At 39.1% G+C, this 144,179-nt stretch overlaps 1 protein-coding gene across 1 annotated transcript; it reads right to left on the bottom strand.

The window, feature by feature from the left end:
* Positions 1-43,010: 43,010 nt before the first annotated feature.
* Positions 43,011-125,399, bottom strand: pot1 (protection of telomeres 1). The gene is made up of 19 exons (XM_008111229.3): positions 125,057-125,399; positions 116,254-116,326; positions 114,351-114,442; positions 107,114-107,218; positions 105,689-105,739; positions 102,849-102,963; positions 91,033-91,163; positions 86,405-86,695; positions 80,975-81,130; positions 67,017-67,180; positions 64,856-64,938; positions 64,299-64,340; positions 62,935-63,091; positions 60,848-61,050; positions 57,642-57,777; positions 55,383-55,477; positions 51,971-52,062; positions 49,659-49,764; positions 43,011-44,523 (listed from the first exon to the last, which is right to left on the bottom strand). The coding sequence occupies exons 1-19, from the start codon at positions 125,177-125,179 to the stop codon at positions 44,414-44,416; spliced, it is 2,325 nt and encodes a 774-aa protein (XP_008109436.1). The 5' UTR covers positions 125,180-125,399; the 3' UTR covers positions 43,011-44,413.
* Between the last annotated feature and the right edge of the window lie 18,780 nt (positions 125,400-144,179).

The raw sequence follows: 144,179 nt of genomic DNA, 5'->3' as shown, positions 1-144,179 counted from the left end.
CTGAATTTCGGGGGGGGGGGGTTAGGGGAATCAATGACAGTAACAGTTTGGATTTCTCTAATATGTTTTGTAGGTGGTAAAGATCATAAAGGTGTACATAGTTTTATCAAAAGCCTCCATTGACTGGATTCTGGATCAGAAGAAGTCTACTCAGTTGGCCCCTTTGTTCATCATGGGATAGTTCAACAGTGAGTCTTGTCACTGTTACATACCATTTTACAAAATTCTTATCTTTTTACACTTTTAACAGAATTACACAACATGAACAGCTGGAGTCCTTATATGCCTTCTAAACTTTAGAGTTTGTTATATTTGTCACACTTCCAAAGGGCAGTTTATGCAGTGCTCACTCAAGGTCCTTCTGTTTTGATTCCTGGCTAGCAACTCAGCAGGAACCATCTGTTTCTATGGAGACTGGGCACACCCTGCTATTCAATTTCTTAAATCTATGGCTGGATAGGTCAATAATTTGCAACCTTGGATATTTCATTATAGCGAAGGGGAAAATCCCCCTCTGTAGCAAAATCTTTCTTGCTACATCTTCAGTTCTACATCTCTGTAGCAACTTAACCCTCTCCCTTCCATAGTACAACTATTTACAACTTCAACTATATGTCTTTAGAATCATAGAGTTGGAAGAGGCCTCATGGGCCATCCAGTTCAATCCCCTGCCAAGAAGCAGGAAAATCACATTCAAAGCACCCCCGACAGATGGCCATCCAGCCTCTGATTAAAAGCCTCCAAAGAAGAAGCCTCCCTCACACTCTGGTGCAGAGAGTTCCACTGCTTACCATCAACAAAATCCTAGGCTATACAAAAACATCCTTTTATTGTGCACTTGTTGAATGTGTTGGCCATAATTCTCATTATTGCCATCCACTGTGGCTATTGACCAAGCTGGCTGAAGAAATGGTGGTACTAAGATCCGGGGGTTCCTTCATACCAACCCATTCATAGTTCTACAATTATACTTGTTAAAATTGAATGATTGACATGATAATAGCTAATGGAATCCAGGGATTTGATGTTGAAGAAAAACAACAATTTTATATCCTTGGATTTCATAGGATGTAGCCATGTGATTTAAAGAAGAATAACAGAAGAACAGTTGTATAGTGTGAAAGAGCTCTTGGTCTACATGGTCAGAAAAAAGGCATCAATCTACTTGGAAAACATTATACCCAATTTTACTTGCTATGATATACTTTGCTTTCAAAATATGGAGAGACATGAGTTTTTCCAGGGCCAATAAATAACATTTCCATTTGAGCCTCGGATGATTGTTTAATATTTTAATTATGTCTATTTTAAATCATGGCTTGTTTAATTTGTTTTTTAAATGTATTCTTTGATGTCTTAACTGTAGTTTTTATGATATTGTATGATTGTATTGGGCTTGACCCCGTGTGAGCCGCTCGGAGTCCCCGTTGGGGAGATGGAGGCAGCATACAAAAATAAAATTATTATTATTATTATTATTATTATTATTATTATTATTATTATTATTATTATTATTAGCCTGAGGCCTTTTCTCTACCCTAGCATGTAAATCAGGGTAGAAATCAAGTGGTCCTTCTGTTATCTTTGCATTTATCATTAGTTCTGCTAACTGGAAAAGATGGGAGTTGCAGTCCAACAAATTTGGATGTCTGTATAATTCTTGCTCATAATATAAAGGTGATTCATAAATGTTTTAATAATCTACCGTGTTTCCCCAAATATAAGACCTCCCCAAAGAATAAGACCTAGCAGGGGTTTGGGGGGATTGTCAAATATAAGGCCTCCCCTGAAAGTCTTCCTAGCAACTAAGGTCTTCCTAGCAACTAAGGCTGCATCAGAGTTCCATTGGGAAGCATGGCTGCAGGGCAGAACCAGCACTCATACACACACCGGAGGGAGGGAGGGAAAGTGCTTGCTTTCTGTGCCTGCTTTCCTCCCTGCCTTGCCTTGCCTGTCCCCCAGCCGCGGCTTGAAAAACCTTCCGTGGCTGCTGCTGCGCTGCCGTTTCTTCCTTCGGAGACAAGGCCATGCTGGCCATGCTCCCTTGCTTCCCAGAGGCTTCTGATTGGCTCCTGGAGCCAGGGCAAGGGAGGGTGGGAAGGAAGAGGGCTTTCGTCCTGCTGCTTTTGCTCCTTAAAGGTACAGGACGCATTGGGATTCTCCTCTCATCTTCCTATCCTATGCCATGAAACTGATTATTTTATACTATTATTCTATTGCCATATTATTATCATCATATTCTGTTACTATTATTATATCCCATTATTATATTATCCTATTAATATATTTTAAATCATTATATTTTTCTATTATTATTATTATATCATTATATTATTATTCTATTATTATTCTATTATATTTTCATATTATTATATTATTATTCTGTTATTATTAAATTCCATTTTATATTACCCTATTAATATATTTTATATCATTATATTCTATACTATTATTCTATTATATTATCATATTATTATTTTATTATTATTAGCATATTCTGTTATTATTATTATATTCCATTTTATATTACCCTATTAATATATTTTATATCATTATATTCTATAATATTATTCTATTATATTATCATATTATTATTTTATTATTATTAGCATATTCTGTTATTATTATTATATTCCATTTTATATTATCCTATTAATATATTTTATATCATTCTATTCCATTCTATTATATTATCCTATTATTATTATATTATTAAGCTATTCTGTTATTATATCCCATTATTATATTATCCTATTTTTTTTATTTATTTTTTTCGTGTCAGGAGCAACCGGAGTTGCTTCTGGAGTGAGAGAATTGGCCATCTGCAAGGACGTTGCCCAGGGGACGCCCGGATGTTTTGATGTTTTATCATCCTTGTGGGAGGCTTCTCTCATGTCCCCGCATGGAGCTGGAGCTGATAGAGGGAGCTCATCCACACTCTCCCCGGGTGGGATTCGAACCTGGCAGCTTTCAGATCAGCAACCCAACCTTCAAGTTACGAGGCTTTTATCCCCTTGGCCACCGGGGGCTCCACATTATCCTATTAATACCATATTATTATCATTTTCTGTTATTATTATATCCTATATTATATTATCTCATTAATATATTGTATATAATTATATTATTATTATATTATCATATTATTATTATAGTATATTATATTATTCATCATTCATGACTACATTGAAACTAGAATAGAGAGAAATCAGCGTGGAAACCTTGTGAAACCTAAATTGCAAGAGGTACCATAGATTGTTGTACATGTAAATAATGGTAGTAACAAGAAATTCTTGATAGGATTCATAGTTTGTCTGGTTATGCTGGTTTGTGATGACAACTACTTTACAGTATATAATAAATGTTCATTTTGTTGTTCAACAATAAATGTGAGTTCTTCTTCATGGAAAAATAAGACATCCCCTGAAAATAAGACCTAGTGCATCTTTGGGAGCAAAAATTAATATAAGACCCTGTCTTATTTTCGGGGAAACAGGGTAAGTGTGATGATTTTTCCAAAAACAAGTAATGTGAGGAGCCATAATGAAATCTGGCCCACAATCCAGCCATGAAAGAGAGCATGTGGTTGGATCAGCATAAGATGGGCATGACTGTATGCAATTCACATGAATTTAAAGCTTTTCCTGACAAGCAGAGAAAACCTGGCTCAATTCTATACATGTCAACTTAGAACAATTGCCTCAGGACAATTGCTCTCCAGATTGAAAACCATGCAATAAATCAAATTCAATTCTTCAGTTTATTGTCACCTCTTATTTCTAATAATGTGTATGCTTGATGGGCAAAATATTGGTTTTACACCTGGGGCCCTTTCTTACTACATAATTGTAGTACTATGACTGCACTTTAACTGCCATGGCTACAGCCCATGGAATTCTGATATTTGCTATTTAGGGAAGAGTATTTACAATTTTCTGCCAGTTCTATGTCAATTCTCTAGTATCCCACCAACTACAAGCCCCAGGATTCCATGGGATCCAGATATGTCAGTTAAAGTAGAATAATGGGCCGGGCTGTGGCGCAGCTGGCTAGTAACCAGCTGCAATAAATCACTACTGACCAAGAGGTCATGAGTTCGAAGCCCGGGTCGGGTTAAGCCCCCATTAAATAACCCGGCTTGCAGTTGACTTATGCAGCCCCAAAAGACAGCTGCACCTGTCAAGTAGGGAAATTTAGGTACGCTTTATGCAGGAGGCTAATTTAACTAATTTACAACACCATAAAACTGCCAGCAAAACACGAGGAAAGGAATGAGGAAGTACAGCCACTAGTGGATGGTGAAGCAACAGCTACCCCTGTGGCCAGAATCGTGAAGCAGGAAAAATGTTAAAAATGCCTCTGTGTGTGTCTATACTGTATGTTGTTTGTCTGTTGGCATTGAATGTTTGCCATGTATGTGTTCATTGTAATCCGCCCTGAGTCCCCTTCGGGGTGAGAAGGGTGGAATATAAACTGTAAATAAATAAATAAATAAATAACTAATAGTGCCACAATTGTGCAATGTGCAAAGCTCCTGGGTTATCAAGCTAAAAGTTCTCTATCCCTGCAATAAGCTGTTTACATCATCCTAGTAATGAGGTTTTTCTTATTTTTTAATCCAAACCATAACTATCAGCCCACTCATAGTAGGTATACAGAACAGCAGACTGCTCAACTTGAAAAAGAATTGGAATCTTTTGATCAGCTCCAAGGAATATATGACCCTCTTGTTCCACAGTGGTAATGGTGGTGGTAATGTCCAATCTGTCACTTCAAAGACCTGGTTCTCTTTATCTTGCTTCCTTTGAATTACACACTGGGGATGGGGGTGGTGCTTTCAATGCCCAGTTTTGGCTCAATGTAAGAATGAATAATGCCATTAATTGCTGTGCATGTAAGGAGGGGAGAGGGGTAACATTTTAGGAGCAAATTGGATGGTGGGATCTGACCATATTTTCCAAATGAGCCTGGCAATGTTTTAAGATCTTTCCAGGCGACTATTCTCTATCTCACCACCCATACATTTATATCTGGTGGGAACATGGGAGAAGATTTTCTTGGCTCTGCGCTGCATACCTCTGTTGCATGAAATTTATTTATTTACAGTATTTATATTCGCCCTTCTCACCCGGATGGGGATTCAGGGCGGATCACATTGTATACATATAAGGCAAACATTCAATGCCATATACACATAGAACAAAGACAGAGACAGACGCAGAGGCAATTTAACCTTCTCCTGAGGGAATGTTCGATTCCGGCCACAGGGGGAGCAGCTGCTTCATTATCCACTGCGACGGCACTTCCTCATTCCAACGGCAGCTGGATAATTTTTATGGAGTTGTAAATTAGTTAAATTAGCCTCCCCACTTTATAAGTGGTACCTTAATTTCCTATTTGATAGATGCATCTTTCGGGTTGCTAGGTCAGCAACGAGCAGGGACTATTTTTTATTTTTAATTGTCAGGTGCTCACCCCGACACGGGCTGGCCTCGAACTCATGACCTCATGGTCAGAGTGATTTATTGCAGTTGGCTCCTCACCAGCCTGTGCCACAGCCCGGCTCTTCAAGTGGTTCCTTTGGGGGGATTTCCCATGGATTAATTTATTTATAACTAAATAAAAATGGGTTAGGATTTCGGCCAAAAATAATGACAGCACTGAGTCCCATGCCGTGCCGGATTTAGGACAAATGGGGCCCTGTGCTAGTTAGTGTATGAGACCCTTTACTTGGACCCTGAAGTAGGCCTGGTAGGCTTACACTAACTGCTTTGTGGCATACTCCGATAGATTATCAATTTTAGAATTATGTGTGGAATCTCCAAAACAGAACATCTTCAAATTTAGAATTGCACCACATAAGCAAAATTCATTGTGAAATAAGTTTGCTTTTTTTTTTTGCAGGAAAAAGCACACCTAAGCTCAATGGTAAATCCAGAACTTGCCCCATGCTAGCAATTCAGCCAGGCAGGCACTGTCCAAACAGACCAAGATACCATTCTGGAAGATAATAGAAGATAGCAGACTTATTTCATGGTTCAGGTTGTAATGCTTTCTTTCTTGAATAAAATGCACTTTTTGATTCAGAATGGGTACTGGGCATCCCTGCGTGTGTTGTCATATGGAAGATTTCTATGCATATGAATCAGTATAGGTATGATGTTTGTATATTGTATAAATATGCGGCTATATATGCAAGCCCAGATCCTTCCAGTGCCATACTAGTTCAATCAGATTAACATCTTGTTGTAAACATGTACTTGCCTGCTGGGGAATGTCCTTGTTGCTCCAAGCCCCATCGCTGTAGTAGCAAAATTTTGACCATGTAGTTGAACAACAGGAGAGTTTTCTCTACAGCTTACAAACTGTGTTAGTAAATCCACAACTTCATGGAAGTAGGTTGTTAAGTAAAAACTTAGATATATATTTTGAAAATGGAATATAGCTTATGGCATAAAGCTTCCACTTTTCCCCCTCTCTTCCCTCTTGGGGAATCAAATAGCTTTCCAAAGAGCTCAAATGCATCTCCTTGCTCATCCCTACTCACCAGGGGTTATTGATCTACAAAAAATAATGAAAGCTTTTCCAATACTTTCAGTGGCTGCAAGGCCTCGTCTAAAAAGAAAAGGAAACAAATCTGAAACCTTCCAGTTTCCTGTAAAAAGGTTTGTAGTAGGTCTATGCTTCTGCAATATATTAAGAATCAGATTAATTTTTGAACTAAAAATCAGGCTAACTGGGAATTTCTGCCGTTCATTATTGTTTCTTTATTGGTTACCTGCATGCTAAAAGGTTTCACAGAAGTGTAAAATGCATGACATCACTAATAAAGCATGAATAAAAAGTAACACATACCCCGTTTCCCCTAAAATAAGACATCTCCAGAAAATAAGACCTAGTAGAGGTTTTGCTGAATTGCTAAATATAAGGCCTCTCCCAAAAGTAAGACCTAGCAAAGTTTTTGTTTGGAAGCATGGCTGTCGAACAGAACACCAGAGCATGCAGGATCGGTAAATGTACATACCATAGAGTGTTGTACTTGGAAATAATGGTAACAAGACATTTTTGATAGGATTCACAGTTTGTCTGGTTATTTATTTATTTATTTACAGAATTTATATTCCGCCCTTCTCACCCTGAAGGGGACTCAGGGCGGATCACATTGCACATATAAAGGCAAACATTCAATGTCATAACATACAACAGAGACAGAGACAAGACGCAGGCATGGGCTGGCCTCGAAACCATGACCTCTTGGTCAGAGTGATTTGTTGCAGCTGGCTTGCTTTCCAGCCTGCGCCACAGCCCGGCTATGCTGGTTTGTGATGACAACTACTGTACAGTATATAATAAATGTTCAAATTTTTTGTTAAACAATAAATGTGAATTCTTCTTCATGGAAAAATAAGACATCCCCTGAAAATAAGACCTAGCGCATCTTTGGGAGCAAAAATTAATATAAGACACTGTCTTATTTTCGGGGAAACACGGTACTTTCTAATAACTTACAGATCAATCAAAGAGATTCTTTAAAAATCATATAGAAGCTTAGACTGTTCTGATTATTTAATATGTTCTTAGAAAAGAATTGTGAATTGAAGTATTTAAATATTAATAGCATTTCTCAGAAGCATATCAATGGAGATATCCTCCCCATGAAGGATTGATCCTCCCATTATCTGAAAACTTCTTGCACTTAATAGAGAAAATGTTATTATAAGGAATATAATATATAAACAAGCACACATTCCTCCTGCTGTAGCGGCTTAAACAAATGACGCCCGCAGTGTAGCTGTCACTCATCTTGACTTTACTTTTTAAATACAGTTTAAATACTAATGATTTGAAGGTATAGAGAAGAGAGAAATATGAACATTTGCAGCAACTAATTCCACCTGAGGTGGCCATGTGCCCTACTTTGCAGAAGGCATTCCTGTACTGGTAAATCTATCAGAGAATAGCCTTTCTCCTTTTAAAGAAAAGGACCGACATTCTATATTGCATTCTATATTACTTTTTACCTTTTAACTTGGAGTTATAGATCTGTAACTACTGAGCCTCCGGTGGCTCAGTGTGTTAAAGCGCTGAGCTGCAGAACTTGTAGGCCGAAAGGTCCCAGGTTCAAACCCAGGGAGTGGAGTGAGCGCCAAGTGGCATTTCTCTTGCTCTGCTGTATTTTCTAGTAATTGCCACCAATTTCCAAAACTTTTTATTTCACTTTGTAGTTGAACTACAAAGTGAAATAAACTACTGAAAGGTCCCAGGTTCAAATCCCGGGAGCGGAATGAGCGCCCGCTGTTAGCCCCAGCTCCTGCCAACCTAGTAGTTCGAAAACATGCCAATGTGAGTAGATCAATAGGTATCGCTCCAGCGGGAAGGTAAGGGCATTCCATGCAGTCATGCTGGCCACATGACCTTGGAGGTGTCTACAGACAACGCCGGCTCTTCAGCTTAAAAATGGAGATGAGCACCAACCCCCAGAGTCGGACACGACTGGACTTAACGTCAGGAGAAACCTTTACCTTTACCTTTACCTAACTACTCCATAGTCAGTAAGATTATACCGTCTTCATGTCAGTCTTTGTTAATGTTCACCACATCCACATTAACAGCATTGAAGGAAGGAGGTCCATTCAACTATTGATTGGGCCATTAGAAATATGTGGAATTAAACACTGTGGAATTAAGGCAGTTTGACTCCACTTTAACTGCCATGGATCAATGCTATGGGATCTAGAGATCTGTAATTTGGTGAGGTACTAGTACTCTTTGGCAGAGAAGGGCAAAGACCTAATCATTCCATAGCACTGAGACATGACAGTTAATGTGATGTCAAACTGCATTAATTCTACTGTGTAGATGTACCCTATAACAAAGAATTGTTATGGAAGCCCTGCTTTGGATTGTTGCAGCTTTGTTTGCTGCTAGGAGAGGGACAAATCAGTTGAACAAACCTCCTGAGTTGGATATAGCTATTTGCTCTTAAATGTGCATGGGGTGTATGTTTGGATTAGGTAGGAGAAGTTATGAAATTACATATATGAAACTAAGGGGATGTAAAATATCAGCACATATCTTTAAGAAGGGAGAGCAGTGGTACTGTACATCAACAGTCAGAGGAGGCATGTGGCTTTCATTTTACTGGGATGGTGAATTTTAAAAGAGTTATCCAAGGTGCTGAAATGAATTGGGGGTCAGGTCTAGTGCCTTGAATAGCTACTTTACTATTGGTTAGACTAAAACCTGGACCAGTTTTACAACTCCCCCCCCCCCCCCGCCCAATAAGTAAGATAAGAACTACAATTAATACCTAGAGCAGTAGTTCTCACCAGGATTCCCCAGATGTTTTTGGCCTTCAACTCCCAGAAATCCTAACAGCTGGTAAACTGTCTGGGATTTCTGGGAAACGGAAATCTGGAGACCCTAAGCTGAGAACCACTGGTGTAGAGATAGGGTCTCTGCTAGTTCCAAAACCAAGACATATACTGAATTTATATTTAAATGTCTAAATGTTTGTATGCATTATAATATACACATTTCATATATACTTTTTTATAATTTGTATGTTACTATCTTATCCATAGGTCTGGGCAAATGAACTAAAGTGTGCCTCCAGCCAAAGAAAAACATACGAGCTGTCAGATTTGCACAAAATGTTTTTGTTATTATCAGTCAATCAAAACTTTATTTGTATCCCGCCCTTTCTCTCCGTGGGGACTCAGGGCAGCTAACAACATGAAATAATAAACAAAGCAAATGGGCAATATAAACATCTATGGATGGATGTTAAAGCACCTTGGGAGGAAGAAGAGGCTTCTATTTTTCATCAATCTTGAGTGCATTGACTGGATGGTTAGAAATTTGTACTGTGTTCAAGAGCTTGATTCTTACATTATAAATCGCTCAGATGGCACAACCAGAAGTTTATGTGTAAAAGCTTAATGTGAAGTCAGCAGCTGTATAGTAATACTGCATTGTTATACAGACAAATACACATTTCTTACACAATTCTCTATGATTTCATCCCTGCTGTGGTCATTAATTTCTCAGCTCATATGTCCCCCTTGAATGCCAATGAGATGTTATAGTTTGAAAGCTAAACTAGGGCTGGGATACCAGGGATGGGATCTCCATTTATTATGAGAGACCAATGGCTATCCTTGGACAAGTTGCATTCTCGGCCTCAGCAGCACAGCTCTGAATAAATCCCATCAAGAAAATCTTATAAACTGGTTTGAACACACTAAGCAACCATACAGTTTCCCTTGGTGTTTATGGATATGGTGTCCACAGTGTGGCTTGAAAATATTCCAAAAAGAAAAGCTCAATTGATTTTGCCATTTTTAAAAATAACAAACACAATTTTATTATGCAGTTGTATATACTGGGACTTGAGCATGCATGGATTTTGTTATCCACACTGGACCCAAACCCCAGTGGATACCAAGGGCCCACTGTACTTGTCTTACACATCTACTAACTCCTATTGCATCTATTTGGAAAACAGCAAAGACTTTTAACAAATTTATGTAAATGCAGATTGAATTGGAGAAACATTTTGTGTTTTGTTTTGGATAATCTTGATCAGAGAGGGCAACAATTTTTGGGAACAATTTTGCTTTATTAATTCCTTTAATTTAAAAGGAGAAAAAACACGGGTTTAAAATTTAGTGTTCTATTATTTTTTGCGGATTTGCTGTTTTGCGGTTTTTCAATAAACTCTAAAAGACTATTATAAATCATAAAAAATTACAATCTACAGCCTAAGGGAGGGAGGAAGGAGAAGCCAAAGGGAGAGAAAAGGAGCCCAAGTGGCAATGGGAGGAAAAGGAGGTAATTTATCAACACACGATTTGTTGATAAAGACTTAAAATAGTGTATAACTACTAAAATAATGTATAAATATTAAAATAAGTAAAGTGTCCCTACTTCGCGGATTTTCACTTATTGCAGGTGGTCCTGGAACCTAACCCCCATGATAAGTGAAAGAACACTGTATAGTGAATGAAGGACAAAGCGGACCTGGCAGATGTATTCATTGGTGGGTTAAGCTTTAAGTACTAGATTTGAGTCTCTGAACATCCAGCTGTTTATGATAATGCATTAAAGCTGCCATTTCTCTTTCTTGTAGATGTTCCTCATATTTAAGAGCTTCATGGCAGGAACTGCAAGATGGTCCTATTGAGTTTGGCCAAGTTGTCCAGATGAGAAATTATTCAGTACTTTTTGAGAACAATTTGCACAAGTCTTTAAGGGTAAGAAATAAAGAATGTGAAGTTTAAAAAAAAAAGCTGAGAAAAAGCAAATCTGACAGATGTGCTCATCCAGTACAATATTATGTATGAACTACCTTGTTTAAAGCCTATACATGATATGCATTCACAATGGCTAAAATATAGGCCATTAAATATGCCCTCTGAGTATTCTTCTGAAACACTGTCAGCTACAGTAGGGCTTCACAGACCTCAGATATACGAGCAACTTACTCTTCAGTGTTAGTCATGCCATCCAGTTAAAATGCTGCTAGATTATAAAGCAACAGCTGTCATGAAATTCAAGAAGGCCCACAGATTTAGAAAAGCAGCAGTGTAGGTGAAGCTGTAATTAATATCTCTGGAAAAAAGGTGTTTAAGGGGGGTCTCCCTTAAGATTTCAGTGAGAGATAGCAGAACTATCCATCTTGGTCTTCGCTGTGCTGAAAACAAATACTTGTAGTGAAAAGTAATCCCCGACTCAATGTTTAGGATTTTCAAGCAAGACACAACTGGTAGATTATGTAACCCACTGAGCCCTAAAGCGTGGGAGGAAAAAAAGAAAATGGACAAAGATTATGAAATAAGTGTGCATGCATTAATTTCCTCCTCAGAGAAGAAATGTGTGAACATCCTGCTGGGATAAACATGTTTATTGGATTGGTCTAAGACAGGAGTTCTCAAACTTATTGAGCTCTGAGGTGCTTTTTGAAGCAACGGTGTCTTGTGGGGCTCCAAGAAATGTTTATATATTATATTACACGTTATATTACATATAATCTCTATATATAAAAGAGTAATGAAATTTCGGCCTAGGACAAAACAACAAAACTACACATCCCAGAAACACTAAACTTGGCAGCACAACCCCTCATCCATGCCTCTACGTTCATACAACAAAAAGAAAAGAAAAATAAAGTCCTAATTAGAGGGAGAGGAATAATTGTTTTTATCCAATTGCTGCCAGTTAGAAGGCTAAGCTCCGCCCACTTGGTCTCCTAGCAACCCACTCAGCCCAGAGGACAGGCAGAGTTAGGCCTCACTTATGCCTCTTCCACACTGCCTATAAAATACAGATTATCTGATTTTAACTGGATTATATGACAGTGTAGACTCAAGGCCCTTCCACACAGCTATATAACCCATTTATAATGGACTTAATGTCAGAGGAAAACCTTTACCCTTTACCTTAACTACCACCAATTCCTCAATACTTTATTTCCCATACCACCATACTTCGCCACAGCAACGCGTAGCCGGGCACAGCTAGTGAATATATATATATCAGTCATGGGCTGGGCGAATGGCAGATAGAAGGAGAGTGTTTGTGTGAACTAATTCACACCGTGCCAAAAAAGCAAAGAAAGAACAATACAATATTTAAAATGAAGAACAATTTTAGCCAACATAATCTTCAGTCTTTCAGTGCAAGACCTTGGGGCTATTCAGTCCAACCCTCTTCTGCTATGCAGGAAAAACACAATAAAAACACCCCCTTAAGATGGCCATCCAGCCTTTGTAGCAACAACAACAATAACAATAGCAGAAACCCCAGGGGCCACCCAGTCCAACCCCCTTCTACCAAGCAGCAAAAGCAAAATCAAAGCAACCTCTGAGCAGTGGGGAGAAAATACGGTTTTGGAAGCAAAGCGGGGGGAGGGTTGATCAGCAAGAAGAAGTGTCTGGGCAGTGAGGGTTGTGAGATCCCTCACAACCTCTGAGGATGCCTACCATAGATGTGGGCGAAATGTCAGGAGAGAATGCTTCTGACACATGGCCATACAGCCCAGAAAACACACAACAACCCTGTTATTCCGGTTATGAAAGTCTTCGACAACACGTAGTTTCTAGTTGCTTGAGTTATTATTAAAATAGGCCTAAAAGCATACCTAATGTTATATCATACCATAAACTCTATATTGACTTGATATTAGTATTGGAATAAAATAATTGAAAACAAATAAAGACAAATCAAGATAAACCTAATTTAATCCAGTTTTACAATATTATACATATATTTTAATTTGAATTTCTTCATTTTGTGCTGGTTACTTGAGAGTTCTGGTTGCTTAAGTTCCACTTAACTGAGAGCTTACTATATATACATGGAACTGTATTGCCTATGCAACATGAAAAGGGTTTCCGCTTTGTTCCCATACCTGAAGAATTTTTTTTCACATTATAGCTCCACGTGTCATTTTTCAGCGGTCAGAGTGACAGGCAATTTAATATGGCAAAAATTACTAAATAATAGGCTATTTTGTTCTCCGTGTTACCCAACCGAACTGCAACAAAAAGACAGGGAAAATGTTTATTATTATGAAGTCTGGCTGGACAGATTTCAAAAGGAAACTGCTAATAAAAATAGCTTAATTTCTTTTTAGTGTACCAACCCCACTGGTTTCAGGTCAAATAGACTGCTTTAAAATTAAAGCTTTAAAAAATAAAAGAGAAGAATAGAATACGCCACGTTGTAATGGAGGAAAGCGTCAACACTGCTGAAGTACATTTCTCATAAAACTCAAATGAATTGCAGCAATCCTTGTAAGGAGGAAAAACATAAGAAGAATATAATTTTTATATTGAATATGAATCTGGTCTACAAGGCCATAAGCAATATTGAAGGTATTGACACGTAGATACTACATAGCATTGTTTCGTATAGCATTTAGCACCTTGGGAAAAGGCAGGAGTGTCACAGGGTCCTATTTCTAGCTATAAAAACCTTTTAGCACTGACACATTTCTGATGTTTTCTCACCCATTGTTGAATATGCTCGATAATGGAGCAAGCTAAGTTTTAAAGAAGGGTTTTAAGACAATATAAAGCAATGCTTAGACCTTTATCAGGGAAAGAAATAGATTGCCATGAAAAGCAGTAGTTATTTACATGAGTTTGTACAATAGCGCAATAATGGGAAGGTAATATACAAACACACACACACAAATTGAGCAGTCACCTATTAAAATTACTACCATCATCTGTACTGCTGTTGCCCCTAACAACTACTAGATAGCATGAATGTGACCTATGTGATCCTTATAGAAATTGTCTTCCCCTGCTCATGCTGGTTTTTTGCTGGCAGTTTTTTTTTTCATGCATGTCAGATTGAATCATACTTACTAGCAGATATGGGACACACTGCCAACAAACATACTAAAAAACCCATGATTTGGAATATGTGCATATCTATGTGTCTGGGCATGTACACGCGTGATTGTAGCATGGGAATGAAAGAAGCCGAACCAATTCACAATTTCTGAACACTTATTTATGACAGAGGCTTCTTAGAGTTAATTTGCAATTCAGCTGATTGCTTATGTAAATATTACATTATCCCTCAGTTCTCATTCACTCTTGTGTGCATCAGTATGCAAGTTTAAGTGACTCTTCAATTCCAGGGCTGCCAAATGGATTAAACCTCATGAGGTATAGGCAGGCTTTGATACTTTCCTTCACACTTCTCAGAGGATTCCCACAATTGACTAAAAATTTCAGTTCAGAATCAATTCTTACAATCCAAAATACACAAAATTAGTTGCATGAGTCCAAATGCAATTTAAATTTGTTTCCCTCACTTAAGTAGCAAATTCGTATAGCAGAGCTTGGAAAAGTTCCTTTGGGGAACTTCAGTCTCATAATCCCCATCAGCCAGAAAGGCAAGGGAGTTGAGGGATTTGTTGTTCTAAAGCTACATTTGCAAGCTCTGCCTATGGAACATGGAAAATTGCAGAGAATTTTGAAAGCAGCTTGCTCTTGGCAGTAATGGCTGAGCTATTGAAGCGAGGAAAAGAAACCACAAGTTGGGTTGCTGTGAGTCTTTCGGGCTGTATGGCCATGTTCCAGAAGTTTTATCTCCTGATGTTTCATCCACATCTGTGGCAAACATCCTCAGAGATGGTGAGGCATCTGAGGATGTCTGCCACAGATGTGGGCAAAACTTCAGGAGAGAAAACTTCTGGAACATGGCCATACAGCCCGAAAGACTCACAACAACCCAGTGATTCTGGCCATGAAAGCCTTTAACAATACATTAAACCACAAGTTAAAAGTAAAATCCTTGTGGGAATCTTAGTAGCATTTTGAAATCTAGCTACTGTTTGTTTTAAAAATAAGTTTTACATAATGAAATGCAACTACAGTAGAGTCTCAGTTATTTGACATAAACGGGCGGGCAGCATAAGTGTAAATGTTGGATAATAGGGAGGGATTGCTCACACGCTGGCCTCCCCTTTCTGCCTCCTCCAGGCCTCAGTTCCCTACCCCACTCATCCCAGCGGCAAAGGTGCAGTGGCAGCAGCTGCCTTTGCCATCCTCTCTTGCTCACCCCTCTCTTGCTCACCCGCTCACTCATCAGCCGGTTCCTGGTTCTGCCGCCGCTGTCACACTTCAGGCTAGTTTCACCATGCTTAATACACCAGGCTGCGCACAGGTTGAAGTCTTTTGTAGTTTATTAGGAAATAGAAAATAAAAAGTTCTTAAAAAGCTAAAGCAAAGTTCCAAAAGATTGTTGCAAAACAAGGCTTCAAAGAATAATCCAAGAAATCATAAGGAATAAATGAGGTTCCATTAAGGCATGACAAAGTCCCATGACCATGAACACACAAAGGCTGCAAGATAATCCAGAAAAATGAGAGCTTGCTTCTTGGCTTGTGTGATGCCTCATGGGCCCTGTAGTCCTGTTCCTAGTACTATTGTGACAGATGAAGACAAAAACATGGGGTTTTCGCCGGTTCAACAAGAGCTGGAGTCTCTTCACCTGCCGGATATTGATGTTTGCCCTCAAGAATTCAGTAAAACAGGCCTTGGGCAGAACTCCCCTCCGTTTCCCAGGAAAGAATTTTATTCTAAAGATAGAGGAGTCAGAGAAGCCCAGCGGAGGAGTTTGCGGATTGCAGCCAAATAACAGACTGATTAGGCCTGCTTCCCTTGGGAAAATCTAAGGAGTCTTGCATCTGGACAGAGTTGGGTTTCGTTTCTTGTTCTCTAGGGAAAGAGATTTGTTGGCGGGAAACGAGACCCAATATAGGTGGTTGACACGGGAGATTCTTTGCGGAGTCAATTGATCAGCTTCAGGAGAGAGATCGTGTGTGGACTTCGTAACCCCAGTTCCTTGCTTCCCGGATCAACTTCCAAGCCTTTGCCTGGCCTTGCTGTGTAACCACGGACGCTTCTTGTTTCATGTTTTGCCCTGTTCCACGGACGCTCCACGCTTCATGTTTTGCCCTGTTCCTGGTCACGGACCTAGCCAAGAATCAAGTTTATTTCCAGCCTTGTTATCAAGCTTCATTGGACTCTAAGACTCTGACATTTCCCCACACTATTGCTTGGCAAAGTGTGTGTTTCGGTCAAGTGGATTAAAACTTTGAACTCTAATATCAATTATTGGACAATACATTTATGGACTATATTTGACCTCATTTGAAAGGTCTGCTTCTGAACTATATTCTTCACTTGTTTTTATTGCTTTTATATATTTCCTTAATAAAGATATTAGAAAGAGATTGGCCTCCGTGTATGGTTTTTGGTGCCCAGCAGCCAGGGTTCTGACAGCTTGAGCGAGAAGTTGCTTTGACAAAGGTTTGTCTCCTGACACACTGTTTTAATACCCTTTGCATGGCATGAAAGCATTTCTTTGGCCTCTGACCTCCTTTTTGTTTGCTATTCTAACACTCCTGCAAACCCTGAATTCCAAACGGCCAGCTCGATCTAAAGATTCCATTTCATCAATTGATGATGCTCGTTAGCATCAATCTACTGGCGGCTATCAGACTGAGAACTATCCTCCTTTTCTGAGTCAATTTGCACCTGGCTAGTTTCAGTAACATCAACACCATTCCCTGCTGTGGGAAAGACTCCCTGTTCCTCATCTTCTATAACAGGAACACTCTGAACCTAAATTCCATAATTCCCATCAGAGTCATCTTGAATCTGAATCCCATAATTCCCATCAGAGTCACTCTGAGGTTCCAGCTGAGTCACAATAGCCACTGTCTTCCCTCGCTCTCTCATTCACTCACCGGGAGGGTGAGTGACAAAGGTGCTTGGCCACCTCTACCAGGCTCCTGCTTTTGCCATTGCTGCCGCCTTTGTCGCTCACCCTCCCTCTCTCTTATTCATCTGCCTGCCCTTGCTCTCTCACCATGCTAGGTCCTGGCAGCAGCAGCAGAACCAGGACCCGGCCCGGTGAGTGAGTGAGGGAGAGCATCAAAGGTGGCCGCTGCTGCCACCAGGATGAGCAGGGTAGGGAGACGGGGTCTGGAGGAGGCAGGAAGGGGAGGCCAGGCTCCTGCTTCTGCCACCACTGCAAGCTGCCCTCCCTCACGCAGAACCAGGACCCAGCCGGAAGGGTGGGTGAGTGAGTAAGGGAGGGCGGCCCCAGGGCGTCAGATAACACGGAATGTCGGATAACCGGAAGTCAGATAATCGAGACCCTACTGTATATAGGTTTGGTAGCTCATCTACATACGAAGTCAACTCTTACACCTAAGTATCAACTTGACATCTTGTTTCCCAAGCTGGAATCTAAATGATGCCACGTTATCTGTCCTGTTGTTATTGCTGTTGATGTTTGCCTTAAAGGTGTTTCAAACTTATGGCAGTTAAGAGTGTATGCAGGGAGTAGAGGTCTTGATTTTAGGAGCAAATACACTAATGGCTTGGAGAAAGAAGCTAGGCTGTATTGTAGAAGCTCAATTCTAAGATAAGAAAGCTGTTCAGGATGCTGATCTTAGGCCCCTTTCACACAGCTGAATAAAATCCCACATTATCTGCTTTGAACTGGGATATATTGCAGTGTGGATTCTGATATTCCAAGTCAAAGCAAATACCATGGGTTATTCTGCCTTGATATTCTGGGTTATATGGCTGTGTGGAAGGGCCCTAAGCTACATAGCTACATCAAAAAAGGAGTAATAGGAAGAAGTGGAGAAACATCCCTAAGAGCAGCAGTTTACATCACAAAGGGCCCTTCCACACAGCCATATAACCCAGAATATCAAGTCAGATAATCCACAATATCTGCTTTGAACTGGGTTATCTGAGTCCACACTGCCAGATAATCCAGTTCAATGTGGATTTTATACACATTCAGTGTGGAAGGGGCCAAAGAGGCCAGGATAGGTAGACAATAGAGGAAGACACTTCAGGTCATTTAAACTATATAACTCTATTATTACTACCCACTGAGAGGCATTTCAACAATGACTACTACAAAATAAATCTAATTTGGTGTTACATGCAAGCTTTGTTCAGAAGGATGTTGCTTTCCTCTGTGAGGTGCACAGTTCAGTGACTGTCTATGGCTAAGCAAGGCTTCAAACCCTGGTTTGCAGAGCCAAAGTCCAATAATGCTCTGATATCTTGCATTTCATGCTTTGTTATGTATATAAGTAGCTAAGTAACATTCCTTGGCCTGATCCCCCTCACCCCAGTCTACCTATTCGACATCTCCATATTGTGGCACCATTGTCACAATTATAAATGCCACGCTCCATAGCCCACCTTACCAGCTAGCAGCCACAATTCAGCTGTTGATCATGGCGAGGGATGATGTTTTAGTTCTCTCCCACTAGATAGTAAAATTGAAATCAGAAGCAGAACCTCCTTGCAATTTTTCGAAGAGGCTCGCTTGTTGGCAGGAGAGGGCTGGAAATCAACTTAGCTGATTTAAAATAATAAAAACATTTAAACACCATGAAAACATATTAGGCAATATTAAACTATTTGACAAGTCAAAACAAGATGGTTGGAAACCAGTTATAAAACAGTGAAAGGCAGTTTTAAAACTGTCCACTTCAGCAGATTTGGGTAAAATCAAGTAAGTCAGTAAAAATCATGTTTTTCATTGGTGCTGGGATGGCACAAATGCTGGTACCAACAATCTTCTATTGCAGTGGTTCTCAACCTATGGGTCTCCAAATGTTTTTGGCCTACACGTCCCAGAAATCCCAGCCAGTTTACCAGTTGTTAGGATTTCTGGGAGTTGAAGGCCAAAAACATCTGGGGATCCCAGGTTGAGACGCACTGCTCTATTGTTTAGTGGTTCCTTAAAATGTATGTAGGCTTGTCATGGTAAATTCCCATTCTGCTTTGTACATTTAATAATCTACAAATGAGATTATGCTGTGTATAAATTTGGACTTTACGCATGATAGGTAGGACTGTAACACATATTTGATCAAATACTTGTTAGCTTTCCTCAGATTCACCCCGAAGTGCAAGCTGAAACTGAATTCCACCAAAATAACTTTTACTCAAAATGTCAATTGGGATGTGTGTTGTAAACAGCCACAGAAAATTAAAGAAGAGGCTGTCTTCTCTGTTAATCACAACCCAGATTTCCTTTTCCCTTTGTTTATGTGGAGTCAGAGAAACTCTCTTATAGAAGAGAACCTACCAAAAAAACTGTGCATACCTTGCATTGATAAAAATATTACCAAGATCTGTGTGTAGCATGACTGGCAGTCACCAAAAGCAATTTCCACAACTTACTGTTCATATATTTAATCTGTTCACAAGTAGTACTAGGTGGGTCAACACAACAAATATAAAATGCATACCATCCCTAATATACATGTTTTGCTAGGGACATCTGCAAATGATATCTTTTTTTCTATAAACTATAACACAGAAGCCTTGTGAAGTTGCACAATTGGGAGTTCCAATTTGTATAGAAACCTTTGTGGATTCCTAACTATGTGAAAACTCTGATGAGCTGGAATTAAGATTAAAGGTAAAGGTTTTCCCCTGACTTAATGTCCAGTCATGTCCGACTCTGGGGGTTGGTGCTTATCTCTATTTCTAAGCAGAAGAGACAGCATTGTCCTTAGACACCTCCAGGGTCATGTGGCCAGCATGATTGCATGGAGCGCCATTACCTTCCCACCAGAGCGGTACCTATTGATCTACCCACATTTGCATGTTTTTGAACTGCTAGGTTGGCAGAAGCTGGAGCTGACAGCGGGCGCTCACTCCACTCCTCAGATTCGAACCTGCAACCTTTCGGTCCACAAGTTCAGGAGTTCAGCGCTTTAACATGCTGTGCCACCGGGGGCTCTCAGGATTAAGGTTGGGTATCCCTTATCTGAAATGCTTGGTGCTGGAAGCATTGTGGATTTGGGATTTTTTTTGAGGATTACTAAATGCCAGTATTTGCTTATACATAAAGAATTACCTATCTTGGAGATGGGACCCAAATATGAACATGATATTCATTAAGGTTTCATATACACTTCATACACTTAGCCTGAAGATAATGTTATACATTTTAAATATTATAGTGTGTACACTGAACCACCAGAAATCAAAGTTGTCGCTATCACAGCCACACATTTGGGCAGCTTCAGATTTTGGAGTATTTTAGATTTTCCTGTATAAGCACAAGTCCCCGTCTAGAGACATTTATGTCAACACATAAGATGTTTCATCCTGGGGTATGTGAGTGCAGCCACATTCACACATTTATTAAGTCTATAAGCAGAATGTTGATGAAAGGACTAAGGTGAAAATGTGATGGTTCAACACATAAACTGTGTTTTGTGCAAAACCATCCATATATACATATGGGAGAAGAAATCCTGTACCCTAGCCTTTTCCATTTGAAAGTTCCTTGCAATCATTTCAAAAGAAATCAGTACCATGATTTACTTTTTCATAGGTATACATGATTTGCTGTAATGCTTGGTAAAAATTAAGAAAAAATTACAGAATTACAGCCACAGTTGTCTCACTTCAGCTGGATATTCTCCACATCAGAATATTGCTGTTTCTAAAAGACAATTTTGCAAAATATCCCATGCAAGGCACGCTGTTTGAATCTATTGCTAATAAGAGGTGTAAAGATGTCATGATCATTGTGTTTTATTCATGATTGCTATGTTTAGGTTGACTGTTTAAGGTTATATATTTCAGCTATTCTTATACAGAAGTTGGGAGCCTCTAAGGCATGGCCAGGAAAAGGGGCGTGGCTTCACCTTGCTGGTGGAAGCCTTAGAATTCAAATTTAGCAGTTGGAATTGGGCAGTTGGAGTTTGACGGTTGACCAGAGCAGTTGGTTCTGTTCAGTGGGAAAAGGAGTGAGATCGAGAGAAGGGATTGTGGGAGGAAGTTGAGCAGCTAGAGAGTTTTAGCGGAGAAGGGCTAAAATTAAAGTTGCTGAGCCTTTAGTAGGGATAACTAAAGAGCTGAGGCTACATCCCTAAGTCAAGGAGGACTAGGGTTAACCAGTTAAACTCCCCAGTCCAAGTTTGATCGGGTACAGATCAACTAAGTTCAAGAAGGACAGTATTCCTAACTGAAAGAAACAGGTCATATAAAGCTGATACCGTACTAAGCTCAGAAACTATTGAAAATCTTGCAACACTTACTGTGCAGAAGTAACATCGTTCAACTCAAGATATAACATTCTTGCGACCATCAAGCTTTGTGCTATAAATAAACAAGTTACTGTTTCTTCAATTGTTGCTTATTATTTGAGCAAAGCATCTTTCAAAGGTGGTGGCAGCGACAACATTGAAAAGTGGGATACATAGAGGTAGAAGTTGAATCCTTCGCAATTTGGTGGCAGCGGTGGGATCCAAAAAGATTCCATCCCTGTCATCATACTTCTTTACATTTGGTGGCAGCGGTGGGATCCAAAAAGATCCCATCCCTGTCATCATACTTCTTTACATTTGGTGGCAGCGGTGGGATCCGTGTAACAAAGACTGATTCAGTGCCTAGGATCCGTGTAACAAAGACTGATTCAGTGCCTAGGATCCGTGTAACAAAGACTGATTCAGTGCCTAGGATCCGTGTAACAAAGACTGATTCAGTGCCTAGGATCCGTGTAACAAAAACTGATTCAGTGCCTGAAATTCGTTTGGCAAAGGTTAGTTTGGTGCCGGAGATCAGCTTTAGGTAAAAGGGCTGAAGTAAAACTTGTCTGGAAATGGCCACCAGGAAACAGAAAAAGTTGGCAGAGGAGGCGGAAGAGCTTTCCTCCTCAGATTCAGAACAAGTAACCTTGTCTGAAATGTCTCTCAAGTATCAATTAGAGATGAAGAAATTAGAGATTGAGGAGAGAGAGAGAGCCAGGCAGGCTGAATTGGAATTGAAAAAGATGGAGGAAAGAGAGAAGGAGAGAGCCAGACAGGCAGAATTAGAGTTGAAGAGAATGGAAATAGATTTGGAGAAGCAAAGATTGACACACTCTCAACCTCAAGCTGATACCCAAGAAGGGGATTTGAGAGCTGAAGCACCTGATGTAATTTTAAAAAGGTTTCCCAGATATAACAAGGAAGATGATATAGAAAAGTTCCTTATATCCTTTGAAAGGTGCTGTAAAGATTTTGAAGTGAGTGAAGACAAATGGATGTTATATCTGAGGCCACAAATTAGTGGAAAGCTTCTGGAAATATATAGTGATATGGCTGAAGACACTCACAGAGATTATAAGATGTTTAAACTGCAGGTACAACAAAAGTTTCAGTTGACGCCTGAATTTTACAGATTAAAGTTCAGAACTTTAAAGAGGGACAGACACCAAAGTTTTGCGCAAGTTGCTTCAAAGCAAGCTCAATACTTTGACAGCTGGGTGAGGACTTCTGAAGTAGATTCCTTTCTGCAACTTAAGGAACTATTGAAGCTGGAACAGCTCTTTCACCTAGTTCCCTCAGAATACAGATGGCTAATTCAAGACCGAAACCCAAAGACAGCCAACGAAGCTGCAGTTATGATTGACCAGCTAATTACCTTGAAAGAAGGCTTTAGGAAGGAGGAAGAACCAAAAGAGAAAAAAACTCTAAAGCCGACGTTTTACCCTCACTCACGCACACAGATGCAAAGGGGAGGTTCAGGAGAAAACACCGCCTATAGGAAGCATGAGGCAGTTGCAGGCCAAGCCAAGCCTGAGGAAAAGATAAAATGTTACCATTGTGGAAGGCCAGGGCATCTTAGATATCAATGTAACTTAATCAGGAATGACAGGTCTACTTTCTTTGTAAATAGAGCTCCAATAGAACAAGAAGTGGAACCTGAAGTTAAGTCTAGAAGCCCTGATGCGAGGCCAAAAGAAAATCAATGTTTATTTATCCTTTCAAGAGAAATCTCTGAAGACTATTTAGAATCTATTGTCATAGATGAGATACACACGCAGGGATGGAGAGACACTGGGTCGGATGTCTGTATTATACGTCCTGAAGCGGTCCCCCAGAGATACCAACATCCCTCTTCAGAGATAAATTTAAAGGGGATAGGTCCGTCGATACCAACCCCTGTAGTATCCTTACCCATCAAGTACAAAGGCTGGGAAGGATTATGGGACTTCGCGGTCTGCGCGGATATCCCATACAAATGTTTGATTGGGAATGATTTAAATGGAAAAGTTAGGAATTGGCAGAAAGAAGCTGATAAACATGAAAGCAACATGGAGGTCCACACTCCAAAAGCCAAGTGTTTGTCCATCCAAGCTGGCTCAGAGCAACTTCCTGAGTCTAGTTCGAACATCACTGAGTTGGTCAGCGGAATAGAGGGAAAACAAGAGATACTGCGAGAGCAGCTAGCAGATGAAACATTACAACCTCTGTTCTTGCAAGCTCAGAGCGCCACAGGAACAGAAGAAAATAAAACTCCTAAGTTCGTACTTAAGGAGGGAGTTTTGTACAGGAAAAGTACAAGCCATAAGACTTTGAATAAACCAGAAACACGTACCCAAATAGTGGTACCTGTAAACTACAGGAAACAACTGTTAGATGTGGCCCATGACAATCCACAAGGAGGGCATTTGGGGGTCAGAAAAACCGCCCAAAGAATCAGCAAGAACTTTTTCTGGCCTAGCATGTATCAACATATCAAGGAGTTTTGCAGGTCGTGCGATACTTGCCAAAGGTTTAGCACGGGAAGAGATAAGACCAAAGCACCTTTAGTTCCCATGCCGGTTGTTGGGGAACCCTTTTTCCGAGTAGGGATTGATCTAGTTGGTCCTTTGTATAAGCCCAGTCAGAGAGGATACAAATATATCCTCACGGTAATAGACTATGCAACCAGGTATCCAGATGCAGTGGCTTTGACCAATATTGAAACTTCCACCATAGCCAATGCGCTTGGGGAAGGACTGGATTTCCCAGAGAGCTTGTGTCAGACCTGGGGACTCAGTTCACCTCGTGGCTAATGAAGAAGTTATTAGAGTTGTGTGGAATTAAACACCTAACGTCCACACCTTATCATCCGCAAACGAATGGCCTAGTAGAAAACTTGAACAAAACACTAGTGAAAATGATCAAGGCCTATAGCCAGAAGAGACCCCACGACTGGGACACCAAGTTGCAGCAGCTGTTATTCGCATATCGATCAGTCCCACAGGACAGCACTGGTTACTCGCCTTTTGAATTGTTATTCGGAAGGAAGGCTCGTGGACCCCTTGATTTGATCAGAGAGCACTGGGAAGCAAGCCCTACGCCAGATCCTGTTCCTGTCAACAACTACATCAAAGATCTTCAGTCAACATTAAAGATGGCCAGGGACATCGCCCAGGAACATCTTATGACGGCCCAGGAGCAACAAAAGACCCGGTACGACGCAACGTCGAGACCCCGAGACTTCAATGTCGGAGATGAGGTCCTGTTTTCAACACCCAACAAGAACAACAAACTACAGATGGACTGGACTGGACCGTGGAGGATCGTCAGGAAGCAGAACCATGTGAACTGTGACATCCTAGATGAACGATTGGGGATTGAGAAACGGGTGCATGTAAACATGATTAAGCCGTATGTAAATAGGTCGGCAAATGTTTACTGTATAGTATCAGAGGAAGATACAGGTCCTTTTTCATTTTGGGAAGGTGATAGGGAAATACATAGAAACTTGGATAAAGTATCCATAAATTCAGACTTATCTCCATCACAACAAAGAGAGGTTAAAGGAATCTTGGCTAAGTATAAAGTCATGTTTTTGGATTTACCCGGGAGAGTGCAGGGAGTGCAACATAAAATATGCACCGGTGACGCCGCACCGATAGCATCCCCTCCCTATAGGGTAACGGGTAAGATAAGCGAATGCATAGAGCAAGAGGTCAGGGAGATGTTAGATTTGGATATAATCGTGCCATCTAACAGCCCTTGGGCTTCGCCCATAGTGTTAGTAAAGAAGCCAGACAAAACCGTAAGGTTTTGCATAGATTACCAGCGGTTAAATAAAATTACCCAAAACGACATGTATCCGATGCCCCGTTTGGATGATTTACTAGAAAGGATTGGAAAAGCCAAATTTATAAGTAGTATTGATTTGACTAAGGGGTTCTGGCAAGTGCCTATGGCACCTGAAGACCAGTCCAAAACGGCCTTTAGAACTCAGGGAGGACTCTACGAGTTCGTAGTTTTACCGTTTGGATTAAAAAATAGCCCTGCGACATTTCAGCGGCTGGTAGACAAAGTTCTCTATGGCTTAGGTGAGTTCTGTTTAGCCTACATGGATGACATAGGTATCTATAGTGATTGTTGGGAGGACCATCTTAAGCATCTTGATTTTGTGTTGGGCAGGTTATTAGAAGCTGGGTTAACTATTAAAGCTTCTAAATGCAAGTTAGGAAACCATACGTCTAAGTATTTGGGACATATTATAGGTGGAGGGTGTATCAGACCTGATCCCATCAAGGTCAAAGATATACACCAATGGCCAATCCCGAAAACGAAAAAACAAATTAGATCATTTCTTGGTTTAGCCGGATATTACCGAAAGTTCATTCCGTCTTTCAGTAATTTGGCTGCCCCATTATCAGACCTTACAAAAAAGAAACACCCAAACCAGGTAATTTGGTCTTCCGAATGTCAGGAATCCATGGACAATTTAAAAAAGGCCCTTACTTCTGATTCGGTCTTGAAAGCCCCAAATTTTGATGACCCATTTATTTTAACTTGTGACGCTTCAGACACTGGACTAGGAGCAGTCCTAAGTCAAATTGATGAAGATGGGGAGGATAGGCCCATACTATTCCTCAGTAAGAAGTGGCATTCTAATGAGCTTAGCATGTCCACAATCGAGAAGGAATGTTACTCGATAATCTGGTCCATAAAGAAACTGAAACCATACTTGTGGGGAAGGAAGTTTACGTTACAAACTGATCACGCACCCCTAAGATGGTTGGATAATGTAAAAGGGACCAATAACAAATTATTGAGATGGAGTTTATCATTACAGGACTTTACATTTGATATTAAACATATAAAGGGCAAATGTAATGTGGTAGCTGATGCTCTATCCAGAGCACCTTGATCGGAAGACTCACAGGTTTGTATTTAGAGTTTAAGGTATGATGTTATGTTTATGTATAGATATGTATTTTGTGTTACTCTCTATTATTTTTGCTTATTCTGGGTTTAGAAAAAGCAAAAATAATCTTTCCGGGTTGGAAGGTATGTAAAGATGTCATGATCATTGTGTTTTATTCATGATTGCTATGTTTAGGTTGACTGTTTAAGGTTATATATTTCAGCTATTCTTATACAGAAGTTGGGAGCCTCTAAGGCAGGGGTCCCCAAACTTTTTAAACAGGGGGCCAGTTCACGATCCTTCGGACCATTGGAGGGCCGGACTATAGTTGGCCACCGAGCAATAATAATAATAATTAATAATAATAATAATAACAACAACAATAATAAAAAAGAGGGTTGGAAGGACCCTTTGGGCCGTTTAGTCCAACCCCTTTCTGCCTTTGTGCACCAAAAGCACAAGCAAAGCATCCCTGACAGATGGCCACCCAGCCTCAATGTTAATAATAATAATGATAATAATAATAATAATAATGGTTATAAGAGAAGAAGAGACCCCTTGGGTCATTTAGCCCAACCCCCTTCTGCCCTTGTGCCGTGGGGGCCGGATAAATGGCTTCGATGGGCCACATCCGGCCCCCGGGCCTTAGTTTGGGGACCCCTGCTCTAAGGCATGGCCAGGAAAAGGGGCGTGGCTTCACCTTGCTGGTGGAAGCCTTAGAATTCAAATTTAGCAGTTGGAATTGGGCAGTTGGAGTTTGACGGTTGACCAGAGCAGTTGGTTCTGTTCAGTGGGAAAAGGAGTGAGATCGAGAGAAGGGATTGTGGGAGGAAGTTGAGCAGCTAGAGAGTTTTAGCAGAGAAGGGCTAAAATTAAAGTTGCTGAGCCTTTAGTAGGGATAACTAAAGAGCTGAGGCTACATCCCTAAGTCAAGGAGGACTAGGGTTAACCAGTTAAACTCCCCAGTCCAAGTTTGATCGGGTACAGATCAACTAAGTTCAAGAAGGACAGTATTCCTAACTGAAAGAAACAAGTCATATAAAGCTGATACCATACTAAGCTCAGAGAAACTATTGAAAATCTTGCAACACTTACTGTGCAGAAGTAACATCGTTCAACTCAAGATATAACATTCTTGCGACCATCAAGCTTTGTGCTATAAATAAACAAGTTACTGTTTCTTCAATTGTTGCTTATTATTTGAGCAAAGCATCTTTCAAAGGTGGTGGCAGCGACAACATTGAAAAGTGGGATACATAGAGGTAGAAGTTGAATCCTTCGCAATTTGGTGGCAGCGGTGGGATCCAAAAAGATTCCATCCCTGTCATCATACTTCTTTACATTTGGTGGCAGCGGTGGGATCCAAAAAGATTCCATCCCTGTCATCATACTTCTTTACAAGAGGAAACAGGGATCTGGCTGAAATAAGATTGCAGAATTCTGGCCAGGTGTTTTAGCAATACAGACACTGAAGAGAATCTTTGGAGCAACATCATGTTATGCATTAACAGAAATGTATATTGCTTTGAAAAATGTATAAAAGATCAGTAGTGTCCTCATTCTTTCTTTGAAATTCCACTTGTCAGAAACAGAATAATCATCGTATTATTTAAATCAGTATTTATTGTATTTTGACTATGGCAGCAATCCCCTTTCTATGCAAAGAATGTGAGAATCATATATATTTAAATAACAGCACCATTCTTGACTTTTCCTTTCCAGAGTGTCTTTTATTTTTTAAAAGGCTTTCTGCACCACACATTTGGTGTTTGAGGGCACAGAGGTCTCTGCGTGGGATGTCTGGTTAGATTAGCCTCATTATATTTTATTTATTTTCAGTTTAATAGCCCATGCCCTGCTAAGCATCACAGCATTGTAAACAGTGGAAATTAGTGACCAGTTTTAGATACTTGACTGAAGGTTCATTCCATCAATTTTAATCACTAAATTAAAGGCTGACAATTGACAGCTATTCTCTTCGCTTCCGATGATGGGGCATCTGCGGCTTGCTAATAAACTTTTCAGTGGGAGCACCATTTCATCAATGGAGATTATTTGATGAGGAAGCAGTGCAGCACACTATAATTGCTTACAATTAAGCATTATTCAAATTCAGATAAGCCCATTCACTCTGATAATGTATTTGTTGGCATGATTTTATGAACATCCATATTTGGGAGTCTGCTTCTGAGTTTGTTTTTTTTAAAAAAAAAAAAAAAAAACCAAGGAAGACTGAATTCTATGCCAACTGAGCAGTTTTAAACATTTTTGGACTCACACAGTTTCTAAAATCCCTGTTGGCATAAACATGCAACTCCATCTTTTGTCAACACATTTGCCCCTGAGCCTTTTGGGCCTGAACGTATTTGATACGAGTTACTATGAAGAAAACAGCAACTTGGCTGACAGATTGTTCATATTTAGCTTACTTTCCCCTTTTTCTAAATAGTGCAGCTTGTTGTTATACAATCAGATGGTTTCCTGGCTGCATGCCACCTAAGTGTGCGATGTGGAAATGAATTACTAGAAGAAGATAAATATAAGAAATCTGATGCAGGAACAGGACAAGAGTTCCTTCTAATGCCTTGATAATATTTGTGGCAGTTTTGGAAGCAGGTAAGGTCAGGCTTGGTCATTATTTGGCTAGAAGACTGCAGGGAAATTGACACTGAAACAGTGTCAACATTGACACTGAAATACAACACTGCCTGAGCTCTGCGAGTGCAGCATTTTTCCAATTGAAGCAGAGAGTGTTTGAGGATTGGGACATCTGTAGGGATACAAAGGTGCTTGTTTATAAAGCTATTGTCCTCCCAATTAAACACCTGTGAAACATGGACTGTCTACAGACGTCACACTCAACTCCTGGAATGATTCCATCAGCGTTGCCTTCAAAGAATCTTGCAAATATCTTGGGAAGATAGGTGGACAAATGTCAGCGTGCTGGAAGAAGCAAGCACCACATGCATTGAACTGATGCTTCTATGCTATCAACTCCACTGGACTGGCCATATCGTCTGAATGCTCGATCACCATCTCCCAAAGCAATTACTATACTCCCAACTCAAGAAAATTGAATGTTGGTGGACAGAAAAAGAGATTTAAAGATGTGCTTAAATATAACCTTAAAAACTGTGGCATAGACACCAAGAACTGGGATGCCCTAGCCCTTGAACACTCTAGCTCAGGGGTCCCCAAACTAAGGCCCGGGGGCCGGATGCGGCCCATCGAAGCCATTCATCCGGCCCCCATGGCACAAGGGCATAAGGGGGTTGGGCTAAATGACCCAAGGGGTCTCTTCTTCTCTTACAACCATTATTATTATTATTATTATTATTATTATTATTATTATTATTATTATTATTATTATTATTATTATTAACATTAAGGCTGGGTGGCCATCTGTCAGGGGTGCTTTGCTTGTGCTTTTGGTGCACAGAGGCAGACGAGGGTTGGACTTAATGGCCCAAGGTGTCTCTACCAACCCTCTTTATTAATTATTATTATTATTATTAACATTGAGGCTGGGTGGCCATCTGTCAGGGGTGCTTTGCTTGTGCTTTCGGTACACAAAGGCAGAAGGGGATTGGACTCAGTGGCCCAAAGGGTCTCTTCCAACCCTTTTAAAATTATTATTGCTGTTATTATTATTATTATTATTATTATTATTATTATTATTATTATTATTATTAACATTGAGGCTGGGTGGCCATCTGTCAGGGGTGCTTTGCTTGTGCTTTCGGTTCACAAAGGCAGAAGGGGATTGGACTCAATGGCCCAAAGGGTCTCTTCCAACCCTCTTTTTATTATTATTGCTATTATTATTATTATTATTATTATTGTTATTATTATTTATTGCTCGGTGGCCAACTATAGTCCGGCCCTACAACGGTCCGAAGGATTGTGAACTGGCCCCCTGTTTAAAAAGTTTGGGGACCCCTGCTCTAGCTGGAGGTCAGCTGTGACTAGCAGTGCTGTGGAATTTGAAGAGGTACGAATGAAGTGTGAAAGGGAGAAATGTGCCAAGAGGAAGGCACATCAAGCCAACCCTGATTGGGACCACCTTCCACCTGGAAACTGATGTCCTCACTGTGGAAAAATATGCGGGTCAAGAATAGGGCTCCACAGTCACCTACGTATCCACTGTCAGGACACTACACCTGGAAGACAATCATATTCGGATAATGAGGGATCGCCTAAGTAAGCAAGCAGGGAAATGCCAGGGAACACTAGGTAGGACAACCCCACCAATGATAGAATTGGGCCAAACTTCCTATAGAGAACCCCCATGACCAACAGAAATGCTGGAGGGATTTGGGTTCCTAAGATCATAAGAAATATGTGTTTTCTGTGGCCCTCTGAAAACCCCCTCATGACCCCCCGGGGTCCCGACCCTCATGTTTAGAAACACTGATCTATAAACAAATACATCTAATACAAGTATGTTGTTTCCTCAACCTATTACATTGCAATATTCTATTCAATCTTTCTCCTCCTACCCTCACCCATGATCCCATCACCCATGACTTCCAAAATTACTCACTGTGAGTCCCATACCTCATAAAATCTACCCTTATATCTACTTTAATAAATTCCCCTTGCGGCTGTTTTAAAGTCCACATTTTTCTTCCTTTCCATGTATTCAAATGACAGCCTCCATTTTTTAACAAAAGCTTCATTATTTTCGCCCCGGATACCATTAGATATTTGAATATATTCTAGTAACCTTTCTCTCCAATCCTTTTTAGATACGTCTTTTTCACCTTTCCATGATTTTGCTATTGTCTGGACTGACAAGAGTAGATGACTTCTCACATCTCAGAAGTGTTGCTTAGAAATAATGGTGAAAGGTTTTTCTCATTTATACAGCTTGGATTTAATATTCAGGCTTTCTTATGCTGTGTTGCATAAGACAGCTGGATTATTTGTGGAATTGGTCTTTACATTTTCTCTCAGATGAAAATGTCTACATCCTATTAAAGCCAAATGTCCACCAGGTGAAATTATGGGCAGCTATCCAAAGGAAGAATATGTCTTTCAGGTGTGCAGTTATATCTTTTAAGATGCCTGGAAAGCCATCAGAAATAAAATGTGTTGCATTTCCCAGGATACATTCAAAATATGTAGCCATAATCACTAATGTATCATGTAGTGTGAGCTTATTTAAACGTGCTACTGATATTAATACTGAAGTAAGCGCTACAGTTCTGAATTAAACGACTCTGGTTTTATTATGAGGAATTGCCCTTCTCATGTAGGTAAGCATCTTGAATTACCTGATGCAATAATGTCAGGGCTGGCATGAAACTCACATATGCTATTTCTAGCAGTGACAGGAATTAACCAATTGAAATCAATTAAATTGGAGATCTCCTAAGAAAAAGGGCAACTTGGATGACTAATGTTGGAATTGCAGTACTAACTTAATTCCAAAATAAGCTATAACGATATTAATTAACAAGAATGCTAAAGAAAAGGATTTCATCTATGGCATTTTGTAAATATAATCCACTCCATTTAAATGAAGATTAAAGAAACTCTAGATTGAGTTATGAAATCTTACTGCATGAGTCCCTAATTATTATCTCCCCATAAAATGGTTTAATAAAGGCATATTACTGTAGGGAATCTTATTTTATTTTCATTCATGATTAGAGTATGATAGCTTAGTTTAAAATGTCAGCCAACTTCAGAAGGTAATGAATTTTGCTGGTTTTTAAACAGATTAGATGGCCACCATTCAGTCATGCTTTCAGAGACTGGGGGGGGGGGGGGTTGGATCCCATAGGATCCCTTCAAAGTCTATGTGCCCAAGTGAAAAGATTTAAAACCAAGACACAGGTTGAAATCGGATGAGTCCTCATCGCATCTACACTGTCACAGGGATCTAACAAACTAATCTGTCTAAAAAATAATAATTTTGAAGCTCTGACTTCTGGAAGTTTTGCTGGGATTCAAATGGAAATCAATAACCTATAGAAAGCTGGAAGGTAAGAAAATGAGATTATGAGGAAGGGGAGAACAGAAAATAAGAGATGGTATTTGATGGATGAAAACTGGGATGAAATAGTTAAGAAATTATGTTTCCAAAAATTAATGCTCTCAATCATGTCTTTTTCTTTCCCATAATGGGGATAACAGGCCTGTGCTATTGATGAAAAAAAAGTTTCAATACCCATTACAAAATTAGAGAGCATTTGTGCACTCCTATAATGCATAACAAAGGACAGGAAGGTATCTCAAGAAGTAGTCTTCCATTGCAGCTTTCAAAGCAAAGGTTCAATAATCTTGCAGCCAGGAAGCTAGGCAACAGTGATTGCTCAACTTTTCTGCTTGCCACATTAATCTCTTCATACATTATTGTTCAAAGTATAGTATTTACTAATCCTGGTTTATGGCTATAGTGGCATCTGGCAGGCATCTATATAATAAATATTATTTGAACATCAATATTTTAATACAAATGGCTGTTTTTGATATCTGACTTATACATGCATTTTTAAAATGTCATGTTTAAATCAAAATGTAGTTACAACCATTCATGTTTATTCCAAACTTTAATCAATGAAAAAGATAGAATGGTTAAATCGTGATACTTCCTGTCCCCATAATTATAAATAAATCACATCTCAAGAAACCTGTCTGCTGAGCATCTTTCCTTAAGCCTCTTCAAATATGTATGCTTTGTCAGGCCTCCCCTTATACTTATGCTTAACTGATATTTTCAGAGAATAAGGAAAAATATTTTTTGAACTAACCGAGAGAGCTTTCTTTCTAGTGAAACCCCCAGTGAAATACTGCCATCACTGAAATGAAATACTGAACGAGATTTATAGAACTCAAGGCAAATAAGATTATAGTATTTGTAAAAAAAAGAGATCTTGGTCAAGGTTAAAAAATTTTTTTATATACATAAGGTGGTGGCAATGAGAGTCCCATAGCATGTTGGCCGGGGCCCCACGGGCAGCACCAGCAGAGAAAGTAGCCTCCAGACCTGTAGTGGGTAGCCCAAGGCCAGCCACAGGACCCTTTCTGGAGAGAACGGTTCCTTGTTTAACAAGAACTTGATGGAGAAGCCGTGCTTGGACCCTGCCGCTGCTAGGGCTGGAACATGAGGCTGGTGACCCCAGCGCAAAGGGCTTCCTTCCTTCCTTTTCCCTCCCTTCTTCTTCTTCCCCATCCTTGCCATGCAGACCCTTTCCCACATGCCCTCCTTGCTTCCAGAATATTTTCCTGTATGGCAGAAGGGAGCTGGACTGGATGATCACTGAGGTTTTTGCTATTACTACTACTACTGCAAAGGCTGGATGGTCAGCTGGTGTGATGTGTGTGCTTTGATTTCTGCTTTTACTGCATGGCAGAAGGGGGTTGGACTGGATGTCCCCCTGGGGTCTTCCACTGAGATACTGTTAATTATTATTATTATTGCTGATTGTTTTATTGCTGTTCTTATATTGTTGATGTCCAGGCTTGGCCCCATGTAAGCCACCCCGAGTCCCTTCAGGGAGATGGGGTGGGGTATAAAAATAAAATTATTATTATTATTATTATTATTATTATTATTATTATTATTATTATATGTTGGTTAAAATTGTAAATAATTTTATATATTGTATGGACAGGTTGCTTACCTGTAACCGTGTTTCTTCGAGTGTACTCTGTGAATTCACACTAATGGAGAACGCTGCGCCTGCGCAGGCTCCAGCGGATACTCTTCCAAGCTAAAGTTTGAAATTTGGCGGTAACCCCGCCCCTCTCCCCAGAGGGTATAAAGGGCGCCCTCCGCGCCTGCTCTCCAGTTCCTACGCCGCAAAGGCAGCAAGAAAGGGAGAGGTTTGCATGTGGGGAAGGAAGGGCGGGATTGTGTGAATTCAGAGTACACTCGAAGAAACACGGTTACAGGTAAGCAACCTGTCCTTTTTCTTCATGTACTCTGTGAATGCACACTAATGGAGACTAGCAAGCTGAGGTGTAGGTAGGTGGGATAGCAAACCCGATAACCAGTCTAGTGTCCAAACAACACATTTATTGAGCACAAGGTGCAAAAACAAGCAAGTGCAACAGTCAAAGAAAATGATGCAACAGCATAGTGCAAAAAAACCGATCCTTGTTATTAGGACCCAAAACACAATCACAACATTGTATGTGAGCGATAGTCTGTAAGAAAATAGAGGTAAGTATAGACCCATTTCCTGAAAACAGAGGTAGAGGTATTCATGAAATACATTTCAGTGCAGTGGGTAAGTATAGTACACAAGCACTACGTTAATGAACCCATGAACATATCGTGTACATAAAGGCTGAATGACAGCGGTCAGCTTGTAAGAAGGATAACCAAAAAAAAACTGGTTTTGAGTAAGGCAACAACGTTAGGCAAGGCAGGAGGAAAGGATAGACCTGGCAAAGGCCGAGTCCTTGAGGTTCTTTGAGTCCATCCTGTAGTGTGAAACAAAGGTGGATGGAGTGGACCAGATAGCCGCTCGACAGATGGAGTCGAGAGGGACGCCCCTCAGGAAGGCAGTAGAGGTGGAAAGGCCCCTCGTTGATCTAGGGCGGATCGAAGAGGGGGGTTGGCGTTTAGCCAGCTGGTAAGCGAGTTCGATAGTCTGAGCAATCCAGTGTGAGAGTCTTTGAGAAGAAAGTGGTTCGCCCAGCTTATGGGTAGCGTAAGCCACAAACAGTCTAGGTGACTTACGTATGTCCTTAGTCCTGTCTTTGTAGAAAAGGAGGGCTCTCCTGACATCCAGGAGATGAAGTCTCCGCTCCAAAGAAGAAGAAGGATTAGGAAAGAAAGCAGGAAGTATTATGTCCTGGTTAAGGTGAAAAGCAGAGACCACCTTAGGTAGGAAGGTGATGTCCGGGCGAAGAACAGCCCTGTCGTGGTGGAAACGGAGGTAGGGTTCGTCCACCCGAAGAGCAGCCAGTTCCGAAGGCCTGCGCGCAGAGGTGATAGCGATTAGGAAGGCAGTCTTCCAAGAGAGAAGGTGAAGGTCTGCAGAGGCCATAGGTTCAAAGGGAGCTGAAGCTAGTTGAGAAAGGACGAGTTCGAGGCTCCATCCGGGAGTCGGAGGTTGAACTGGAGGGTGCAGGTTGTTGTAACCTCGAAGAAAGGTCTTAATGAGGTTGTTAGAAAAGAGAGAGGGTTGTTCCTGATGTTGGAAATGCCAGGAGAGAGCAGCGAGATAGGATTTTATCGAGGCCAGAGAGAGTTGATGATCCGCAAGAGAAAGTAGGAAGTCCAGGACCAGCGGGATCGAAGTAGAGGCGGGATCGACGTGTCGGTCCCGAAGGAAAGTTTGGAATTTTGCAAGCTTGTAAGCATAGGCCCTTGACGTGGCTGGCTTATGGGCGGCACGAAGGATCGCCTGCAGGTCTGGGTGGAGAGAATTTAAGGAAGTGTCCTCCAGGCAGTCAGGTGTAGGGACGGGACGTCGGGGTGGAGGACCTGTCCCTTCTGTGAAGATAGTAGATGAGGGAGAGTTGGGAGAGTGCGGGGAGGATCCGCACACATCTGGAGTAGAGTTAGGTACCATGGCTGGCGTGGCCATGCAGGGGCGATCAGGATGGCCGATGTTGGCGTTAGATAGAGTCTCTCTATTACCCTCGAGATGAGAGGGAAGGGAGGAAAAAGATAGACGGGCTCGAGGGTCCAGTCGAGGAGAAACGCGTCTCCGAGACAGCCCGGAGTCGAGTTTGGAGGTAGTCTCGCTCCGAAGCGAGGAAGTTGAGCGTTCGAGGGGGAGGCAAAAAGGTCCAGAGCTGGCCAGCCCCAATCGTCGAAGACGGATTTCAGGATCGAGACGCCACTCGTGGGGGGAGGTTGTTATTCTTAGAGAGTCTGCTAGCGTGTTTTGAGCCCCCGGAAGGTGAACCGCCGACAGGGTTATGTGTCTCGCTATGCACCATAGCCAAATGTCCATCGAGAGAGTCATCAGTTTTCTCGAGCCCGTACCCCCTTGTTTGTTGATGTAGTACATAGCTACTACGTTGTCCGTTTGTATCAGAACAGTCTTGTGGGGAAGAAAGCGAGCAAATGCCCGGAGGGCTTTGAAGATTGATAACAGTTCTAGAAAGTTTATGTGGTGAGACTTCTCTTGGATGGACCAAAGGTCCCTGACGGTGAGGTTTGACATGTGGGCTCCCCACGCAAAATTGGAGGCGTCGGTCGTGATGGTGACTGACGGGAGGGAGGGATGGAAGGGAAGTCCCACACAAACGTTTGCTGGGTCCTGCCACCAACGAAGGGAGAGGTGAACCTGGTTCGGTACCGTGAGAAACATTGAGCTCGGATGCTGATGGGGTTTGAAAGAGTCTATAAACCATCTTTGGAGAGGTCTGAGACGTAGTCTGGCGAAAGGAGTAACCATGACCGTGGAGGCCATGTGACCCAGAAGAACTTGGACAGAGTGGGCTTGGATCCTGCGGTTGCGGAGGAGAGAAAGGTGTTGTTGAAGGGCTAGGAACCTGTCCTTCGGTAGGGAGGCGGTTTCCGCGATGGAGTTGAAGAGAGCTCCGATGAAGCGGATCTCTGTGGTCGGGAGGAGCTGGGACTTTGAGACATTCAACGGAAGGCCCAGCCGTTGTAGAAGAGAAAGAGCTTGAGAGACGTGGTTTTGAAGGGATGAGGGGTCGGACGCGACAATCATCCAATTGTCCAGATAAGGAAAGACCATTATGCCCTGTTTTCTGAGGTGCGCTGCTACCACGGCGACCACCTTCGTAAAGACCCTTGGGGCCGTGACGAGGCCGAAAGGGAGAACTGTGAACTGGTAAGACTGTCCCAGGAGCTTGAAGGAAAGGAAGCGTCTGTGGGATCGACGCACCGAGACGTGGAAATACGCATCGCGTAAGTCTATAGAGGCAAAGTAGTCTCCGTGTTGGAGTATCGGGAGAATGGAGGCCACCGAGACCATTCGAAATTTTGAAGGCAGAATGAAGAGGTTTAGGGCTCGCAGGTCGAGGATAGGCCGAAGACCTCCGCCCCGTTTGGGAACCGTAAAGTATCTCGAGAAGAAACCTCGAGTGTCCTGCTCGGGAGGAGAAGGCTGGATTGCGCCCTTCGCCAGAAGGGAGTCGACCTCGGAGCATATTTCCGGTGAAGGGTCGGTGTGGAGGATGTGACCCGTGGGGGGCAAAGTTTCGAATTCCAAGGCATAGCTGTCTCTGACAATGCGAAGAACCCAGGCATCTGAGGTTATAGACTCCCATTCGCGGTAGAAAGGAGCTAGGCGATCGAGGAAAGAGCAGAGAGGAAGGATCTGGTCGGGGCCTAGGAACGGCATGGCAGTGGCAGTAGTAGTGAAGGTAGAAAAGTCCCCGAGAGAGTGGGCGTCAGGCCCGTCGTTGGGGTTGTGGCATAGCTGCAGCACCCTTGCCCCGACCTTTCGGGACCTGGTGCTGGCGGCGAGGTTGTTGCTGATGACTGTGGTGACTCGAGCTCGACGAGCGTCGAAACGGCTGGTGAGGAAAAGGCTGAGGGTAGCGACGGTACCGTTGCGGGAACCATCGGGTCCGCTGAGTCTGAGGTTGATCGGTCCCGCACTTTGTTGCGAGAATCTTGAAGTCGTGATTGGACTTCAGTTTGTCATCAGTACCAGAATTGAAAAGGCCCTGGGTGTCGAAAGGAAGGTCTTCGATCACTTGTCGAGAGGAAGAAGAGAGTCCTGAGGACCGAAGCCATGCATGCCATCTGATCGCGACTGCGTGGGCAATCATTTTTCCGGCGGTATCACCGGTATGTTTAGCCATTTGAATTTGGTGGTGTGCGAGGGAGTCCGCCTCCTGTTGGAGGGTCGAAAGGACTGACCGGTCTTCGTCAGAAAGTTTGGCGAAGAAAGGTTGGGCTTTTTCCCAGAGGATCTGTTGATAAGCGCCCATGCAGGCGCCGTAGTTTGCCATACGGCAAAGGAGGAGAGCGCCGGAGTACAGCTTGCGGCCTACCGCATCGAATCGTTTACCTTCCCTGTCGGCAGGGGAGTTGGACTGTCGACCCAACGATTGGGAGGCCTTTACCACCATGGAGTTTGGGTCAGGGTGATGCTTGAGCCATTCCAAGGCTTCGTCATCGGTTCGGTACCAGGCCTCTATTTTCTTAGAGGTTGGAGGTATCGAAGATGGAGTCTTCCAAGATGCCTGGATTATGTCCAGGAGGTATGGAAGAAAAGGCAGCAAGGTGGCTGGCGGGGCTTGGGCTTGGACCCTCTTGAAAACGGGGTCGGTAACAGCCTTTGAGGTTTGCTTAATTTCCATCCCCAGAGCGTCTGCCATTCTGACCATCTGGTTGGAGAAAGCCCGGATATTATCCGTCGGGGAAGGTGGGTCGACCTCGTAGGTGTCGTGAGGCGGGGAGAGGTCGAGACCGAGAGAGACAACGGAGGCGGAGAGGATCGATTCGGGGTGTTCGATATCGGGGTCATCCTCCTTGGGCCCTTGAGGGGACCGGGGAGGAGAAACAAGCACAGAGTCCTGATGAGGTATCACCTCAGGAGCAGCGGGAGCTGGCTGTGGACGAACGCCCTTGGACGCGGAAGCCTGGGCGGCACGGGCTAAACGCGTCATCTGTCTACCCCTCTCGGGTGTTTGAGCCGGGGGAAAAAGTTCTTGTCGAGCCGGAATACGAGATGGTGCCGGCTGGGGAGCCTTAATAACTGTCCTGACCGACCGGTCGGGGGAGGCTTGAGCGTCCGCATCCGAGGACTGACCATGAGGAGAGGAAGAGGAGCGGAGGCGTTGTGCTGGTTGGATAGGAGAGGATCTCCTAGAGGAAGCCACAGAGGAGGGGACGTCCTTCTTCGAAGACGCTGAGGAGGACGACCTCTGGATCATTCGTTTCTTTGCTGGAGGTTGCTTCGACGCGACCCTCAGCGATTTTCCCGGCATCGGGGGGATCGGGCACACAGCTGCCGAGTCAGATTGGGCCCGTCTGGATTCCTCCTGAGCCCTCTTGAAGGCAATCTTCATGGCGGAAGAAGATGGCGGCAAAGCCAGGCGGGATCGAGTGGAAATGGCCGAAGCCACCGAACTCGAAGTCGATGAAGGGCCCATTTTGCCCGACCGGGTGGAAACCGTAGCGGTGGTCACCCTGCAGGGCGGTTTGGCCGGTTTTGGTCTCGAAGTTTTCGAGGTTTTGGATGATACCGACGGAGCAGGCCTGGACGCCATCGAGGCTGAGGTGGAAGTAGAAGCCTCAGGAGCAAGAGTTTTTTCGTAAAGAGCTGCGCGGAGTCTCGCAGCTCTATTTCTTCGGGCCTGAGCTGTAAAGGCCAGGCAAAAGCGGCAGGTACCGACGACGTGGCTTTCGCCGAGACAGAAAAGGCACTTAGCGTGACCGTCGGAATCTGGAATCTTAGCGGCACACTGAGTGCACCGCTTAAAACACGTGGTCGACATAAGAACGAAGAGTCCGAAGTGAGCTTTGCGGCGGAAAAAAAGGAACTGAAGAGCGGGCGAGGAGGGCGCCCTTTATACCCTCTGGGGAGAGGGGCGGGGTTACCGCCAAATTTCAAACTTTAGCTTGGAAGAGTATCCGTTGGAGCCTGCGCAGGCGCAGCGTTCTCCATTAGTGTGAATTCACAGAGTACACGAAGAAAAATGCTCTTTCCTTTTTGCACTACAAAAAAGATATGTGGATGTATATAGGAATTTGTTCATTTTTTAAAATTAGTTCACACATTCTCCATCCATCTGCCACTGGCCCAACCTATCTGTCATATTTTAAATGCAATCTCTCTCTCTCTGTCGCATAGTTGTTTCCGACTCTTCGTGACCTCATGGACCAGTCCACGCCAGGCTCCCTGTTGGCTGTCGCCGCCCCCAGTTCCTTCAAGGTCAGGCCAGTCACTTCAAGGATACCGTCCATCCATCTCACCCTTGGTCGGCCTCTCTTCCTTTTTCCTTCAATTTTCTCCAGCATCATGATCTTTTCCAAGCTTTCCTGTCTCCTCATGATGTGGCCAAAATACTTCAACTTTGCATAATATACCTCCCTCCATTTATATAAACATATCTTGGGGCTTCACAAGAAACATTTCCTTCAAAAAGGGCTCTGCAGCTGAAAAAGTTCTACAAGGTATGTCTAGGTAAATAGCAGGTTGTCCTCCTGTAGCTGTGGTCTTTCAAGTGATCCTCTGTGACCTTACAAAATAATCTTGTACTGTGAAAATCCATAAATAGAAAGTTTTTGCATTCTTAGTGGCAATTCCACCCGTCCTCACATCACATATATGTATACTTCTTTGTGTCAAAGTAATTTGTTGTTTGGTTCCTTTTTGTTCATCATGAAGTATGCATTATATGGATGATTCTCCTCATAGCTGGGTAGATTTTCCTCCTTTCATCTGTCTGCTTTTATTACTTCTATGTATACTTGTGTATTGTTGTTCCTGTTTTGAAGTGTGTCTTCCCTCGCATCACAGTCTGTTGCTAAAAGTCAATAGTACAGACTGGGGAAAAAAGGTGGGTTGCAGGAGTTCAGATGTGACCATTTGAAGAGAACCAGTGTGTGAGGAAAAATAGAAAACTTATGTGGGGTACAGTGACCACCAAAAACACACTTTTAATATGCACTTTAACTTAGTAGTGCATATGCCTTTGTTTACATGAATACATAAGGATTAATTAAAAAAAATGGGTCTTGCAAATAGCTGACCTGTCATGTTAGCAATCAGTAACACGATGTCCCTGAAAGAAAAGCTCTTCCATTTCCACATATTATCACTCTATAATTATTACAGACTATTTTGTCTGTAAATCATAAACCCAGATCACAGAAAAAAAAATAACAAAAACCATGGAAATTCAGAATAAACATATTTTTAAGTGAAAACATATCCTTTTATTTACATCCTACCTTATTTCAAATGCTGGGAATAAAGCTAGTTTACAAAAGTTAAAACAAATGCAGGTGAAAGTATTTACAAACACTAAAAAAGTACATTAAGTACAAATAAACACGCATTAGAAATTAAACTCTTTAAAACAAATCAATTGAATGAGACAAGATTTAAAAAAATCCACAGAACAGTAAGTCATTAAAACAGAACATTGTTAAAGAAACTCAAAGAGTTATTTCCTAAATGTTTTTGGAAACAAGAAAGTTTTCACTTGCAGGTGGAAGGACAGCATAAATAGTTTGGCTAGCCTCCCTTGAGAGTTCCAAAGTCTGGAATAAGACACTTAGAAGGTCCTCTCCTGTGCTACCACCAAATGTGCCTGGGAAGGTGGTAGTACATGGGCCTCTTCTGAAGGTCTTAAGGGAAATGACGACGACGATAGCAGCAGCAGATCTGACGCTCATATGCAATCTGGACCTAAGTTGCATAGGGTTCAGTAAGTAAGAACCAGCACCTGAATTTTGCCAAGAAATGGACCAGAAGGAAGTGAAGGTACAGCAACAAAGGAATTGCATGCTTTCTGTAGTCAACCACAGTTAACAATATGGGTGCAGCTTATTGGGCCAAACAAACATTCTGAGCAGTTTTCAACAGTTAATCCCACATATAGCATATTCCAATAATCAAAACTGGTGGAGCCAAAGCAGGGTGGCTCTGAAGAGTATCATATTGGATGGTCTCAGAAGCCACCATGAGCCACACCAAAACCAATAGGGTATTCTCTGTCCAATTTGTGGTGTAACTCATTCAAGGCAATCAAAGCTGTCTTCATCCCAGTCAGATCTTATGCCACATTGGAAAAGATCTAGGTAATCTATATATTTCAGGAACGCCTGGAGCCGAAGATCCACCATGTACTCCAGCAACTTGCCCCAAAATGGAATACTGAACCCTGGCCAACAATTATTCAATACAGCCGAGGCCAGGAAAGTTTCATCAGTAAAAACCTTTAAAAGCCTCCTTGAAGCAGTTTGGAATATTGGACACTGTCTTCCTCCAAAGATCCGATTGCTCTTTTTCCTATAGGACAAGTATTATAGGACATGTATCTGTTACAATGCACAGGTCAGAATGAACCTGAGCAATTTTACCTGCACAGTGCTGGGCAAATTCTTCAAAGACGACTGTCCAGGTTTTCTTGTGGGCCAAATTGTTAAAAGAGCCCAATCACTAAAAACAGCACCACATAATGGCTTTTGAAATAAAGCAAAACAAAAATAAAAAAATAAAAAAGACCAGGAGTGGAAAGAGAAGACAAAGGGAAAGAGAATCTGCACAGCGGTTTGTGGGGCAGATGTGGAAGACTAGTGAGAAACAGAGTAGAGGAGATAGAAGAGAAGTAGCACTGGGTTGAGCTGGGATAAACAGGTTTTGAACCCAGGTGAATCTGGACAGTTTCAGTAGTAAATAATGCCAGCTGGATTCTCTCGGAGGATGAGATTTGGGCCTTTGCCTTGACTAATCCAAATCAGTTAAGCCTTATATCCCATTGGAGTGAAGAGATTAAGTGTTTGCAGAAGGGCTGGTCTGTAAAGTATCTTTGTTACAAATATTTAATGTCACTGATTAAATTTTAGTATTTTAAAAGTCCCTTGATCTAAGAATGCAGACAAACAGCTGTTTTTAAGACTTTATTGCAAGAGTTACATGTTCAAAGGAAAGGAAGCAGGCCCATTCACATTTGTGAAAATAGTTCTCTCAATTTTGCACCGGAAATCAAAAGACTCTGATAGGATTCTGTCCAAGGTAATTGCTAAAACGGCTACTACCAAGTTTACAGTTAAATGTTTCTCTAAATCAGGATGGGCAGTACAGAAGAAGTCCAATGACAATTTCAAGAGACTACTACAAGAACAATGTATTATTGTCCAGAAACCTCATGATCTTATTATTGAGACAAATTTAGCCAGAGGCAAAAATTTAAGTATTTTGACATGGCTTGGAATGCACTGTTAATAGGGCAAGCATGACATTAATTTTAATACAATACTGTTCTCTCCTTTGGATATAAACTGTTATGTATGCATTTTTATTAAAAACAAACATGTCACTGGAGTGCAGATAAACAAAACCAAGTAATTAGTTTCACTATGGGAGTTAATTAGTACACTGACTTGAAGTCCCTATTTCTAAAACAGGCACCTAAATCTGATTACATGAAAGGGAAAAGCAGATCAACAGGAGTGTAATCCAAGACCAAATGTAGCTAAGACATGTACTACATAATGGATATATACATACGTGTGAAAGTACTATCACATACAACACTGATCTTAAAGGGCACTTAGCATTATTTTGTCATTTCTCATTTTATATTAACAGATTTGGATTGACATATCCATATTCTATTCTCCATGTTTATATTTACAATAAAAAATTTGATAAATAGAAGACCACAAATTTTGCTTGATATTTTTCATCTGTGTGAAATAGGATGCTGTTACTGTGGAAATATAAAATTTTAACTGCATCAATGTACATCTCAAGTCTGCTACCATATGGTGTTTCTGCACTGTAACTACTAAAGCAGCATTTTATACAACTATACAGAAGGAAGGGTTATAACCAGTAGAGGCACCACTATAATGATCAACATTTATCAAAAAGTTGAACATAGGATTGGACTCAATGTTTTTGGATGATAGCCTGAAGTTGTATAACCCTTGTTCCATGACTAAGGGGGGAGGGAGATCATATGGCAGTTCCTTTAGACTCTTTAAAGATTATCACATCAGGATGCATTTGGTTCATTAGAATATTTTGTGGGATTATGAGCTGAAATTTCTGCAGAGTATCCCTTTGAACACACTTCCTTATCCTGAAGAAACACTAAGAACTTTCAATTAACATAGACAGAACAGCAGATATTTAAACTGTGAAAACTCTATGTTAATTCAGTACAAAGGAACTATTTGCATATCTAATAAAAGCACACTTTCAATAAACCATCAGCATATCTGATATATTGATTTTTTAAAAGAAAGTTAAAACCACTGAATCTTCTAAGTAATCAGATGTATGTCAGACATCTTCAGCAATTGTAGTGTTAAAAATCTGATAGCAAAGTTTTTCTTCAGTTTCATCCTCAACATAATATGATCTGATGAAGCATTCCAGCCATGGCAACTGATCTACAAAACAAAATCACATTATCAGTATATATGTAAATTCCTGTACTTTACAGTTAACTGTACCAGGAAAAACGTCTTATAGAAGAGAAACATTGACAAAAATTTAGTCTATGGATAAGATGGCATATAACACACAGCTTTAGTTTGTAAGTATTTTATGTAGCTTAAAGGACAAAGCTCTGTAAGGCACCTCCCAGACCATGACAATTCTTCAACCAGCACCTATATGCCTCCTGCTCCACCAAAATAATAATAATAATAATAATAATAATAATAATAATAATAATAATAATAATAATCTATTCTCATTCCTGGAAGCTCACAGCAGTAGTAATCTCACTATAAAAGGAGGTGTACTCCATTTGGCACCTTGCTTTGTTCTTCAAAGTAACCTAAAGGGAGGAGGGGAGGAGGAAAGGAAGTGAACATGTGAACATTTTTCAGTTCTATTTTCCCCTTTCTTCTCATCTTCTAGGCTGGTATGACCCACACTCAGTCCCAGTGGAGACCTTGTTATCCCTGGTGCAATACTACTGTAGTGAAAACAATGGGACAAACAAGTGGACAAGGGACAAGAGAAACAACACAATTATGTTCCCGTCTCCCCTCAAAAACAGAGATGGGCAGTGGGCACTCTCCAGGTTGCTGCTTTTACTGGGGTGGGGGTGGGAGGGGGCTATGTGATTTAATCAAAATGTGATCATTGGTTAATTAACCTCATGTACTATGGGCTAAAATTACTGGATGATCATTTAGAAGTAAAGTTTTAAGTTGTTAATTTTAATCTGCATTCCATCAATGGATTTTAACTTGTATTTTAACTCTATGTATCTTGCTGTGTTTTAAGTTTTTTAAATCTCGTTTCAATGATGTTGTATCCCACCTTGAGTCGCAGAGAGAGATGGGTACTACATTTAATGTTGTAATAATAATAATAATAATAATAATAATAATAATAATAATAATAATAATAATAATAATAATAATTTATTTATAACCTGCCCTATCTCCCCGAGGGGACTTCCAACAAAAGTGACAAAGTGGCAAACATTCAATGCTGAAAACAAACAAGCAGATCAAAACAGTGGATAAAACAATTTCAATACAAAATTATAAAACCAAAAAATAATCAAAAAGCAAACTTAAAGAAACATATTACATATCACACACATTTACCACATGATAAACTCTTACAAATTAAATAAAAAAGGCATTTATTATTATTATTATTATTATTATTATTATTATCATTATTATTATTTGGAAGAACACCAGTCAAACACCTAAACTCTGGATTTTTCAAATGGCCTGCTGCTGAATTTTGTTGCTGCAAACCCCGCAAATCACAATTCTGTTGCCTCTAGTGATATTCCTAAGGGTGAAATGGCAGTTCTTAGGGGTCTACAAATATGCCCAAAACGTACAGCAAAGCAAATGGATCATACCTGTTTTATAAATTCAGGGCAAGCTCAATATGAAATATACATCTTCTCCATATTATATAACACCCCCACTCCACATAACCTAAAGCAAAAACCTGTATTTTGGATATTTTAAACAATCCAGTTTGGTTTCTGTCTAAAACACTACACGCTCATACAGGAACCACTGCCAAATGCAATCAGTGTCCCCCTGTACACCAGCATAGAAGATATTACTTTTTGCTCTTTTTTGAAAACTCAGCATAAAATCCATAAATTTTAGTAGTTGTCACTGATTCTAGCAGACATTTACACTTCTTAAGGACAAAGCCTATTTCTTACAGCTCTGCTAGTGAGTCATGATTTCAATTGTTCTTGTCTTTCTCACAAAGCTCATCAATCTATCTGTCTGTCTATCTACAACACAGAGAGAAACCAACTTTTGCTATGGGGAACACAAGCAAGCATTTAATTCAGAAATATTTATCGATATACACACTCAAGCAGTCACATCCTTATTTAGTTAAAGGGCATTTTGAACTAATTTGGCACAAAACTGGACCCACTTTATCTAGTGAATGCACAAACCAACTCAGGCTTTGTAGATCTTTCCGTGAGGTTATGGGAAGGTTAGCAATTATAAAAGATTAGAAGGGACTGCAAGTGATGCCATCTGTGACTTTGTCTGATGGGTCAGCAAGTGATGCCATCTGTGACTTCATTTGAAGGCGACCTTTTAGAGCTGGTAAAAAGGCTGCCTTCCTATCCAATAATTCTCTCAGAAACCTCAGACTGAACAAAGTGGCAGACGCATCATATAAAGAATCACAAGTTGCAACACTGGTGGACTACATTAGCATAGCTATTCCTCTCCAATGAATCAGACTTTAGACATTCCTGACAGGTGGTAATTCTGTTTATGTACTTTAATCTTCAAAGACTTCTCACTTGTGTTCAACAGTTGAATGAGACCTAAGTGAAAAAGATCTATTGCTGATTTTCCATTTCTTGGTATAGCAACAGAGATGTCAATTATTCTATGCGGAGTCCAAGATTCCACTGTCACATCTATAAATCTTTGATTTGACTCCAAAATAGAAGCTGGAAGTCTGTTGCCTGATCCCCATACTACAACGTACAATAGGGATGCAATTATTTGCCAATTTCATTCTTAAAGGAAGAAATGAATGATTTTAGCAATTTTCTTCTGCAGCGAGAATACCTTCATAAACTACAATTTCGGAGGACTATTTGAAGTTTAGGATATATTTTGCATAAAACATACACATGCCATTTTTAATACATAAATTATTTCCCATACAGAAAATGCTGTGAATCCCTTTACTTGGGGATTCAGTAAAAATAGTTTTTTACAAAAAAGAATAGTGTTTCTTGCACAGAAACAATATTTACCCACATAGAAAAAAACATAAATTATGCAAAGTTTGTGCACAATAAGACCCGAATTCTTGCCATGGTTTTCTGACACTTGGAAAACATATTCACAATTTTTGAATATTCTCTTCATCCCCTAGTGTGCTATTATATTAATGATATTAATGTTAACTATAGTGTGCAGTATAATAACATGCATAATAGATAAAGTTCAAAATTTCAGGGAAGGTGGAAAAAAGGGAATATGGATGGGAGCTCTGATATGTCACTGGTCAGAGTTTTGATGGGGGGAAATCCCTGGAGATCCCTGGCTACTATTATACATCTGAGGGAAGGGTTGCATTTTCCTTCCAAGGCTCAGTGTGGTAACAAAATTATTACTCTTCATGAACTTGGTATCATCTGAATTTTGAAAGCAGTTGGTTCAAGGGAGAAGATATTATAAGGCACCTTTATTAATTAATTTCAGCATAAACTTTTGTGGACAATTGTCTATGAAAACTTATAGTTAAATTAAAGATGCCATATGACTGCTTTCTTCTTTTAATACCAAAGCAGACAAACAAAGCAATCTCTCTGAATCTCTGCAGGAAATTTAATCATTCCGGTAAGCCGCAAGCATTTCACACTAGTTGCTACTGAAATGAACATGTCTGAAGGCAAATCAGCAAGCTAGCAAAGAACGCACAGATTTTACTGACTTTTTTGGTTTTTTATTTTTTCCTGCAGGCAAAGAAAATGATATTAAAAGGCTTTGACTTGCAGCTGTTGATGAAACAGTAGTAAGGTAAGGCATTTCAAGCTGAAAAATCAATACATTTCAATGCATCAAAGGAAAACAATATTTTTATTTTTGGTCTTTGAGTTTTGGACAAAAGTACAGGTAATTGAGAATGTGTGATGATTCAGATCCAAAATATAGTCTGAATTATCAACATACCCATATTTACTTGAGAATGCACCATCAAATGTAATGCACACCTCAATTTTGAAGGTGCATATTATAAAAAATGGATTTGCCCTTGAATGTAATGCACCTAACAGAACATACACATACATTAGGAAGGCAGGCAAAATGAATGAGGCCATTTGGGAAGCCATGTCCCTCTGTTAGGCCAAAGCTGACAAACTTACCAGCCTTGCATGATCCTCAGCTGGCCTCATTCATGAGATTTTCCAAACCTAGGTTTTGAGGGCCCCGTATATGAGGCCAGTTGGGAACCAAATGGGACTGAGCGTAGGAGGGGCAGGCAAGAGACCTCGAGAGCCACCTGGAAGGCAGGATCTGTGACTAAGAGGCTGGAATTACTGAGTTGCCAGCTGGGTGCTTCTCCTTCTCCAGGTGCTGTGAGGTGCTGCCACCACTAGGAACAGCCTCTCTCTTGCTTCCTGCCTCCCCACCCGGGCTCTGGGTTCCTGGGTTCCTCTGAGCTTTTTCACGCAGATAGGTTTAGCTGCATGAGTCTAATGCACCTTCAAATCTAATGCACATCTCAATTTTGGCAATGTAATTCAGTCCAAAAGAATGAGCATTAGACTCGAGTAAATATCATATTTATCAGCTTGGTGTAGAAATCAAGTGCCCTAACAGATGATAGGACATACAATGGGGTAGCATTTCTAAGGCCTAAATTTAATTGTTAGCTTGAACAGCAGACCTACTGAATTAATGTGATTGTAGCAAGTCAAAATTTGATGGGTATATTTTTGGAACAGCTGATTTCGAACTGCCCAGTTTGCTTCCTGGTTGGAACTTAATTTTTTTTTTTCGTGTCAGGAGCAACCGGAGTTGCTTCTGGAGTGAGAGAATTGGCCGTCTGCAAGGACGTTGCCCAGGGGACGCCCGGATGTTTTGATGTTTTATCATCCTTGTGGGAGGCTTCTCTCATGTCCCCGCATGGAGCTGGAGCTGATAGAGGGAGCTCATCCGCACTCTCCCCGGGTGGGATTTGAACCTGGCAGCTTTCAGGTCAGCAACCCAACCTTCAAGTTACGAGGCTTTTATCCCCTTGGCCACCGGGAACTTAATGGCAGCACTAGATGATGTGTCTGTTGTCATTTAGCAGGTTGATACCAAAAGATGACGTTAGATCAATGGTACTCAACCTGGGCTCCCCAGATGTTTATGGCCTTCAACTCTCAGAAATCCTAACAGCTGGTAAACTGGCTGGGATTTCTGAGAGTTGTAAGCCAAAAACATCTGGGGACCCCAGGTTGAGAACCACTATGTTAGGTGATTCTGTTCCATTTTAATGGAAGTGCTTTTCTGAGGTACCTAATATCTAAATATTTTATCTAATCTATGCTTAAAATCCTTACCTAGATTATTGTGCTCAGGGCAAAGTTTCTTCATGAGCCTTTTCATAATCTCTTGAAAAATGCTATTGGTTAAGACTTCAGAAGCTGGAATTTGGAAGAATTTTTGCTAGAAGAGACAGGAAAAATAATATAGAGATATAGTTGAACTGGACAATAGAAAAATACAGCCTGAAAAAACTCACAGCAACCCAATAGAAAAAAAAGCTTTTCTAAAGATTTCACTTTGAGCCTGAAATTTTAAAATAAGTCAACTGTTTATGTCTCCATTTTTAAACTAATACAAGTAAGGAAAAATAAAATAATACTTATAGAGAGTAAAAAAAAATACAACTTAAAAGAAAGATATATATATATATATATATATATATATATATATATATATATATATATATATATATATACATATACATACATACACACACATACACACACACACACACACCTTTTTAAAGGATTAAAAGGAAATATGTTAAAAGCTAGATTTACTTCATAAATGACCTTAAATTAAAATGACCCTGCCTTGGAGGGTAAAAAAAACCCAATCAAGATATACAAAATAATATACTGTCTCTTTACAATGAAGTTCACAACAGGTTACTCATGTAAGACTCAAATGTACAGTGAATAATTTCTACTGCTGACATGAAGCTATCTCACAAATACTCTTTGGGGTATTATGACCCAGTTATTAACCCTGAAGCAATCATTTTGGAGTTTGAAATGTAATTTTAAATCATTTTTAACTACAAAGTGAACATTTTGAGACTAATTATATTGCAGTAAACTACGCTAGATATTTTGTGAAATAATTCCTTATCAGTAAAGAAATTGCTCAGTACTTAAGAATGAGCAATACTCTATGAGTGAATCTTCTTGCCATATGTGGTAGGGCTCTTTTTCACAAGGAGGCTTTTTCTCGCATTTTTTCTTAGGAAAGATGTTTGAAGCATGCTGTTTTTTGCCATAATTGCTATGATGACAGTGGCCAGCATATGCAGCAGCGAAAGACAACAACTAAGAGCAAAGGTTAGTGCCTACCATTTTAATTCTCTACAACACATCTATGCATTTTATAACTCAAGAGTGATGCTACTGCAGGTTCAAAGAAACACTGTGGGGCAATTAAGAAAGTGGGTGTGAAGCTCATTAGCCTAGGCATTAGGCAAACCAGTAACCACCCAATGCTAAAAGAATGGATGATCTTTGTGGCTAGCTGTAGGCAATATACAGATTTGGTGGTAGATCCACTCAGACTAGACCCATCTAGCTAGTATTTTCAAACGTGTGTGGGAGTAACGCTACATTTTCAAGCAGAATCCTTTCCTAACACTCTTGGAGATTGTAGAGATTGAAGGTGGATAACTTCTGTATGTTGGACTGGGGTTGGACTGGATGGCCCATGAGGTCTCTTCCAAATCTATGATTCTATGTAGAGCGTGTATTCTAACACTGATCAATGACAATTTATTGCAATGGTTCATAAACTTTACTCTTCCAGGTGTGCAGACTTTATCTCCTGAAATTCCTGATAGTTGGCCATGCCAGCTGGGGCTTCTAAGAGTTGAAGTCCAAAACACTTGAAGGATCAAAGGCCGGGAATCCCTGATCTATTATATTGTGTTTTGTTGCATTACTTTACTTACTCTACATATTCATATTCTAGAAATGTTAGTCAGAAAACCAAATTTGGGTCGACTTATTCATGGATCAATATGAGTACTGTAGTGCACAGCTGGCCTCTCCAAGCACTGGGTGCCCGCCAGGAGGGACAAGACATGGCTGGCGCTGACTTTTCCCTCCCGGAAAGTACCTGGTGCATGGAGAAGCCCGCTGCACGCTGCTGCCTAGAAAAACAGCTGTTTCTCAGCAACGTGCAGCGGATCTTTCCAAATGCTGAGTGCTTGCCGGGAAGGAAAGGTCTGTGCTGGCTGCATCTTGTCCATCCCGGCAGGCACCCAATGCTTGGAGAGGCCTGCTGCGCACTGCTGTCTAGACAAACAGCTGTTTCTCAGCAACATGCAGCGGGCCTCTCCAAACGCTGAGGGGAGGGGTGAGATGCGGCTGGCGTGTCGGATAATACGGAGTATCGGATAAGTTGAGGTCTGACAACTGAGACTCTATGGTATGTCTATTTAAAATGACAAAGTTGGAATATATATATGTTCTCAGCCAATTTTATATGTAGTTAACCAATGTATTTTTAATAAGTTTATAGTTCTTACTTATACGCATGACTTTGCCTGATGGCTTTCACAAGAACACATTTATATTTAAACTAAATATTTCAAGAGTAGCGTAATCTAGTATCTTACACAATCCATGAGATATGCATCCAGTGATCCAGTTCCATCATCCAGTGTAAACTTCATTAGAAAGACATATTCGAGTGGCACAACTCCTAAAGCTAAACAAAAGGAAAACACCATGTATCTTTAAAAAGAACTTAATACTCAAAGAAAGCAATGAAAGTTTTTTTGTTTAAAATAACACTCTGAAATACAGACAAGACTAACATTTCAACTTGAGAAAATTCATGCTGCAGGATGGAAGAGATGGGCATTTTTTCCTGATGTGGATCGCATGTCCTTGGAATTAAATACTCAGGGGCTGTGGCCCAGAGCCCAATTAGGGAGGCTATCTTTTTTTCTATATAGCCATCCAGGGGCTCCACCAAATAAGATAGCATGGAAGCAAAAAATAAATAAATTACATTTTCATACTACAACAAGGCACTCAGGACACCCCTAAGTTCTCAGTTCTCATTCTAAGAACCGGATGGTGCTCACCAAATTGTCTGGGAAATGTGACATCACTTTTAAACAAGGTAAGCATCTATCAAATACTTTGCTAATGCAAAATTTGGGCTTATTATTATTTAGTTTAGGCATATCAGATATGGACTTCTCCATTACCAATTGGTGAGCACTGCCTAACTGTGGTGGTATGCAGCTACATCAATGAGTGCAGGCTATAGTGTGATTTTTTTCTATGATGATGGAGGGGAAATTTGTCCCTGCAGACCTAGCAAAATTTCCCAAACTAGCGAAGCAAAGAAAGTAAAGAGTTGCCAATCATCCTGAAAGGGGCAGCCTACAAGAACATATGAACACATGGCAAGAGTGCTGCACATAGATTTTTAGATAATGCCATAGGTATTATATCAATCAACATAATCCTTTATGTTCATTAAACTTCTGCTCACTTGGTGAAACAGAGCTAACTCATAACATTTTTTCCCAACTATGGCCAATATTGCTGCACCAAAGCACCTGCTTATAGGATGGTATCCTAATCTATTCTCATTAGCAGCAGGATTCAAATGAACAGTTCCCAGTAAATATTTATCATGCAGTTTGAAAGTCTGCCATCATTTTTATGGATTTATCTTCTTGTGGACCGTGCTCTTTCTAATGAAGTCAGGAGGGAACCACTACTTGTTTCTTGGAAAAAGAATGATTCCTTACTGAAACTTTCATGCAGCATACGTTCTCTTAAAACACATGCATACATAAGCATACTTGTTCACATACATGTACTTTTTGTCTACGTTAAATGCTTAAAACAATGCTCAGTGAAGGCAAAGGCTCTTATTAAATCAGGTTTTAAATGGATTTTCCTGAGCACATCCCTAATAATAATAATAATAAGAAGAAGCAGCAGCAGCAGCAGCAGCTTTATTTATATCCTGCCACCTTCTCTCAAAAGGGACTTGGGCGGCTTACAAAATAGCATACACAAGTGCAACACAGAGACACATAGAATACAACAAAATCTGCAAAAGAAATCAATAAACAGTACCAACTAACATAAAATAACTAACAAGATTAACAGAAGCAACTAACTTAAAGTAAAAAAGTAATAAAAAACAATAGATTATAGTTAAAAACAGGCAATACAACTGAATAGCAACCTAGCCATAAAACAGGTTAAAAAGACAGCATTAAAAGACAGGATTAAAACTTCTTGGTCATTCAATTTAACTGATAGCTTTGTCATTATCAAAGGCCTGCTGGAACACCCATGTCTTCAGCTCCCTCCAAAAGGACAGAACTGTGGAGGTTTGCCTGATTTCCCTGGGGAGGGCGTTCCAGGGCCAGGGGCCCACAACCAAGATCTTCTCCTTCGTCCCCACCATGCTTGTGATAAAGGTGGGACCGGAAGAGGGCCTCCCCAGCATATCTGAGAGCCCACACGCTGGTTCATGGGGGGGGGGGGGGGAGGATGCGGTCGTGAAGATAGGCTGGACCAGAACCGCATAGGGCTTTGTAGATAATAATCTACAGTGTGACTGCCCGATTACTTTGTTTTTCATTTCTTTCCCTCTTTCTATCAAAACAAACGTTTTTTGGCACTGCTTCAAGCAGAACTTCCATTTTCCTGGCCTATTTTCTGGACAGAACATGCCTGGGAGTGGCAGCATGATTGACACTCATTCTCAGGGATGTTCTTGTCCTGCAACACAGCTGACCTATTGCTTAAGGCAGTGGCAATGCTTTTCCTCCTTGTGAAATAAAGGAAGGAGAATATAAGATTCACTTTGTCCTACGTTAAGATGAGACTATTATTTCTGAATTTATTTCCACATCCAGCTCCTCAAAACTGCTAGATAGTGGAATGGTTTCCAATGTGAGCAGTATACACCTGTAGGATCCTTGTTATAAAGCTACTGGATACATCTCTCTAATAGGTCCTTTGCCAGCCCCCCCTTCAAATGAACTGGGGGATGAGGGGGGGGGGGGAGAGAGACTGGCTTTTTAAAAATTTGCTCAAATACAAAGCTCTTAAAGGGGCAAGTGCTTTTTCTGTGTGAGGTAGCAGGGTTTCCTGTGAGCCCTGTATTGTGTCTTGTGTGTGGAATCTTGAGCCCTGTGGAAGCTGCCTAATTCTTATTTCCTTCATACCTTGCCAGTGACCATGTTTGATAGGCAACATAAAAATTGGGATTCAGCAACATTATTTTCTACAGGCTCTTGACTACTCCTGCTCTAAGGCAACTTTTACGAGCTAAGAATCAGTGGCAATCAGGATTCTGTTCCTGGTGCAATATTGCAGAGCTCTCTTGTGCTTGTGTTATAAGAGCATCCAATTTTTTGAAAGTAAAGTCTTCATCACTTTTGTGCAAGGAGAAATTATTTTAATGCTATTTAATTTGTCAGTTTGTGTAATCCTTCAAAAATGATCACAAGTTCTATGTAAGTTGCCTCTTTCCTACATTCAGATAACATCAGCTCATACAATACTGCAGTACATCTTTGCATTGCATTTTTGAGATGATACTCTTATGTAGATCAGGGCTGGTCAAAGTGCTGTCCTGCCACCGCATGTGCTTCCAAGGCCTATTTTTGCAGTCATCAACCTTTCCAGACACCCACCGAGTCCCCAAGAACAACATGTCATCTTTGAAGTAAATTGTAGTTCCTTTAACATTTAAAAGTAAAAATACCACATTTTTAAAAGGTAGATTTCAGGCCAACTCCAAATGTTCTTTGTTTGTTTGAATGAGGTTTTTTATGGGTCGGGTATGTCTCTAGTCATAAGAGGGCTCCAAAAACAGAGAATTGGAGCCTTTGCTAATGTTATTTTTAAGGTTTTTTTATTTATGGATCTTTGTCTATGTGTCCCTAATACCACATCAGAGGAAAAAATACTTGGGCGCTTAACTGAAGCTTCAAACTTCAGAATAAAACCACAATATGACTGGATGGCAGAAGAGGCGAGTCTCACCTTGTGCTATTGTTGTGGGATCCCATGATGGGTTTTCCAGTGCAGCAATGCAGCTCAGGTTTGACACTGTCTTTGGCTTTGAACAATGTTTGCACCTAACATTCGGAACACAAAAACTGATATGAAGTCTTATGTTGATTTAGCAGTTCTCAAAACTCAAAATGTCAAAGGATATGTTCCTGCTGTTTATACGACCCAGAAAGCAGTAGAATGTTAATGCCTTTTATCTGTAATCATCAATGAAAATCCACAGCCCTTTCATCTCCCGAGTATAACCTCTGATAGCAGAGAACATGTAAAAGTGCTTTTACTCCTTTACCTCTCATAATCCATAACAGGAGGGACATTCGGGAGGAGGGGGGGGGGTTAATGGAAAACAATCCCAGAAGAGGCACCAAATTGGCTCTGCAATATACCTGCCTTGTTGACAAGAGCTCAGAGGGGTTTGTATGGATCAGAGCCTTCAAAGTTGAAGAACTCTGCCTATGAAGTGCTTTCTTAATTGGAGAATACTTCTGTAGCCAGAAACCCGCCATTAACATAAAGTTGTAAGTCTCAAAGAAGACTTATTTTTGTTAAAACATGTAAATATTTATGTATCATGCCTTAAATATAAAGCATATTTTTATAACTACATAAAGTCAACAAACGGTTTTATAGCATAGAGGAAATGATTAATGTTTTAAAAATTGGTTGTAAATAAAGAAATTTAGGATTGTGCTCTCAAATACATCTTCATTAGCTTTATTGATTCTTACAATATGTAGCTATAAATGGGATCTTGCACTGAACCAACAGAATAGAAGTTATTGCTTGCTTCTTTAGAAGCAGAATACAAATCTCTCAGTACTAACGGTTTGAATGTCAGCAATGTAACATATACAATCACAGAATGAAGTAATTAAAGTCATTATTAAAACAACATAAAACATAAAAGATGGCCATTTAGTTCATTCAGAGACAGCACCCTCAAGGTTCTTTCTTTTTTTATTTTTGCTTTTATTGATGTGAAATTATTCTAAATTATCAGGGTTTTAAACTGTTTTACTAACTAGATTACTACACAACAGTTCTTATTTTCGGTATCTTTTCTGATTTCTGAAGTTGTATCAGAATGTCATGTGAAATCACTATGGACCATTTTCAGCTTTTGCAGTTCTAACCAGAGTCTTCATTAATGCTCTCGTTTTTATGAGGTAAAAGCAGAACCGTCACATAAACAACTCATTTCAATTTTGCCCTAGAATATCTTCAATAGGGATCTATACGTTTTCCAAACTTGGGAACTGATTCTATTTGTGTGGTCTACACCACAATTGGTCTTTTTCACCTTTGTCATTGTTATTGTGTGTCCTCAAATCATTCTAGACTTATGGCAATCCTATGGAGGTTGTTCAGCAGGTGTTTGTTTTGCTTTCCTCCGAGGCCAAGGTCACCCAGTGAGTTTCCATGGCTGAATGGGGATTTGAACCCTATTCTCCAGAGTACATTAGCTTTCATTGACATGAAATCAATACAGCCATACTGAATCCAGAGCTTCTAAAAAAAGAAACATGCACAGATACCACTATAGTGCATAAAACAAACCACTGAATGGAGGAAACAACTTTGAAATTTGTGTGCTGAAATTGTCCCCATTTCCATGACTCCTGCTCATGCATTGCACATATCAGCATCATGAGCACATCAGAAAACATTTCTGTTCAAAGAAAGGAACTCTCTTTAGAGTAAAGTGTACATATGAAGTGAACAAATGCAGATAATTGAATGGAACATAGACTGGTTGACATGAAGCTCCCAAGTGAAAACAGACCAATCACTTGTTCTCTGAACAGCTTCCTTCTGCCTGGGTCGTGGGGAGAAAGCAGAATCAAGCTTATATATGACACATGGAGCTTCCTGGAAGAACTTCAGGTTAGAATGAACTGCTTCTATAATAACACACATGGTATTTTGTCCATATTATGCTAGATCTTTTCTGTGGATAATTAATTCTATGACATGGAACATAATGGAGCATAAAGAAACAATAACAACAAGAAGAATAAAAGTGATCTTGGACGTGACTCTTATTCAGACTATAGTTTTTCATATCCTTTCAATTTTAGTATCAACTATTAGGACACATAATGCAATTTTCCAAATATCTAACTACTATTCAAAGGTTTCAACATCAGCACCTGAGCAATGAAAAAAGACAGATTTACATGTACATACTCAATGGAATCTACTCTTTTTTCTTCTATTTTAAAGACTTACCCATAATACTGAGTATTTCCTTGCCAAAAAAATGGAGCTGAAAGATCTAGTAACACAAGACTGTCCTCTGCAGATTTCACAGGTATAATTCCTTTAACTATTTTTGATAACTTTAAAATTTCATCTACCATTCCACCTGTTGGCAAAAGAAGTTGTTCCAGGTTATTTTAAAATTATGATTACATGGTTTACTGCCATGAAATGCAATAGTCGGAACTAAAAAGAGCAGCACAGTAAAAATGACCTGGACTGCTGTTTTCATGTAGCTTATGAACTGTGACCATAGCAATTAGCCCAAGGCTACCTAGAATCCTTCCAGGCTAAAAAGAAAAATGACCTCGCTTTCCCCATATCCCAAGCATGTAGATATAAAAATCAACACGAAGTGGGCATTTCAAAAGCTAGACTGTTTAGATTTATTGAAGTACGTGTATGCTTATGTCTGGAAAACAATGTCCTCAGATATGATCAACCAATTTAAGCGATTGGCTTTGATCTCAAAATGCGCTATAATTAAGAGATCAGGATAGCTTTGACACCTTAACATACCTCAAGATCACTCCATTTTCCTCTGCCTCGCTCCCTTTTCTGTCCCCCCCCCCCCCCAAATCAACAACCTGTCAAAAAAAAAAAGAAAAGCTAAGGCAAATAGTTTCAGTATATAGGTATGGTCCTGTAAAGCTAAATACAATATCAATGCAGACTCAATCTCTCAACTATGTAGAATAGAGTACTATTTTGATATCAAACCTTTGCGGCAATCAGTTAAACAGGACAGTGATGGACATGCCAAACCTTTAAAAAAGGCTTCATAAAAATCATTTATTGATTTGTATCTCAAAAAAGCCATCAAAGAAATCGTCCCAATATATCAAAACTATTAAAGCAAAAAAACAAAAACAAAACAACAACCAAAAAAACACAAAACAAAAACAAATAGGCACTAACAACAAGGAAGTTACTTTGCAAAAGGGAGCCTTCTTGCATCAATGCACAAAACAAATGGGAGCTAGACAACACATATTCTTGGGTTGCTGCTACTCATTTTAGCAGAACCTTTGTGGCTCTTTAAATACTTTACAGTCCATAGCTCCTCTCCAGTATTCTCATACTAATACAGTTTTTATAAATGTGAAAATACTGACATCCAGAGGATGGTTAAGTTAAAAACCAAACAGAAAGTGGAAGACATTGCAGCTTATATTTTACTCAAGAGAGAAGAAAAGGGGTTTAGAGGAAAAAATATGTTCAAGTAAAAACAGAAAGAAAGTTAAATTGTATTAGAAAGACGTGCAAAAATTAAAGCTGCTCATTTATTTTTTAGTATCTAATTCACATTCATGATATAGGATTTCTCTTCTCACATTCTCTTTCACTGTATTCTAGTTTCGGATGCTTCTCTTATTTAAATATAATACACACATTCAATTGATGAACATCTGAGTTTCTCTACTCTAAAATTCCACTTTTTCTACTGCTTTCATTTTATTTTTATTAATTGCAATTAGCGTTTTTCAGGAGATTTGGATATGTAAGACACTTCAGGGCATATATCCTTGTTAATAGGTCTCCTTCCTTAAAAAAATGGAACCCACAGGCATGAAGTGAAACTTAATGAAGCCCTTCACATATGGGGAGTAATTAACATTCTTATATTCCCTATGGGTAGAGTACTTTTTTCTAGAAAGCAACGTTTTTCAAAACTGCCCTATGTAAAGATAAAACTGAAAAATAAAGCATGTTTTAATGTTTCAGACATTTTCTCTTCTCATGGTTTGTTGACTGATGAGAGATATTGAAAAATAACAGTTGGAAGTAAACTCATGCTTTTAGGATCAAGGCTTGTTTTAAATAAAGGTTTAGTCTTTTTTGTTCAAAACGCACACGATTAGAAGTATTTAAAATATTGCCACATTTTGGAATAACTATTTGCAAATAATAATAATAATAATAATAATAATAATAATAATAATAATACCACCACCTTCAAGGTGTTTCAAATACCCTGGCTCAATGCAATACAATCTTGGGATTTGTAGCTTGGCAAGGCACCAGCATATTTTGCCAGGGAAGGACCTTGTGAAACTACAACTCCTATAATTCCATAGCATTGAGCCATAGCAGTTAAATTAATTCTACAGTGTAGATGCATTCATAGTCATAGGTGCTTTCCCCTCATAGCCAACTGCCTGCTCATGCATCTGAAAGAGTGGGGAACACCAGACAGCACGGGAAGGTATAAAACAAAAATGTGAGGTGCTAAAGTTGTGTGAGGTCCCTTTCCTGCATAAATCACTCCTGGGTAGTGATGGCAGAGGTTTTGCTTGACACTCTTGCCAATTGACATTCCTACTCTTCTCTCCACATAAACATGCTCTGTACCTTTGTGCCCTTTGCAATGCTTGAGGAGGAGGAAACAGTGGAGATGACAAAGGAAGAGGAGCCCTGGCATGAAAGATAACAAGGAAGCAAACTGATTGCTTTTATATCGCCATCACCACCACTTTGGCAAGGTACAGTTAAGGGAACTCTTCACACATCCCTTTCGAAAGTGAAGGCATGCAGAATGGCTCATGGCGCTCCGTGTGCCTTCCTTCCTTACACCATCATACAGTGGGAACAGGACGGGGTGCCTTGGCACTCTATCCCTGTTCCCATCAGAGGGGAAACAGATGGCAATGTGTGATGCCCCACCACCCTTTTCCCCATCATATGGGGAAAAGAGGAGGAAAGTACTGATAGCTCAATCGGAACTACTCAAAACACATTTTCCACCCCGTAGTGGTGGAGGAAGTTCCTTTTGGAGCTTCTCCTCCACTTTGGGAGGAAAGTGGGCAGGCCTATTGTACATCATGTGATAAAGCACGGCAGGTCCCGTCCTTGCTGCGAATAAAAGCAACAAAACAAGGCTAAAATGCCATGTGTGAAGAGGTCCATTGTGTACTTGAGTTGAGGTGTATGGGATGGTCCTCCTTTCATTGCTGTTGGTATGATGACTCATGGAGATGCTGCCACAAATTATGACAAGAGGGGACGGGAGAAAATGTGGGGGCACTGGCAGCCGCAACAACAAGGAGTGGCTTTCCTTCTCTTATCTATTTCATTGGCAGAAATAGAGGAGAATGAAAGTGGGTGGGTGGCTGCAAAAAGCTTTGGGTTTTTAAGGACTTTGTAGTTCAGAATACCAAATAGTGGAATTAGCTAACCTTCTAGAAGAATCACGCTGTCTTCTGGATTCTGATGGTCAGCATGCTTTACAAAATAAACAGGCACACGGCGTTGCCCCTGGTTTTCACTGCCGAACATACAGGATGTACAGAAGGATATATTTTGTAATTTTGGATCTGAGCATGAAGCTGAAGTTTCTTGAATGATTAAATTGAGCTCGGACTCATCCAGAACTTCCTGTCTGAAAACAATTGCATCACAAAGTGAAGGCAGAGTGAAATGAAGCACTTTAATAAGCATAACTAACCAACAACAATAATACTGGAACAAAGATAGTTACATATTTCCAAATCCATACTTGACAAATAGCAACCGGATTCTTCAACTGGATTCACACTTACTCTTCACTAGTTCTACTGTTGCCATGGGCCTGGCCTGGCCATTGCTGTTGCCATTTTAAGTTCTTAAAGGCACTGAAGATGCCAGTCATTTCTCAACATGGTCTAACCCAATGGCTTACCAAATAAAACATATTAGTCTTAAATTCAGTTGCTAGTGTGAATGAGAACAAACCCATTAATTCAATGACAGGTATCTAAGCAGTGACTTGCTAAGTTCTCATCAGTCTATTCAAACTGAGACTGACACTCATATTTAGAATTTACCCAATATACTTGTTTATTAGTCTAAAAAATTTAGTCAAAAAATCAGAGCGAGAGCGAGAGGTGAGAGCTCAAAGTGTTCTAGGAAAACCTAAAAGAAGCATTGACCCCCCTCTATTCGGTCTGTTATGGCACAGCGCCTTTTTGGATACGTGGACAGAGAAATGATGGTGGCGGTGACCAGTGGTGGCTGGCCCTGAAGCAGCAACTGGTGCTTTCCTTTCTCCATAAAAAGACCCTTGACATATCCATGAGTGACATGAAAATTCATAATCTTGTCCCACAAATCGTCCTCAGCTTATAAACAAGGTAAATTTAATACATGCATATATACAGTGGCTACAAAGCTATTTTTTTTACAATGGATTAAGATGACCAATCTGCTGGGAATTTTAGCAGACTATGTACTTTTCCAGAAATTATATTTGTTGGCAGAATGAAGCAACTGTCTCAAGTGACAAGATGCTGAAAGGGCACAAGCAAAATGATGGACAAGAAAATATTGCTGCTATGTGGTAAAATGGACGAAACGGTTTCATTATTAATTTTGAATATAATTGCTCTACTAGTCTAACAGCTTTAGGCATAACATGCTGCTTTTCATTTCAAACAGCAAAACGTCTTAGGCCAGCTCAGTCCATATTTTAGAGGAGGTATAGAGTGGATCTGTTTTTTCCTTGAATCCAGTAATTCTGTATTTCCCAAGCTACCCCGGACCATAACATTAATCTGTAAGTGGAAGTTTTCTCTCCCTAAGAACAAATTCTTACAACCTCTTTTTTTCTAATTTTGTAGAGGCATCCAGTACAAATTGATATTTTTTCAGTGACACAGTGAAGCAGAAGTTAATCATGATCAAGCTTTTTTAGTCACATTTTAATGATAGTTAATTTTAAGGACACCGATACACTATTTTTTTAATATAGAAAGTCCTTCAGAAAGTATTTAGGATGCATGATAAGGTGACATGGAAAAAATAATAACAGATGGTTCATCTTACCATACATCTTGGGATGAAAGTGAACTGAAAAACCTAGCTGAACTACAAAACACTATGAGATTACAAGATAGATGTAGAGCCAGTCCCCCGAGTTACGAACAACTGACTTAAAACTATTCATAGTTAGGAACAGGGGTGAGACAACAGGATGTGAGAAAAATCTAGCCGTTGTCATAGGGGAAAGGTGTCTCCACTGAAGCTTTATCAACAATCTTTGTTTCCACAAGAAGCCTTTTTTCCCCCCAAAATCCAATTAAAGACAGTGAGGTGAAATCTTTTGAACAGGAACACAGACAGCAAAACACTACAGGAGTGTTAACCCTTCCCTAGGCTACCCAAAGCTAAAGAATATATATTTTTGGATGGAGTTACACTTTAAAAAAGTACCTGTTTTATGTACAAATTCAACTTAAGAACAAACCTACAGAACTGATCTTGTTCGTAACTTGGCTAAGGCACTTACAAACAATGGCACTGAGGACAGTGGAGTTTAACAGACAGATGGAGCTTCTCAGGTTCAAATGTTCTCAGCTTAGCTCTGACACGATATTCCTGGGGATGCCTGCTGTTGATAATAGTATTCAGTGCTGTCATATCCAGGTGCTGATGATCAGTTAGCACTGTAAAATATTAAAAGAATGACAAACACTTATACAACCCAAATAGTAAACAATCTTTTAATTATGTGTGTGTGTGTGTGTGTGTATGTGAATCATTGCTGGAGTGCTTCATTACAGTTAACCCTCCACATTTGCTGGGGTTAGGGGCACAGGACCCCCTTAAAATAAAAAGAAACCAAATTAAAATAGAAATAAAAAAATCTTCCTATTTTTATTTTTCTTGTGTATTGGTATTATAGAAATCTTGATAACTATGAGTGTGTGTGTGTATACACACACACACATATATTTTTACCCGTGAGAATCACTCTCTGTGAATTTCTGTGTCTTCCAACACAACTCCTGGAAACTGATCTCAGAATTGCACTGGAGGACCTAGAGATTCCTCGAGAGAAAACACATTAATCAAATCTGCAAAAGTCAAAACCTCAAACATGGAGGATAGACTTTACATTAAGAAGATTTCATATAAACATTAGGAAAAACCTTATTTACTGTAAGTGCTGTTCAGCAGTAGAATAGATATTTCAAAAGTTAATGGACACTCCTTCTTTGTAGGGCTTTAAACAGAGGTCAGATAGACATCTTTCAGGAGTGCTTTAGTTGCATGTTATTGCATGTGCAGTGGGAATGGATTAAATAGTTCTTGTAATCTCTTCCAATTGATAGGAAAGAAATAAGGCAGTTAAGAAATAGGCTACTGAGAAAATAGATTTTATAAACAGAATGGAATTTCAACTGTTAACTGTGTGTGCTCCCATTTTGGCTGATGTTTCCATTAAAGGTTGCCCATTGTGATACTGTATGCTTCTATTTGATGTTTGATGTTTTGTTTTATGTCTGATATAACAGGTTGCGTTTTTAATGTAATTTTAGTTGTTAAGTCATAATTTGTTTTTATATGTAGGGTTGTCAATTTTTGTTATTATGGGTGTACTGTTGTGTTCAGGCACTGAATGTCTATCTTTTATGTTTGGAATTTACCCTGCATCCTTCTGGGGAGACAGGGCGGAATACAAACAAAATTGAATAATAATAGTTTAATAATAATAATATTGTAGGGGGAGTTTTGTTGCAGATGTAACAATTTCCAGGTGACACAATGGACTATAGTTCAGAGGGGATAGTAGGAAGCCCAACTGTTTGGGCAGATCTTTGCCCCTTCGCTAGTATAGATGTGTGATAAACTTAACACGAGATTCCCTACCTGTAACAGATAATTGTTGGCATCTGTCCACACCGGATCCTACTTAGATAAAAGCAAAAGGCATTCATTTTCTTTCATTCATCACATTTCCAAATGATCAACAAAACAAACAAATATTTTTAAATGCCATTGTATATTTCATAATAAAGACCAACATGCTTTTATTTCAAGAAGACAAGACATGGCATGGTTAGGCAGTGACATCTATGAATACTAATGTCTTACAACATTTCTGCTGATCTCTTTTTAGATGACATTGTCTATAATTCCATATGTAGATTATTTATTACATGTCTTTGTCACCCCTCAGTTTAAAAGGGCTCCCAAAGTAGTACAGAAGAGATTAATACTTTCCTCAGAATAGGTTTTTTTAGTTATTCTAACATACTGCTTCAAACAATACAAAAGATGACACATATATTCAAAATGCAAAATCCTCAATTTGGCAGCTCTGACTAAAGGCGTATCTGTTTTAAGACTAATTAAGGCCATTATTTAAATTTCTGGGATCTTTTGAAAGCTATTCCTTCATATGGGAAAAATAATACATATCTTACATGGAATATAAGTGGTCTCAAATTCTGGAAAAGACGATGCTTCTGAATAACCACTTGATGTCAAGTCAACAGTGTCCAAGAATCTGAAAATGAATAATAAAATGGCTTTACAGGTTATCAGGAGAGCATACTAGATTTCAAAAATACTATAAAAGCTATTACCGGTGTGTCTTATTCTACTTTGTGCATACTGATAATGGCTCATTGTTCAAAAATGAAGACTCTACTAATGCTGCAGCTCACTCCAAATTCACCAGCTAATACTGCAATATAATGTGGGGTTTGAAGATCTAAGTTTTAAAAATGCAAGTTATTTGGAACTGTAATGCTTGATAGCGAAAGAATGAAAGGGCTTAGGTGCGCTGAAAATATATTTGGGAAGGAGGAAGCAATGTTGTTACACACATAAAAATTGACAAGCAATACAGTATATGTCTTGCAATGGAAGGTTATGGTACTCTTTGAGTCAATGTTCATCTATCTTATGCTACACAAGAGCATGGAATAATGATTCCGTTGGACTTGAAAATATGATAGTCAAAACAACGCTTTTGGATATTCAGCTTAAAGCAAATGGCAAAGAGTTATCCTATGATGTCCTTAACAGATTTCACTCTGTAACAGGCATGCTTAGGCCTCATTTATACTTACAGATAATGCAATGTTACTCTTGCATCAGCCTAGGAGTTTAAACAATGCACCCAAGCTAATGTGGTTTAACCCAGGAGTAATCCTTTTCCACAGGTTTGGCCCCTAGTTAAAAAAAAACATGCAGAGATCTGCATCTTCCATGAATATCTGAATATTTGAGGGTGCTGAGGCATTGGAGACTGCAATTTGGGATTGCCGTGTACTATCCCAGATGGCCTTCCCATAGCCATTTCACACTCCTCAGACTTAGACAGCTCAGGGAGGTGGGATGGCAGTGCCTCCCAAACCTCTCTGCACCCCATTCTCCCCAAAAATAAAGGAAAAGCCTCCTTACTGTTGCTGGAGGCTGCCCGCTTCCTGGTTCTGTGTCACTGAGGGAGCAGGGCCCCACTCCCTTACAGAAAAGCTTTGTTGCATTCCCAGTGGCACCAAACCAAGAAGAGGGATGCCTTCAGCAAGACAGAACACAAGTAACATGATGGAGAACCAATGCTTGCATTGTGTTCATACAAAGTATGTTTGCCTAAAACATTTTTGCTGAAAAAGATCCTAAAATGATCTTGCCTTTTTTAAAAAAAGATTTAGTGGAGCTAAAGAATATTTGTTTTTGGTTTTTCAGTTTTTTCTCATTTAATTTTTTTATTAATACAGTAGAGTCTCACTTATCCAACACTCGCTTATCCAACGTTCTGGATTATCCAACGCATTTTTGTAGTCAATGTTTTCAATATATCGTGATATTTTGGTGCTAAATTCATAAATATAGTAATTACTACATAGCATTACTGCGTATCGAACTACTTTTTCTGCCAAATTTCTTGTCTAACATGATGTTTTGGTGCTTCATTTGTAAAATCATAACCTAATTTGATGTTTAATAGGCTTTTCCTTAATGCCTCCTTATTATCCAACATATTCGCTTATCCAACATTCTGCCGGCCCATTTATGTTGGATAAGTGAGACTCTACTGTATAAGAGTTCACCATAACATTCAAACAACAATACACAATGTATAATATAGACCATACATGAGCCCAAAACTTCTATCTCACACAAAATAAAACCTCTTCCTCACACCTGTGCACCCTTTACCATGACTTCTGACACTGAAGCACTATGAAGCCTTTAAGCCAATTTATCTATCCTTGCCATTTTTAAAAAGATTGAGTGGAGCTAAAGGATATTTGTTTACTAGAATTATAAATAGCATTTTATAAGCATGTATTTAGCTTGTCTATATTGTTTAAAATTGTACACTATCTTTATGTAATCTTTATATGAATGCTGTAAGGTTTATCTCAGACCAAGATGGAAAGTTTTTGGGAGGTCAGGGGTATAGATCTATGAAGATGCCAGCTGGGGATTTAGGACTTGTGGAGTCAAAATTACATGGGCAAAATTCCTAAAATCAACTGTTTTTCAGAACAACCAATAAATCCCCATGATTACAGCATCATTTCTCATTTTTTCTTTCCCAGATGACATCTGTCTTAAATATTATTTACTCACGTCTTTAATTGCACGGCATCTGTGTGGCTTTCTGACAATACTGTAAACCCACGACCATAGCCAGTACCACCATGAAGCTCAAACCGTAGGTATGAAACATCAGGCTTTTCTTCAGAGCTGTGGATTTTTACATGCAAACTGTACAGTCTAATAATGCTTCCAACCTTAAATGAACATAAAAAGAATATTAGATAGCATAGCTACACAGGGCTATTATTTTAATCTATATAAGTGAGAGGCAAGAAAGATGATGCAGTTCATCGAAAGTATATCACATGTTTCAAGGATCAAAATCTTTTCACTTTTCATAAAATTCACATATAAAACTTCCTTTCATCATCAATCCAGTTTCCAACCGTTCCTCTGTCTCGGTGGTAATCTCTAGGTTTGCTAGTTAATAAAACTTGCTCTTCTTTTGAGTAGAACATATAGTAATCTGTTATTAACACATATTTACACAACACATTTTATCCTGTGTGTTTATGTCAGGCATACCATGTAAAGATGAAACTGTATTGGAATTAAATGAATTAAATATCAGTGACAGCAAATTCTTCAAACAAGGCTTAAAATATTCTGTATATAGACTTTTATCCTTCATATGAGTTTTGTCCCAAGTATGTTTGAATAAAGTGAATCTGTACCAATGGTGATGTATCCCATTTTCCTATACATTATAATAACTAATTGCTAATGTTCAAATAGTCATTAGAGATTATACAGTTTACTGACTGCAGTTTCATTATCTGTTAATTTCAAACAAAAAACACAAAATTTTATATTAAATTTCAGTATTTATCATGAGGAGTGAACTGGTTTAATACCATAAACAGTTCAATTCCTCTTTCATGTGCACTTTTGTATGTTTTTAAAAAATCGTTTGCTGCTTTGAGTCTCAATTGAGTCCCAGTTATGGGGCTGTGATATAAATACTCATCATAGTATGAAATAACAACAGCAGCAACAACGTCTTCCTTCTGTCTGTATTAATGAGTAGCTGCTCCTTGGAGTCTTTTATTATTTGGAAGTTTCTTGCAGCAAAATCATATTCCAAATATGTGATTTTTACGCTATTTAAGATACAATTAGGAAGACAGGAAAACAGTTTCCCCTCCCCAATTTTGCTCTGTAAAAGCTATTTCTGCTTCCTTTAATATACATTAGATCAGGGGTCTCCAAACTTTTTAAACACGGGGCCAGTTCACGATCCTTCGGACCGTTGGAGAGCCGGACTATAGTTGGCCACCCAACCTCAATGTTAATAATAACAACAACAACAATAATAAAAAAGAAGGTTGGAAGAGACCCTTTGGGCCATTTAGTCCAATCCCCTTCTGCCTTTATGCATCAAAAGCACTAGCAAAGCACCCCTGACAGATGGCCACCCAGCTTCAATGTTTATTATTATTATTATTATTATTATTATTATTATTATTATTATTATTAATGGCGATCTGTAGACTAATAATAATAATAAAGAGGGTTGGAAGAGACCCCTTGGGCCATTTAGTCCAATCCCCTTCTGCCTTTGTGCACCAAAAGCACAAGCAAAGCACCCCTGACAGATGGCCACCCAGCTTCAATGTTAATAATAATAATAATAATAATAATAATAATGTGATTTTGTGATACAAAATCCAGCATATCTATCTTGTTTGCTGTGTCACACAATATAATAATAATAATAATAATAATAATAATAATAATAATAATAATAATAATAATAATAATGGTTGTAAGAGAAGAAGAGACCCCTTGGGGCATTTAGTCCAACCTCCTTCTGCCCTTGTGCCGTGGGGGCCGGATAAATAGCTTCGATGGGCCGCATCCAGCCCCCGGGCCTTAGTTTGGGGACCCCTGCATTAGATTGTGTTAAAGTATCACAAGTCTTTTACTGTAGTGAGACTATAAACCCAAAAAACTATCTAAAAATCAGGATTTCTATCTTACAAGAAAATGTCTTCATCAAATAATAGAAAAATGCAAACAAAAGAAACACTTGTCTTCATATAACAGGTCATGCTTTGAAAATTTAAGCTTATGGTAATGTTAATAAATGACACAACAGTGAGGTTGGCCTGGATCTAACTGCTTTCACACCCAGAATTGCATTATTAACTGTAAATACACTAGTTTATTAAGATACCTTATTTTAACAATAACTCCAGTGTGGCAGAAAACTATTTATGAAGGTATAATACATTTGAGAAACCTGACAGTCCCACTTACACACACACACACACACACACACAGCCCATGCCAGACAGTAGCACATAGAATTAAAATCAGATTATAAACTTAGGAATATTAGCAAGCGGGATATATATTAACATACATGTTTTAATGTTTTAACTGGCATGATTCATATTACGTTATGGCCTCAGTGAATCCTTGAGGAATGAATGTGGCTATTAATAAAATATGTGTAAACTGATCTCTCATGTTTGTCATGACTTAATTGTCTTAGTTCCCTTGAGAAGTCACATGTATTTTCTGAAATGCTTCATAACATATAGGTCTGAAATCTGTTGTGAATGCACATTTTAGTGCTCACCCCCATAACTCCCGCATGCAAACCCAGGTTCATACATTTCCATCATGTGAATCCTGTTTGGCAGCAAGTCTTGGAACTTGTTGAGGTGACCTTATGAATATTTTTTAATGTGAGGAGCGAATTGAGAAACTGCAAGTCATTTATGGTGTGAGAGAATGGGCCTTCTAGAAGGACATTGCCCAGGGGACACCCCAATGTTTTACCATCCTTGTGGGAGGCTTCTCTCATGTCCTCACATGGAGCTGGAGCTGATAGAGGAGCTCATCCGTGCTCTCCCCAGATTGGATTCAAACCAGCAACCCTCAAGTCAGCAGTCCTGCCAGCACAAGGGTTTAATCCACTGCACCACCAGGGGCTCCTTATGAGTGATGCTAGATGAAAAGCAGAGCGTGACTGCTCCTGAGTATATTTAGGCTATCAAAGACATAAAATAGAAATCTAATACTGTAAAAATATATGTAAATAGCATGTTGACATTCTTAGTTAGCCCTAAGGAATCATTAGAATAGATTTTGCAAACTGGCAAATATTTTTAATACTATGATCTTACAAAACTGGTGTTGCCACTTTATTTTTTTCTACTGCCAGAGGTGAATGTGGAATTTATCCATGTAACAAACTGCAATCTTAATATTTACCTTTTGAGGGCAGCATTGTACATCCTTATGTTGCTTTTTTGTCAAAATAAAATCCCAATCATTAATTTGAAGTGTACAAAATTAAAGAACTTGAAAAACCTACAAAAGTTGGGTTTGGACTTAAGGAATAAGGCACAAAAGACGATAAACAATAATATCACCTTGTATATTTCTTTATAAGCACTAGGCAGAAATGCACACTATTAGAGACAGCTGAAACAAAAGATTAAAAGGAATGGCTCCTTGCTTTCTGTTTGAATCAAGTACTGGTTATGTTCTTATCCAGGATACTGTATTGGATTTCTTTCTCCAACTCCGTTTCCACTGTCTCCTGTATAATCATCTGACTTCTCTGACTAGCAAACATATGTTCTGCATTCTATGTCCACAGTCAGTTTTCTGCAACTAGCAAACATATTCAGTCCATATCGGACCACGAGTACTTCCAATAAGACTTGAGCTTGTGTTCAGATCCTCAAACTCATCCCTTTGAGCATGGGCATTCCTATTTTGGCTATAATGATGTTTAAAGCCAGAAATACAGAGAATAAGATATATCAAATTTATTCAATTAGTAAAACATCCTTAGATTGAATGTCACTTTTTCATGCTACTAGTATGAAATGTAAAATAGAAGATTCAATCCAAATGTTAACCCTAGCCAAAACTGACTTACTGAATCAATGATGTGGGGGTTCAACAACTGACTTTATTCCTCTACTTGGTTTGGGGACAGCAATCAGATTAACCCTAAAAAATAGAAAATGATTTCTTGTGGGAAGAGCAACTTAAAATCCTCTCATTATTTTTTCTGGTTCCCATTATCTAGTAAGATTACAACACATCTTTAATAAAGTTCTGGAGGATTAGGAATACAATTCAGAGGCTAGTCCTATTAGAAGGTTAGAATTGACTCTAGAACCTTTTTTAAAAGGCACCCCTCAAACAGCTCTAAGGTACTAGTGTAAAGATAACAGAACAAACCATTTCGTTCTTATTTAATGTGAAACATTTCTAGAAACGTGTTGTTGAAGAAACCTTACTAATTAATTCCAAACCAAATTCTGTCAATTCCACATTTCACATTCAAATGAAGAACATGTTGAGCATCTCTTCTCTGGAAATCCCAAATACTCCAAAATCCAAAATTGTTCACGTGGATGACTAAGGTAGTGACACTTTTGCTTCCTGGTGGCTCAGTGTACAGATACTTTGTTTCATGCACAACATTATTAAAAATATTCTCTATAAGATATATATGAAGCATAAATGAATGCTGTGTTCATATGTGGGCCCCATCTCGAAGGTATGCCATTATGCCCATCTTCAAAGTATCTCATTATGTACATGCAAATATTCCAAATTCTGGGGGGAAAATCTGAAACAAATATTTCTGGTCCCAGATACTTTGGAAAAGGAATGCTTAACCTATATGGCTAACCAAAAATGGCTTATAACCTTGGCAGTACTGCAGTTCAGTTTCTGGAAGAAAAAAAATACAACTCTGTACTGCTGTCCAGCACAGGCTAGGCCAAAATGAATGCACAAAAACTTCCAAACTTACAATATAAACATATGATTAAACAAAAGAAGGCATTTAAGCCTTTATGTCAGGGGTCCTCAAACTTTTTAAGCCGAGGGCCGGTCCACAATCCTTCAGACTGTTGAGGGGCCGAATTATCATTTGAAAAAAATACAAATTCCGATGCACACTGCATATGTCTTATTTGTAGTGCAAAAACAACAACAACAATGAAAGAACAATACAATATTTAAAAATAAAATTTTTTAACCAACATACATTTTTCAGGATTTCAATGGGAAGTGTGGTCCTGCTTCTGGCCAATGAGATAGTCAAGTTAATTAGGGTTGTTGTTGTTGTTGTTGTTGTTATGTGCCTTCAAGTCATTTCAGACTTTGGGTGAGCCTAAGTCTAAAATTTATTTATTTATTTATTTATTATTTACTGCATTTATTTACTACATTTGTATCACACCCTTCTCACCTCAAAGGGGACTCAGAGTGGCTTACAAATTATATGTACATACAATATATTATATTATTAGCATAGCACAATATTAGCATTATATATTACTATATTGAACTATACCACTATAGTAAAGGTAAAGGAACTGGTGGTAGTTAAGGTAAAGAGTAAAGGTTTTCCCCTGACGTTAAGTCCAGTCATGTCTGACTCTGAGGGTTGGTGCTCATCTCCATTTCTAAGCCGAAGAGCCGGCATTGTCCATAGACACCTCCAAGGTCATGTGGCCGGCATGACTGCATGGAGCACTGTTACCTTCCCGCCGGAGCGGTACCTATTGATCTACTCACATTTGCATGTTTTCCAACTGCTAGGTTGGCAAGAGATACCACTATACTGTAATATTATTAGTAATATTATATGTAATAGAGAATATATCATTAATATTATTATATGGTATTATTATTAATGTTATATTGCATTACATTATAATATTATTATATATTACATTATATATATATATATATATATATATATATATATATATATATATTACATTATAATATTATTATCAATATTATATATATATATAATATATTATATTATAAAACTGAGGGCGGGGGTCAGGTAAATGACCTCGGAGGGCCGCATCCGGCCCCCGGGCCTTAGTTTGGGGACCCCTGCTTTATGTAATCAAATACATTTTAAACCTTACATTTCTACTTTTCTTATCATTTCTATTTTTATGGTCAGATTTATAACTGATGCTTTTTTAACATGTGGAATATAACTGGTGGGAAAGACTTATCTGTTTCCCTCAATTTTCTGATTTGCTGTTCACATGTGCTCACAATGGACCCATCTGCACTGCTACATATTTCAAACTACATTACATGGTCAATGTGTAAACATGTATAATTTGGTTCAATGCAGTTAAATTGCATTATATGAGTCTACATTGACCATATAGTGGAGTTTCAAATTGCATTATATAGCAGTATAGATGGGGCCCAAATAGTTTCTGAAGCAGTGGTTGTTTTCATTTTGCTTATTTAGGGCAGGCATTTTTGTCCAGTCCAAGCTTTATGGCATTGTTGCAACCTGATACTGAACATCTATGTACCCATGGTTTTCATCATTTTCCTTAAACTGGTGCTGCTAAAAATGCAGTTACACAGAGGAAAAGAAGTAAAAAGATGGCTAGGTGGACTTAAAACAACACAGTAACTGGGGACCTTCTACATTGCCCTATATCCCAGGATCTGATTTTCTTCTTATCCCAGATGATATGGCAGTGGAGACTCGTATAAACCAGTTCAAAGCAAAAAATCTGGGATCAGATCCTGGGATATAGGGCAGTATAGATCATAGAATCATAGAACCATAGAATAGTAGAGTTGGAGGAGACCTCATGGGCCATCCAGTCCAACCCCCTGCCAAGAAGCAGGAAATCGCATTCATAGCACCCCCGACAGATGGCCATCCAGCCTCTGTTTAAAAGCCTCCAAAGAAGGAGCCTCCACCACAGTCTGGGGGAGAGAGTTCCACTGCCGAACAGCCCTCACAGTGAGGAAGTTCTTCCTGATGTTCAGGTGGAATCTCCTTTCCTGTAGTTTGAAGCCATTGTTCCGTGTCCTAGTCTGCAGGGCAGCAGAAAATAAGCTTGCTCCCTCCTCCCTATGACTTCCCTTCACGTATTTGTACATGGCTATCATGTCTCCTCTCAGCCTTCTCTTCTGCAGGCTAAACATGCCCAGTTCTTTAAGCCTGTCCTCATAGGGCTTGTTCTCCAGACCTTTGATCATTTTAGTTGCCCTCCTCTGGACGCTTTCCAGCTTGTCAACATCTCCCTTCAACTGTGGTGCCCAGAATTGGTGTCTTTGTCAGAGATATTTTAAACTCAATATGCCTATAATCTGCTCCTTTCCCTTGAAAATTGCTAACTGGGCAGAAAGAATAGTTTATACTATTGTAACTCTGTTGGAGATGGCTGCAGCCTTGTAGTTCATTGTTAATGCTGTATTGTACATCAGTTGTGAGACTAAGGCATCTGACTGAATCCCAATCCTCTGTATCACCGCTCAGCTTGCAGTGAAAATCAGCCTACTGAAAATTGCCTTCCCAGGGCTTTTTTCCGCATCAAGTCAAACATTCAGCTGCATTTAGACGCCTCATGCTCCACTGACTTGCATACAGACTGATTGCACATTTAAATGCTCACAAACTAAACATAAAATAAACTGTGCACATGAAGTAAGATGAATTGTTAGTTTGGCCCAGTGATGAAGAAATACCAAAGAAGTTCAGAGAGAAGTGTATTTGTGTGCGTGTGGCAGGGGGAGGGGGGAATACTGAAACAGTTTACTTTGGGTTTCTAGATGTAAACAACAATATCAAATTCATTTCGAAAGTGCCAGTCTTCATGCTGCCAAAATGACATCATCTCTGCTTACGATGAAGACATTCACAGGATTGGTAACAAAAAAAAAATCAAATACTTAAAGGAGAATTCCCTTCTGCACACACCTCATACACACTGCCATCCAATGAAGACTAACAATGCTTTAGAATAAATTCGTAGACTTGGAAGATACCTTAATGGCCATCTAGTCCAACCCTCTGCCATGCAGGAAAACACAATCAAAACACCTCCACCAGAAGGCCATCCAGCCTCTGCTTAAAAACGTCCAGAGAAGGAGTCCCCCAACAGATGGCCATCCAGCCTCTGCTTAAAAAACTCTAGAGGAGACTCCATCACACACTGAAGCAACATATTTGATTGCCAAACAGAATTTACTGTCAGGATGTCAGTATTGAGGTGGAATCTTTTTCCTGAAAGTTGAATTCATTGTTCTCATAGTCTCCAGAGCATCAGAAAGCAAGCTTTCCCCCTCCTCAATGTGATAATATGCTTTCAAATTTTTAAACATGGCTCTCATGTCTCCTCTCAGACTTCTTTTCTTCAAGCTAAACATACCCAGCTCCCTTAGCCGTTGCTCATAGGGCTTAGTTTCCAAACCTTGATGATTTTATTTGCCCTCCTCTGGATACATTCTATCTTGTCAATATCCTTATTGAAATGTGGTGTCCAGAACTAGACACAGAATTCCAATGAGATCTGACCAAAGCAGAAAATGTGGGACTATGATTTCCTTTGATCTCAATACCTACCTCTATTGTTGTAGCCTAGAATCACATTGGCTTTTTTTAAGCTGCATTACACTGTTGAGTGATGTTCAGCTTGTGGTCTACAATTATGAAGACTCCTAGATCCCTTTCACCTGGGCTGCTTTCAAGCCAGGTGTCTCTCATCCTATCATCTCCACATTTCCTCATTTTATGGCCAAAGTGTAGTATTGTACATTTCTCCTGTTGAAATTCATTTTGTTAGTTTTGATTCAGCTCTCTATTAAGGCCATTTAGGATTAATCCTGTAATCTGCAAATTTGATAAGTATGTCTTCTATTCGTCATCCAAGTCAATGATAGTGTTGTTGAATAGAACTGTGGGCCAGGACTGAACCTTGTGGCACCCCACTGATCATTTCTTTCCAGGATAAGGAGGAGACATTGGGTTCGGCCAGTAAAGCAATTCACAATTCATCCAATAGTAGCATAGTCTAGAACAGGGTTTCTTAAATTTTTCCATTCGAGACTCGTTTTGGCCCAATTTTTTTTTTACATTACTCCAGGTATTTAAGTATATAAAATAGGTAGAAAAATCATGTACTGATAATAAATTGACATTTCCAAGGCTGATTTTCCTTTTTATGAAGTCCAATTGAAGCATCTTCTGCAGAAATCACTGTAAACACTGACCAACAGATTCATGTAAATGTCTAAAGCAGCCACTAGGTGATGTTCATAAAACTTTTACTATGGCCAATTTTTCCAACATTCAACTAAAACTAAAGGGAGCCTATGTGGGGTCAGGGCTCACAGTCGAATAAGCAAGGGTCTAGAACACAATATTCACAATACGTACTAACTAGTGAAGGCAACTACTCTCTATACTGCAGCAGCTTGTTGTATGTTCTTGCTCATTAAATATTTGTTTGTAAATTATCACTAAAACATAGCCAAACTTGTAACAGATATACTTTTTATCATACTCTCAACTTAAAATCCCTCTAAAGCTATGTATTAAGATATGCTGAGGCCTGCTTACACAAGTCCTGGCAAATTTCAGGATGGATATCTTCCAATATCATGGAGATATCCAGAGATGTTTTGGCACAGCAAATATGGGAAAACAATTTTGTATCACACACATTTCATGTGGAAAACAGCTCCTGGAGTGAAACTGAAAAACTTCTCGAAGAATTACTTCTGCCCAAGCAAGAGAAGGATCAACTAAGTCCATGCTGAAGAACAGCTTAGACTTTGTTGTGTGCCCTGAAGTCATTTCCAAATTACCGAGACCCTGAAGTGAACCTATCAATAAATATTCTGGTCAATAGCACATGCAGGAGTCATTGTGACTAAATTACATCAAACACAACATGTGCTTGGAAAATGTACAATATTACCTGTAAAAATAATTGACACCATTGCAGATTAGATGGCAAAACCTATTTTTATCAACAGCAAATAAAAGCAGAATCATAATTTCCTATTCAAGTAGAATGTAATTCCTGAAATTATGTGACATTCAAGTTCTGCATTACATTCAAGTTCAAACAACACACCACTTTAGATAAACTGCTGTTGGCAAAAGTACTGCAAAATAACTTCACACCATGCTCTCCGTTTTAAAATGAAACATAATGTACCTCTGCCAAGCAGGTTGCCTCCCCATGTTTTCTTCTATTGTATGCTTTTGTGCTCACTGGCATATTTTCAATTATGTATCATTAAAAAAATAAAATTAAGCATTTAGTTTTCATAGTTTTTGCTACTGAATTTGTGTATAAAAGGATTTGTACATTAAACCACAATTTCCAAACTCCAGCTGTTACTGTAAGAGGGAACATAGCGATATTCAGAAGAATAACCTACCATTTGATTAGGCATTTATATAACACACAATTGTGGGGGAAAAATCAAAAGCAGAGGAGAGCTTTCTGTGAAAAACACAGCACTTGACTGCATCCAAATACTTAATGGCTAAAACCAACCCCATAATTCTGGCCATCGTTCAGAGAAGAACAGTTTAATGTGTTTATTTCAGTTGGTAAATTCACTGCAACTGATTTCACTTTGGAAGGTGATGAACTGCAAAAGCATGGCAGACTAGCTACAAAGCAATCCCATCATTTGAAAAACATACTCCATTACCACAGAAAAAAACTGGAGTACCCTTAGACAGAGAACACTATAGAGAAAAAGCTTCTCTCACACACATAAAAGTCCTATCTCCCAACTCTAAGGAAATTGAATGGCTAAGAAATGAGCTAAGAGGCGATGTAGTGGGTTGAGAAAAGGAACCTGGGATTTCTCTCTCACTGTATGTCTCCCTATATACCTTAATCCTTTCTACCTTTTGCTACCTTTGCTGACAATTCTTAAAGCAATAGGTACCTTTGACAGGGCTGTCAAAGACATTTTCATCGAGGGCCACACCAGCCTTATAGTTGCTTTCAAAGAGCCATTTCCAATTGTCAGACTGTATAGATGTAACAATGTTGCTTTAGCACTGAAACCCTCACGGGCCACATAAAATGGCATGGCGGGCTGGATTTGGTCCCTGAGCCTTGCATTTTACATGTGTGCCTTTTGAGGATATACAGGGTGGGCCAAAAGTCACGGAGGAGTTCTATATATACTGTATGTGGTGCTAATGTCTTGGATGCCATTTACAAAATTCGATTTTTCACTTGTAATGTAAGTTTATTTCCATATACACTATGATGCTATGGTACTGTAAATTAAAAACAATTGAAACCCCTTCGTGACTTTTGGCCCACCATACACACACACTCACACCCAATAAAAGTGTAAATCTGTATGCGTGTATGTGGCAGAGGTGTCTGCTTACACAGAAAGCCTCCCGCCTCCACAAACAGCTCCAACTCCCAGTGCTGAGCAGCCACTAATGGCCCTCCCTCCAAGGAACATTGCAGGTTATAGCAGGTACCATGAACATGTAGCCCAAACCCTGCCAATGTCCTTCCCAAACACTACGGCCCACCACCCAAGGAATGCTTTCGTTCTGGGACCATTTCATCCTAAATTTTACATGTTTCCTCCATCACAGGCAGGCATCCCAGAGTTCTCCATGGTGTGGAATTTGCATGACCCCGCCCACTGTCTCTCCTTTAACCCTTTCCTATTCTTTCCTATGGCACACAACAAACAGAGAGGAATTCATCAGCAACTGAACAGACTGGAGGGGTTTAGGGGACTAATTCAACAGCAGGGGCATTTTAGTTCATCCTGCATCAAGTCACAGTACTGTGACCCCCTTCGATAATGGACTTGGGCCACATTTGGCACCAGAAATGACTAATAGACCATACTGGAGGGATTTTGGGGGGGGGGGATTCACCTAGATTTATAGGTGTTGCAGGTACTGGGATTGTAGGAACTCCACCAAAGATGGACCTGGACCTAACTGAGCACACAGAACTCTCATGACCAACAAAAAATACTGGAGGGATTTATAGGATTTGTAGTTTACCTACATCCAGAGCGCACTATATCCAGAGTGCATAAAGATGGATCTGGACCACACTTGGCATGCATACTGGATATGCCCAAATTTCAATACTGATGGGTTTTGAGAGGAATTGGCCTGGACATTTTGGAGTTGTAGCTGCTGGGATGCATAGTTCACCTGCAATCAGAGAGCACTCTGGACGCCACCAACAACGGCCTTGGACCTAACTTAGCACACAGAACACCCATAACCAACAAAAATGCAGGAGGGCTTTGGGGAAAATTCACCTGGATTTACATAAATTATAGGAACTATAATTCCCATAAATTATACACCCAGAGAGCACTGCGAACACAAACACCAATGGATCTGCACCATATTTGTCACACATACCCAATATGCCCATATTTGAATACAATTTGGGGTGGAATTGGCTTTGACATTTGGAAGTTGTGGGCACTGGGATTTATAGTTCACCTGGAATCAAAGAAAACTCCAAGCCCCATCTATTATGGACCAGGACCAACCTTGCACAGAGAACCCCTGTGACCAACTGAGTATGCTGCAGGGGTTTGGGGGGAATTGGTCTTCATTTTAGGAGTTGTAGTTCACCTCCGTACAGAGAGCACTGAATCCACCCAATGACGGATCTGGACCAAACTTGGCACACACACTCATAATGGCCAACTGTGAATACTGGCAGGGTTTTGGGGTAATTGCCCTGGGAATCTGGGAGCTGTAGTTCTTCCTTATCCACAGCACTGGACACAGCAAGCGACAGATCTGGACCAAACTTGGCACACAGAACCAACATAGCCAACTGATAGTACAGGCGGGGTTTGGGGGTAATTGCCCTTGGAATCTGGGAGCTGTAGTTCACTCTTATCCAGAGAGCACTCAAACATCAATCAATGTATTATGGGGTTTCTTGGCAAGATTTTTTCAAAGGAGGTTTGCCACTGCCTTCCTCAAAGAGAGGTCACCCAAGGGTTTCCATGGTTAAGAGGAGATTTGAACCCTGGTCTCCCAGAGCCCTAGTCAAACTACTACAACATGTTAGCAACTTTATGTCAGAGACTTTGGTATAAAACTACAGTAGAGTCTCACTTATCCAACATAAACGGGCCGGCAGAACGTTGGATAAGCGAATATGCTGGATAATAAGGAGGGATTAAGGAAATGCCTATTAAACATCAAATTAGGTTATGATTTTACAAATTAAGCACCAAAACATTATGTTATACAACAAATTTGACAGAAAAAGTAGTTCAATACACAGTAATGCTATGTAGTAATTTATTTACGAATTTAGCACCAAAATATCACGATGTTTTGAAAACATTGACTACAAAAATGTATTGGATTATCCAGAACGTTGGATAAGCCAGTGTTGGATAAGTGAGACTCTACTGTATGTACTTTGCAAAATAGTAAAAAAAATAAAAAAAACAATTTAAGCCTCTCTATCCACTGATTAAAAACTTGTGCAAGAATGTTTCTGTGTTGCCAGATGATACGATTTAAAAGCCTCTACCTATTGCCACCTGTTATTCATTTTATCAGTAGAAATTGTTTTTACAGTGAGCTTTAGGCTTCATCACAGCAAGCCACACTGCTTTAAGACTCATTTGACCAATTTTCCTGATTACAAAGATCCCAATATAGAAGCACAAAAGCATTCATTAACTAGATTAGTTAAACTGTTCTCTCTCCCCTGAAGAATGAAGACTGCAGGGCCACTCGGGGAAGGATATGGATTGTTCAATGAAGCAATCACTAATGGTAGCTTTCATAGGCAATAGCCTATTTACAGAGTATAAAAAAATTGCCCATAACAGGGACTACAAATTAAACTAAGGTTTCTCTCATTTACAGAAAAGCATTCAAAGACAGAAAAAGCACAATTCATTCTGCATATGCTCAGAATTGCATGACACCACAATCTGAGTATTACAGCTGCTCACTTTTACCGCAATTTAAAGCAATTAGTACAGTATTTTCATTTCCCCCCCAGAAGCTTTATTTTGTGTGTGTGTGTGTATGTGGTTTTTCTCTTAAAAAACCCAGAATAGTCATGGAAAAGAACAAAATTTAAATAAACGTAGGCCACACGGTTATAGGGAAAACACAAATATGAAAGAACATTTAACAAAAACTAAGACATATTAGCTGAGAGTTCCATTACCTGCAGTGATTCTGCCAAATGCACATGATTATCATACAGTACAATGTCCACTGTCAGATTTCTTAGCTGATGAATAAGATTGCCATCTCCTTCCAAGTCATCTGTTTTAACGAACACTTTCCAGGATGGAAAGGGACATTCGGTGCCATCCCATACCTATCATGAAACAAAGTTCATTTTATCTTTAAAACTGGAAATACAAAGTTGGTAAATAGGCAATATTCCAAATTATAGGTTCACTTTTTGAGGATTCGCTGTTTTGCAGTTTTTCAATAAATTCTAAAATATTATAAATCATAAAAAATACAATTTACTGCCTAAAGAAAGGAGGAAGGAGAAGTCGAAGGGAGAGAAAAGAAGCCCAACGGGAGAAGGAGGCAATTTATCAACAGACAATTGGTTGATAAAGACTTAAAATAGTATATAACTACTAAAATAATGTACAAATAGATAGCGTCCATACTTCACGGATTTTCACTTATTGCGGGTGGTCCTGGAACCTAACCCACACGATAAGTGAGGGAACACTATAGTACTTGCCATAAGATGCCCAGATCTGTATCTAACATATGCCCAAAAAGTCACTGTAGCCTCCTGTTTGACCATTTCCATTTTTGTAAATTCAGCAATCTTATCAGCAAAACCTCAGAGAAGTTCTTTTTTCCTGCCTTTTAAAAAAGTCTTTTTTTCCTGCTCCGAAGCTTAGCTTAGGATCTCAAACATTATTTCCTAATGCCTTACTGCAGCCCCCCCCCCCTTTTTTTTTCTGGAACTTCAATTTTGAAACCATTGTAATTTAGATGAAAAAAAAACAAACATCTACTGACATTTCTAAGCAGTTGTGGGTGACCTCAGTGTTTTACTTATGTAAGGAATTCTGTTTAAATTTTTGACATAGAACTCATCATTGTAATTTGGGCAATTTCTTTTTTTAATTTTTTTTTGTCAATGTCTAGCATTATGTCCCAATATATATGGCTGCCAGAAGCAGAAATACAATTCTTTTTATTATTGATGCCAAATTGTAATACTCGGTCTGTAAATCTAACCACCTATACTTAGATTTTTGACTTATAGTTTCAAGAAAATGTAGCTACAATAAAAAGATTATACAGTAGAGTCTCACTTATCCAACATAAACGGGCCGGCAGAACATTAGATAAGCGAATATGTTGGATAAGAAGGAGAGATTAAGGAGAAGCCTATTAAACATCAAATTAGGTTATGATTTTACAAATTAAGCACCAAAACATCATGTTATACAACAAATTTGACAGAAAAAGTAGTTCAATGTGCAGTAATGCTACTTAGCAATTACTGTATTTACAAATTTAGCATCAAAATATCAAGATGTATTGAAAACATTGACTACAAAAATGTGTTAGATAATCCAGAACATTGGATAAGCGAATGTTGGATAAGTGAGACTCTACTGTACTTAAAATTCACACACCTTAGCAATATCATTTTGTTTCATGAATTTATGCAGACAGCTGTTAGTTTGGTAAGATTAAGTAAATATTTCAAAAAGGATTTGCCCTATTTTACCTGCAGTGCCTAATGAATGTGTGTGTATAAAGGATGCCTGTTAACATAGCCTTTTCTTCTTTCATTATCTTTCACCTTTCTGAGAATGAAACCTTGTAAATGAAGTCCATAAGCTTAAGAACAAATCTTATTCTGTTCTATGGTTCTATCATAAATTACTTCTGATAGACTTGCCATGATATAGTAGTCAGAAAAATGTTATTCATCTTCCTGATTACACATTACTTTATGTTGGGTTCACTAGATCTATCCCCCAACTATGTTCCAGCCACACCAGTTAATGAAATAGTTAACATGGTGTTAACAATGAAAGATGAGTATTGATTACCTGAGACTGCATACAAGACTGGCAAAAGGAATGTGTACTGCCCTGACATTTTAGATCACATTTATACATAGGGTTGGAACATAACGCTGAGCTATAATTGGTTTTAATTAATAAATGCATTATTTTTTCAAATTTTCTGAACTATGCAAATGCATTACGCTTTATTGTTACCATCTGTCAAGTCAATTTTGACTTTTGGAGACCCTATGAATGAGAGACCTTCAAGTCACATCATGATCAACTACTCACTCAGAAACTCACCCTACCTTTCCAAGCATCATTATTTTTTCTAGTGAGTCTTCTATTTTTGTGATACAATAGAGTCTCGCTTATCCAAGACTCGCTTATCCAAGCTTCTGGATTATCCAATGCATTTTTGTAGTCGATGTTTTGAATATATCGCGATATTTTGGTGCTAAATTTGTAAATACAGTAATTACAAAATAACATTACTGCGTATTGAACTACTCTTTCTATCAAATTTGTTGTATAACATGATGTTTTGGTGCTTAATTTGTAAAATCATAACCTAATTTGATGTTTGATAGGCTTTTCCTTAATCCCTCCTTATTATCCAAAACATTCGCTTATCCAAGGTACTGCCGGCCCGTTTAGCTTGGATAAGTGAGACTCTACTGTATATCCAAAGTATTACAATCTGTTTGGCTTCTAGGGATAGTCCAGACTTCATCTGCTTTACAATCCATTTATTTATCTATTAAGTTATATTTTGGGTAGTACTTTCCTAATCAGAACTCACTGAATAGCCATGCTGGAAAAACAGCAATGAAACTGCAATTCCATTATAGTAAATGATGGCAATGTTTGGATCTCCAGAGTTATAATGACAGGTCAAGGCTCACAAAGGGAATCATCTCTCCAGTGGCCTGTTTGAACCCTATAGCCAGAATTCAAAGGCATCAATGTACACATACCTAAAGTGCATTCAGGCACACAGGAATTTTCATTTCTGACTATCAGTTCCTATGCCCTTGTAGAAAATGTTACTTCTAGATTGTAAAATGTTTCTGTAGGAGAATCCCCAGAGCATCACTGGCAGAAAATTTATGGCCTTTGGGATCCCTTCTTGCAAAGGAACTAATCGGGGAGAATGTGTAGAATATATATATTCTTTAAAAATGTAACATTTTTTGAAAACGTTTATCTTGTTTCTTACTGATAAGGCTAGTTCACAATATGCTGCATTTCAAAAGGAGATGAAAGGTTATCTTCTACCTGAGTGGTACAATATTTCAATTTTCCAGTTCAAACAAAATATGATAGCATTATTCAGCACTGTGACATGTCTGGGCTGAGACTCAAAAAACCAACCTTTTAATCCCATTACCTTCAGTTTGTTTTTTCAAACCAAAAATTAATCATGTTTCACGAGCTTCCCACCTCCATTTTTCATTTTAACTCTTTCAAATAATTCCAGCACTTATATAAACTACTGTGTCTTTCTACAAATGCTTTTTAAAAATCTCAACAGTTGATTAACACCTGCCAGCTGCTCATTTGCTCTCCTGACTGTTTTTGTGCATCCTTTCGAATGGTGTATAACAAAACACATTGGTGTATTACAGAATAGAAAACATCTGTTAGCATAAATAGCAAAAAAAATCCCTAAGAGTAACGGAAGTGGGGGGTTTTGCCATTACAGTACATACTGGGCTCCATCCCTTTACGTATTACATCTTTTGGCAGTAAGATCAGAACAATATATTGCATTTATAGTAATGTTTATTAAAAATGTTCACTTTGTGTGTGCACATGACACAATTGGTAAGGCCATCATGGAAAGCTCACAATTCTATATGTATCTGCGGAATGTGCAAATCTACAGAAATCAGACTGCTACCAGTTACCTAATGTCAAAATGAATTAGCAGAATATATACACACACACACACACACACACACACACACACACACACACACATAAATGATTTAATATAAAATTTTATAAATAAAATTTTTATACTTAATTTTAAAACTTGACAATATTTCTAAATAAAAGCAGGTGAGCCCTAAAAGTCACTAACGTGAATCTCTGCCTTCCACCAGACACATACAACACAGCCCAACTAAAAGAAAAATCTTGGCGTCTTGGGTTTTAGGCCTGTTCCTGACGTTATTTGGGGCACTGAGTCAGAAAATTGTATTGGGTAGACCACATCAGTTTTAGTTGCTTAGATATGGCTACCATGGTTTTCTATGGGTGAACAGATGAAGAATGGCAAATACGATATGTTCTGTATCTCAAAGACTAGAGGTGATAGGGGGAAACTGGTGCCATTTCTGGAATCAGCAGGTCAAATATACCTAGAAACGAATCTAACATTTGAGGCACCAAAATGTGTGTCAGCCAGCGTAACTGAACGAGCTTTTTCCTACACAACAATGCAATCTCAGTTCAAAGATACATCAGCTGTAGGGGTATTGGGATTAGATAGAAGACTCTTCTGCAAACAGAAATGCTCCTCTGCCAGCACATTCCTCTTGTCAGAGATCTGCTGGCAAAGCAATCCGTGGCTGATAACTTCCAGTTGAAGAGTCAAAAAAAGATAAAGAAAGGAATAGGCTGAGAAAAAACCCCCAAGTACCAGCTCAAAATCTCTTTCAGGAACATAGTCAAAATAAGAAATCACAGGCCAGGATGATGCTGGTCCTAAGCATTCCCATCAATCATAGAATGGAAGGAGTTTGCATTCAGTACAGCTTTAGCTGGTCAAATATAGGCTCAGCTGGCCCTTGGCTATATTGGCTAGTGAGTATCTAATTTTTATCAGTTTTCAGACAGGAATATTCATACTGTTCTTAAATTTCACACCCAGTGTCCAAACATTGCCATTTTTCAGTTATTTTACTTCTAGAAGTGTGGTGTTACGTGAAGGCAGCATGAAAGGAAAAGGAGCAGTACTGTCCAGTATATAAGTTTCTACATTCTTTTACTATATTTGTTGTGATGTCTGATCAAAAAGATGTTCAATAGATAAAAATGGGAAGAATAAAAAACTATTTACAGATGGGAGACCTGGTTGTATGATTAGTTGCAAAGATTATATTGCTTAAGACTCATTAATGGGAAACATTTTGAATATTTAAAAATAACATTTGAGACGTAGAATAAAATATGCAAAAGTAGCTATGATACTCAATTTATTTATTTACAGTATTTATATTCCGCCCTTCTCATCCCGAAGGGGACTCAGGGCGGATCACATTGCATATATAAGGCAAACATTCAAGGCCATAACATATAACAGAGACAGACGCAGGCACGGGCTGGCCTTGAACTCATGACCTCTTGTTCAGAGTGATTTGTTGCAGCTGGCTACTAACCAGCCTGCGCCATAGCCCAGCCTACCAACCGAGCCACTAGGTTCAAATTTCATGATTAGAACACAAAACTTCCAATAGAAAATAAGATTTAGTTAGCTCGAAGAGGTGGAAATTTTAAAAATAGAGAACAGACAAAATGTGACATCCTATCTCAGTTGTAATAGGTAAAAGCTCTTTAATTGTATCATCTGGGGAAAAAGAAGCACAAACCTTGAGGAGATAGGAAGATCCATCTACTTTTGCTTTTCCTACCACTTGACAAGTGAGTTGAAAGAACATTGGTGGCTGAATGTCACACAATTTAGCAGCAGGGGCAGAGATGGTAAGATTCTGTGCCAACCAAATGCGTAACTCTTCTACTATTTTCTTGTCTTCATCTGTGAATGTGGATGTTTTGCTAGTTGTACGAGGAACTAAACTTGCCCCTATGGTGCCATCAAATGTAAGTGCTGCAAACCCATTGCTCGTAATCCCTTGCATTTGGCCACCAAACTCTCTGATCTGGGTGACAAAGAACAGAAATCACACACGGTATAGAAAATAAGTGCAAAGTTTTTTCCCATCATCTAAAAAGCCAAAGTATAATTGGATCCTTAATCAAATCTAAAGAGAATTACAAAATTAAATAAATAAAGTAGTTGGAAAAATAACAAAATACCACAAATTATTACAAATTGAACTGAATTTTTTATAACAATATTGAGTTTGAAAAGTTGAGTCTTGGCTTTCAGCACATGAGACTAACAACATTCCTTCATTGGACAATTTCTTTGGGGCACATCAGGTGGAATCCAATCTATTCAGTCCAGCAGTCAGACCCAATTCTAAACTAAACATAAAAAGTAATAACCACCATATATACCCATAAATTAGTTGGAGAAAATAAAAAATGACCCCAAAAACCTGAATTAACTATCCATGGGTCAATGCTGGAAACAAATGATGATGACAGCTCAATGTGTTTTGCTCCCCTCCATTTTGTGCAGTTGAGTAAAGAAGTGGTGGCTATTGGAGCTTACTGCATAAGCCTCATGAGACTGGTAGTCATTTTTATAGGGGATTTTTGTGCAAGCCTTTATAAGTTCCCAGACATTGCTGCTGAGCAGGCTGATAAAGCGAGGAAGGAGGGAAAGCTGTTCTTTCTCATGGGTGCCCCTGGCAGCTACAGGCGCTTAAGCTGCAATGTTGGCCAGGTTCACCATAAAAATACCTATCTCCTCACATGCACACTCCTAAGTGTGCCCTTAAGTTTTACCCGACTCATCTATTGGTCATAGCAAAATCTTTAATTTTTTCCCTCAAACTTGCTCTTGAGTTATACATGAAGTCAATTTACACAAGCGTATATATAGTAAGCAAGAAACAGCAAGCCAGGCCATTGTTTCAGTCCTGTCTACTGCAGCATTATGTTGTGATCCTATGTGTATTTACATAACACAATAGAGATGTGCAGTGTTCGACCTTGCTCATTCAAGCAAGGTAGAAGAAACAGCCAAAACATTTTCCCCGTCTCCCAGACATTCATCTTGGCCTATCCATAAATGACATCCCAGAGGGTGAGAGGGTAGCTGAGAATCTAGAAGGTTACATTTGACTTTCCCCTTTATTTATTCTGTGTGATATTGGAAACATGAGGGAGGAAGGCAGCAAGGAATTTGGAAGGTTACAGCCCTTTTACCCATGTAAGATGGGAAAGCAGCAAAATACCTGAAGGCTGTAGTCTTCCAAGATCCTTGATTATCCCCCCCCCCCTTTTCACCCAATGCAATAGTTATAGAAAGATTGCTTTTGAAACAAGAATGTTTGGAAAATCCGTTTTTCACCCATTTTCTTTCTCAAATGGCACTTCCTTTTCCCAAATTCTCTTAAATCCTTCCTCAGAACTCTTAATCCACATCCTTGCCCTAATGCAGCACCCTCCAGATGTGTCCAATTACAGCATCCACCATCCCCAGCCACCATGGCAAATTGGCAAGAGCATTACTGGTAGCAAAGGAAGTTATTCATTGTGAACAGTAAGGCCCACTGATGAACTCAAATTTGAAGCATGCAAATCAATCCAATTCCAGTTTGGTTACTTCACTGTAAAATAAGATACTATTCTACTGAGAATGTTTATATTAACACAGTCATTGTTTTTTTTAATCATACATTTTACCATGTTTAGTTAAATTAATGTAACAAGATTTTGTTAGAGATAGTCTATTTTAGCATGACAAAATGCATGATTAAAAAGAATATTCAGTTGTAAAAATTCAAGTTTTGGGGGGGAGGGCATGCATGCTGCCCATCTATCGATTCTCCAGTAAGTGAGTTAAATCAATCTATCATCTTCTGGTTTTGGTTTGTTCATCATTATTTATGGACTGGAAACTCTGGTCTATCTTTCTCCAGACAAACCAGAGTTACAAACCAAAAACGTGGTTTATAAACCTGGCTTATTTTAACAGAAAGAAACAATGTTCTTGGCTCTAGCATGCACTTGGTATAATGTTCAAAATTTCACAGATGGAATCTTGGACACATGTAGCTAAACAACAAGCTTGGCAAGCACTATTAATAAGGATTAATATATGAGCTAAGTGAGGCCCCAGCCATTTGCTTTTGTCTGGGAAGTGCATAATTCCAGCCCTCCTCTATGCTACTCTCTTTTTCTCATTTGCTGAAGTAACTGAGTTCAAGCCTTTTTTTGCCCTTTGAACTCAGTTTGTAGCACCAGAATCTGAGGGACAAGGAGAAGCTGGGATATTTTAAAAAGCTGCAAAAATGGAATGAAAGAAAGAATATCATCCTTGCCAAATCGAAACAGTTTGAGAACATGAACCAGCATGATGTTTGAGCACAATATAAAAAAAGATCAGTCATAAAACCTGACTTATCTTTGTCTCCAGATTGGATGATTGCAAGCTTATCACATTTCATCCAAATAAGAGTATAACTTCTAAAACTTCATACTAAACTTCCCTCATGACCTAAGATCCCAAGTTAAATAAAATCTTGTATCTTTATATAATCCAGATACTGTACTCCTGTTACTTTAAAAAAACAAAAACAAGGATAAAATGATATCTTATAACAAAAATGGTTTTGAGTTGGAGGTCCATGAATTAATTAAAACAACGGATACACATTCCACGTGCAACATGTTGGCACTAATAAACACAAAAGGTATAATTTACTCAGGCAGCTTAAAACTATTATGTTTTAGTAGCTTAATGAAACTTTTACTATGCGAAATATGCTTGCCAATTGAACCCTGACCACAGCTAAATTGGATTCCTAGATAAACAGCTCCAATGTACTTATACCACTGTAAATGCCTGTTGGTAAACAAGCCTATGCATTTTGAAATATAGTGAGAGAGTTGGCACATCCTTTCCCTTTTTTTCAACACACTCCTAATGAAATAAATAGGTATCTTGAGATAAACTAGGAGTGTCTATTACTTTTGTGGCTATTTTTGCTTCAAGCAGTGTTTGTGCAAAGAAAACAAATATGTGAATAGCAATGAAAGAGAAAAATGAAGCATCTTGCTAAATAGCCTTGCCTAAAAGTGGAAATTCAAATGTAACAAACCAAATTGTTGCAGCATCTGCAGAGACCTAGCCATTACACTCTGCCTTAAAGCATTTTCATTAGTAACAGAGAACTATCACTCCCCAATAGGTTCAGTCTGAGTACAAGTTACACTGACTTTCACTTGGTGAACAGTAATAACTTTATGAGGTTTCTGGCTGGGGATAAAAAATCCACATCCCTAACAGTGGTTTTTACTAAAAAGGGAAAACATATGGGTTTGGCTCAAATAATAATGAACAAAATGAGGACCAAATTCCACGCAAATCTTTAGGGACTTGTGTTTAAAATTGTTCTTTGGGTTTTGCTAGCTAAAATTTGCACAAACTGTACCAATAAACAGCCTACTGAAAATTGGCATATGTCGAAAGGGAGAAAAAGAAGCAGAAGAGTTGGACAGTGAAGTTTTTCTTATGAGAGCAAAGAGGAAGGTGATTTTTTGCTAGTACTAGACAGAAAGTGAATCTGTGTATCCTGTTTGTACATTTTTGTATATATTGCAACTGTGAAGATTAAAGCCTCCAGATATTTTGGATGAAAACCTGAATCTGTGAGTTCACTAAACAGTGTGTAGATAAGGTTAGATGCTAACAGTTGGGCTCTGTCGATAGACAGGTTGAAGCATATGTTTTTGCTGTAAAAGGACTCTGCTGTATTTTGCTTGCTTCTGGACACTTGCTATCCAGCCTGCAGTGGTTTGGAGATGTTTGTGATTTGGAAACGAAATCATTTCACAAACCCATGCTGCGACAGAGCACTTAAAAGCAACATATGACCTAGCATATACTACAGCGGTTCTTAGAACCTAGAAAGGTTGCATTCTAGACTAAGGTCCTAGATCCCCAGCAGGCATGGCTGTAGGATTTGGCAAGCTGTGGATAGAACCTACTTGAGCTATGAGAAAAACAGTCAGCAACTCGTCACAAAACTGCCCGCACACATTAAGGCAAACATTCATAAATGTTTGTCTGGCTGCTGTGCAAAGTGCCTGGAAGAATCTGGAAATGTTACCATTTGAAGGCAGGAGAATAAATGCCCATGTTGGCTAAGGCATTCTGGAAGTCATAGTCCAACAAAGTTACTTTTTCAAAGTTAAGACTATTTGGAGAGTGACTATAATGACAGAATGGAATGGGAAAGAGATGTAAACCAAGGCAAGTTCTGCTCCCATAACCAGCAATGGTAGCCCATGTAGATCATGAATTTCTTCAGGAACACTAAACATCCCCTCTGCATTTTATTAGGAAATGCCCCAGAATTACCTTTATTCTGTGAAATCGAACAATGTCGCCATTATTGTAGATTTGTGGAAGAGTATCTCTGTCTGCACTAAAAAGTGTGCATATCAACTTGGTATTGGATTGGTCCACAATGGTTACTACTAAACAATGATCTGTGAATAAAAAAGCAGGCATGAAAACGAAGGTAACAGGATAAAATTATTATGCAGAAGGATATCTGTGGTCTTGCTTCTCTTGAAAGGACATACATTATAATAAATATATTCACTAGATTATAGGTTTCCAAATACCTTTGGGAAGGCAATATAATTTCCTGAGAAGAGTTACAAGTCAGACGTTCTGGAGTTTCACACCAACTTCTGTTACAAAATTCATGAGTTCTTGGTTATCTCATCTCTGACTGTGACATGTAGACAGATGTGAAGTCAGGTGAAACAGCTATGAAATTACTAACATGAAACTTTTCACCAAAGAACAAGGAGTTTAATACAACATAAACTAAAGACAGACAAGATAGCAAGTACATGGGTCAGCCAATACTATTACTAGTCAACACTGCCACTGCCACTCAATTTTCTGTAAAGAGATGAGGAATTATAGTATGGCAAGCAAACATTCAGTGTGATCCTTGCTCAGTATTTTCCTTTCATATTCAGTATTTCAACATTTATGTCAACTGGTAGTATACTGGTGGTAGGCTACTTTGGTGGTAGGCTTGAGTTTTTATTTTTTGCTTAATGATGCTCCTGTTTTATGAATGCTGGATGGCCATCTGTAGGGGGTGCTTTGAATGTGATTTCCTGCTTCTTGGCAGAGGGTCGGACTAGATGGCCCATGAGGTCTCTTCCAACTCTACTATTCTATGATTCTATAATTCTAATAAAGGCTAGAACGATTTTCCCGTGATGCAAGAAAGAAGAGCAAGGAGTAAAATATATTACCCAGAACATGGGAAAAGAAAAACCAACAGACCCACATCGTCTTGCCTCTGCTGATAAGATAACTGACAACTGAAGCAAAGCCTCCTGCATCAATGGATTCTGCATCCACAATTTAACCAACCATGGCTTGAAAAATCCGATTTTGTGCTGAGCACTATGCTTCTGGGTAGATATAACCTGCTCTCGCCATTTCACAGATCCTCATGCCATTTTACTGTATATAACAGGACTTAGGTGTCCATAGATTTTGGTATCTACAGGGAATCCTGTAACCACATGCCAGTGAAGTCTACTGTATATCCTCTCAGAATGGGGAGATTCAATTTCCTTCTAATTTCAAGTTTTCAGGCTAGTGAGAAAGACCCACTTAGTTACCCTTTGGTATTTTGACTAGTGAGCTATTAGAAAGACCAGCATGAATTTAACTGGTTTAAAATGACTGTTTACAATTCACTGCTCGGTTTTGGCATTGTTACTCTATCAGTCACCCTTCTGCTTCAACTTTATGTGAAATTATTTCTGTCTCCCAACTTTTAATTCACGTCCTGAAAACTAGAAGTACTTTTTTGGTTTCATCTATGTCCAGTTTTTATCAAGTAATATGGTGACTTGTTCTTGGAAAAAATCTTTGTCAAAAAACACAGGCTAATTGTATAATTAATTATTTCATGTGCATGCTTTGACCTGTGCAGTCCTTTCTTGCCTAAGTAACACATGAATAATTGATTTCTGCTATATATTTTTTTCCGTGATTTTCCAATGTATGAAAAAAGCCACTTTTTAAAAAATAAAATATTTTTAGACAGAGGAAACAATGAAATGTCAAATGCCAATTTCTGTTATTTCTTTTAATTAAAAAGTCTGCATCAGGCTACATTTTCTTTTGAAAAACTAAATTACTAATGCAAAGGCAATTTAAAGGTAATGAAAAAGGAAAAAAAGCCTACTGTACCTATAGGCATTATTTTTTTTAAAAAAAAACATTAAGTAGGTAGTAATTGGGTTGTTGTATGTCTTTCGGGCTGTGTGGCCATGTTCCAGAAGCATTCTCTCCTGACGTTTCGCCCACATCTATGGCAGGCATCCTCAGAGGTTGCCTGCCATAGATGTGGGCGAAACGTCAGGAGAGAATGCTTCTGGAACATGGCCACACAGCCCGAAAGACATACAACAACCCTGTGATCCCGGCCATGAAAGCCTTCGACAACACATTAGGTAGTAATTATTTAAACAGAAGAAATAACTTAATATTTTACATAAAATGTGACAATGTTTCAATAGTTTGCTATATTACATAGGGAAAAGCATTTACAATTGTAGATTAAATAGTGTAATCTTGCTGTAGATCTTAAAACATAGCAGATGAAAAATTAAAGTCTCTGTTAGATATTAAAAACAATCTTGAGCAATTCACCTATTTTCCTCTGTATGATAAAGTGCAAATTGCCTTGGAGCTTTATTGTAAGGCCTGATAGGACTTTCAAGCCAAGTATTTAATCAAAACCCTAACAAATACAATAATTTAAATGATCCATTATGCATACTTATGTAATGTTTTCTGCCAGTGTTGCATAATGCACTCCTACAGCAGACTTTATTAGTTAACCTTCAAACCAGTGCTTCTCAGACTGAGATAGGCTTCTTAAAACTATCAAGTTAAATAAAATTTAAAATAAATAAATAAAGTAGTTAAAAAGAATTTACTAGCACCATACAGCACCCCGTAGCCTAGCATACAAAGGTTTTAGCTTGCAACCTGAGAGACAGCAAGGAGGATCCATTCTGGTCTCCTTGGGATGTGAGTTTCATTGTCTTGGGGCAGCAAGTGAGAAGGTTTTCTGTTGAGTACTCACTAACTGCATATGCAATGGTGGTGGAAATAAAAAGGGCCTGTGCCATATAGGGCTTTATCAGTCATAACCAGCACTTTGAACTGTGCCCAAAAACAAACTAGTAATTGACCAGTGCAGCTGTTGCAACAGCATGTTGCATTTTTCCTGCAGCCGGTTCCCATTAACAATCTCATGATGGCTTCTTGGGCCAACGGAAATTTTCAAACACACTGCAAATTATAACACTGGGACTCCTGAGCATGGGGGACAACAAGGTTTGGTGAACCTGAGGAAACTTTCATACAGCATAAAGATCCCATTTTTTCAATGACTAAAATTACTTTGAAGTATTGTTTTCAAAGGCATAGTCTTGAGAAACATGATCAAATAAATATGAATTCAGAATTAGCCAACAGTTTAGCTATGCAAAATATCTTCAGTAAAGGACTTCAGAGTACAACAGATGCATCATCAGAGAGGGACACAGAGCAAATATGAAAACAAATTAATTATACCAACATTATCAAAAGCTGACAACTAGCTTTAAGTTCGTATATACCTTACCGTAATGATTAAGGTGAGGAAATTACATGTTGGTAAGATATACAAGTTTTAAAGGTCCTTAAATTGAAATCTAATCTCCTTTTAAAACCTAGACAAACATGTATTACATTTACAGTTCTGCATCACTGCGCATCACTACAGGGTTATCTCAGTTCAGACAAATAATTCAGAACACGCAGTGTAAAATACTTCCACTAAAAAGGGATCTCACATCAGTTGAGGAGAGAAACTCTGACAGTTCAACAGTGCAAAGCTAATGCTAAAACATTCTCAAGCATTACTAGAATCTGACAAAAGAATCCAACTAATGCTTAAGAAAAAAACAGTTGTTAACACATTCTTCTATAATCTGTTGGGTAGCATGAATCTCCAAAGTGACTTTGTATTGCACTTAAATAACCTTGGTTTCAATTTTTGTTTTAGAATATGGAACTGCAAAAGCAAATTCTTGAATAAAGCACCTGCAAAGCTCACAAACCAAAAGAAAATAAAATGATCTCCAAATTCAGGATGGCAGGTTGTATGAGCCTGTTGAGATCCTGACATCTTTTATTATTTTCTAGTGTTTTAATATTGTTAATTGTCTAATTATATCCCAGTGTTGGCTTTTTGTATTCTTTTAACTTTATGGTAATCATTTTAATTTATAAATCACATTGAGACTCAATTCTGGGGAAAGATGGGGCAGGTCACATTTTCTCAGCCTCGGAAAGAAGGATAACTCCTTCTGAACTACTCTTGCCAAAAAAATCCTGTGATGGGTTTGATTTTTACACATTTCATTATTTGCAGATTTGAATAAAATGTTTTCTCTGAGAATCTCACCATCTTCCAGAGCAACTTTATGGACAACTTTAGCTTTTGTGAGGGTTCTGTGCCCTAACCCCAGTGAATCTGTGGGGCTAGCTATAGTGTGCAGAGCCAATCAAGTTACTTTGAGAGGTAACGCAGAAAATGTTCTGGAAGCCTCTCCTAATTTTTGAACGTATAAATACAAAAATAAAATATTTAACCTGCCACCCTTTCAATGATACCCAAAATCAACTACCCGAGACGTGTGAGGAGTTTGCCTTAATTCTCTACTTAAGAATGTATCTCATGATTTTACTGAAAATTACTTGGGAGCCAAGTTTTAGGTATCTGATCACACATATTGCATAGAATGGTCAAATAGTGTGGATTGTTATAGGAATCTATTTCCTAGAACTCTGCAAATGAACAATACAGGTGATCTATAACAACATTCAACCACTAAACAGTAAACATATTCTAATCTTTTTAAAAAGAAGAAAAATCAAATGATATGACATTCTGGGATAAACAGAGACTTATACAGATATGTATAATCGGAACAAGTAAACATACATATGAAGACACTGTTTTGACAGACATTTAATTTAAAAAGTAGAAAATGTAATTGCTTTGTTCCATTCACAGTTACTGATTTTCTCCTTTTGGATATACAGTAGAATCTCAATTATCCAACATTCTGGATTATCCAACGCAGTTTGCCTCCCGCCCCGATCCACAGCTGTTACTCTAGGCAGCAAGGATTGAACTTTTTATGGATTTAATTCCCAACAATGTGGCTACTGTAAGTTCATTTTATGTAATTCTATCTTTATTTGTAATCCATTTGTTAGTAGCAAATGTTTTTGTAGTCAATGTTTTCAATATATTGCAATGTTTTGGTGCTAAATTCATAAATACAGTAATTACTACATAACGTTACCGTGTTTTGAACTACTCTTCTGTCAATTTCTTGTAAAACATGATGTTTTTGGTGCTTAATTTGTAAAATCATAACGTAATTTGACATTTAATAGGCTTTTCCTTAATCCCTCCTTATTGTCCAACATTTTTGCTTATCCAAGCTTCTGCCGGCCCGTTTAGCTTGGATAAGTGAGACTCTACTGTATTCTGTTAATCTTACATTCAGTTAAGTATGGATGGCAGGCATGGGAAATGTGAGACCCCTCCTGCAGGAGGGGTTTCACATTTGCTTTTGCACAATAAAAAAATGAAAAACTTTTAAAATGTTAATGTTTAATAACTTATTTTTAAAATGTATGAGAGGGACAGACATTTCTCATGCCTGTTATACATACATATCTAGGAGAAAGGCCCACTGAATTCAATAGGGCTGAGCACACATACATTGGATAGCACCAACAGAAATACTGAACTATCACCACAAGCATTTGGTCTAACTGACATTGAAATATGTTTTTACTTATTTACTTTATTATTATCCTGTCCTTCTCCCAACTGCAGCTTCAAGAAGAGCTTCAAACAGACAGCATCACTATTTATTTATTTACTTCATTTATATCCTGCCTTTCTCACCTTGAAGGGGACAGAACAGCCTGACAGATACGCAATAATTCGATGCCATAAACATACAGACAGTAAAATAAACAAATGCATTAAAACAAAAAACAAAATAAACATATCAATATTAAAACCAATTATTAAAATCACAGTCCAAAATCATGATACAAGGCTATTCCATTTGTCATTTCACTATTCCATATTATTGCACTAGAACTTACTATTCAAAAGTTTGATCCCATCACCACGTTTTTACTTTCTTCCTTAAGGAAGGAGGGGGCGCATTATTAGACTACAATTTAATAGGGAGCTACCAGAGTATGAACTACTAGAATATCCAGTAATAAAGATGTACTCCTGAGCTATCCATCTTCAGCAGGAGTGCAGTCCCATCTAGGATTGCGTGTAATCCCAGTTACCAGAACCCAATAAATATCAGTCCATCCACATTTATTGTGGGGTTCACATTACACATATTTTATAATTAGCTGTGAAGTCATCTATTATCTTTTAAGAGGCAGCCAACATTAAATTTTCATTTCATGTATTCAAATCAGTTGAGCCCTTTTCCCAAGTGACTCGCTGATTGCACACACTTTGGGGATTTGGCCACTGAAAATAATGACTGTAAGTACTAAGAAAAGAGAAAAAAGAGGGTATCTCTTTGTCCCGTGACATATCTTCTGCAATAAAAAAACAAATAAACAGGAAATCATCCTCTTTTCACCTTTGCAACTTTCCAGAAGGGAAAAAAAGATTCATATTAATAATAAGGGGCGAGCTCAGAATCTCAATAAACACAAGTGTTTTATTTTTACAAATCTAGCACATATTAGAATAAATGTGTACTGTGATGAATAATATGATTCTAAGGTTCATTTTAACTATGACTAGATAATCATATGCAACACAAACAGGACAAGAAAATATTATTCAATATGAAAATGAACTGGGATTGAACTTTTTAAGCAAAAGCTCATTCAGTTTCATTTTTTACCTGATAGGTATTACTATCTTGTAAATTCTAGCAAGAAATAAAAACAGAAAATACAATGGAAATTAGAAAATATGTGCTATACCTTCTAACAAGAAAGCTGTTGTTGCTCAACAATTTTAATCTATTTTTGTCCCAAAGATTGTCACCAAGCAAAATCTCTCAGGACCAAAGTGTTCTTGTCTTTTAAAGGGCAACGGTAAAACCAACTATTGCATTTGATTAATAAGTACTCAAATTATGGGGAGAAGGAAGAATAATGTTCATCAAATCCCCAATCCAACACAACACAATTCCAGCCATATTATGTTACTTGTGAGGGGGAAACACCAAAAATAAAACAAAACTAAGCTAAAGGAACTACCGTAGAATAAAAATCTTTTCTGCCCTTGGTTTTAAAATATAACAATTTTCTCTAACGGTTAAATTTACCAATAATTCAACACCATGTAACAAGTTCTAACATCAGGTATTACTATGAAAAATACTGAGCAGGCTCCAGTTTATTTTCAGATGGAATATGCCAGTGCCACTGATGGTGTGGGGATTCTCCTCTGCAGCCTTCCCAAAACCTTAGTAATTGCTTTGAAATGTAGGGGACATACCTGTTGAAAAATGCAAAGCCTTGACTGGGAGAAGAGTTTGATTAATTGAATGAAAGTATGTGTATGTGCTGTTGGATTCTGCCCATTATGATCTCTAGACAACTACTGCTGCTTTAACAGTTCAGTTACACATACTTTTGATAAAAATATTAGGAATTAGCTTCAATAAGTGGCTAGTAGTTTAAGTACATGAACTGAAAGCAGATTGAGTTCCATCCATTGCATTGTTTCTATAATACTCTACTAGGAAAAAAAAAAATAAGAAAATGTACATCAAGTCTGCACAACATTTGACGTAGTGTGTCATTTTGTTCCAAGCAGGCCATAATGAATAATGGATGACTGAGTAGGGTTGGTGTATCTCAATTTGTAACAGAACTCAAATATATACACAAATTACTTTTGCAATACCTGCATATTACCAGAGGTTTTTGACAAGACTGCAGGATTCTAGCTTCCAGTCAGAAGGCTATTGCCTCCATAAGAATATAATCATCAGTTATTTTATTCAAGGCTATAGTGATAATATTACCTATTATTTAAAGTAGGAGAAGTAACCATGCCTGATTGCCTCTCCCTGCTGAGCAATGGAGGTAAGTCTCTCTGGCTTGGAGCGGAGAGGCAGGCAGGTGGGCCCTGTAACTCTCACTGGCAATTGCTCTGAATGTAGGTTTAGTTGAATGGATGAGTACCTCTATAAATAAGCAAACAATTCTCACTGAAGTATAGCTGCTATTTCTTGTTTTCTGTTTGTTAAACCACCATGGTCCAAGGGTCAAAGTCATGGTTGCTTTGAAAGTTCATATGAGGATGCAAGCATATTCAATATATTACTTTTGCTAGTGCAATGCAAACTTCTAGAAATGGAATATAAACCATGTTATGCATTATATATTTAAAGCCAGGCAAATATGTCAAATTACTTTTTAAATGTCCAATTCTAACTTTTGACAGACAGAAATCCAATGCCTACTAAAAGTGAGGTAAGCCCTACTGAACATCATGGTTTGTACTGCATACAGAGATGTATAAGATTGTTCTGTTAATGGTTTTTAGAACTCCTTCACAATCGTCACTCCTGATGAGAGTTATAGCCAAAAATAATGTGCAAGGCCACAGTTGCACAGTTCTGTTGTATACTTGACCTAACTGATTGTGAATCACCTACAAATAGGAAATAGTGAATATAAGTTTCAAACTAAGAACATGGATCATTCAGGGCTTTCAACAGCACATATAAAACTGATATGTAAATTAGGCCTGCACAGCATACACCTCAAACATGTTCTCTATAGCCCACAGGCCGGACTGGGCTTCTCCTTCACTGGTCAGCCCTTTGCATGCCTACTAACAAGAGTTACAGGGCCCACATGCAAATTACAGAGGCTTGCCTCCATAACTCAGAGGGGAGAGGCAAGCAGGCAGGTAGAGAAGCCCAGCCCCTTCCATGGCCCCAGCCTCGCACTATTTCCCCTTCTGTAGGCAGTGAGAAGGAGTGGTCTACAGATATATATTTTTTAGCATTGGCCCTTTACAAGGAGTAAGGTGTCACCTTCATTCTCGTAACGTGAGAGGAGTTCCTGGCAAATTTCAAGTCTGTGCACTTTCATTTCAGGCATCAGCATCCTGGGTACCCATAGTGCACAGATCTCCCAATAGCCAAGCAAAGTAATAATGTGACCCACATGTTCTTCTGAAATGCCGATTATGCTTGAAATTTCTCTCTGTGATACGACGATTGTCCTGAATCAATCTGTCAACCTTTTGCTTGTGAAACTCGGTGGTTGCTGTCACAGGACGTCCAACTCTTTGTTTGTCATGCAAGTCATATATTCCCACCTCAACATCTTTAAACTTACTCACCCAACAACACACTGTACTCACAACAGCACAATCACAATAAACCGCTTGCATTCTCTGATGAATCTCCTTTGGGGTGACACCTTCTGCTGTCAAGAATTCAGTGACTGCACATTGCTTAAGTCACACTGACTGACCGTCTGCGCAGGGTTCCATACTTTGCACTTTAACAACACAACTGTTGAATGGAACTGTAGAGGAGTGTCTACTGAACAAGCCAGTACCTGCCACATACCAGTACTGCCATCTGCTGAGGAGTTATGAAGGTGGAGGCATTACTTTTCATTAAACCCTCGTATTTACCAAGCTAACGGGACTTCTTATCATAGGATACCAGCAAGATGTCAGTGCCACCAGTATCGCTTTAGGGATTCAAAATGCTCTGGGAGTGGCTGTTGAAGAGATTTCTTTGGGCTAAACATCCTCTATAGTTTACATAGAAAGGAACATATTTTAATTCTCAGAAATTTGTGCATGGTCAGACACTTACTCTAGGAATGCTATCAATCTTTGGGTAAAATATTATTTATTTTCTCCTCTTCTGGTGCTTTATTTCACAAGTTCAGATAAAGAATTCAACCCTTCAGCACAGATAAAGTTTTACTCCAGAATAAACAAAATAGTCCTCATGCTTTTTGCAAATTGCAGATTACATTAATTTTTGTTACTGTGACAGTCTGTCTGTCTTGATATGCAATAATAATTGTATAGTATTACCTGAAAAGAGAGACTGTTCTAGGAAATCTCATGAGAGCAAGCCTTTAAGAAATGGCCTATCAGCCAGCATTACATTTCTGCAAAAACTGATAACTAAAAGGCAGACCTGCTCCATTGGGATAGAAAACTGAAAAAGATTTACTACAGAAAAGGCTGTCAATGCATGACTAGAATAATTTGAGTTTTATCAGTGATTTTAAGATGAAACTAATGCTATTTATTTTAATTTCATTTTTCAGGAAAAAATGTCAAAACATATGGTATAATATTTGTAATAGCAGATGGACCATTACTAACACTCAGTCCCAAATTTAATTATCATATCCTTTTAAAAAACATCTGACATATAAATTTTTGTAACTCATGGTGCTTTATTCAGAACTTCTCATTAAAAAAGAATTGGAAAACCTTTCATCTCTGTGTACTTCAACAGTTTTATATTTAAGAGCAATTATCACAAAAACTCTGAATGTGGGCATTTCTATTTTAGCTCAAATCATTGGCAATTTTGAACTTAAGGAAGAAGATAGATTTTAAAACCACATTTTAAATCTAGACACAATTGTACTTGGATAAATTATTCATGAGCAACTGATCTGAATGATGTATAGATAACTAAAGCTTAAACCCAATTGCCAGCTCCAACTAAAGCAGAAATATTGAACCACTGGGATTCACAGAAGTATGAATATGATTATATGGATCTAGCAACTAGATTTAGGCCTATGTCCAGGTCCAGACTATGGTGAACAACCAACTCTGCTCCTCTATGAGCCCATCACAAATGAAAGGGAGGGGGAAAAAACCTTAAATCTCTCATTGATACATCAAATGGTATACACAAAAAAGTGCCTTTTAATAGTTGTTCTCCAACTGCATGAAGAGATTATGCTACCCCTTTCTAACTATAAAAGCCGTTCATAACAACTAATTTTATTTCCAAAATTAGCCATACTTATTCTTTGTGGTGTAGTAGTCTGGGCACAGGACTCTATGGAAACCCACTGGGTGACTCTGGACAACTCACACTCTCTCAGATTCAGAGGAAGAAAAAAACAAACCTTCTGAACAAATCTTGCAAAGAAAGCCCATAGGGTTGTCTTAGGGTTGTCATAAGTCAGTAATGACTTGAACGCACACCATCACAGGATGTTATGTATTTACAGTGCTATTTCACAAATCAAAATACACTTTACAAGCCACTTGAATATCCACAAACTGTGGTTTGGAATTCATCGCTTTTAATGACCATCACACTTTAAAGCTATTAAGTACACCAACAAAGAACTGTCAACTGAAATAAACAGGATGTTTGCAAGTAAACGGGTTATACATTTTATCATGGTGAAGAAAAGGGAAACAACTTCCATAGTGCATATTTTGCTCTGCCATATTTACAGGCATATTCAAATTCTCTAAATAGTTATGTCACAGAAAGCCAACATCTATAATCAAACTTTTCATTAATCTTTCTAAGTAGTGAGAAAGAGTGGCTCATAGGCCATATGAAGTCTTAATGCTTTTTTGTGGCTCTTGGAGCCTTGCAGGACACACACTCCCATAAGACATTACACTTTTTTTCCCACTTTTAAAAGACCCTCAATTTTAAAGGAAAAACATCTAAAACTCCCACAACTCCCTTCAAAATCCAGAAAATGGCTGTAAGCTCTACAGGGACTTGTGTTATGTTTCCTTATGTTTTACTTTTTATTATGTTTGCATGGTGAAGTCCTCTTAGTATAAGGAGAGTGGTCCCATGCCTAGCACAATTGCCATCCTGGTCTATCTTAAGTTTAAACCAGAGGTGAGCAAAAAGAAGATAGTGGGTCACATGCATCCTGCTTGTTTCTGTAAATTCCATCTAGTGTTTGTGTGTACACACAAGGGTGCACATGAAAAAAAAGGAATAATCAGAAATCAGCCAGTGTCCTATAGCCTATTGCCCATATAGATCGATAGAAAACAAAAGGTCAAGAATTTCATTTGTACATACCTCCTCCTTGGCATTTATATGGAAGCTTGAAGAATTTCACAGCACCATATATGTTGACAACAGTACCACCTTTCAGCTTATTCAAAGGAGTATATGAATACTTGGGGGCAATAGGCTACCAAGACATAAGAGAAAATGAACACATTAAGAGGAATGTCTATAGAAAACTAGCTTTAAAAATTCCTTGTCAAAATTGTTCTTTCTCGCTCCAGCTGTTTTGCTTCTAGATTCTGAGACTGATACAAAGATGTGCTTCCACATAACAAGACTTCTTTCACTTTTGGATAAAGGGAGCCTTGGGTCGCAAACAGTATTCTTATCAGAATAATTGCTGTTATTTCCTGGATTTTCAGTAAACAGTCTTGAATTCTATTCTAGGAGACAGGGGGGATATAAATCCAACAAACAAAAAAGTTGTTCATTGTAAATGTTATGGGTAGATAATAGGCTTGCTCAAATAATTCGATTTTCCCGTTACCCGTTATTAATTCGTTATTTTCGTTTGTTTTGAAGCAATATAGACCCTTGGTTGTCCACACGTCTGGATATCGCGGTTTCGAATCGCGAGAGGCCGTTTTTTCTTATTTCTTCGTTTTTTTCGTTAAGAAAAAAAAGCTTTTGCAAATCACCCAAACTCCTTTCCTTTTGCCCCTCAGCCAATGGGAGGCTCAGCCAATGGGAGGGGGCGAGGGGGAAGGAGGCCGAGGAGGAGGAGGAAGACGGAGGGGGGAAATGGCCGCCGCCGCCGCCTCGCCTCAGCTCAGGCCTGGAGAGACCGAGAGGGGCCCGGCGGTGAGGAGGAAGAGGCCCGGGATGCGAGGGGGTGTGGGCCAGGCCCGTCCTCGGCTGCTCCCAGGGGCCCAGATTCGCACCCTCCCTCCCCCCAATACAGGTCTCCAGTCCATACCACGCTACATGAACTTGAATGGATACTGTGGTTGTGTTGTCGAAAGCTTTCATGGCCGGGATCACACTGTTGTGGTATGTATTCCGGGCTCTATGGCCATGTGCCAGAAGCATTCTCTCCTGACGTTTCACCCACATCTGTGGCAAACATAGAGGTTTTGACGTCTGTGCGAAGCTAGGCAAGTGGGGTTTATATATCTGTGGAAGGTCCAGGGTGGGAGAAAGAACTCTTGTCTGTGGGAGGCAAGTGTGAATGTTGCAATTGGTCACCTTGATTAGCATTGAATAGCCTTGCAGCTTCAAAGCCTGGCTGCTTCCTACCTGGGGGAATCCTTTGTTGGGAGGTATTAGCTGGCCCTGATTGTTTCCTGTCTGGAATTCCCATTTTCTGGGTGTTTCTGGGAAGGTAATGGCACTCCATGTAGTCATGCCGGCCACATGACCTTGGAGTTGTCTATGGACAACACTGGCTCTTGGGCTTAGAAATGGAGATGAGCACCAACCCCCAGAGTCAGACATGACTGAACTTAACGTCAAGGGATACCTTTACCTTTACCTACACACACACACACACACACACACACAAGCAGGGACTATATATACACACAATATATATCACACACACACCAATTTAACAAAGTTTCAGCCACAAAAACAAAGTTTCTGAAGTAGAACAATGACTTTCACAGTAAAGACAACCCAATTTAACAGGAAATAAGACTTTCAAACCAGGAACAGATTTCTGCAATTATTAAAAAATGGTTTATTATAAAAGCTATGAAAATTTGCCAAAAATCAGAGGATAAGGGAAACGTTCCACATTTTGGTGAGCTATCAGTGTTAAATGTGTTCTACCACTGTACCAAGTTTGAAGAAGATCACTCAAAAAATGAGGGCGGGAGAGCCCCCTAAGTCCCCCCCCTTCGGGCTGTTTTTGGGCCACCGCGCATGCGCGTCCGCCATTAACGAATTAATTTTGAAACTAACGAATTTTCGTTAATTTCGAAAAATTTTGGGGGCCAAATTCGTTATTAGCAACAAAAACGAAAAACTGCCCCCTCTAGTTTTGAAACGAGTTTAGAATCAAATTTTTCATGGATCGATCAAGCCTAGTAGATAATATACAATTGTCCTGGAACACCAACAATTTCACAAGTGGTTTTTAAAATTATCATCTGCAGAACCTGTTAAGGTTAAAGAAGGCATATAAGACACTTTCACAGGCAGAAAAAAACCTACATTTTCAATATATGTTATGAGAAAAAAAAAACCAAAGTTATTTTTTGCTATTGTCATTGCCACATGTGAATTCTAATGGTAAAAACCCCTGCCAATGGCTTGAAGTCAGTAAGGACAGGTATATAGTTGACTTTTCCCCAATGCAACAGATTTGTTTCAGTAATATTTTGGAAAGGCTACAAAGGCATATAAACATTTGTACTGTTTCCAGCAATAAGCAGAAGGTACCAGAAGCATTCTGATTACTCCTGTCACCACCTTGTTCTGATGGCTATCCTAGTATAGCTGCAACACTTACTTGAAGAGCACATCCAACAAATTAGGAAGCTCGTGAAATTAACAGCACGGGGTCCCAAGGTTGGGTTTAGTTCCGTATGTTAATGCTGTCTGAATGACGGCTTCTCAACTTAAAGAGAAAAGTGAATTTAAAAACCTAGTACTAAACTCATTATTAAAAACACTTTTGGCCTTCACTGTGGAAAATGTACCATGTTTCCCTATAATAAAAATTCCTGGATAGCTGTTTTCAGCTTCTTCTTTTTTAACAGAGGAGGTTCCCTGACTAAACTGTAAATGTAGTATGATGAGATCCATAGCAAATATCTTTATTTCTCTTGAACATTTTATCAACTATGTTTTAGCCTTTGACTTTGGAAGACCGTAATTATTTTCCAATTACAAAAATGAAGCTTTACCACGGCTACTGTTTCTGAAGCTTTCCCTGTGCTTGATGACCTAGGACAAATCTGGAGAGAAAAACAAACAAAAAAAGATAGTAAGTGACATAAAGCAACAAAATGATTTCAATTTTTGATGCCAATTGCTCAATCAGATTGAGCATATTTTTTTAAAAAAATAAATGAAATGCCATGTCCAGTTTCCAAACCATTTCTTTAAACAAGGGTAATTAACTGCAGTGTACTTATAAAAATTACTTTACACTTAAAGTACCAATAATACAGCTAACATAATGCGTTTGAATATTTAACTTAATTCCAGTCTGAAATTTCCTTTTCTCATGAAGAACAAAGAGTTTATGTGCTTTCTTTAGGCACCCATTTATTTCAAAGTTTACCCACCAATATAAATGAAATTATAAGGGAAGAAGTAGATGCCACATCACTTTTAAGATTAAAATTTTAGTGCCCCAGAGTTACCCGATATACCCTATATATTTCTACAACTTAAGTCACTTGCTATGTATTTATTTTATCCTCCCCAAAAGAAGCATCCAATATAACCAGTTCTGTATTTGTAATGTGGGTGGGGATGTATGTGAAAACACAGATACTGCATGCACTTTTGCTGATTTGATTTGTCAATCAATTTATCAAAGAAAGTTTCACTTGAATGACAATGATTTTTATGTAGCAATTGAAAAACTTTCAGCGTTCTCAGATTACCTGCTTTTAATTAAAACCTCTGGTAGGAGGAAAAATACATCTCTTCTATACACCTATAGGCTTCACAGCCTGTTTTACTGGAGAAGAGCAACGAGACAAATTAGAGGAGAATTCTTCAGAAACTGAATGGCCTGTTTAATCACCAATTTTGGTTGCTCAAACTGAAACCTGCAATCTGGAAAAATGTGATCCAAAGGGCTACCCCTGAAGGCAACTGTCACAGAAACACTTTTGTAGAGACAAAGTTATCATAGATGTGCAGCTTTAAAACACAAAGCAGGGTTGGGGAAAGTACAGCCCCCTGGATAATTTTGGGATTCCCAATTCCTAGCAGCTTTAGCAAGTACAAGCCTTGTTTCTGCCATGATGACTTTGCCTACCCCCCAAACAATAGCCTGAGTGCTTCAAATTGCTCTGAAAACTGCTTGTCCAAAAAATGGCTTTCAAAATGGAATAATGGCCCATTTTTTTATTCCCATGCCCACCCAATCCTCCTTGGACAAACATGATGAATTGCATTGTTCTTTTGGATTCCAACTAAAACATAATTACTAATGTGAAAGGTCAATATGCTGCATTGTCCCTTGTATGACTGAGGTCTTTTATTTTCTTTGTTGGACTTATTATAATGTATTCTTGAATTTATTATGTAACAAGAGTATAATGTAATCACAAACTACAGGGAAGGAAAAAGAGAGGAGGAAAAAATGAACTTGCATAAAGAGTTGATCCAACTTCATCAGATGCTTCCAGATGACAGCAATGTCTGCCATCTCCAATAATGGATTTTGCCAAGCCAAACCCAGCCACCACAACAGTGTCCTGTTGGAATTACAAACACATAATAATTCACATGTCATTACTTTTCCACTTTGTCCTACAGTTCTTTATTTTGTGCTTAGTGAGGAGATAAAGACAAACTAGGCATTCCCCAAGTTATGAACAAGATAGGTGCTGTAGGTTTGTTCTTAAGTTAAATTTGTATGTAAGTCAGAACAGGTACATTTTTAAGTGTAAACCCAGACAAATACACACACACACACACACACACACAAAGCTTTGAATAGTAAAGGGAAGAGTGAACACCCCTGTGGTGTTTGTTTTACTATCTGTGCCCCTATTCAGAAGATTTTGCCACTTTCTGCACCTGTGATAATTTGGTTTTGAAAATTTGGCTTGTGGTGGAAACAAGGATTGGTGTTAAAGCTTCAGTGGAGTTTCACCATGATAACTCTAACAGGAGTGAAACTATGAGTCGTTTGTAAGTCAGATGTTTGTAACTCAGGGACTGCCAGTACATTTTTATCTTTTCCAAAAAAATAAATACATTTCTTTCACAAAAAGTATGATTTCCTGTTGAAATATTTTTTAAACTGTTTGGGAACTATGGCTAATGCTCACTTATTTTCCAAGTCTTCTTTATAAAAGGAAAGAAGAATGGCACAACCAAAGTTAATTTATATTGGTTTTATTTATTTTATATCCACAATGGATGAGAAAATTACTTTTTGGTACTGGGAAGATTAGTCTGGGGTCGGGGAGCTTATTTTAAAAAGAAAACAGATTAAAAACCCCACACACTCTGTGCAGAAATCAATGTTAGTGAATACTTGATGTTTAAATAATATAAATTTCAGAGGAAAATTATGAGATTGCTATAACTGTTAATTCTAAAATCTTCTCTTAAGCAACAGATATAAATCAGGAAGGAAAAATTCATAGTCTCCTCTTGCTTCCATATCAACAGGAAATATGCTCAAGCAACCAAACTGGCATAAAACCAAGGGATATCATTTTGTGAAGACTGACTTCTGAAATGGCCCTTTCCATTGAAGGATTGCTAAAATAGATTTTAAATGTCAGTGGTCTGAAAACTACCAGAAGCTATAAATGGAATAATACTTGTGTGAAACAGACATAGCTGGAACAAAGGATTTGCTGCAGAGCAACAAGTGAGGAGCCTTCAGCCTTCAAGTCTTCTTTGGAGAGTTTTTGGTGGCTCGTGAATGGGGTATGACAAGGATAGGGAGCAAAAGCAGTCTCATAACAAAATAAAAAGAGTTCTGCTGGATGACATTAAAAGCTATCCTGCTCCTTTACATATATCTACATAAAAAGGGAATCCAGAAAATCATTTTTCTGTCTAATGGCAATTCTGCTAACATGGAAAACAAGCTATGTATACCATGGCATCTCACTACATGCTACATCTCACTACAACTCAAACTAAGGGAAAGGGGCTAAGCCTCCACTCCACTAAGACTCCATTCCATGGCCTTCACTTCATATCTATTGGTTACAATTGTTTTAAAAAATCTTCCATTTATGAAAATGGAATCTTTCCTTAGGTTCTATTTGCTTATCAAAGAGGATGGGGAACTGGTTCTATAACTAGGAAGCAGAAACTCCATCCTAAAAAGAAATTGTCTGTTGTACAGCAGTTAGATTTGAAAGTACCCTCTGCAGTGATAGAAATAAGATAGAAATTGATTGCTCTTCTTCTTCCTATATGTTGTGTTTTTCAAATATCACTTGAACCCTGCCCCACCCCTTCGATGAGAAGGTAAAACAAGATACAAATGATGAGTGCTAGATTTACCATTGTACTTAGGTGTGCTTAACCACAGGGCCCAGTTAGTGGGGGGGGGGGGGGATTTTCCTGCCAAAAATATTTTTTATAATAGGTTTTGCTTATCTGGTGCAATTCAAAATTTGAACGTATTCTGTTTTGGAACGATTTCAGACATAGAGTTAATATTCTATGGGACTGTGCCACAAAGCAGGCAGTGTAGGCCTATTGGGCTTGCTTCCTTCAGGGCCCAAGTTAGGGGATTCATAACTTAACTGTCACAGGCCATCATTTATCCTAAATCCGGCACTGCATATGACTGTACACATACAGTATATCCATAACAGGACACAAGACTCTCTCCTTGCAATATTTATTGGGAGTTAACCTGAATTACACTTTTATTTCAATCTTTTCTAGGAAAGCAACCACATAGCCAGATATTACTTCATTGTGTGTTACACCCAAACATACTGTCTTCCTTTTCCACACTGCTTCTCTCTCAAATGCACCCCTAGCAGTTACAGAACAATTTTGTTTGCCCCTTATTCAAATCAATTTACATGAAATGCCTCCCTAATCAGTAGCTAGATTTCAGCACACCCCTTGATTCTTGCAGATAGAGTCAACACTATGTTCCAGCTGTTCTCAAACTTGGATCCACAGCTATAGCTGGACTACGGCTACGAAAAGCTCTAGCTAACACTGCCAATGGTTAGGGTTTTTGGGAATAGGCTGACATTATCTGGACATATATTTTTGGAAAACAGTATACTGACCAGCTGCTTACTCAGAGCAGATAGTTGCTGGGACATTGGTTGTCTAGTATAAGCTTTCACCAAAGACATCAGCATCTACTGGCCCATGGAAAATCCAGTTAAAGAAAAAGGAGGGATAAACATTTCTCCCCCTTTTCTTCTCTGAGTAAGCAGCTGGATATTCGTTCTGTTTTCCAAAAATCTATGTCCACATAATATCAGACTATTCCCAAAAGCCCTGATCATTGGCCATATCAGCTAAAGCTTCTGCTATAGGTAGGGATCCAAGTTTGGTAAGCGCTGGGACCTAGCATTGATAAGGGTTGTGTTGAAGCCTAGCCGCTGATTGGAGACATTTTTCATGTACCTTGGTTTGAGTAAATGGCAGATTTGCTCCATCTATACTTCTCCATCTTTAATCTTACTTCACTGCTGAATCCCATAAAAGCTGGGTAAGGAGGGGGGGGAAAGGGGGGTGGGCTGCATTACTGACAGACAGAAAAATTAAAAGAGATGTCTGAGAAAATGAAATTGAGTACAGGGAATTGCAATGTAACTTAGAGGCTACTTTACTTTAGTTAATTCTGGCATTGCTGAGTTTTAAAGTACAGCCCCAATTTTGTTTGTGTCTCTTTAAGTACCATGAGATGGATGTGCTCATGTTGAGATGCATTTGCAGGCTCTGTGCTTCTTCTTTTGCATTCACTATTCTACCAAAAACCTTCCTGTTTGCTTTTTTTATGCCCATACCTTTGTTCATGAGTTTATTTGATTAAAATATATAAAATAGCTTTTTGATTAAAGCTGACAGTTGTTTAAAAATACTGGGGTATGACTGCTCTTTTTGCTACTTCACCATTCTCCAACAATACTTCTGTAAATGATTTAAAATCCCAAACCTTAATGTTTTCTGTTGCAAAATGACTTCCAACTTAAGTGATACAGACAGATTGAATCGTTTCCAAAAAGTGTAAAAACAAAACTTAATGGGTAGAGAATTGCATTCTGCACCATAAATGGGAAAATATATACATCCTATTTATCCTACTGTTACATCAAATTTCTCTCAATAAAATTCTTAAAACAAAATAAATCCTTAAAATAACAAAATATGTGATAGTTTGTGTTTCTTACACATGAAACACAAGGAAATGGGAGAATTATAAGATTTGTGAATGATTTTCAATGTGGTTCCTAAAATGGCACTTAACTTAGATACTTGGGAGAATTTGAAAAGCTACTCTAATGAGTCTTTGTTTAACAGCAATCCCACCAACAGCAATTTAAGTTCATGTTTCTAAAATCGTTTTACTCCTGCTTCAACATGTTATGATATTATCAGATGTACAAGTGATTCTGGAACTTGGTTGTTGACTCAGGTTGATGCTCTATCATAATCTCCCAACTGACCAGGAAGAAATTTTGACCTTGTGCAAAATCAGTGTTAAGAAGATAGGCCAAGGAACTTTAAGTTTTATTGCACCACTGTTCAATTTTCCTACATCTAATATGTGAACAACTAAACCAGGATTACCTTATTATTATATTCATATTATAATATTATTATATCAATAGTTATAGCAGTTATTGTTCTCAAAGCTTGTCCAGGAAGATATCTGATACCTCTTTACACAATTACTCTATTCTCTTTACAGCTTCGTTCTTCACAAATGAACACAACTATTCATTTGGCCAGAGCAGGCACTAGAAACTCTAATCCAGATCTTTGGATGCCAGAATAACCCATTATTGAACTGGTAGACTCCAAATGCCTTCATACTTTTCCTCAAGCCCAAGATCCAATTTATGCTGGAATATATTTAGCTACATTAGTATTATATTGCATCTTCATCTTAATCACCACCACCATTTAAAATATAACACCTCCCATTTTGTGTAACTCCCTCCAAGAAACCAATGTGGCTTCCTCATTTTGATAATTGAAGCAGAACATTGATATTCCTATAAACAAATTACAAAATTGATAACAAATGTATCTCTTATCCATGCCTCTAACACAGTGGTTCTCAACCTGGCGTCCCAGATGTTTTTGGCCTTCAACTCCCAGAAATCCTAACAGCTGGTAAACTGGCTGGGATTTCTGGGAGTTGTAGGCCAAAAACATCTGGGGACCTCAGGTTGAGACCCACTGCTCTAACACAATATCCCATCCCATCTGGAGCCATATTTTATATATACTGTTTGTTTTTGGCATCTAATGACTGTTGGTTGTGAAGGCACCCTTAGTCGTCGTCGTCGTCGTCGTCGTCCCCCCCCCCCCCCCCCGGATGAGAAGGACAGGATACAAATGTATGGAATAAATAAATTATATAAACAATGAAAGCTAAAATAGTATGAAAATAGAATGAATGAATGAGACTTTATTTCTACCCCACCCTATCTCTCCAGTCTGCACTCACATTTTTGGGTTTAATTTTAAAAGATTTGATTATTCACAGATTTGATTAATACAGTCTCCATAGCAAACGCTACATCCTTCAGTATGACTCAATGGTCAACCTCAAATGGAAGTTGACTACAGAGTTGCACTGGAGAACTTAGAGATTTCTAGAGAGGTGTGCCCTCAGGTAAAGAAATACTTTTTAATTCACTTTTCTCACTTTGGCAGGCATCCTGCACTGTTAACTATAGCAAATGTGGAGGATTGACTGGACCTCTTTCTAGGTTACTGTTTCATCCATCTTATGCCAAGTCCTTAACTCTTTACACCACTCTGAACTACTGGCATCCATATTTTGCCTACTCAAAATAGTAATTTTGTTCCCTAAATTTGCAAAGTCACAGAAATACAGCTGGGAAGCTTTTTTAAAAAAAGAATGGAAATGGGAGTTTTACTCACCTCTCCAAATTTAAAAATCACATATACATTTCAGAAGCACAGAAAGGATAATAAGATTCCCAGACCACAAAGGGGATTCAAACACATCAGTGATGCTCACACTCTGTTTGAAGTTTCCAGCTCATGGGCTTTAGCTGGCAACTCAGTCTCCCCAGTACTGATCTCTGTGATCTCCTAATTGGTGCTTGGGGCCTTATTTTAACACTTCTCCTTTTATCAAGAAAGGCACAGGGCACTAATTAAGTTTCAGACACTTTGCAAGATGTGGTGGCAGAAGAGCGGATTCAATAATGACAATCACCTCTCAGCACTCAGTCTATATTATGATGCTGGCAAGCAGAACAGCATGTTGCTTTGTGCTCATCTCCTGCTGCGCTGGCAAAGATGACAAGCAGATTTGATCTTCCCCCAAATGGGAGGATACTTGCATCAAGGTTTTAGAGTAACAACACATTAGGCATTTACCATATGGTGTAAGTGGGCAGATAAATGTAACCTCAAGATATGTTTAGTGATCAAGGGCATTTTAAAACTTTCTTATACTGGTGTTCAAAAAGAGCTATCTGTCCAGTTGAGGTGCTAGTTGCAAGACTTTGATTGAACTTACTCAGATGCAGAACACTATTAGATGACTGTATTTTAATACCCCAACATTTCTGTACATCCCTGTACTTCACAATTTAAAGGCAGTGTGTAATACAATTACGTTTATTTATTTATTTACTTATTTATTTAAATATGTACATCCTAACATAAACCAAAGATCTCAGGATGGCTTAAATAAAATTAATTCAAAACAAGAAGCAATATTTTGAATGTCTAAAATATATGAAATCATTGATTAGTTAAAACTAGACAATTAAAACCAATTAAAGCCATTTAAAATAATGTCAAGCATAGCACATGTACAAACTGAATAACATGAATTAGTCCTGAAGGCAACAGAAATAATAATAAAAATGTCTTTTGACTTGGTACAGGAATGACAATACTGTTGACGTCAATTGGTCCTCAGTAACCAAGATGCCCCTGCAGGGAAGGTCCTCTTCTTGTTACTCTTTGCTTGTTTAAAATGTGAAGCACTAAGAATTAATGATTACTCTAAACACATAAAACTCTCTAACAAAATAAGCAACGTGAAAACAGTCAAACTATATGCAGGTACAAACCAGTTAAAATTATTAGTTTCTTGAATAACAATTTCCACCTGGTGTCAAAACGAAGCCAGCATCAGTACAAATTGGGTTTCAAAACCAAGGGAATTGCAAAATTGAAGAGTTTTAACAGAGAAAGTCCTTTTTATGTTCATAAATTGTACTGCCAGTATTTACCAAAACAATTTTTGGATCATCTGATATAATTAACTTTACTTCTCTGGAGAATTGGAGGCAGGAGCTAGTGTAACTTGTGAAAACGTTCTGAAAATACGATCTTATAAAGCTTAATTCATCAAATGTGTTCTACTGCAAATCTTATCATACGGGTGGATGATAGAGATTCAGTCTATCAGTTCTAACAGGTACAAGGTTGGAGAAGGCTGGATTTAGGCAAAATTCCGTTTCTTCCAATATCATTTCAGTAAATTCTAATGAAAACATTGAAACAGAATCTTAACATGAAAATACAATGTGGAAAAGCACGCAGGTAAACGGATAGATTTAAATACATATTAGCACTCTATTTTACATAAGCAATCAAAAATAACAATATAAGATCAACAGAACAACTCAAAAGATTTCATCTTGAAGAAAAATAAAAAATATTTACCCCTTGGTGTACAAGTCTGGCACAGACTTCTGCTAGTTTCCCAAACAATAAAGTATTGATGGTAATTGATATGGAAGATGAATTTTTCGATTCTGAAAGAAGACATACATATTTAGTGAGTGTTAAGTTCTATTCAAGTGTGCATAAAAGTGTGTAAATGAACAACTGAGAAAGAGAGCATTCTAAACTTGTCTTCCTCTAACACTACTAAAGAGGTGGGGTCTACACTTGAATGAGATTGTGAAGAAGCCTGGATCCCTCAGGCTTCTTGACAATCCCTCCCTTGTGGTCTCATTTAACCATTTTTGTAAATCTGACTGTATTGTCATATTTACAGAATACAACAAAAATGCTCTGCACAAGCTTAAATGTGCTGGGAGTACAGCAATGCTGAGAAGAGGTCAGGGACACTGGAGCAGCTTCAATAAGAACAAACAATAAGCTTCTCCCATCAAATTACCATCAGTAGTTAACATGGGTGGACAGATTAAAGAGAAGCCTTCATCTCAAACAGAGATGCTGGGAAAGAAATACACTTTGTACAAGCTTGTGTTTTTTCATTAACCAATTAACCCAATCTGTTAATGTATCCTAGATGTCAGATTGCAATTTTTCTCATCAATGACCCAATTGCTTTGAATGCAATTTCTTGCTTCTTGGCAGAGGTTTGGACTCTTCCAACTCTATGATTCTATAACTCTGCATGTACTGTGTTCAAATGGACAAACAAAATAAATTGCAGGCAGATATAGAATAAAAGCCTTATTCTAGATCAGCCCTCAAGCTGCAGCTGTCCAACTCCCACAATTCTTGACCACTGGACAAGCTAGCTAGACCTTCTGGGAGTTGGAGGCCCAAACAGTTGGAGGATCACAGTTTGAAGATGCCTGATCTAGATCAATTATCGAGCTATACCCAGTACAGCAACATAGAATCATAGAATAAGAGTTGGAAGAGATCTCATGGGTCATCCAGTCCAACCCCCTGCCAAGAAGCAGGAAATCGCATTCAAAGCACCCCCGACAGATGGCCATCAAGCCTCTGCTTAAAAGCCTCCAAAGAAGGAGCCTCCACCACAGTCCGGGGGAAAGAGTTCCACTGCCGAACAGCTCGCACAGTGAGGAAGTTCTTCCTAATGTTCCGGTGGAATATCCTTTCCTGTAGTTTAAAGCCATTGTTTCGCGTCCTAGTCTCCAGGGCAGCAGAAAACAAGCTTGCTCCCTCCTCCCTATGACTTCCCCTCACATATTTATACAGGGCTATCATGTCTCCTCTCAGCCTTCTCTTCTGCAGGCTAAACATGCACAGCTCTTTAAGCTGCTTCTCATAGGGCTTGTAGTATGTTTCAACTCCCATGATTCCTGACAGTTAGCTATATTGATAAGAGCTGATGGGAGCTGCAGTTTGATATTTGAAAGGTATACAGCCTCACTCTCACAACAAATGAAGTACAAGGCATTAGGAAATTCACATCACCCACAAAGGGGAAGAAACCAAAAGCCAAGATTCATTAGCAATTCTCATTTAACACAGCACATTTAGATGAGAGGGAGAGGAACTTGTGGCCCTCCTGATATGTTTATTTTGAGAAGGTCCAAGTGGGCCAAGAACAAGAAATTATGGAAAGGGAAATTCCAAGTAATTTGGAGACCCCAACATTTCTTGTCAATACTTTATAGTGCAGTAGTTCTCAACTTGTAGGTCAACTCCCAGAAATCTCAGCCAGTTTACCAGCTGTTAGGATTTCTGGGAGTTGAAGACCAAAACATCTGGGGACCCACAGGTTGAGAACCACTGTTATAGTGGTTCCCTCTCCTCCTTTTATTGTGAACCCTTGATTTTCCAACTACATATTTGGGTTCTCTATGCACATAAGACAAATGAGAGAACTATGCTCTGGTACCTTGGAGTACAATTTTGAAGAAAGGTGTTCCATTTTGAAGTCTAGTTAATTGAGAGAAAATGACAACTGTTCCCTAAAATGAAGGAGAAAAAATCTAATTAATATATTGGAAATCTTTACAATAAAATTGTCGGTTATGTACTGTGCTTAATGTCAAACCAGTATAAATGTACCAGCATTATCTATGTCATCCTGTAATTTCTTGCAGTGACATACTGAGTTTTGTAGTAGCAGAACAATTCTGAAAGCACTTCTAAATACTATAAAAGCATATAATCTAGTGTTGAAAACCTATCATTGTTCCCTTCTGACAACCTGCCAGGAACCACAAAGGATAATCAATTCTTTTTTTTTATGGGGAATCAGAGGAAAAAATTGACACCCTGGAAGCCAACACATATCTAGTATTGTTTTCTGATATAGTAACAAATTCTACAGAGTATTCATTGGTAAGAGGAAATCTGAGACCCCCTCTCCCCCCGCATGGCATTCAGGAGATTAATCTGAGCATCATTTTTGTGCTCTAGAACACATTATTGGGAAGCAGGGCTCTGGTGATTACTGGGCACTGAATTGGGATCTTAAATTCATTTCTCTTCTGCACGGAAGAGACACACAGCACTCTTGCATTTATTTCTTCAAATAATGCATTAACTACATATATCCAGGGTGATGCACAATTAAAAATGTATTTAATAAATTTATATATCACTTCAAACATTTACCAAAAAGAGTATACAAAGTAGAAATATAATCAAAATACACTACTCAGCCCTCCATATCCATGGATTTTGTATTCACAAATTCAACTACAGTATTCATTGTTTGGGTTTAAAAAAAAAAAACAAAACAAAAAATTCTAAAAGAAATCCTAGATTTTTGTCATTTTATGCAAAGAACACCAATGTATACTACACCACTGTATACAATAGGACGTCAGCATCTGTGAATTTTTGTTTCTGTGAGAAATCCTGGAACCAAACCCCAATGCCTATCAAGCGTACACTATACAACATAAAAATAAACTATCCAGATTTTATTTTATTTTATTGGTGTCAGAAGTGACTTGAGAAACTGCAAGTTGCTTTTGGTGTGAGAGAAATGGCCATCTGCAAGGACGTTGCCCAGGCGACGCCTGGATGTTTTACCAGATGAAAACATCTGGGTGTGCTACTATGTGTTGAGCTTAATTCTTAACAGTTACCATGTCCTGTTTCTAATTGGGTTTTATCTGAACAGGGCTGAATAATGATTTTAGAGAACTGCTTTTAATTTTGCAATTGTTTATATGAGGGGCCTTGGGAGGGCACTGCTCTAAGAGATAACAGAAAATATTAAAAACAAATTGTTTAGAGGAGCAGATATGAACATATTGCTTCTTCCTTTAATACTTAGCATATCGCTTTCATGTCAGGTCCATGGAGTTTCTCAAGTACAAAAAATGTAAATGTTATGTACAACAGGAGATACTAGATGCCATAACCAGCTATATGTCAAACCATCTCCACTTGCAACTAATATATTCTCTTCTGGCATACATTTGGGGGGAAAGCAGTGGCTTCTGTCTGTTCTGTGCAGCAACAACAATAAGGATGCAGTACAACCACTGTGATCATAAAAATATACTTCAAAACTGTTTCTAAGCAGAAACCAGATGTGGGCCCTCCAAAGCAATGCCTGCTATATTAGCAGATACCCCCGAAAACTCTTATGTCAAATTAAGAAGAACTAGTTTTCTTGTTATCAGTGCTTCTGTGTCAGGCTTTCACAGTTACTTGGTTGGTTGGATTCTTTAGGCAACAGGTTGACATTTGTTTAAATTATCTCATCCCACTGAGGCAAGCTTCTCCTAAAGAAATGATCTTACACAATCCAAGGCTATATTGAATTTATATTTTACACTGATGTCATAGCCAACCCATGAAGCTCTCTTGTTTGTATGCAAACAGATTATGGCAGTGGTTGTTACCAGCTCCAACTGCATTTCTCCCACATCTGTCTCCATAACTAATTCATCGGTAGGAACTGGTGGCAGATTAAATTCTGGTTCACAAATGACTCCACAGGGCAAATAAAGACAGGAAGTCTTAAAAACGAAGATGGGTGTACAAAACTGAAAACTGTATTCCCAGTGAGTTCTGTCCAAAGCAGAACAGATACCATTTCTTCACTGGATTTAAACCCTATACTCCTATTGATGAAGCCAAAATTGCATTGGCTTTTTTAGCTGCTGCATCACACTGCTGCGATCTACTAAAACTTCTAGATCCCTTTAACATGTTTAGTTGTCAAGCCAGGTATCACGCCTCCTACATATATCATTTCATTTCTTCAGTCTAAGCGTAATACCTTATATTTCTTTCCATTTAAATTCATTTTGTTAGTTTTGGTCCAGCTCTCTAATTTGTTAAGGCCATTTTCAATTGCAAGCATGTCCTTTGGGTTATTAACTATCTCTCCTAATTTGATGTTACAGTAGAGTCTCACTTATCCAACATAAACGGGCCGGCAGAACGTTGGATAAGCGAATATGTTGGATAATAAGGAGAGATTAAGGAAAAGCCTATTACACATCAAATTAGGTTATGATTTTACAAATTAAGCACCAAAACATCATGTTATACAACAAATTTGACAGAAAAAGTAGTTCAATACGCAGTAATGCTATGTAGTAATTACTGTATTTACGAATTTAGCACCAAAATATCATGATGTATTGAAAACATTGACTACAAAAATGTGTTGGATAATCCAGAACGTTGGATAAGCGAGTGTTGGATAAGTGAGACTCTACTGTAATTGCAAATTTGATAAACATGCCCTTTGTTCCATCATCCAAGCCATTGATAACGATGTTGAATAGCACTGCCTTTACAGCTGTGAAAAAACACATACTTCAGTGAGGAAAAGAGAAAACACTTGTTAGTCAATGTTCTCAAGAGTTCATTATATCTATATTTGAATGTCTATCCTATCATCATCTACTTCAAACTGATTTGGACACAATCTTTAGACTTAGTTTAAGTCAACATGACATAGAGGTTTGAGCGCTGGACTAAAACTCTGGCAGACCAGGGTAAACTCAACTATGGAAACCTACTGGGTGGTTTTAGGCAAATTATACTCTCTTAGATGAAGGCATCTTTCTGAAGAAATCTTGCCATAAGTCAGAAAAAATGTGAAGGTACCCAACAAAAGCACAGCTTGTAATTGTTGCTGTCTTTATCAATGTTACTGCAAAGTTGTTTTGCCCACTCTCTCTCTCCAATTTGATTTCTTGGAGAGGATATATTTTTAAACAAAAATAAAAAGGGAAAACAAAAAAATCAGAATTCAAAATCTTTTGTTAAACAGAGTATATCTTGGATTTTTGGTTTCAAGTAAACAACCAACACATTCTCAGATCACTAATTGTGATGTTTATTCTACACCTTGTAAAAGTTCAAAGTTTGTGGTGTACAATGGGATGCCTTCATAAAAACATAGTCCTCTCCTTGACAGGGCTGCTGTCCAACAGCATAGCTGGGAGTAGGGGAGAAGGAGGAAAAGGCAGAAGCCAAATAAATGTGATCTACTGGATTTACAAAACAAAAGCTGTGTCCTGTGTTCTTGTCCTGGTCAGGCAATTTCAATTCATTATCTATCATGCAACGGTCAAGTCCACAGTTTCTGTTCACTGACCAATCATTACTGGGCTACATTTGGGCCCACAATTAGGTTCTTTTTCTCCAGTCCTGCTCACACTACCCATTCCAATATTTGAATTGTATTATTTAGCAATAGCTATATAATAACTGGAACTTGGAGAACATAGACAGCCATTCATCCTTATGACTGTTTAGGGTACAATCTTATCATTTCCTAACCTGAATGAGTGACAGCAAATCCTACTGAACTTAGCAGGATGTACTTCTAATTAGATACATAAGTATTACTCTGCGATACCATTTAATTATAATAGAAGCTGACAAAAATGATTTGTTTCTAATAATCTTTCTACAATTCTCATAAACTATTTTAAATTTGTAATTTTTGCTTCAGTGATCATAAAGGAAGACAAACACATAATCTTTGATGCACATGTACACATAAGAGAAACAGTAATGAAGACTGGATTTCACGCTCTTTCTCTCTAGAGATTGCTTTCACAGCAAACAAAATTAAAGTTTAGCTTACATCCCCAAGTGCCAGCAGAGATTAAAAGACTTCAAAATTAAGTTCATCAACATCAAATAAAGCAAACATGTTGAGAGTCTCCTGTGTTCTAGTCTGTATATTAAGAAAGTTTAAATGTCATCTCAAATATACTGTAGTTACTAAAGCTGAGAACATACTCCTAAACACAGATGGAGCAACACAATATGTATTCCATGTACTGGAATCACTACAGAAAATTACCATTACAAACAAAATGAGCTTTATGTTGAAGAAATAAAAAGTCATGAGTTCGTAAATCTAGGAGACTCTATTGATTCTCTAAAAAGAAAAATCCATTAAGTTACCAGACTGGACATTTTTATCACAATGTTGTTTACGTTTATATACTGAAGGGATTATCATTCTAGATCCATTTCAGTCTGGTTTAAGGCCTGGTTATGAGATAGAGACAGCTTTGGTCGCCTTAATGAATGGCCTACAAAGAGAACTGGAAAAGGGGGGCATGTGCTGCTAGACCTTTCAGCAGCTTTGAATATCATCGACCATGGTATCCTTCTGAGTTATCTTTCTGGAATGGGGCTTGGAGGTACTATTATTGAGTGGCTTCAATTCTTCCTGAAGAGATACTCTCAGGAGGCGGTGCTGAAGAATCCCTATTTGACTCCTTGACCACTGGACTATGGGGTGTCTCAGGGTTCAGTCCTGCCCCCACCATGCAATTTAACATCTATATAAAACTGCTGGGAGAACTCATCAGGAGTTTTGGAATCAGTTGAAAGACAGATCTGGTCACACTCCCCCTGAAAATGCAGGTTTGGAGTTTGGGGGTATTCCTGGATTTGGCTCTGAACCGGAGGTCCAGGTATCAGCAGTGACTAGGAGTGATTTTGCACAGTTATTCCTAGATAACCAAGATAAGGCATTTTGTTGCCATCAGGCATTTTTGGGGGGATGAAGGGCACACTGCTGAGGAGGCTGTGGGTGAGAGTTGGGGATGATATTTTAGTTTTAAATGTAATTTTAATTGTATAAGTATTTTAACTTTATCCATGATGCAAATTTTTAAATTTTGAAATTGTTTTTAATTTTTGTATTTGCCAGGTTGTGTCATGTTATTGTAAGCCACCGTGAGTATAGTTAAAGTCTTTAAAATAGCAGAAATGGACAAATTAGCAATGATGAACAAAGATAAAATACAAAAAACTTTTATCAAGGACTGTGAACCATCTCTAAACTATGTTAAAAAAAAAAGAAGGAAAAGTTATTTTTTAGAAAGTTTCATAATTTAACCTGTTAAATACCAGGCCGGGAGCGGCGTGAGCAGCTGCTGTTAGCTCCAGCTCCTGCCAACCTAGCAGTTCGAAAACATGCCAATGTGAGTAGATCAATAGGTACTGCTCCGGCGGGAAGGTAACGGTGCTCCATGCAGTCATGCCGGCCACATGACCTTGGAGGTGTCTACGGACAACGCTGGCTCTTCGGCTTAGAAATGGAGATGAGCACCAACCCCCAGAGTCAGACATGACTGGACTTAACGTCAGCGGAAACCTTTACCATTTAAATACCAGGCCAGAAAAAAGAATAAAAAACAATGTCATACGAAGGAATAACAGAATTATATATATGAATGTGAAGTGCCACAGGGTTCTGTCCTGTGCCCGGTTCTGTTCAACATCTTTATTAATGACTTAGATGAAGGATTAGAAGGCATGATCATCAAGTTTGGAGATGACACCAAATTGGGAGGAACAGCCAATACTCCAGAAGACAGGAGCAGAACTCAAAACGATCTTAACATATTTGAGAGATGAGCCAAAACTAACAAAATGAAGTTCAACAGAGATAAATGCAAGATCTGCTTAGGCAGAAAAAATTACATGCAAAGATAGAGAATGGGGGATGCCTGGCTCAACAGCAGTATGTGTGAAAAAGATCTTGGGAGTCCTTGTGGACATCAAGTTAAACTTAAGCCAACAATGCAATGCAACAGCTAAAAAAGCCAGTGGGATTTCGGCCTGCATAAATAGGTGTATAGTGTCTAGATCAGTGGTTCTCAACCTGCGGTCCCAATATGTTTTTGGCCTTCAACCCAAAGAAATCCTAACAGCTGGTAAACTGGCTGGGATTTTTGGGAGTTGTAGGCCAAAACACCTGGGGACCTCAGGTGAAGAACCACCGATCTAGATCCAGGGTAGTCATGCTACCCCTCTATTCTGCCTTGGTCAGACCACCCCTGGAAAACTGTTTCCAATTCTGGGCACCACAATTTAAGGGAGATGTTGAGAAACTGGAATGTGTCCACAGGCGGGTGACTAAAATGATCAAGGATCTGGAGAACAAGCCCTACCAGGAGTGGCTTAAAAAACAGGGCATGATTAGCCTGCAGAAGGCTGAGAGGAGACGTGATAGCCGTGTATAAATATGTGAAGGGAAGTCATAGGGAGGAGGGAGCAAGCTTGTTTTCTGCTGCCCTGGAGACTAGAACGTGGAACGGCTTCAAACTACAGGAAAGGAGATTCCACCTGAACATTAGGAAGAACTTCCTGACTGCAAGAACTGTTCAGCAGTGGAACTCTTTGCCTGGGAGTGAGGTGGAAGCTCCTTCCTTGGAAGCTTTTAAACAGAGGCTGGATGGCCATCTGTCAGGGGTGTTTTGAATGTGATTTTCCTGCTTCTTGGAAGGGGGTTTTGACTGGATGGCCCACGAGCTCTCTTCCAACTCTAGGATTCTGTGATTGTTTGGTAGTATCATTTTGCCAGGTTGAAGGGAGAGTATAACCAAACACAAGCATTGTATAGTAGATGTTATGACAGGCATGGGCAAACTTCAACCCTCCAGGTGTTTTGGACTTCAACTCGCACAATTCCGAATTATGGGAATTGGAAATCCAAAACACCTGGAGGGATGAAGTTTGCCTATGCCTCTGTTAGGAAGTATTGTATTGGTTCGTGCATGTATACATGTATAGTGTTCCTCCCTACTTTGCAGTTCGCTTTTCACTCCCTCACTGCTTTGAAGTTTTTTCTGAGCGGTGGTGCATGCGCAGAAGGTGCCAGTTTCCTTTTTGCGCATGCGTCCTCCCTCTCAATGGCGTCCAGCCGGGCTACTCTGGATGCCGAGGGGAGGGAAGCGCATGCACAAAAGGGAAACTGGCAGGCGTCTGAGAGGAGGCCACCAAGAAGATGTGCAGGAAGAAGGCTTGTGAAGGGAAGAAAGGCCACCTAACTACTAATATAATGTGTAAATATTGAAGGAAATATTGTGCCTCTACTTGGCGGATTTTCACTTATTGTGGGTGGTCCTGGAACGTAACCCCCACAATAAGTGAGGGAACACTGTATATAGATTTGTTTCACTGTTTTTTAATGAATATGTAAATTGAAAACAGTCTACCAGCTGTTAGGAATTGTGCGAGTTGGAAGCCAAAACACTTGGAGGGCCGAAGTCTGCTCATGCCTCTGTTAAGAAGTATTGTATTGATCCATGCATATATACATGTATATAATTTGTTTCACTGTTTTTTATGAATATGTAAATTGAAAATAATGCATATGAATAAAGAGAAACACAAAGGATTGCACCCAAAAAAGGTGAAATCTCTTTTCCTGCTATTTGAATCCATTTTAAACCAAATTAAATATGTCGCTGGATATTTGCAGAGCCATTGAAGCTGTAATTGTTACATTTATTCCATGATTCCATGTTACATTTATTCCATGATTCCAGTTTAGTTATAGTACCTAGTGATGAGAAAAGCCTTTTCTAAACACCCAAAGAAGAAAACAGAATTCCATGATTCCAGTTCCATATGTTTATATTTTTATATTGTTTTAATTGAATTTTCATTGCTACGTTTTAATTATGTGTAGGCATCGAATTGTTGCCAATTGTGTACGCCGCCCTGAGTCCCTTCGGGTGAGAAGGGCAGGATATAAATGTTGGAAATAAATAAATTTAAAAAAGCATACTTAGGATGCAGCTGCAATGTAGAATTCATGCAGTTTGACACAACTCGAACTGTGATGGTGGAATACTATGGAATCAAGTGAGTTGAAGTTTCACAAGGTCTTTGCCAAAGAGTTCTGATGGAGGCCTCACAAAACTACAATCCCCTTGACTCCATAGCAGTGAGCCATGGCAGTTAAAGTGGAGTCAAACCTCAGTCTAAAGAAGTGGTTCTCAACCTGTTGGTCCCCAGGTGTTTTGGCCTACAACTCACAGAAATCCCAGCCAGTTTACCAGCTGTTATTTCTGGGAGTTGAAGGCCAAAACATCTGGGGACCCACAGATTGAGAATCACTGGTCTGGGCAAACTTCGGCACTCCAGGTGGTTTGGACTTCAACTCTCACAATTCCTTATAGCCTACCGGCTATTAGGAATTGTGGGAGTTGAAGTCCAACATGCCTGGAGGACCGAAGTTTGACCATGCCTGGTCTAAAGGCTCTCCTAAAGACTGCAGGACACAGAGAGAGAGCAATCCTCCTGGCATTGTTTTGTGCAGACAAAAATACATGGAAAGCGGGCTTTTCTGCTCTTTTCTTCCATTGTCCATCCCCTGGGAAGTTTGTGTGGGGAAGAAGGCCAACCTCGGAGTAGGGTTTAATTTCTCCCAGTTTATTCTGAAATGACTGGCGAGCCTTTACCTCAAAGCAGGCCTCTGAGTAGTCGCGGCCCAACTGCAGGTTCTGGAGGCCCACTTGTCGCAGGTTCTTCGGCAGAGAATTCTTGAGGACCCTGGGTGAGCCTCGCACCACTTTCACCGGCATACTGCCGGGACCCAAGGCTTTGAAGACAGGCACAGGCGTCCCCACAAAAGGCAGGACGGCCTTGGGGAAAAATATACACTCAAGAGCGATGGACCAAACCGCTGAAGGTGCCAAAAGGGCCTCGTTCAGAGCGGGCTTTTCCTAGAGTTCCTCAACGCGGAAGTGCCCGCGCGGCTTATTCTGCGCATGCGCCGTAAACTCACTGACGCTTATGTGCGCCGGGTTGGGCGGGAAACTCGTTTCGGCTTGGATTGCATCTCCTGAGCTTCTTAAACGCCAATTGTGCGGGTGCTTTAGACTCCAACTCCCAGGAGCCTCAGCTGCTTTGGGGAGACTCTGGGAAACCGGTGATTTCCAAACTATGGTCTTCCAGCGTTTTGGAGACAGTACTGCTTGACAGCCCTATTTAAATGCTTACATCAGTATACATCTAGTGGCGCTTTCTTCCAAATGCATGATGGATTTCTAGTTTTGAATCAGTGTTTTCCCATTTCTGGACTTCAGTAAGTGAGTAAGCAAGTAAGTACAACTTTATTTCTGGATTGCTATGAGTTTTCCGGGCTGTATGGCCATGTTCCAGAAGCATTCTTTCCTGACATTTCGCCCGCATCTATAGCAGGCGTCCTCAGAGGTTGTGCGGTCTGTTGGAAACTAGGCAAGTAGGCAATGTATCTGTGGGATGTCCAGGGTGGGAGAAAGAAAACTTGTCTGAGACAGGTGTGAATGTTGCAATTCGCCACCTTGATTAGTATTGAGTAGCCTTTCAGCTTCAAGGTCTGGCTGCTTACTGCCTGAGAGGCGTTAGCTGGCCCTGATTGTGTAATATCTGGAATTCCTCTGTTTTCAGAGTGTTCTTTATTTACTGTTCCCATTTTAGAGTTTTTGAATACGGGTAGCCAGATTTTGTTCATTTTCATGGTTTCCTCCTTTCTGTTGAAATGTGCCAACATGTTTGGATTTCAGTGGCTTCTCTGTGTTGTCTGACATGATAGTTGCTAGAGTGGTCCAGCATTTCAATGTCCTCAAATAATATGCCATGTCCAGGTTGGTTCATCAAGTGCTCTGCTATGGCTGATTTCTCTGGTTGAGTTAGTCTGCAGTGCTTTTCATGTTCCTTGATTCGTGTTTAGGCAATGCTGTATTTGGTGGTCCCTATGTAGACTTATCCACTGCTGCATGGTATACGGTAGACTCCTGCAAAAGTGAGATCCCTTTTGTCCTTTGTTGAACGTAGCAAACACCTCCGAACAAAAGATTCCCCCAGACAGGAATGAAGCTTGCAAGGCCATTAATGCTAATCAAGGTGATTAATTACAACATTCACACTGGCCTCCAACAGACAAGAGTCCTTTCTCCCGCCCTGGACCTTCCACAGATATACAAACTTCCCTTGCTTAGTTTTCCAATATACTTCACAACCTCTGAGGATTCCTGCCATAGATGTGGGTGAAACGTCAGGAGAGAATGCTTCTGGAACATGACCATACAGCCCAAAATGCACAACAACCCAATAATAATCCTTTTACTTGCATCCTGCCCTATCTCCCTCAGAGGACTCAGAGCGGCTTCCAACATAATAACAGGCAAACATTCAATGTCTATATAAGTAAAGGGACTAAAAATTAAACAAAAACAATAATCAACAATAACAATAATCAAGATCAATACACGCAATAAAAGTGAAAATATGTATGTATGTGTGTGGCTGGGGTGTTCATTTACACAGATAAGCTCCCACTTCCATAAATACAGTATAGTCTCACTTATCCAACATAAACGAGCCGGCAGAACGTTGGATAAGCTAATATGTTGGATAATAAGGAGGGATTAAGGAAAAGCCTATTACACATCAAATTAGGTTATGATTTTACAAATTAAGCACAAAAACATGATGTTTAACAACAAATTTGACAGAAAAGTAGTTCAATACTCAGTAATGCTATGTAGTAATTACTGTATTTATGAATTTAGCAACAAAATATGATGTATTAAAAACATTGACTACAAAAATGTGTTGGATAATCCAGAACGTTGGATAAGTGAGACTCTACTGTAGCAATAGCTCCAACTATGAAGGAGACACCAATGGCCCTCCCTCCAATAACATTGCAGGTTATAGCAATCACCGTGAACATGTCCAAGAGCCCTGCCAATGTTCTCCATAAACACCATACTGCCCACCACCCAAGTGGAGGCTTTCATACAAGAACACTTTCATCCTAGATTTTCTGCTTTTCCTCCACCACAGGCATCTCAGTGTTCCTTACTCTCTCCATTGGTGTGGAATTTGCATGACCCCGCCCACTGCCACTCCCATAACACTTTCCTATCCTTTTCTATGGCACACAGCAAACAGAGGAAACTGTTGATCAGTAACTGAACATACTAGAGGTTGGGGGAGAATTCATCATGATTTATAGGAGTTGTAAGTACAGGAATGTATAGTTCACCTGCAATCTAAGAGCACTCTGAACTCCACCAACGATGGGCCTGGAATTAACTTGGCACACAGAATCCCCATGACCAACACAAAATACTGGAGGTCTTTGGAGGGATTTATAGGAATTGTAGTTCACCTACATCCATCGTTCACTATGAAGTCAAACAATGATGGATCTGGACCAGACTTGGCATGCATACCTGATATGCCCAAATTTGGATACTGGTGGGTTTTGAGGGAAATTGGCCTGGACATTTTGAAGTCGTAGGTACTGGGATGTATTGTTCACCTGCAATCAGTGAACTCTCTGAACTCCACCAAAGATGGAATTGGACCAAACTTGGCACAGAGAGTCCCCATGACCAGCAAAAAATACTGAAGGTCTTTGGAGAAAATTCACCTTGATTTGGGGAATTGTAGTTCACCTATATCCAGAGAGCACTGTGAACCCAAACACCAATGGACCTGGTCCAATCTTGGCACACAGAACCCCCATGACTTACTCAACTTACTGGAGGTGTTTGAGGGGACTGATTCGCCATAGTGGGAGTTGCAGTTTACACTACAGCCAAAGAGCACATTGAACCCCATCTGTGATGCATCCAGAGCAAACTTGCCCAACATAATAAACTTTAAGCATTGATGGGGTTTCTCGGGGTTAACTTGGCATGATGTCAGTTGTAGTTCACCCACAACCATATGCATTTTGTACAACTAAAACACTGCTTTTTCAAATAACCCGGGCAACGCCGGGTACCCAAGCTAGTTGTACAATAAAGTAAAAAGACAGTGACATTACCTTTAAATAATTATCATTAAAAGCAGCTTAATTTTTTTGCAGATGTTAGTGTGATAAAATTGCCCATTCAAGATGGATTGGGCTTGACTGCTAACACTTCAATCCTTCTTTTGCAGTCTTAGCCACACCCTACTCCCAAAGCTTATTATTGTTGTTGTTTGCAGAAGTTTAGCATCTCCTAGGATATATCTCCAAAGCACTATGATAATAGTTGTGGTGAAAAAAGCATTCAGTCTTTAATATTTGCACATTTATATCCAGGTTAGGGGCCCCTGGTGGCACAGTGTGTTAAAGCGCTGAGCTGCTGAACCTGCGGACCAAAAGGTTCCAGGTTAAAGTCCCAGGAGCAGAATGAGCGCCCGCTGTTAGCCCCAACTCCTGCCAACCTAGCAGTTCGAAAACATGCAAATGTGAGTAGATCAATAGGTACCACTTCGGCGGGAAGGTAACGGCGTTCCATGCAGTCATGCTGGCCACATGACCTTCGGCTTAGAAATGGAGATAAGCACCAACCCCCAGAGTCAGTCACGACAGGACTATATCCAGGTTTTGTAAACAATTCAAGTCAACATATCTAAACTATGACTGGCTTTATGATAAAAAGGATCTGCAGAGTATAGTTCTGCTTCCTCAAGCACGGCACCTATTCTTGCTTAAATTCACTATCCTTAAGTTTCCATGACAAAAAACATGGAGAGCATTATACAATATCTTTGAATTATGAGTAGTTGTTTATGGCTCATGTTTTAGACAAAGCTCAAGTCTTACTGTGATGCTGTGTGTGTGAATGCAAGTATTATTGTTCCAGACTGATATGGATCTATGGGCTACAACATGGACATATTCTGGTATTTTAATTGTGTGTGGAATAAATATGGATGAGAAAGGGCATGCTAACCCCACTCAGGTCATACTAATACGGAAAGGGATCAAACTTAGTCCTTAGGTCCATTTAAAAAACATGCACATGGCTTCTTTCATTTTCTCAAGGTACAGTAGCGTGCCAGAATCCTAAATGAGTTAACATCTAGCTATGTAGCAGAGCATTCTACAATGAAAAAATTACATTAAGTTACATTCCTTATTTCATACTGCCAGATTTTTAAACATTCACATCTCCATATGCCTGTGTGCATAGGAAAGCTTTTATTTCCTTCCTAAAGGAGGACAGCAGTGGGGCCATTCTGATTTCCTTTGGGAGGGAGTTCCAGAGGCACTCTTTCTTGTCCCCACCAGCTGGGTCTGAAACAGGAGTGGGACCGAGAGAAGGGCCTCTCCTGATATGCGCAGAGCCCATGCAGGCTCATATGAGGAGAGGCAGTTAGCCAGGTAGTCTGGACCCAAACCGTTTAAGGCTTTAAAGGTAATGACCAGCACTTTGAATTCCGCCCGGTAACAAACTGGAAGCCAGTGGAGCTGTCGCAGCATGAAGGTTGTTCTCTCCTTGTACAGTGCTCCCATTAGTAACCTAGCTGATGATCTCTGAACCAGTTGAAGCTTCTGAGTGGTCTTTAAAGGCAGCCCTATGTAGAGTGTGTTAGTAGTCCAATCAGGATGTAACTGGCATGTATCTATTTCTGTAAACCGCTCCGAGCCAAACTGGGAGTAGCGGTATACAAGTCTAATAAATAAATAAATACTACCATGGCCAGATCTGGCATCTCAAGGTATGGCCGCAGTTGGCACATAGGTTTTAATTGTGCAAAGGCACTCCTGGCCACATCTGGCAACTAAGCCTCCAGGACCATCAAAATGAATCCAGTATCACCCCCAAGATGCATACCTGTGTCTTCAGGGGAAGTGTAACCCCCCCCCCCCAATCTAGCTCAGGTTGTATCCCTATACCCTGATCTGTTTTCCGACTAACCAAGAGCACCTTTTTATTGTCAGGATTTAATTTCAATCTATTTGCCCTCATCCAGTCCATTACTGTTGACAGACTTTAGTCCCAGAAGTCTTGGTATTGCCCAAAGCGGCTGAAGATTCTGGGAGTTGAAGTCGAAAAAAATACATGGAGTACTGTACTTGAATTTGGAAATCATTGATTTCTTCTTATAGCCATTTGACCCGATTTTACTGCCTTATTTCAATGCAATGGAAACCTGAGACTTGTAATTCATTGAAGCACTTTTGGACAGGGAAGGTGAAATCCCTTGTGAAACTTCCAGGATTTCCTAGTATCGAACCATGGCAGTTAAAGTGGGATCAAACCACCTTCCTTCAGTGCAGCCTTCATCACACTACACCCTTATAGTGCTAGGATTCCACTTTAGCTGCCATGGCAACATTTCTGAGGTTTGCAATTGAATGAAACTTTCTGTTTGAGAATCCTGTTTTGACTTACATACAAGTTCACCTTAAGAACTTGTATGTAAGGAGAGGCGGGTAATAAATAAAATGGTAAATATATATACTCAGTATTCATATAATATAGTTTAACTGCATCAAACTGCATTATATGCATTTGATATACAGTAGAGTCTCACTTATCCAACACTCGCTTATCCAACATTCTGGATTATCCAACGCATTTTTGTAGTCAATGTTTTCAATATATCATGATATTTTGGTGCTAAATTCGTAAATACAGTAATTACTACATAGCATTACTGTGTATTGAACTACTTTTTCTGTCAAATTTGTTATATAACATGATGTTTTGGTCCTTAATTTGTAAAATCATAACCAAATTTAATGTTTAATAGGCTTTTCCTTAATCTCTCCTTATTATCCAACATATTCGCTTATCCAACGTTCTGCCGGCCCGTTTAAGTTGGATAAGCGAGACTCTACTGTACTGTAATGGGGTTCCAAACTGTCTTATATGGCAGTGTAGGTGGGGCCAAAGATAAATGCTCCACAGTGTTATTAGTTATTAGAAAAGAAGTGAACTACTTTCTTGTTTGAAACAGTTTTTAATTGAATTTTAACCAAGTCCTAGCATACGGGTTCATATGGGAATTTTAGACAGATTTTAATTTAATTTAGTTTTAACAGTTTAGATTGATGAGGCTATGGAGCATTCGTTTAACTCTTATGGTTTGTTTTAGCCAATGGTTTTATGTTATACTGTATATTTTGAATGTGCTATGAAGCACCTTGGGTCCACTAACAGAAAGGCAGCACAGAAATTTCCAAAATAAATAAATAATCATAATTCAGACTAAAAGCCAAAGAGCTCAAAGGCAACAGTCTTTTCCCCCCTATTATCAACTGCTCAGTGCATGTTCAGCAATAACTAATTTACATCCATCTCCAGATCTAGATCAAAGCAAAAACAAACAAAAAACACAAACACCTGCATCCGTCAATATTAAGTGGATATGAATCACCACAAACACCAACATGTTCCCCAAAGTAAAAAATTGACATTTATTATGACTTATTTTAAATCGTCATATCATTAAGCTAAGGTCTGAATAATTACAAGTGAGAGCCCCTAATTTCCCTCCTTAAACTATAAATCCCAGGTTTCAGTTGGATGTTGTCTTGCTAGTAATAGTAAAACAATATAGTGCAGTGATTCCAAAATTATCTGTGGGAACACATTTAAAACCGATTCAGAAGAGCAAGGCTGCATCGATATTGATGGAGACACTGGACTAGCAGTACTAGTTACTTGGGCATTTCCAAATCCCGAATTTAACCATTAATAATTGTTCCATGTTGCTTGAATCACCATGTGGAGAGATTGCTTCCATCTGCCTCACTGTATTATTCCCCTTTAGAGTGAAAGAGGTTATTTCTCTTTAGCTCTAGATCACTTCTTCTTAAACTGTGGGTCCCAACCTCAGATGGGGTCTCCTTAGCTCAATGTTGGGTTTGCAAAAAAAAAAAATTGGCACCAGTAAAATGTTTCTGACCGCCATCTAAATATTTGCACAAATCTATTGGCAGCAATGTGCAGTTTTTGCAGTGGACTCTGCAGAAACTGCTTCAGCTGTACTTCATAAAAAGGAAATTGGCCTGTTTAACATACCTTGCACATGCTAGTTTGATTTTTACACCTATTTTATGTACTTATATACCTAGGGTAGTGTAAAAAGTTCTAGGACAGAAAGGTATTGCAAGAGGAAAAATATCTAACCTTACTAAATGGCTCCTTACTACAACATGTATCCTTTGCCACTAATAATCCAATTCAGAAGAGGGTAACTAAAGCACAGTTGGGCTCTAATTTTTCTGTACAATGTGGACCATGGATTTGCCCCCTCACCTGAAAAATGGCTGAAAACTAGTCCTTTGGGGGGGGCATTTAATGGGCGCACATGGGTATGGATTTGGAGAGCACACAGGGGTCAGAAAATATGTACAGTAGAGTTTCACTTATCCAATATAAAAGGGCCGGCAGAACATTGAATAAGCGAATATGTTGGTTAATATGGAGGGATTAAGGAAAAGCCTATTAAACATCAAATTAGGTTATGATTTTACAAATTAAGCACCAAAATAACATGTTATACAACAAATTTGACTGAAAAAGTAGTTCAATACACAGTAATGCTATGTAGTAATTACTGTATTTACGAATTTAGCACCAAAATATCACAGTGTATTGAAAACATTGACTACAAAAACATTGACTACTAAAAGGCAGGCTGCGTTGGATAATCTACAACATTGGATAAGCGAATGTTGGATAAGTGAAACTCTACTGTAGTTACACAACTTCATCTCCAGATACTATTGATCCTGCCTTGTTTTTAAAAGCAGGAGAATTGAATGGTTTGTTGCCTTTTAATCAATAAACCTTTTTCTGTGCTTGCTGCATGTGTGTGCTTTACTTAACAAAGGGGTAAAGAGTATCATTGTGTGCAGAAGCTTTTTGTGCGATTTGCAGAGATCTTGATGGAAAAGTGTTACATCTTTTCATTTTCATGTAGCAAAAAATCCTATAGGTGTTCATTTTCTAACATGATGCTTCCTCATCATTATTTGTGAATATTCTTGACATCCTTAGCCCATTTCAAACTCACTATTTTCACATTTTCTGTTACTAGTCGCTAGAAATAAAGGGACACTCTTTCAAATGAAATATTACAGTAAAACAAATATGTATTATTATTGCCAAATGTTACATGAGCACAGCTGAACAAAGGAACTTTTTATAAAATAAATTAGGGTTGATTTTTCCCCCTCCAAAAACCAGTAAATACATCTAGGTCTAGAAATCTGTGACTATATCAGGTAATTTAATTCATCTGTCACAAGGTATTGTCTTAATTACTTTGTAAAGCAACTCATGTTTGTCAGATATGTTAAGGAAACTAAAGATACAACCTGAATCCTATGCTAGAGGATGGTTTCCTAACAGAAAAAATGTACTGGAACTCAGGGCCCTTCGAGACAGCCCCAAAATGCAGGGCCTATCTGTTTTACCTGAGACGTCCAAATGAGGTAAAACCGAATTAATCCAGAGAAAATTGAGATATCCCAGTTTGCTCTGGATTAATTTGACACCTGGAAAGATCGGGACCTTAAGCGAAGGTCCAGATCTTTGCAGGTGAGGGCTCTGTGGGGATTGACTCCGGGGAGTGCTTCCACAGTCCCGGGGGTCAATACCCACAGCGATCCTGGTTCTTTAGGCTCCTGAAGCCCAAAAGAGCAGGATGGCACCACCAATCTCCCTTCCTAGCCCCCCATTTCCTCCAAAAATGTTACATGAGGGCCTGGCGTCAATAATGGGGAACAGGTTAATCACAAGAAGGAGGCAGACTGATAGCAGGATGTGACAGTCCTGCTTCAATGTTGGTTTGCCTCTCTAGTGTAATAAAATCTAATATCTAACAGTGTTTCCAGTGATGGCGCTATATCCATTAGTGAAAACAGAATGGGGTGACCAACATACATTCCTAAAATCTCCTCCTGGGGACTGTGAAATATTCCAGAGATGATTTTGAGATGGAAAAGAAGAGGAACAAAATTCTCTCTTACTGGCTTTCAGATGATGTTTGATTTAAGGTGAATGATTAAGTTATTTCCAAAATAGAAACAAATGGATAAATAAAATAGCAGTCTCCTTTACGTTGCACTTCATAGCTGATTGTAGTAATAGAAGAAGCAATCAAATGTTCTCCTTCATGCCCTGAAAGAACTGCTTAGCCTTCTCCCTAATGATCTGCCCCATGTCGAAGTAAATCCTGCATTTCATGAGCTCTGGAGAAGGGGTGACTTAAGCACAAAGACAGAGGTGATTTATCATCCCTTTCACAACACAACTAAACATTTAAGGAGCAGTTTTTCTTCTGATGTTTGTCTGCTTCACTTTCTTGGCTTTAACTCTAGCTGTAATTCCTTATAGGCAAGGCTGCTTCTGAAAACAATTTGGAAACTTTACTTAGGGCAGAATGTGGTGACAAGAGATTTGACTCCTGCTGTTGACACAGATTGTGTCTCACCAGGATGGGGCATTTTCATCCCTATCGTCACATTTTGCTATGGAATCAACACAGAACCTGATCTGTAAAGTAAGCATTCTTCCATTTTGTCATGTGCACAATCGTAAATAATGTCCCACAAATTTCAGCAACTTGCTATGTTGTTTCTTCCCTATAAACGCAAAATGGCTGGAACAACCATTTGTCCCAACAGACCTATTTGTTTTCGCAAGAGGGCTGCTTTCTTGTGATAATGTGCAGCATTTCAAGGCAAAACGTCTCAGTTATTGTGATACAGAGAATAAGTAGTGTTGTGTTCTATTGCTTAGACTAGCCTATTTGTGGAGTAGGCTGACATATTTTCCCCTACACAAGAAGGTTGGAATTAATTTCTATTGGATCAGGAAGAATATATACATGAAATTGATAATAATGAATACCATATTTTGACTATACTTGGGCTGGAAACATATCATAGAATAGTAATGGAAGACTTAGAAAGGTCCACAAACCTCTGACTATCAGTCCGTAGACGAATGGATGATATCGTATGTTATTCTACTTTTAATGCCTTTGGTTATATAGATGGTAAAAAAAATTGACTGTGCACGCACAAATACTCCTTTGGACATGGGGTATTTCCATCTCCAAGTACAATGAAATTCTTAAATGGATTCAGAAAATAAATCCACACATCATACAATACATTTTTTAAAATCCTTGTGGAAAAGGTTAAAAGGACATTGTTTTCATTTTGGACCTCCATTCAAAAATGCCGATGCTTACATCTTTTTATCCCTATCGGGCTTGGAACCAAAATCTGAAATTGCAAAATACAGGAACTATTAAAAAAAGCACATTAAAAGAGCCTGTTCTTCAAATGCAAAGGTTAGTGATTTTCAAAGTACAGCTGGAGTTATTGGATCAAAATTCATTAAAATTGAGCTGAAATAGTTAACCCTCAGTATACTGAAAATATTTTGCTCAACTAATCTAGTTTGAAGTAATCTCTGCTAAGATCAGTTGAATTAGTTGGCTATTGAAAAGGAAAAACTCATTTCCACTAAACTAGAAGAAATATGGTGATCAAATTCTTTTTTCATTTCAGTTAAAGCAGTAGCAAAATATATATGAAATACATTTTAATTGCACTTGGTGAGATTTAAGATTTATTACGAGTTCAAAATAGAAGAAAAATGATCGATATGCTGTAGTTATTTATTTAATCCACTTATTTTGTGCAATTGGTCCAGTTAGTCCAATGAAAAATAGTGGGGAACTCAAAGGACCCATCCAGACAGTCCAAAGACCTGAGAGAAACTGGCATTTAAAATACAGGTTTCTCCCAGGTTTTTGGCCAACAGAGGCCCCAAACCCCGAGATCTGGGGGGAGGGGAGACATATGCCGAACCAGAGGACTATAGCCACTGGCCCTCTGCCTTCCCTCACATTTTCTATCTTTAAAAAACATAAAATTAAGTACTTACCAAGGTTGGGGGCTTCAGAGCATGCCATTGTGTCTAGAAATGATGCAACTGAGCTTTCAAGTAGGACTCTTCCCCCCCCCCCCAAAAAAAAAAAAGTCAGCTGCATCATTGCCAGGTACAACAGAGCACTTTGAAGTCTCCAGCCTTGGTAATTACTTAATTTTATGTTATTTAAAGGTAGAAGGGCTACTTGAGCCCACGGAGGCAGGATCACTGTGGAGACTGCTCCTGAGATCACGGATGTCGATCTCAAGTGGAGTCTCCAAACCTTCTACACCTGTAAAGATTAAAAGGTCTGGATCTTTGCAGGTGTTTTTTTTTAATCCGGAGTAAACTGGATTAGCCTGAAGCATTATTTGGATGCTTCAGGATACTCTGGAAAAAAACCATAGACTTTAGGTCTCTGTAGATGGACCCGAAGACTTACACACTATTAAGATCTCTGAGCTGATCTAATGAAAGTACTGCTCTCATATGAGTTTTGGAATCTATTAAGAGATACACAGTTTTCTGGGTCATGGCTGAACATCAGGTGAACATTTGATGATGTGAGGTAGGGAGGGAAAAGTTTGTGGATAAGTGGTCCAGGTAGAGTGGCAATGATTTAATAAATACAGCATAAGAACCGAGGAGATGGAGAACTCTTATGACAAGATTCTTTCATTGCAAACTGCAAGTAGAATTGCCATTGACTATTCACACCGTAGGGGCCTAGCATTTCAACACCTTGTCATGTTCCATCTATGGACTTTATACAGGGGCAGACAACTTTATATCGTTTAGTTTTTCATTTACAATGTGTGCCAATATATTGGCCCAAATTATATCTGTAGTTAAATATAACCACAAGGAAATGATAATATTTTCATTTTCACTAATCATATGTTGCTTAATAAAGAATCTATCTTCCCAGGAGGGAGTATTCTGGGGGAAGAGCATTTCATGTGACTTTATCATGTTTGAGATCTGAAAATTGTACCAGAAAAGAGAAGCTTTGGAGGACCACTTGGGGACAGAAGTAGTCATTGCAGATGGCTTACAACTCATGGACTCACTTTCCCAACCCTTGATATAATCATATTGATAGTGCTGTCTCTTTCTCACATGTTTTGGGCCACAGTACCCTCTTCTCATGATGTTTTGAAATGAGTAGCTTTCACTGATGGCCTGAATCCTATTCATTGTCTTATTTAGAGTGGACGAGTGGATCTAATTGTTGAATGGTGAGTCAACAGTAATGTAAATCCCATTGATTTAATGGGTCTATTGTAGGTGAGTCTAACAATAGGATTCACAGCATACATGCAGGAGAGAGAAGGGGATCTATATATAGAAATGTAAGGATTCGTCAAAACCCATAATTTCTTTTCTTTTTTAAAATTTTGATGGCTTCAGCACTTTCTCTGTCCAAGTGATAGTGGTGTGTACACTCTCTTCTCAGAACTTGGAAAAGTTGCTATTTTGATCAGCAACTTCATGAATTCATTAGCCAGCATCGCTAAACCTATTCTGGATTCTGCGAACTGATTTTGCATTAACTGTTCCAGCAGTTAACTAGATTGACAGGTGAGCAGCTGCCTCTACTCAAAAGTGCTCCTGAGTACATTACTTTTTTAAAAAAAGAATAAAGAAAAAATTGCTAAACTTGTTGCAATTGTGTAAATAAATGCTGGTGTCACCCAGTGCAGTACTTTGTGTTACCCCCAGGGACCTGCACCAGCTACAAAAACAATGCATGCACAAACAATGCAAAAACAATTGGGTAATATTTACAGCTCTGTTAGGAGCACATGTTCATTAGAAGGTTCCAAAATAAAATCCACAGAGAGTTTTAGCCTTGTAGGTATACTGACTCAGTACACATAAACTGGATTGAGAAACAATGTTTTTGTGGTTATATCTAATGGCAGGGATATTTTTATTTTTTAAAATACATTCCCATAGAAACTGCCCAAAATTTTGCTAAGAAGTCATTTAGATGTGACCTGCTCTGACGGTGTTACTGGTGGGGTGTATTCACACCTAACACGGATATCACTGTAAATAAGGAAGTGTACTAAGTGAAGGGAGAAAGATGAATTCCTCTTCCCTTAATCGTGGAGAGAATTGTTATGCAAAGCAAAAGCATAGTGTACAGATGCTTCATTGAACCCAAACATCATACATAAGCATGTAAAAGAATAGTGGATCAGGATCTGCTGCATCATTCAGAAGAATTCATTTTCAAGGTAAGAATTTGTATTCGTACTTCAGATGTGAAAACTTTCTCTCCTTCCCATCAAATCACACTTGCAAGAAAAAATATGCCAAAATATATGCTGTGTTTAGAACTGAGAGGGAGACAGAAATCTGGGAGAAAAATCTACCCATGTAATTCTCTTCTGTGTGCAATTCTAAAATAACAGTAGATGGTGCTGTTCATAAAGAAAGAGAAGTATTTGAAAGCAATTTATGAGATTAGAGAAAAATCCCCATTACAGGTGACGGGCAGGTTTACATTTTCATACAAAAATGCCCATTTGAACTGGATACAAGAAAGTAAAACACATATTGTTTGTTTTCCTACAGTTACAAGCCATATTGTGGGTTAATAAAATATACATGACCAAAAATGCACTTAAAAGGTTTATGATTTAAAAATGTGCACATACCACACAGAATAATTTGAGAAACACTAATAAAATATGAATGTTAGGCATTGTGTATATTCATGGAAAATGTACACAAAAACATTGTAAGTTTATTGGAGGAGATAAAACTTCTGTGGTTTAATAGAGAATCAGAATGAAATGTAAATGTCAGTTCATTATTGGCCAGTATTCTTCATTATTGTAAGTAACAAACCTTAGCATTATCCCTATTATATTTTGTTCTGTGGCCAGATTAATGTATATAAATGTATCATTTTGATATCAATTTTGTAACTCAATATAATAAACTTCTGTCATAATCCTTAAAATATTATTGTAATAAATTCTGTTGATTTCCATAGAACCGTTATTTTCCTATAATGTCTGCTTACTATGCAATTAAAGTCATAAAATTCCCTTTAAAATTTCTATCATATGCTGGTGGGTTTTAACCTAACTTTGGATGTATTCACATTATAGAAGTAATGCACTTAGACACTACTTTAACTGTTATGACTCAATGCTATAGAATCATGGGAAATGTAGTTTTACAAGGTATTTAGCCTTCATTGTCAAAGAGTGCTGATGCCTCAACAAATTACAACTCCCATGATTCCATAGCATTGAACTATGGTAGTAAAAGTGATGTAAAACTACATGAATTCTATAGTGTAGATGCACTCCTTGTCAAGTAAGTCCATTCAGAACAGTGAGACTAGAATAGAATTCAAGAGAACCTGCGTTAGTTATTTGTCATCTGTACACAGATGATGTCCAACTCCATCACTCCTTTCCACTTGCTACTAAAGAGGCTTTTCGGGTCCTGAACCATTGTTTGGTGGTTGTGACGATCTGGATGAGGGCGAACAAATAGAAATTGAATCCAGACAAGACAGAGGTACTCCTGGTCAGTTGAAAGGCTGAACAAGGTATAGGGTTACAGCCCGTGCTGAACAGGGTTACGCTTGCCCTGAAGACATAGGTTCGAAACTTGAGTGTTCTCCTGGATTTATCCCTGAACCTGGAACCACAGGTTTCAGCGTTGGCCAGGCGAGCTTTCACACAATTAAAACTTGTGCACCAGTTGCACCCGTATCTTGGAAAGTCAGACTTGGCTATGGTAGTCCACACTCTTGGTACATCTTGAATAGACTACGGCAATGCGCTCTATAAGGGGTTGACTTTGAAGACTGTTGGGAAGCTCCAAGTAGTCCAACGGGCAGCAGCCAGATTGCTCATTGGAGCAACATACAGAGAGCATACAATACCCTTGTTAAGTCAGCTTCACTAGCTGCCAGTCTGCTATGGGCATCATTCAAAGTGCTGGCGTTAACCTATAAAGCCCTATACAGTTCCAGCCCTTATCCATACAAACGTATTTCTCCATATGAACATGCTAGAACATTAAGATCTTCTGGGGAGGCCCTGCTCTCGGTTCCACATCTGTTGCAGGTGCAATTAGTGGGGACAAGAAACAGGGCCTTCTCAGTGGTGGCCCTCAGCTATGGAACTCCCTCCCCAGTGAGATCAGACTGGTCCCCTCCCTCCTGGTCTTTAGAAAAAAGGTGAAAAATTGGTTATTCAATCAGTAATTTGGATAGTGCAGTATGGATCCGGCATAATGTAGCAACATAAAGGGTGACGGCAGGACAAGGTATATATGTATATATATACACACATATATATATACATACATACACACACACACACACACACACACACACAGTAGAGTCTCACTTATTCAACATAAGGAAGAACGTTGGATAAGTGAATATGTAGGATAATAAGGAGGGATTAAGGAAAAGCCTATTAAACATAAAATTACATTATGATTTTACAAATTAAGCACCAAAACATCATGTGATACAACAAATTTGACAGAAAACATAGTTCAATATGCAGTAATGCTATGTAGTAATTACTGTATTTACGAATGTAGCACTAAAATATCACAACATTGACTACAGAAACATTGACTACTAAAAGGCCGACTGCGTTGGATAATACAGAATGTTGGACAAGCAAATGTTGGATAAGTATATATGTGTGTGCGTGTGTGTTTTTTTAAAATTGTTTATATATTATATTAATTGTATATTGTCTGAGGGTGATCCTGGACTCATCGCTGAGCCTGGAGTCTCAGGTTTCAGCGGTGGCCGGGAGAGCCTTCGCACAACTCCGCCTCGTGTGCCAGCTACGCCCATTCCTTGGGAGGTCTGACTTGGCCACGGTGGTCCACGCTCTGGTCACATCCCGGCTGGATTACTGCAACGCACTCTACATGGGGCTGCCTTTGAAGACGGCCCGGAAGCTCCAGCTGGTGCAGCGGGTGGCAGCCAGGTTAACAACGGGAGCGGCTTACACGGAGCGTACAACCCCCCTGCTAAGCCAGCTCCACTGGCTGCCGATATGCTACCGAGCCCAATTCAAAGTGCTGGTTTTGACCTACAAAGCCCTAAACGGTTCTATCCGAACGTATCTCCTCCTATGAGCCCGTTAGAACCTTAAGATCTTCCGGGGAGACCCTGCTCTCGATCCCACCTGCCTCGCAGGTGCGGCTGGTGGGGACGAGGGACAGGGCCTTCTCGGTGGTGGCTCCTCGGCTGTGGAACTCCCTCCCCAGCGATATCCGGCAAACCCCATCCCTCCTGGGATTTAGAAGAAAACTAAAAACTTGGCTCTGCGCCCAGGCATTCAGCGAATAAGCTCATTGGCTGTTGTAATCGGGTCGCAAATCTGTAATTGTAGCAGTAGTGAATGACTGAGGATGGTGCAATATCGCTGCTGTGCAGCGTTTTAATTTTTGTATACTTTTTATCATGCTTTTATCATGTTTTTATCATGTTTTAATTGTTTTGTTTTTATACTATATTTGTTGCTGGCCCTCCTGGCAGAATGTAAGCCGCTCTGAGTCCCCTCGGGGAGAAGGGCGGGGTATAAATGCATGTAATAATAATAATAATAATAATAATAATAATAATAATAATAATAATAATAATGCTGAATTGCGGCATCAAATTGTTCCAAACTGTTAATGTAGGATTTGTGTATAGATAGTGTTTAAATGAAATTTGTGTCTTGCCTGTATTACATACTGATTGCATCATCCAGAGTGTACTATAGTCTGTAAAGAGTTAATTACTAAGAAGCTGTGATGACCTTGATGTGTGGCTGGAGCTGGGGAGTATCCAGACACAAGTGTGTGTGCATTGCTGATTGCGTTCTGTTCTGTTCTGAGTTGAGTGCTGTCTGCTTAGAGCGAGAGTCATGTCCTGTGTTCATCTGCAAATCTGTTTGTCTTGTATAGTAAAACTTTGTATATAGTTTTACTAACGTCTCTTGGTGTCACTTCGTTCTGTGTTCCACTGATTCCATCCAACTACTGCTGCGCTGCAATTACTCTGACACCATCAGTTCTAGGTAAGTCTTTAGCTCCAAGAGTAAATCAAAAATTGGCTTCTGTTAAGTACTCCCCAAAGCATCTGATAGATAATCATGACCAAGTGATGTTTCTTTCCACCCTCAGTTTCTTTCTACCCTCTTTGTAACTTCCAGAGTATTGTGCTTCAGAAGCAAAAGGCTTCTATTTAGCCACGGGACTGGCAAGTTGTCATTGGTTTAGACTCAAATGAATTGGTTACCACCGAATGAAATGGTATTGACCTTCCTGGCACAGATTTAAAGAAGGTAGACACAGGATTGTCTATTCCCAAATTCAAGACTCCTTCATTCCAGAGTTCAGTGTTAACCTGGCACAAGAAGAAATTGTGTTGTTGACAGATTAAGGAACAGTATGTCCAAAAAGGAAAAATGGCAGGGAGTCAAATGAAGACACCATTTACTCTAATGACAGAGTTGAGGCATTTTTGATAGTAGACCCTTAATGTCAGGACAGAAGAAAATGACATGCCGTGGAACATAGCAGGATTAAAAAGAAAGCTGTCAAAGAATAAAAATGAATTTTTTTAAAGAGACTTTCATATTATTTTGTTGTATGTAACTCGGGAATAGATACCATTAATGTCCCTGGGTATAAAGCCTTACTAGTCAGTAAAGTATTAAAAGAAGTGCCAGTGCATTGGATCATATGTAGTTATGATGTTCTAAGGTGAATTTTTTTGAAAGGTACTAATAGAGTGGTTGACCAAGCTATCCATCTGAGAGATCATTACTACTTTTCTCCATCTTTGATAGAAAAAAGCTTTTGCATAAAAATCTTAACTCTGTATTACTAAAACCTTCCAGGATGGAAACTGCAAAATTCTGGAAAACTTTGCAAGGTCTTTCATTAAGGGTTTGTCTGGACAGAAGCCCAATAGTTAGCATATATCTGCATGTGAGAAGCAGGTGGGAAAAGGGAGTTGCATAAATGCATTTGACGTTAATAACCTACATTTGAACTGCAGCTATTACCACTTTTTGGCAAAATGGCCATTAAATGAATTCCTGTACTACATACATATAATGAATAAATTGTAGCTTAATGATGCAGCAAAATAGTCTGATAATACAGTAAACATTAAAGCAAATGCTGCAAGACATTAACAACAAGAATTTAGAGGAATTATCTAGCATTTAAAGCTAGATTTGGAATCAGAGGCCCATTGACCCTATAGATTTACAGTGCTATTTTCCCACTTTAATTACCATTTTTCTGTCCAGTGGAGTTGGGGGAATGGAAGCTTAACCAGAGAGCTCCAGTGCCTCACCAAACTACACACCCTAGGAATCTACAGGGTGGAACCATGGCAGTTAAAGTGGAATCATAGCACTATAATTCTGTAGTGTCAATCAAAGCTCATCTACACTGGCCAAATGAGGCAGGGTGGAAGTGAATGGACTTTGTGACATCCCATGACACACACACACACACACACACACACACACACACACACACACGGTTGATTTGCCATAATTCCTGTCAAAGCCACTTAAGGCAGCCTAGTTCTGTTTTACCCAAAATTAAGAGATGCCCCAAAGCTTCCCCAAAGCTCACCCACACTTCGGGTATGAGTAAATAGATGAGCTGATTCTAATTTGGAACTACACAGCACCAGATTAGTCACAGGAGAAGGGGGCTGTTTTCAAGAGCTCAGCAAAAGCAACCTAGGACCTCATCTCATCAGTGGGGGGAAAGTGTGGAAAAATTGAGGGAATAGTCTTATCCCATTCCATTCCATCTTTCCTCGTCTTCTAGGATGCCCGGCAACAGAGGCGGTTCAACCACCAGGCCAACTAGGCAGTTGCCTGTGGCACCATCTTGTTGG

Source organism: Anolis carolinensis, chromosome 5, assembly GCF_035594765.1.
Source record: "Anolis carolinensis isolate JA03-04 chromosome 5, rAnoCar3.1.pri, whole genome shotgun sequence".
NCBI lineage: Eukaryota > Metazoa > Chordata > Lepidosauria > Squamata > Dactyloidae > Anolis > Anolis carolinensis.
Note: the sequence above shows the minus strand (reverse complement) of the source record. Positions and strands in the feature narration are given on the sequence as shown.

Excerpts from the sequence above, each read along its gene's own strand:
- pot1 (XM_008111229.3), bottom strand. The coding sequence starts at position 125,179 with ATGCCGGTGAAAGTGGTGCGAGGCTCACCCAGGGTCCTCAAGAATTCT. Across the intron at positions 107,219-114,350 it reads CCAGACTTGTACACCAAGGG|GACACTGTTGTGGTGGCTGG; the intron begins GTAAATATTTTT and ends TAATTCCAACAG. Across the intron at positions 86,696-91,032 it reads TTCGATTTCACAGAATAAAG|ATCAGAGAGTTTGGTGGCCA; the intron begins GTAATTCTGGGG and ends TTTGTCACCCAG.